The sequence below is a fragment of the Papio anubis genome, chromosome 13 (assembly GCF_008728515.1).
Source record: "Papio anubis isolate 15944 chromosome 13, Panubis1.0, whole genome shotgun sequence".
In the NCBI taxonomy this organism is placed as follows: domain Eukaryota; kingdom Metazoa; phylum Chordata; class Mammalia; order Primates; family Cercopithecidae; genus Papio; species Papio anubis.
This window is the reverse complement of record NC_044988.1, coordinates 105,052,680-105,174,575: the sequence shown is the minus strand read 5'-3', so window position 1 is coordinate 105,174,575 and position 121,896 is coordinate 105,052,680. Positions and strand designations below refer to the sequence as shown.

At 60.9% G+C, this 121,896-nt stretch overlaps 2 protein-coding genes and 1 long non-coding RNA gene across 3 annotated transcripts; 2 read left to right on the top strand and 1 right to left on the bottom strand.

Annotated features, from left to right (window-relative positions):
- The first annotated feature begins 259 nt into the window (after positions 1-259).
- Positions 260-8,803, top strand: LOC116270086. Its single transcript, XR_004178041.1, has 3 exons — positions 260-518; positions 6,922-7,047; positions 8,691-8,803. It is a non-coding gene; the product is annotated as an uncharacterized LOC116270086 (long non-coding RNA).
- Positions 8,674-65,014, bottom strand: KCNT1 (potassium sodium-activated channel subfamily T member 1). Its single transcript, XM_021927058.2, is given in 32 exon segments — positions 8,674-9,801; positions 9,947-10,031; positions 13,591-13,653; positions 15,243-15,567; positions 16,443-16,463; positions 17,140-17,268; positions 17,409-17,492; positions 17,889-17,990; positions 22,930-22,974; positions 22,976-23,042; positions 23,846-23,980; positions 24,178-24,249; positions 25,402-25,574; positions 27,487-27,592; positions 29,610-29,844; positions 31,406-31,644; positions 32,049-32,198; positions 32,440-32,548; positions 33,340-33,448; positions 33,604-33,667; positions 36,427-36,563; positions 36,866-37,030; positions 42,323-42,503; positions 43,680-43,774; positions 44,664-44,747; positions 44,815-44,889; positions 45,165-45,224; positions 46,735-46,783; positions 47,732-47,788; positions 50,920-51,019; positions 51,777-51,856; positions 64,860-65,014. Coding segments are annotated over 32 exon segments (3,672 nt in total). The 3' UTR covers positions 8,674-9,680.
- A 40,636-nt stretch (positions 65,015-105,650) lies between these two features.
- SOHLH1 (spermatogenesis and oogenesis specific basic helix-loop-helix 1) lies at positions 105,651-113,174 on the top strand. Its single transcript, XM_003911100.4, has 8 exons — positions 105,651-105,715; positions 105,993-106,127; positions 106,656-106,803; positions 107,500-107,621; positions 108,319-108,512; positions 109,870-110,083; positions 110,681-110,751; positions 111,322-113,174. The coding sequence occupies exons 1-8, from the start codon at positions 105,651-105,653 to the stop codon at positions 111,537-111,539; spliced, it is 1,167 nt and encodes a 388-aa protein (XP_003911149.2). The 3' UTR covers positions 111,540-113,174.
- The last annotated feature ends 8,722 nt before the right edge of the window (positions 113,175-121,896 follow it).

Genomic DNA, 121,896 nt, shown 5'->3' with positions numbered 1-121,896 from the left:
GGCGCGATCTTGGCTCACTGCAAGCTCCGTCCCCCAGGTTCACGCCATTCTCCTGCCTCAGCCTCCCGAGTAGCTGGGACTACAGGTGCCCACCACCACGCCCGGCTAATTTTTTGTATTTTTAGTAGAGACGGGGTTTCACCATATTAGCCAGGATGGTCTCGATCTCCTGACCTCGTGATTCACCCGCCTCGGCCTCCCAAAGTGTTGGGATTACAGGCGTGAGCCACCGTGCCCGGCCTAATTTCTTCTTCTTATAAGGACACCAGTCAGATTGGATTAGGGTCCACTCCGGTGGCCTCTTTTTAACTTAATTATCTCTTTAAAGGCCCTGTCTCCAAAGACAATCACATTCTGACATCCTCAGGGAATGGACGTCCACCTGTGGGTTTGGGGGACACCGTTCAGCCCATAACAGACGTCACCAGGGATAGGACGTCCACCTGTGGTTTTGAGGGACACCGTTGAGGTCGCGTGTAGGCAGCACGTCCCCTGCTTGGAGAGCAACATTGCCAAAGGTAGGTGGACCTCGCGGGATTTCTGTTTTTTATTATGAAATATTCGACCTGTAATCCCAGCACTTTGAGAGACTGAGGTGGGAGGATTGCTTGAGCCCAGGAATTGGAGACCAGTCTGGGCAACATGGCGAAACCACATCTGTACCAAAAATACAAAAATTAGCCGGGCTTGGTGGCACTTAACCTGTCGTCCCAGCTACTCGGGAGGCTGAGGTAAAAGGATCTTTCAAGCCCAGCAGGTTGAGGCTGTAGGGAGCTGTGACTCCACCACTGCACTTCCGTCTGGGCGACACAGCTAAACCCAGTCTCAAAAAAAAAAAAGTGAAATATTTGAAAGCCATCCAAGGAATAGAGTTGCCTATGTTAGTCACGAAGCAAAATAATGAAGTGGGTGCCGGCGACTCTTGTCAGTCATTTTAATAATTTTATAATGTGATTTCTAGAGATGGAAGGAGTCACAAAGGCCAGTGCCCTTGCCTCACTTCCCCAGGACTTGGGGCATCACGTCCCTGGGTCCGCGGCACGTGGCAAGTCTGCGTTTCTCCTGGTCATCCCTAAGTGTGTACTGGAAGCACCCGTGGAGTGAGGTGCTGTGGGCTGGACGTGCGGCGCTGAGCACGCGGCCTGGTGTGTCTGAGCTTTGCAGGCTGGTGGAGGAAGGTCAGGCAGGTGGACTGGGCAGGACCTTTTCCAGACCCAAAGAATTGACCAGGGTTGGTTGGGAGGTGATGAAGAAGTCTTCGCAGAAGCCAAGGAGTGTGTGATGCTGAGGAGCTCAGGCTCCTGAGGGGCTCCTGGCAGGGTGACAGCGGAGGGCCCACTGGCTCACGGCAGGTGGTGAGCGTGGACTGAACGTCGGTTCCCTCTGCAGCTAGACACCGGCCCAGTGACAGATCTGTCCGTGCCTTGTTTGCTCATCTGTATGGTGGGGATTGGAAAACAGGTTTGCTGTGTGTTGATTACCAACTAGTCTGATTGTGGTGAGATAGAACACCGCCCCCCAACACACACACAAGCTGCATGAACAGGCGTATGACTCATAGACAGGCAGCAAAGGGCAACAGAAGCCTCAGACTCATCACAAGCCTGTCCCCCAGGCCCAGGAAAACTGCCTGAGGAGGACAGAGTCTCCTCTGCGTGTGCCCCACTTACACTGCAGCTGAACAGCCCCCAAAAGCAGCCGCCCTGGGTTTTATGCCCCAGGGTGACGTTATTCACTGGGCTAAAGCCTGGAAGGATGTCCTGCTTCCAGGGGGACTGTCCAGCCAGCCCCTCCCATCTGAGGATGTGGCACTCCCAGCACAGGCTGCAGTCGTTCCTGAGAACTATGAGTGAGAAATGGAGAACTGAGCTGACCCGAGGTCCCCGGGGCCATGTCCTGGGGTGATGACCATTCAGGGGCCTCCTGCGTGAACCTTAGGAGAACTGAGCTGCCAGGACCGGGCAGAGTGAATCCCCTGCGAGTGCTCAGAGGGATAAAGGTCGTGGGGGAAGTGAGGGGATGGGACAGTAGGACTGTGTGGTAAAGTGAGGCTTTGCTACTGACACGCGCAGGAAGGGAGAGCTGTCGATGGACCAAGCAGCAAGTGGAAGCTGAGCGGGTGGCTGGAAGTGACTGGGCATTCTCCCTGAGGGCCCAGCTTCTGTGTGGGTACTGCCTGTCTGTGACTTCTCATCCTCTGCCTCCATCGCTGCAGGACACAGGAGGTCAGAGGAGCTGGTCTGGGCAGGTGTTTGGTTGTGGAAGGATGCAGGAATGGGAAGTCCCAGGACTGATGGTCAGGGCAGTGGGTGTGCCTTCTGGGCTAAGTGACCCGCGAGTCCTACTGCCATCTTGTGACCCGCGAGTCCTACTGCAAGCACCATCCGTGGAAGTCTGGGCCAGTTGGGTGGCCAAGTGGCAACATGATGGTGGACTGAGCAGGACCACGGCAGCTGCCACCCAAGGGAGGTGGCTGCAGGCAGGTGGCTTGGGAATCACGGCCAGTGCCTGCTGCTCACTGTTCTGTTACTAGAGTGGTGGCCTTCTCAGGCTGGGAGATGGTGGTGGGGGATGGAGGACCAGACTGTAAGGAATAATCAGGGCCACACTGTCAAGGACCCTGGCCACAAGCTGCCATCTGGCCTTTGGAACTTTGTATTTTGAGCAGAATGACCATACACTCACCCACTCCTCCACTCACTTATCTGTTCATTCACTTGTCCTTCTGCTCATTCATTCATTAATTCACTCATTCATTCACGCATCATTCATTCATTCACTCATTCACTCATCATTCACTCATTCACTCATTCATTCATTCACTCGTTCTGGAATAGGGCTGGGTGTGCTCTTGGGTGTGATGCAGGGTTGGAGACAGGGGTCCCAGCCAGGGGTGGCTTGCATTAATTCACGGCATTTGGGGGGCGTTGCAGTTCATGGATAGTACAGAGATGTGACCCTGAGGCTGTGGCACTATGGAGGGCTGGTGGAGAGAGGAGGTGCGGCTCACGACTTAAGGATGGAAGTTAGAGGCGAGGCACTGGAGCGTGCGGGCCCCAGAGGGGCAGGAGGAGGCAGGAGGGTGTCCTCAGGGAGGAGGAGGCACAGCCTCAGAAGAGGTTGAGACCGGGCAGGCTTGTCCACCACCCAGCAGGGCCCGAGCAGGGTGGGTGGAGGGCAGTGGGAGGTGGGGACAATGCATGCTGCCTGGGCAGGTGGTACTGGAGGCTGCAGCGCAGAGCTGGTGTTTTGGTGTGTGGAGGTGCTACCATGGGCTGCTTCCTGCAAACGTGTCCTGCCTGCAGCACGCAGTGCTCTGCAGGGCCGGTCTTGGCTGCAGCAAAGAACCGAGGGACAGGGCAGGGCCTGCCCTGGACAGCTCCTGTGGGGATGGAGATCGGAGCATGGCCAGGGTCAGGCTGTTCCCAGGGCCTTCCAGGGGTGGCCATGTTTGACGCATGCCTGAAAGAAAGCCTGGTCCCAAGCAGCCATCAGTGTCTTTGATGAACATCCTGGGTGCCAGGGGCTGTGGCCAAGCCCCCAGGGCCCACCCCAGGAGGAACTCACAGCCACTGTCAGAGTTTAGGACTGTATCGTCATGCACCCCAGGATTTTAGACAGTGGCAGGGTAGACGAAGGTCAGCTCTGGTTACAGAGAACAGACAGAGGGCCCAAGGCACAGGAAGGGGTGGGTTTCCCGGCTGGGGCAATGCCGGGGAGGGCAGAGGCTGCTTGGGGAGCAGAGAACAGAGGGCAGAGGCACCCCCTAGTGCCTGTGTGAGAGACAGCGGGTGGCCTCAGGGTGTGGGTGGGGGACACCGAGGAGGACATGGGGTCTCGAGGGTGTGACAGACAGATCGGCTTGGACACGGGGAGTGGAGGTGCCCCCAGGACAGCCACTTGGAGTGTGGAGTGGGCTGATGAGTTTCCAGGCTTGAGTGGGACTGGACTTCTGGAGGGGCTGGTAGACGGGTCAGCACCGGCAAACCTCAGTAGTCTGGGGCCGCGTGAGGACAGTCAGGAGCACCAAGACAGACTCTGCGGAGGGCGGGTGGGGTGAGTGTCCCGTGGAGGTCACGTGAGGTGAGAACCAGCAGCACCCTTCGGGTTCAGTGGCCAGGAGTCAGCCTGACTCAGGGTGCGTTTTGGGGAGTGCTGGGAGTGGGGTGAGGAAGAGAGGACAGCACGTGGGGAAGGCTGGAGAAGCTCAGCTACTCAGAGGGGAAGAGAAAGAGAGCGTGAGCTCACGTGTGGAGGTGGTGCCAGAGGGCGGGCTGAGCTGAGGGCAGTGGCCCAGGAACAGCTGGATGGGAGCTGGCATCCTGGGAGAGTGCAGAGCTCCGCCGTTGGGGCTGAGGCTTGGCAGTGCTCAGCAGACAGGAGGCCAAGCCGCTGTCAGTCCCCCGGGGATCTGGGCTCCTCGGAGGTCAGGAGGGCTCCTGGCTGCTGTCCTCTGGGGCGGGCTGGGAGTCACAGCAGTAGACAGAGTGTGTGAGTTGGGGGCTCCGTGGGACTGCCCCTGGTGCCCTGTGGCCCCCCTGCAGCTTGCTTTCAGGAATGCCAGGGCAAGTGGAGGGGCTGGGCCGGCTGCTCTCTGAGTGTCCTCTGTCCTCGGTCCTGCCTGACTCCTCTGCTCACAGAGAAGCCCTTGCTCTGCAGTGGCCGTGCCTCAGTGCTCCTCACAGGTCCTCTGGACCTTCCACGCAGGCAAGGTGGTGGCCTCTGGAGCCTGGCCCTCACACACAACCATCCAGGCAGCTGTGGGGCGGAGACGGCAGCTTTCTGGGACCTGGGGTCACTGCAGGGGCTGATCATGGTAGGCAATGCCTGGATACCTGGCTGGCGGCATGGCCATGAAGGGGCCGTGCCTCAGTTTTCCCACCGAATGAGGTACATGCGCCCTCGGGCAACTACATCACCTGTCACCTGGCACCTTCCAGCAGGTACCTGCCTGGAGGAGCTCTTCCTGGCTTCCAACCAGCTGTGCCACCTGCCGTGGGTGCCTTTTGCAGCCTGCGCACCTGACCAGGTTGGACCTCTCCAACAGAGAGCATCTGTTTGCTGAGCGGGACACCTTCCTGTCCCCAGGGGCCCTCCAGGAGCTGGGGCTGCGGGGAGCTGGCTGGCCACACTGCCTGCTGTAAAACCATGGGCCACCGAGGGGTCTCTTTAAAGCCCTCCAGCCTGGACACACATCCAGGCCTGAGGTGTGTGCGTGAGGTGGAGGAGGACAGGGCTGAGGACTGCTGAAGCTGGGCTGATGTGCTGGTCATGTGACTCTCCATAACTTGGGGACTTAACAAATCCACTATCAGTCTCCATCTTTTTTTTTTTTGAGACGAAGTCTTGCTCTGTCGCCCAGGCTGGAGCGCGGTGGCACGATCTCGGCTCACTGCAGCCTTCTCCTCCCAGGTTCAAGTGATTCTTGTGCCTCGGCCTCCCGAGTAGCTGGGATTACTGGTGCCCGCCACCACGCCCAGCTAATTTTTGTATTTTTAGTAGAGTTGGGTTTCACCATGTTGGCCTGGCTGGTCTCAAACTCCTGACCTCAGGTGATCCACCTACCTCAGCCTCCCAAAGTGCTGGGATTACAGGTGTGAGCCACCGTGCCTGGCCAGTCTCTGTCTTTTAATTGGTATATTTAGACCAATGCATTGCCATGTAATGTGATAATGGGTTTCGTGGGATTAACATCTGCCACATTCGTAACTGTTTTTCTATTTGTTGCCCTTGGTCTTAGTTTCTATCTCCCTTTGTTTTCTGCTTTCTCTGGTTTCAGTTAAGCATTTTATATGATTCCATAGTCTTTTCTTTTGTAGCATATCAATTACACTTTCAGATAGAGAAAAAAACAAAAATAAGTATATATATTTTAGTGGTTGCTGTAGAGTTTGCAGCTAATCCAAATCCACCTGTAAGTTACACTGTGTTGCTTCTCAGGTCACATGGTAACTTGTAACTGATGACCCCCGCTTCCTCCCGCCTGTCCCTTTTAATGTTGCTCTTATATTTCACTCACCCGTAAGCGAGAGTCACCCAATACACTGTTAGTATTCTGATTTTGAGCAGTTTTCTTTTCATTTTTTTCTTTTTTTGTTTGAGATAGGGTCTCACTCTGCCGCCCAGGCTGGAGTGCAGTGGTGCAGTCTCAGCTCACTGCAGCCTCAGCCTCCCCAGCTCAGGTGATCCTCTTTCCTCAGCCTCCTGGGTACCTAGGGCTATACGCACATGCCACCACGTCTAGCTAATTTTTTTTTTTTTTTTTTGTATTTTTTGATAGAGTCAGGGCTTCGTCATGTTGCCCATGCTGATCTTTTTTTATTTTTTTGAGATGGAGCCGCACTCTGTCGCCCAGGCTGGAGTGCAGTGGTGCAACCTTGGCTCACTGCAAGCTCTGCTTCCCAGGTTCATGCCATTCTCCTGCCTCAGCCTCCCGAGTAGCTGGGACCACAGGCGCCTGCCACCATGCTTGGCTAATTTTTTTGTATTTTTAGTAGAGACAGGGTTTCACCATGTTAGCCAGGATGGTCTCGATCTCCTGACTTCGTGATCTGCCCGCCTCAGCCTCCCAAAGTGCTGGGATTACAGGCGTGAGCCACCGCGCCCGGCTGCCCACACTGATCTTAAACTCCTGGGCTCAAGCAGTCCACCTGCCTTGGCCTCCCAAAGTGCTGGGATTACAGGCATGAGACACCGCGCCCTGCCCAAACAGGTTATTTTTAGATGGATGAGGAATAAGGAAAATTAAAACAAACAAACAAAAGGAATAAGGAAAATAGCAGGTTTCTCACTAATTTTGTGTGTTTCAAATAATTCTACCGTAAAGCATTAAAACAAATTCTTTTAGCTCATTCTAGGCAGTGATGACTTAGGGAATTCAATTCCTCAACCTTTGCTCAGATCCTGCTTCACTTGCTGTAGGCTTTGCAGGGGGACCTTTGATGGGTCAGCCGGACATGAGGCTGGGAGAAGTGACGGTGGACGAGGACGGCTGGGGGACCAGGGACCCACCTTCCTGATGTCTGACTGTGCCAGCCGGGGCTGATGGTGAGTGGGCTCGGGACAAGCAGAGAGGTGCCCCAGGTACTCCCTAAACCCGCAGATGAAGAACATGGAGGCCAAGGAGAGCACAGAAGGTTCCAGATGCTTCAGGCAGCTTTTATTGGGCTGGCAGCTGGCATCTCACAGTCATGGACCTGCCTGGTTCCAGCCCCTGGCTCCCAGCCTTGCCCATGGGAGGATTCACAGGCCGCTGGGCGCTGGGTGCCACCTGTGTCCATGGCTGCCCGCATGAGCTCCGGGCAGAGCAGGGGGCCTCGGGCCTGGCATCCTCTGCGGTTAGTGAAGGAGCAGGGACTGCCCGCCGCCTCCTCGGATGTCCAGGGCTGGACCTGAAGTGGCCTCGCTACTGGAGATTGTGAACATGCTGCCACTTGCCGCCGACGTGCGGGAGGGAACGGACCACTGATGTTCTCCGAGCCCCAAAGTGCCCACCCAGCCCCGCCTGGGCAGCAAGCCCCCAGCCCTCTTTGGGGGACTCCACTCACCCGTGGAGAGAGGCTCAAAGGCCAAGAGGCCTCCCAGCCTCCCGGTGGTGGAGTGGCCACAAGGGACTCCAGGAACACCGTCCACATCGCAAGTCAATCCCCAGCAAGTCATGTGACTCCCCCATGGTGCCTCCTAGAGGCCAGCTCTTCCCAGTGTGGGGTTCCAGGAGCTATAGCTTCCCCCGCCACCACTGGGGCTGTGGCCCTCCCATCCCAGCCGCCAGGCCGGCTTTTTTCTCCCCTCTCCTCCCTGCAGGGGCTGTGCAGCCCCTGTTGCCTGGGGGCCAGGGTGTGGGTGACACGAGAAGCCGCCCAGGTGAGGCAGGCTTGGACCTGCCTGCTGCAGGGTGACTGCAGGGCAGGGCAGGGCAGGGCATGCCCGCTGGTTGGATCCCGGGAACCTGATAGACCCCAGCCCTGCTGGGACAGGCTCTGGCCACTCTAGCCCAACATCAACCCCTGCCACTCCATCAAGGTCCCGGGACTGTCTGGCCCCCTGAATCCACACAGCCTCTTCCTGACCACCCATATCTGGCTCTGTCCCCCACCGAGGGCTAGTGGGCACCTTCTGAGCAGGAGGGTTCCAGGCAGGCCAGGAGTAAGGGACTAGCTAGTCGTGTGGCCAGGGCCGGCCCCTCTAGCAGCTGTGCTGTTTGCCCTGACACCGGGGAGGGGCTGCACCTCAGTCTCTTGGGGTACCCTGAAATGAACGTGGTGAGGTACACACACATCCCTGCCTGGGGCAGCCCTGACCCCCAGTGTAGGGGATCCCCAGCAGCTGCTGACCTCAGATGAGTTCTGTGCCACTGTGGGCAGCGCCTGGGGTCTCTGTACCCACCCCAGGGACACGCCTGGCTGCAGGGGTGAGGCTGATGGGCAGCTCACCAGAGAGCCCTCCTGGACTCTGGGACCCCCACCACCAGACGGGTTTCCTGGCTACCAGGATTCAGTCACCAGTAGCCAAATACAATTTGGTTCCCGAGTTTTGGAAGGACTATCCTGGTGTGCCTGGGGAATGGGAGCTTGCCTGTGGGGTTGGGGTGGGGACCCCAGCAGGTGTTTCTAACCCTTAAAATGGGGTGGCTGGAAGGGGTGAGAGCCTTGGAACCACGAGCGGGGCAACTTGTAACTTCATGCCTCCAGAATGCATCCGTTTAATAGAAGGTTCCAGCACTGACCGTACCAACCAGTAAGGAACCAGCAGCAAAGGACGCAGGGCGACGCTCCCGATGTCAGCCGCCGCCCGGGATCTCGCCTTGCTAAGAAGGTCCTCTCCCCTCCACATGGCCCAGCCCGGAGGCTGAATTGTGCTTCACAAGTCAGGGGTTTAGAAAACGAGGCTTTGCTTTAAAAGGTAAGTGTAAAACGGTCCGTGGAAATGCACCATCTTCCACCCAAACGCCGCCCAGACGCCGTGGCCGGGAAAGTTCAGTGTGAAGTAGAGGAAATGGCGTCTTCCGTTTCTGCTCGTGACCTTCAGAAAGGTCCTTGGCAACAGGGCCCTCTGGGGCACCTGGGGATGCACCCCTCACACACGCCCGGCTTCCCCGGGCCCTTTGCTGCTTCTGACTTCCAGAAGGGACTCAGGACAGCAAAGAGCAGAGGGTGCCCCTCACCGGCCCCACAGAGTGCAGCACGGCAGCCCCGGGCCCCAGGCCTTGGCTGGAAGGAAGTGAGGCCACTTGGCCATGAAAGCTCAGGCTGGCTCTGAGTTGGGTGTGGCCCACGCAAGGCTCCTGGGTTCTCTTCCCCTCCCCATGCACCCCAGCCAGCCCCACCCTCCAGGACAGCCTGGGCTCGGCCCTGTGGGGCGTCTGGTCCCCGCGTTGCCCTCCCAGCCAGCCCTGGTCACGAGTTACGGTACATCTGTGTAAAGAGACGTGGACTGCATCGGTCTGTAAAAATAGGTTAAAAAAACTCTCCTCACTAGCCTGCAGGTACCCGAGGGTGAGCTGGCCCTCCCCCCGCACGAGGCGCTCCTTTCCAGGGTGGAGTCCCAGGAGCCACGGTGAGCAGAGTGTGGCATCCCCAGGGTCACGCTAGTGCCACTGTGTCCTCACACGCTCCTCCACGTCCTTCCTGAGGACCCACCAAGCTCTGGGCTTGGGGGCCCGAGCTCCGTGCAGGGCTGGCTCAGAGCTGCGTCTCATCGCGAGTCTCCGGGTTGCAGGACGATAGCTTGTGGCTGCAGCTGCTCTTCCGGCTCTCGGAGCTGCTGGCCACGTGAGCCAGGGGGTCGGAGCGGATGAGATAGCTGCGGGAGGGCAGAGGGGACCCTGGAGTGGACGTGGGCCGGGCAGCCCCTGCCCAGCAGCCCCACTGTGGTGCCTGTGGCCTCGTCTCCCCAGTGCCCACCTGGTGCTCGGGGGGTCTCCACCCAGCCCGCAGGTGCTACTCACACAATGTCGCTGGGCTCCAGCCTCGTGTCGGGCGGAGGGTTGATGAGGACGTAGGAGAGGGTGTTCTGATGGTCGTTCATCTCGTCTGCAAAGGACACAGCCGGGCAGACGTCACTCCCCAGCCCTCCCCCTCCCAGCTCCGCAGGGGCCCGGAGGTGTGGGGGCTCCAGGATGAGCTGAATCTTTCCGGCCTTCCTGACCATTCTGCTCCAGCACCTCATCCTGGTGAGCCCAGCCAGGGCCCATCCCCACACTGGGCAGGGGGCAGCCGGGAGCCAGCTCCGACCTGCACCCCCCTCCGGTGCCAGGTGGCATCACAGCAAAGGGGTGGGCCTGAGCAGAGGCACGAAGCACACCTGTACACACCAGCACACACCTACGTCTACCAATAGACATGTCTTCACCTCACATGCATGCATGCCTTAATCTATACCTGCACACACCTGTGCACACACCACTACACACCCCAAACCCCAAACACACCTAACACCTGCACACACCTGTGCACACACGCACACGCCTACACACCTGCAGATTCACCTCTGTGTCCCACACATGTATCTATCTGCACAGATCTTCACAGCCACCCATACCTATGCTATCCACAGACCCCTGCACACTCACTCGTATACACACCTGCATGCCATCCTCCACATTCACACACACCCACCTCGGCCTCCAGAGGCTGCTCAGCCCCGTCCCTCCCACAGGGCCCTGCAGCTGCCACCGTCCCTGGGCAGGCCACTCCCACTTGCTGTGCTCAGCCCTTTGCTTCAGACTTAAGTCCCAAGTGGCATCAGCCCAGAACAGCCCCCAGCTCATCCCTCTGAGAACACGGCCCTGCCCCTCATGGGAGACAGCCTGGCGTCTGGCTCATGGCGTGGGAGTGCGGATGTGTCCCATGGGGTGAAAACAGTCCTGGAGAAACATCGCCTGTCATCTCACAGTCTCCGCCGGGCCAAGCACAGGAAGGGAGAGCCCACCATCCCAGCAGTGGCCCTGGGTTCACTGGCCGGGAGGGAAGGGCCTGTAGCCTCAGTTTATCCATCTGACAGTGTCTCAGGGAACCTCCTGGATTCCTGTTCCAGGATTCCAAGGACAGAGAACGAAGGTGACCCAGGACACGGGAACCCCAGGGAGCCTCCACCCTGGCTGCCGCCATTCCCTTCTCTCTGCCCGTCCTCTCCCCTTGGGACAGCCCTGCCATGGCCCCTGAGAGAAGTCAGGGAGGCTGCTGGCCAGCCGGGCGGTGGGGGGGGCACGCTGGTCCCCCTGCAGTGGGGGCTTCAGAGGTCCCACAGTGTGAGCACAGCTGCTGCCAGGGAGGCGGGGGCACAGGCTAGGACCTGGGGGGTGACCTGGACAGCTCTGCCTCTGGCCTTTTGCACATGGCGGCAGGTCACTTGGTGCCAGCTCCTGTGTCCATGCCTGCGGGATGGGACGGCCTGACACCTGCCCCTCACAGCTGTTTGGCTCTCTTCCCAAAACCCATGGCAGGGTCTTCCCCAGGCCTTTGGTAGAGGCCCAGAGGCCTCATGTTGGGGCTGTGCAGGGAGGCACACCCTCCCCCACTTGTGCCCACACACACCTCTGGGATGGCCGCATGGCAGGTGGTACAGGGAGTGGTGGTGTGGGCGGCTCTAGTAAGTACTTGCCCCCGCTGCCTGACTGGCTTTGTGATGAGCACCCAGTGGGACACCAAGAACAAGGGGCCACTAGCTCGTTTCACTCCAGCAGGCACTGCCTGGACCACACGCTTCTGAAGCCAGCAGAGCACGTAGCTGGGCTGAGCCAGGCCGGGCTGGGTGGTGGGTGGGGACGCTGGGTCCCAGCTGCAGCGCCAGGGGCTGGGTTGTGGTCAGTCACGTGGCACTGGTCCTGGCTGCCCAGGATGGGCACAGAGGACTAGCTTCGCGTGTCCACTGTGTTTGGTGAAGGCTGGCAGCAGGTGTGCCTGGGGACCTGGGGCGAGGCAGGGGCTGGCTTTGGCCCTTCTGGTGAATGTCCTGGGGCAGGGCCACCTCACCCCTGGTCCCCAGGGCTACCTGACGCCTCCACCCAGACCCTCCAACCTTCACTCCAGGCCTCAGTGGTACCTCTGCTCCTCACCCACTTCCTGACACTGCAGGCCCCAGAACTTCCAGAGCCCTGGCCCTTGGCATCCACGGTCACTCCTGCCTGAATCCCCGACGCCGAGCCAGAGCTGCCGCCACCCGAGCCTCAGTTTCCTCCTCTGTAAACTGGGAGTAACTAGTGCCTACCCCCAGGGCAGCCGTGAGGAGGCGTGCAGACGGGGTCTGTGTATCGGGGCTGAGGTGGCTCCTCCTGCTGTGTGTGTGGGGTGGGGGCTGCACACTGGAGGGGCCCCAGGATGCTGCCCACCCTCCCTGCAAAGACAGTGACTCTTCCTGTTCTGCGTCCTGGCCTAGGATCTGCTTGAATCCAAACAGCGGGGTGTAGCCCGCGAGCCCCAAAGCCCCAGCACCTTCACTGTCCCAGGCATGTAGGCCGAGTGCCGTGCGAGTCCTGTGAGCCCTCGACCCCCAAGCCTGCCGTGGCCGCGCCTGCCCTGGAGCCGCAGCAGGAGCCGCAGGAAGCCGTGGCGGGTGAGGGGAGCGGGAAATGCAGGCGTCTCACTCATGAAGGCTCAAGAAGGCCACTAGCTGCGGGTCCAAGCGCCACAGTGCCCGGCAGAGCGAGGGTCTTCCATGAGCGCCATTGTAGGGAAAAGCACGGAACCGGGAGAGGCCGACGCTTTACTTCCATGGCCGCTGCAGGCCTGGCCCTGCCTCCGCCTGCAAGGCCATCCTGGCAAACACGTCCCTCCCGAGCTAACACCTGCCTGGGCTCAGGAGGCCCTTCAAGCCCCTCCCCTGTAGGGAGGGGTGGCAGCGGGGACAGGGTCTGAGCTCCCCTGAGGCTGCCAGGACCCCGGGGAGCGCCCCGGCCGGGACTCTGCTCTGAGCACTGACGGGGCACAGCATGTTCTTGGAGGAAACGGGGTGCTGGGCGGCTGAGCACCCAGAAGAGAATGGGGTGTGGAGCGGCTCTGCCCCAGCTGAGCAGGAAGAAACCCCTTGTGGAGCCCCAGCTGGGGGATGAAGGTTACCATCCACCTCGCCTGGGCAGCCACAAAGCCTGCCCACTCCTAGTGGCTTGGACTCCCCACCCCTGCGTCCAGCCCAGGCTTCACCGAGCTCCTCCCGGGGCCCTGGCTTGGGACCATGTGGGTGCTTTCTGAGAGCAGAGGGGCTTAGGGTCCTCAGACCGCTTGTGGGGCCAGCCACAGGGAGGGCTGGCTGTAGGCCAGGGTGGCCTACCGGTCCCATCGTAAACAGCAAAGCAGGAGAAGCACCAGAGTGAGCCCGAGAGCTGGGCAGCTGCCACTCTGCCTGGCGGCCAACAGCACCTTGACCAGCACAAGCCCCGGACCCCAGCCTCAGGCCCGTCCTCAATGCCCAGCCAGGGGACACTGTCAACATGCGAGGCTTTGCCCAACAGGGCTGCCTGGGCTGACACCTGGGACGTGCTCTCACAGCTCCCGTCCACCTGCCTGGCCGGGACGGGGCACGGCAAGGCTGCCAGCGGCGAAAGGTTGGTGAGCCCTGTGGTGCAGCGGTTGGCACCCGCCAGAGCAGAATTACCTTGCAAATATCCCAGGTTTACCCGATTCATGACATCACTGGCTGTTAAATTTGCTACGTCCTCTACAGAACACACAGAAAGAGGCACAGACAGAAACAGAGAGAGAGAGTGTGTCAGCAAGCGAGGTGCGGGCGGCCGGCACAGCGGGCGGGTGCGGGGGGAGCTGCACGGGAGGCCGGCCACCCCAGGACCTGCAGCCAGCGCCAGCCACCGGAAGCGAGTCGGTCACCAGAAACGCAGTTGCTCCTCCCTTGCCAAGCTCTGGGGGCAGGCAGCGGTCGCAGAGGCAGGCACCAGCTCTGGGGGTGGCCAGACCGGGCTGGATCATCCTCTGCCAACAGTCAAAGGGGGGCCACGAACACGAACGCTGGGCACCCCCTCAGCCCTGGGAGCGACCCCTGAAAGGGCATGAAGCCCCTCCCGGGACAGGGACACTGTGGGGACGGAGGGAAGCTTCAAGGCAGGGACAGGGGGGCGTCCTCCACAGCGCCCACGGGGCTGGGGGCCGGGAAAGGTCTTCATGGGCCATCTGTTCCCCAAACCCTGGCCTCTGAGTCTCCTTCGGGCCCACAGGCCGGCCCAGCCCAGTGACCTGTGAGCAGCTCCTGGGCCAGCCCTGAGCTCCTGACTCTGCTCAGGGGACTTAAGACCTCGACCCAGGTGACCGACGCAGGAAGCAGGGTTGGGAGACCAGGCACCCCAAAGGGACAGAGGCAGTCCTGAGCATCGGGCATGTCCCTGAGATGGAACAAAGGGAGGATGGAGCCTTGACACGGCCCAGGGGTGGATGTCACTGGGCAGCGGCCCAGTGCTGGGGAGCTGGGGCCCGTGGCCTCATCAATGGAGGTAGCGTTTCTAGAGGGAGGGAAGGGATGGGTTTCTCTCCTTGCCAGGCAGGGCATGTAGGGTCCCCAAGCCCAAGCACATTTCCCACCACAAGGCGCAGAGAGACGGGGTTGTGCGGATCTGTTGCTAAAGACGGACACCGGGCTCCCTGGACCGCAGGAGGGGCTGTGCCGTGGGAGTGGCAGCAAGCCCATGGTGGACAGAGGTGTGTCCTGGTATGGGCTGTTCCCTCAGTAGTTTCCCCAAAGACAAAGTCCCCCCTACCCTGGCTGCTGGGAGGGCTGGGGGCTCCGGGAGGCGGTCCCCAACACAGTCTTGTCCTCTGTGAGAACTCAGGGGCCCTGGGTATCCGCTGTCCAGCAGGACTAGCTGCAGCCTGCTGGCCCATCGCTAACTGATGCCCTTGACTCGGGGAGCCCAGCCTGGCCCTCTCCACCCTACAGCTGCCTCCCCTGGCTGAAGGGTTCAGCCAGCTCCTGTCTCTAATTTGGCAGAGAGGGAAACTGAGGCCTCAGGGCAGTGGGACAGAGTGCCTCCCTATGGGGCTCAGCACCAGCGATGCTGTAGGGTCCTGTGGCCTCCCAGTACCAGGGTGGGCCATGGCCACTCCCCTCCTCCACCCTCCTCTGCACAGGATCTCTGCTGGGCCGTGGTGGTGGTGCCCACAGCTGACCCCACAGTAGGGACAGGCAGCGCGTGGCCAGAAAGGCTGACTGACAGGATGGCCCAGGCCCCGGGATGCCATGGCCGACTGTTCCTGGCCCAGTCTGTCCGTCCTGCCCCCACCCACGCCGGGCGCCCTTACCGTAGCCGGTGGTGGGCAGGCCCAGGTGTTTCATGCGGTTCTTCACCAGCTCGGAGAGCTCCTGGCGCTCAGAGCGCCGGTACAGGCTGAGGCGCTGCTGGCTGATCCACTCCGCGGCCGCTGCCCGGCCTGCCTGCTTGGGTCCCTTGCGGCTCAGCCTCCGGGCCCACTGCAGACTCTTATGCCGCAGCAGCCGGTGCTCCGCGGGGTCACTGCCGCCCGTGTGTCGGCCGTGGGAGCTGCCTCCGGTGCCGGCGCGCGAGCCCCAGGGCCCCCTTGCTTCCCGTGTGTCCTCACAGTCCTCCATGTTCACCGAGATCTGGGACTAGGTAGGGCGGGGAGGGGTGAGGCTGCTGGGAGGGGCATGGGCTTTGGGGCAGGGGCTTAGGAGGTGTGGGCTCTGGGGCTTGGGGCCCGCGTGGGAGTGGCTGGGAAGAGGACGAGGACAGACCCCAGGGTGCATGTGCCTCCCTCCTCTGGAAAGAACGTGCCTGGTCCGAGGTTTCCTTCTGAGCTCAGACTGCTGGGCCACCCGCCCTGCCCGGGCCTGGTCAAGGGATTCGCCAGGCTACTGAGGGCAGCTCCCTTCACCTCTCTGGGCCCTTCTTTCTGTGGGTCCGGCTGGGGACCCATCTGGACCCCAGGACATCTTGGCCTTGCCCTGGGGGGTCACCCCCTCTGCGTGTCAACTTCTCCATCTGCAGATGGGCCCTGGTCCCTCTTGCAAACACACCCTTCGGAGGCCCCGAACCGGGAGAATGTGAGGTGCCAGGGCCTGTGGGGTGTGGGGTGCTGGGAAGAGGCGGGGCGCCCCCCACCTGGGCGGCACCTTCAGAAAGGCCTGGGAGGCTGGGGGCTGGATGGTCAGGCCAGAGGGGCATGGGGCTGCCTGCCTTGGTGGGGCCTGGGGGAGCCAGGGCTGGGCCTGGGAGGGGCGGGGGTGCAACTGGTGTCCAAACTCACAGGCTACTCCCCCAGGCCTCAGTTTCCCCACCAGTGCAGGAGGGAGTGACTGTCAAGAGCCTTCTCTGAGCCATGCTGGGGCCGACACATCCACGGGACCCACTCCCGCCTCGGCTTCCCCAGGGCCCTGTGGGTGGGTAGGTGGGTGGGTGGGTGGGGCCTGGCAGGCTTCTCCACGTGAGGCTGCGATGCTCTGGTGTTCGGCAGAGGCTGTGTGGGCGCAGAGCGGGTACTTACCTGGGCTCTGAGGTCGTGCGGCTGCAAAGGAAATAGGCACAGTCTGGGACCTGTGGGCGTGCCCCTGCCCCCCCACGCCGCCTCAGCCTGGGGTCTGCATGGAACACACTTAGGGCGGGCAGGCACGGTGCCCACCGCTGTGTGGGCTGCAGCACAGGGGCTGCCCATCTTCTTCCTCAAGCCTGCCCTGAGCCTCTCTGCCCCCAGTAGGGGTCGTGGCTACTCTAGCTGGAAGCACTGCATGTGGGCACACAGACCAGATGGAAAGAGCTGCCGGCAGGGGCAAAGCTGATCTAGTTCCCGACACTGAAGGTGGGGATGGCATGGGTCACACAGGACAGGGGCTGCCACGGTCCCAGCCCCCGGAAGGTGGGGATGGCGTGGGTCACACAGGACAGGGGCTGCCACGGTCCCAGCCCCCGGAAGGTGGGGATGCATGGGTCACAGGACAGGGGCTGCCACGTCCCAGCCCCGGAAGGTGGGATGCATGGGTCAGCCACAGGACAGGGGTTGCCACGGTCCCAGCCCCCGGAAGGTGGGGATGGCGTGGCTCACACAGGACAGGGGCTGCCACGGTCCCAGCCCCCGGAAGGTGGGGATGGCATGGCGTGGGTCACACAGGACAGGGGCTGCCACGGTCCCAGCCCCCGGAAGGTGGGGATGGCATGGGTCACACAGGACAGGGCTGCCCCAGAACCTCCGGTGGCAAGACGGGCTCTCTCAATCCCGGGTAGATGCCGATGGGGATCTCGGCGCTGGAGGAGTAGAGCTTCTGGAAGAGGCGGCCGTACGTGCGGATCCACAGGTCGCCCTCGGTGATTTTCATCTGCAGGGCAGGAGCCCTGAGTCGGCCGGGGCAGGTGGCAGCACCCAGAGCCTCCCAGCCACTGAACCAGGGGCAGGTGCCCATCCACCCACTCGGGACAGCCCGGCACACCCCAGCCCGGCCCGGCCGGGGGCACTTACGGCACAGAGGTACCCCGAGCCCGGCGTGGTGTCCAGGCCCAGCAGCAGCCGGGTGATGGTGATCATGTAGTCCTTCACGAAGGACTGGCCAGGGAGGGAGGGGGCCACAGCGAGGCACATGAGCATGGACGTAGGACACAGGTCCACACCCCCCCGGCCACAGGCTCGCCCCTCTCACGCACACATACAACCACCAGGTACCCAAGCACCACATGACCCACAGGCAGAGTTCTGGAACGCCTTTTCTAGGAAAACGCACTTGCCAGGCACCCATAGGTCAAAAAAGGCCCAGAAATCCCCGGGGCAAGGACAGGGCTCAGAGGTCTCCTTGGAATCCAGGGAAGGTCGTTCAGAGGGAGGCCTATCCCTCCGAGTGGGGACCAGGCTGCAGAGCCGAAGGCGTGACAGGGGTCCCACCTACGAGGGCGTGATGGGGGTCCCACCCAGGTGCCACCCTCCTGCTGCCACTTCCCAGCTGACCTGGTAGAGCAGCGTGTCCAACATGCTGATGCTGAAGACGCGGCCGGCGGCAAAGGGCAGGCGGAACATGAAGGCCAGGTTGGAGCCGTTCTCTCGCTCCCTCTGTGGGAAAGGAGGGGCCTCAGATGGGCTGGTGCTGAGGTCCCTTCAGTGGCATGGCAGCCACGGAGGCGAGGGCACTGTGTGTGTGTGCACACGTGTGCACCGTACATGTGTGTGCGTGGGACCTGTGTGCACGTGTGTGCATGGTGTATGTGTACACAGTGTGTGTCTGCATGTGTGCACACACCAGCAGGCCTGAACCAGCTGTATCTTCCCAGACACAGGGCAAGAGCCCGGGAGCAGTGATGTGGGGCTCTGATGAGAAGACGGACTCCCGGCGGCTGCCACAGGCACTGCGTTTGGTCAGGTGCCCTGCTCTTGCCATCCCGAAATTCCAGATCCTCCTGATAATCCTCTCCTGCCCTGGCGTTTTTTAAGTGGTGTCGGAGGGCGCGTGGGGCCTGGGCTGAGGAGGAGCAAGCATCAGGCTGCCTGCTGTCCTTGGCCTCCTGTCCCGGTGCTCCAGGCTCACAATGGACCCGCTGTGTGAGTTTCCTGGGGCTCCCGTAACAAATGACTGCAAACTTAGCAGCTAAAACTGCACCTGTCTCCTCTCTCCCGGTTCTGGATTTAGGGAGTTTGAAGTATCTCTGGCTGGATCCAGGCCTGGGCAGGGCCCTGCTCCCTCTGGATGCCTGGGGGGCTCCTTCTCTCGCCTTTTCCAGCTCCTGGAGGCCGCCTGCCTTGGCTCGTGGCTCCCTCTTCCCTCTTCTGAGCTGGCTGTGCAGCTGCTTCCCACCGGACAGGGACCTCCGGCCTCTCCCTAGAAGGACCCTGATGGCGTGAACCTGCTGGATGCTCCAAGGGAATCTCTCATCTCGAGGCCTGTGACTTAATCCCATCTGCAGAGGCCCTTTTGCCAGGTGAGATGGTACATCCACGGGTTCCAGACTCGGCCGTGGCCATCTCTCGGGCCATTCTTCAGCGGACAGCCCCAGCCCTGGAGCTTGGCCTCCAAGCAAGTGTGCACAGGCAGGCGTGTGCGCCCACGGAGGCCACACTTCCCCCTGGAACCAGAACTCGATTCACAGATAAAAGAAATGACGGCAACAGGACAATCAGGCAGAAGCCCCTTTTCCTCTGGGTCCGCCCTTACTCAGTGGCCGGCGGGAAGGCTGGGGCGTGAGACACAGCGGAGTTAGTTTCCTGCGGCGTTCCCGCTGTTGGAGCAAGAACCAGGTGCGATGAGCTGCGACGGGCGTGTGAGTTTGCAATCACGGTGATTTGCATCCAGAATTCCAGGTGCGCTTCATGGAGATGAACGTGAAATTCCTGAACGACTTGCCATTTTAATTTTTCCTTTACTCAGAACAACGCTCAACAGGAAACGAACCACGACAGGGCCAGAGAGAGACGTGGAAGGAAGGAAAAAGCTGATGTTTCAGGACCTTCCAGAGATTTCCTTCTGCTTTCTGGACGAGAAACCCACTTCTTCGTGCTGCTGAAGGCCCGGCAGGTGGCGGCCCTGGAGGGACAGGAGGGCTTCAGCAGGGGCTGAGCGGGTCCCGTTCACAAGTGACAGCGAAGACAGGAGCACACAGGGGTGGATGAGCCCTTCCTGAGAACAAGATCCCCGGTCAGAGGGAGCAGGGCAGGCACCGTGCAGCCCCGGGGCGGGCAGAGCCAGCCTGAAGGAAGGCTCCTGGTGAGGAGAGATCACACAAGCTGACCATGTGAAAGCAATGAAGTGGCAGAGGAGTCCTGGGTGCTGGAGACCGGGGGAGGTGGACGGCGGGGGAGGTGGACGGGGGGGGGAGGCTCCTCTCTCACACTGGGGCTCTGAGAACCTTCCGGAGCCAGCCCTCAAGAGGGGATGCATGTCAGCCCACCAGCAGCATCCTTAATAATAGTTTTATTCTTTTGCTTTGTTTTTTGAGACAGGGTCTCACTCTGTCACCCAGCCTGGAGAGCAGTGGCACAATCTTGGCTCACTGCAACCTCTGCCTCATGGGTTCAAGCAATTCTCCTGCCCCAGCCTCCCAAGTATCTGGGATTACAGGCGTGCGCCACCACGCCCAGCTACTTTTCGTGTCTTTAGTAGAGACAGGGTTTCTCCGTGTTGGCCAACCTGGTCTTGAACTCCTGACCTCAGGTGATCCGTTCGCCTTGGCCTCCCAAAGTGCTGGGATGACAGGTATGAGCCACCGCGCCCGGCCATTAAATTTTTGGTATAGATGGGGACTTGCTATGTTGCCTGGGCTGGTCTCGAACTTCTGGCCTCAAGTGATCCTCCTGCTTCAGCCTCCAAAAGTGCTGGGATTATAGGCATGAGCCGCCGTGCCCGGCAGAGCATCTCACCGATGGCCCTGTATGCCATCTCCACCTCCTCCCTTTTTCCTTCCTGAGTCATGCCTGGATTCCTGTCTTTATCCTTCCACTGTGCCTGGATGTAGAAGATGTTGGCTGCAGGGATTTGGGGTAACTTTTCTTTTTTTTTTTACTTTCAGTATTCTTTGAAGTAAAATACATAATGTAATAAACATGTACATTTTTATAATAATAATAAATTGGCATTAATGTCTTTTTTTTTTTTTTTTTGAGACAGAGTCTCGCTCTGTTGCCCAGGCTGGGGTGCAGTGGCCGGATCTCAGCTCACTGCAAGCTCCGCCTCCCGGGTTCACGCCATTCTCCTGCCTCAGCCTCCCGAGTAGCTGGGACTACAGGCGCCGCCACCTCGCCCGGCTAGATTTTTGTATTTTTTAGTAGAGACGGGATTTCACCAGGTTAGCCAGGATGGTCTCGATCTCCTGACCTCGTGATCCGCCCGTCTCGGCCTCCTAAAGTGCTGGGATTACAGGCTTGAGCCACCACGCCCGGCCTAATGTCTTTTAAATAAGGGTCTGAAACTGCCACAGGTGTCCCTCTTGGAAGCAGGTCACCGTATGCTGGCCTGTCAGAGAGACCCACGGGGAAGCTGGGGCCAAGGCCACCCAGGCTGGTGAAGACGCGACCCCTGGTTCCTTCTACAGAATCCTTGCATGCCAGGGAGGCAGATCCCAGCCTCTCCAGAGGGCGATGGGTCAGGTGGTCCACGGCGCCCTCTCTTCCCTTGGCCCCACGTCTCTGTATATGCCTGGCCCCGCCCAGGGCCCAGGGTGTCTGTCCCACGTGGACCCCAGCACCATGTCAGCCCAGAGGAACTCACGGCTGCTTCCAGGGGCTTTGCTGGCGTCCTGACTTCTCCTTGGAGGACTTCTCCCTGACTTCTCCTTGGTCCCTGTCACATAACTGCCGCAGAACCACATGACTGGAGCTGGAGCCCAGGACTGTTCACTGCCCTGAGATGGAGGGCTGGCCGCACCCGCCCTGGCAGCACAGGGCCCTGGTGGCGGCGAAGCTGGGGAAGGAGCTGGGGCTCCACAGCGGGCGGAGGGTGGGTGATTGGCGATGGCTGCCTGGTGGGAAGGCAGGTAGGAGCGTGTTGGCCGCGTGCGTGCTGACCCAACCTTCAAGCCATCTTGCGGGACAGAGAGGTGCCAGGCTGAAGCCAGAGGAGCCGCACCAGGATGACTACCTGGACCCCGACTGCACGGCAGCCTCCCGGTCCACACTGGGTCAGACTCAGTCTTCCAGATCCGGAGAGTCCTCCCAGCCCTGGGGAGCGGCTGGGCCCCTGAACACAGAATCCTGCAAACTTCTTCCCCTTGCACGGTTCGAGCTGCAGAGCACACGCCTCTGCCGGCTGAGCGGGGACTGGGGCCAGGAGCTCCCGACACCGGGCAGGGCAAGCTATAGGGTGGGCTTGGGTGGTGGGCAGTGCAGACAGAGCCCTCTCCTGTGGTGAGACCAGCTGCCCGAGCGTCCCCCTATGCCTCAGGCTGGCATCTCCGAGGCAGGTGCCCCTATTGACCTGCTGGCTGACCAGCCCGGCCTCCTCGCGTCTCTCTGGGGCAGAACCAACTCCAGGATCCCTATGGGCTCTTGGTCCGTGGCTGGCCACTTTCACTCTCCATCAGGTTCAGGTGGGACAAAGCCATGTCCATGTCGCAGGCAGTGCCCGTGTGTGTCCTCTGCCTGGTGTCGGTGGTCAGGCCTGGCCTGGCTCAGTAGTTCCTCCACGGTGTCACACTCCTCCAGCGACGCAGGCCCCAGCAGCTCGCCGATGAGGACATCAGCCCAGACTGGTGAGCTCGGGGTTTGTGTGGAACAGACAGCATTGCTGCTTCTGACCAAGGTGCCCGCTCCCTGGTCTCAGCTTAGGGCTGCCCGGGCGCCGGCCCCCGTGTGGACAAGGTGGTGCTGCCCCAGCCTCAGCAGGTGGGGAATGGGTGGGGCTGGGGTCAGCCAAACATCTAGACAACAGCAACAGTGCCTGCGCCCCTGCGTTCCACACCTGAGCCTGGGTGGTGCTCGTCATGGAGCTCCCGGGGCGGAAAGCCAGTTCCGGCCCAGCCACTTGCTACACTGTGCGATCCGGGGCAGGCTCCTTCCCTCTCAGGCCCTCGGTCCCTTGTCAATACAAGGAGGCAGTGGTTACAGTGAACCTGTTTCAAGGTCGGGCGTAGCGGCCGGGGCAGCGGAGGAGTCTGGAAGGGCGCAGCTGTGTGTGTTACTTGTACTAAGAGCTACCGGCCCAACTATGTGGAACCACCAATCTGAGGGCTCCCTACGGGAGTTCTGACCAACTGACCATCCCAGAACAGATGGCCTTGGCCTCTAGACACGGCCAGGCCCGGTCCCTGCTCAAGGAGACGGAGGGCTGCTATGGGCCACATTCCCAGTGCCCCACACGAGGTCAGGGCAACGCCCTGCCTCCACCTCCTGGCTCCACCATGAAGAGCCCCCTGTCCACACTGGGCCCCCCGCTTCTCCTGAGCTCCCCAGCAGGAGGGGGCAGGAGCCCCGCCTCCCATGGCACTGGCCCCCTTTCTCCGAGCCCCTTCCTCCCACTCTTTCTGGGCTCCTGGGGTGGCAGCTGGCACGGGGCAGGGCTGCTCACCTTTTCTAGTTTGGAAAGAGCCAGAGAGTAGCTTTGTTCACTGTATGAACTGCATGAAGCGCATGTTGGAAGGGTGGGTGAGCTCCGTGGTGATGCTGAGGCTGGGGAAGAGCCTGGGGGAGGCGGAGGCGGCTCAGGGTGGGGCCACGGTGGCTGTGGGGGTCTCAGAAGCTGAACGTTGTGGCTGTGGGAGTCTCAGGAGTGAGGAGCCATGGTCGATGTGGCTGGCGGCGGGGTCTCAGGGCAGGGCCATGGTGCCGGGGTCTCAGGGTGGGGGTCTCCCGGGGAGGGTGGGGGCCGGTGGTGCGGTGTGGGGGGTCTCGGTGGCGGCCGCGTGGTGGTGGCTGTGGGGTCTCAGGGGCGGGGCCGGTGGTGCGTGGCTGTGGGGTCTCAGGGGCGGGGGAGCCCGCAATTGCGTGGCTGGGGTCTCAGGCGGCCGATAGTCATGTGGGAGTCTCAGAAGCGGGGAGCCCACGTGAAACCGTGGCACAATGAAGTCTCAAATGAGGGCCGGTAATTACGTAACTGTGGGGGTCTCAGGGGTGCATTAACTAATGGGAGAATTACCGGAAGGCGGGGAGCCGATGGTCGTGTATGGGGAGTCGGGGCGGGGAGCCGATGATGCGTGGCTGTGGGGTCACCGAGTGAGGGCCGATGAAATTGCGTGGCTGTGGGGTCTCGAGGCGGGGGCCGTGGTGGTGGCAATGGGGGTCTGGTGGGGGCCCGTGGTACGTGGCGTAGAAGGGTCTCGGGGCGGGGGCCGGTGAGTGGCTGTGTGGGGGTCTGGAAGCGGGGGCCGTGGTGGGGTCTGGGGCGGAGCCCGTGGTAAATGGCTGTGGGGATCTCAGGGCTGAGGGGGCCGTGGTGGAAGTGGCAGTGGGTTGGTTTGGAGCTGAGCCCCGGACGCTGGGCTCACCGGAACATGGTCTGCACGTTGACGATGGTCTTGGCGTCCGCCATGTAGTCCTCCTCAGCGCTCATGGTGCTCTCCTTGTCCACCACCACGAGGTTGTCCGCATAGATGATTCCGCACTGCAGCAGGCTGTCCAGGCTGGTGGCGGGGGCGGGAGCCCGTGGCTGAGGATGCGGCCCACTCCCCACCCACGGGCCCCCGGGATTTGGTCAGAAGGCAGGAGGACCTCAGCCCCCCACCCCACCTGCAGTCGGGGCCACCCCAGACTTTGGAAGAGGAAAGGAGGGGAGGGGTGGGTGTGGAGCCCCCTCGAGCCACGGCCAGCCACGCCTTACTTGTCCACGGAGCCCTCCATGTAGTAGACCATGGGGAAGCAGCAGATAGCTTCCAGGAAGTGGTGGTCGGGCCTGTGGGGACAGCGGTCCTGGAGGGTCCCACCCGGCTCCAAGGCCCGCCCTCCCCAGGTCCAGTGGGGCCCTACCCTCCATGCGCAGAGCTGGGTCAGGCAGGGGTTCCCCAGAACCACAGTGTATGGGACCTGGGGGGTGCTTTAAGGCCAGTAGGCCATTCTTTATTTTATTCAAGGGGAAACCAAGGCCCGGGAGGGTGGGATTTGCTGAGGTCACACAGCCAAGATGACCCTGGGCTGATCTGTCAGGGTCCCAGGGTCCCCTATGCAAAAAGGTACAAAAAGGGGTCCCCTAGGCAAAAAGGTGCCTGGGAGGAAGATCCTGGGGCTCAGAGTGAGTGGAGCAGGAGGCAAATAGGACAGGAGTGACAAGGGAGGAGGGGGAAAGGGAGAGAGATGACCAGAGTGGGAGGAGCTGGGAGCCACAGGAGTTGAGAGCAGGGAGGAGCTGGGAGACAGAGGAACTGGGAGTGGAGAGGAGCTGAGAGCCAGAGGAGCTGAGAGCCAGAGGAGCTGAGAGCCAGAGAAGCTGGGAGTGAGGAAGAGCTGGGAGCTAGAGGAGCTGGGAGTGGGGAGGAGCTGGGAGCTGGAGAGGAGCTGGGAGTGGGGAGGAGCTGGGAGTGAGGAGGAGCTGGGAGTGAGGAGGAGCTGGGAGCTGAGGAGGATCTGGGAGTGGGGAGGAGCTGAGAGCCAGAGAAGCTGGGAGTGGAGGAAGAGCTGGGAGCTAGGGAGGAGCTGGGAGTGGGGAGGAGCTGGGAGTGAGGAGGAGCTGGGAGTGAGGAGGAGCTGGGAGCTGGAGGATCTGGGAGTGGGGAGGAGCTGAGAGCCAGAGAAGCTGGGAGTGAGGAAGAGCTGGGAGCTAGAGAAGCTGGGAGTGGGGAGGAGCTGGGAGTGGGGAAGAGCTGGGAGCCAGAGGAGCTAGGAGCCAGAGGAGCTGGGAGCAGGAGTGGGAGTGGGGAAGAGCTGGGAGCAGGAGGAGTTGGGAGCAGGGAGGAGAGCCCCCCTTTTTGGGAAAGCTGAGAGGACCAGGCCAGAGGCCCCATGTTCCCATGCCCTCTTCAAAGGTGAAGGGTGGACCCAGTCGGGGAGGCTGCTGGCTGCAGGTCTGAGGCCCGGGTGGGCGGGGTGGGCAGAGCCCCAGGAGCCTCACTTGTTGTCCAGCAGCAGCACAATGGGGTTTAACTCCTTGCGGGATCTGTAGTAGGCCCGCAGCGGCACGATGAAGTTGTACAGCCCGTTGCCGGCCGTCTCTGCCGAGACGATGATCAGCTTGTTCTTGAACCCGTAGGCCTTGGCATCTTCATAGCTGTTGTGCTTGCAGCCCTGGGGGCAGATGCTGGAATCAGGGCTGGCTCCTGCTGGCCACTGGCGCCCTCCCAGACCCCTCACCAAACAACCCCCCTGAACACCCAGCCGTCAGCCTCTCGGCCCACGGCCCTTTCATGGCCTACATGCGCCTGGTGGGAGCTACAGGCACCACCAGATGCTACAGCTGTGCCCACAGGCGGCACAGAGCAGAGTCATGTCAGGAGTGGAAAGGGCGGTGTCCATGTGAACATGTGGTTTTGGCACATGGCTGGAGATCTAGGCATAGGCACAGATACGTGTCGTGTGTGTGCACACACTTTTTCTTGTTTTGTCCACCACGAGGCTCAGAGCAGGGACGCCAGCAGCCGTGAGCACGCCACATGCCCAGATCTTGGTTTCCAATCATCATTTTCCACTAAAAGGAATCAGGCTTCCTTGGAGAAGTGGTTCATTGCACACTGGAGCAGGGGAAGGCCAAGATGTGGCTGGAACCTCTCCGGTTGGAAAGCACAGATGAGCTCAAAGGGTGAGGGGGTCGTGCCAGAAGCCACTTGAAGGCCCCCACCCCACCCAGCGAACCCAGGGGGTCTGAGCATCAGAATCAATAGCGATCTGTCAAGGATGCTGCTGTTGCAATGACCAGCCACAGATTACAACCCACAAAACACACTGGGAGCCCGTGGTCTGTGAAGGACACACACATGGGGAAGAGCAGGTCCCCTTCGTGGCTGAGCCCTAACACACAGCTGGAGAGATTCCGGAACTGGAAACCATCCACTGATGGCCGGCGCGGTGGCTCATGCCTGTAACCCCAGCACTTTGGGAGGCCAAGGTCGGAGGATCACTTGAGTCCAGGAGTTCGAGACTAGCCTGGGCAACATAGGGAGACCCCATCGCTACAAAAATAAAAATAAAATTAGCCAGGTGTGGTGGGGCGTGCCTGTGGTCCCAGCCACTCAGGAGGCTGAGGTGGGAGGACCCCTTGAGCCTGGGAGGTGGAGGCTGTAGTGAGCTATGATCCCACCACTGCACTCCAGCCTGGATGACAGAGTGGGACCCTGTCTCAAAAAAAAAAAAACCAAACAACAAATAAATAAAAAAGAACCCACTGATGGATGCGGAAGCCGCTTGGTCCAGTGGTTTGCTTTCCTGATCTCAACACGTCCCCCACAGAGAAGCTCTAACTCCAGAAGGAAAACAGTGATTTTCACAGTGGGGAAACCTGCTGACCCCAGTTTGCCACCAGATCCAAGTTAACATCGCCAGTGACCTGACAATTGACCCCCGAGTTTCCAGGGAGGGCTGGCCCCACATGCAGGCAGAGTCCCACCACCAAGAAACATCAGCAGACCCACCTGCCACCAAGTCACTGGTCCCCGCTCTGCAAAAATATTAAGGTCAAGAGACCCCAGGGAACATTCCAGATTAACGGAGAGTAATGAGAAAGGAGTGCTAAGACACAGCCAGGACAGGCTCCCAGCGGGGAAAACACTGTCACGCAGGATACTGAAGGCTGTCGGGCCCTCGGCACAATCTGAACCCGGACAATGGATCAGATACTGATGCCGGGCCAGGGTCCCTGTCCTAATGAGCTGTGGTTACAAGATGGTTCTTCATCTTTGGGAAGGCATGTGGATGTATTAGGGGAAAGGGGTGTGGTGGCTCCAACCTGTTCTCAAAATGGTTCAGAAAACATGGGCTTCTAACATAGAAACTGGGAGAGGGAGAGCCCACACGGGACAGGAAGGGAACGTCTGCTGAATCTGGGTGAAGGGTCTGCGGCTCTCCCTTGTAGTATTCTTGCAGCTTTGCTAGAAGTTTGCAATGATATCGAAATGTAAAGTGACCAAAGAGAAACCAGGGCAGGTGTGCATGGCCCGGTGCTGGCGTCTGGGGGCGCAGAGTGCGGCAGAGCCGCCAGCCTTACCTTATCCAGCCGCAGGCAGCAGAAGGGGGCCTTCACAGGCAGGAGGTGGCACAGGGTTGGGGAGCTGCCGATGTAGGGCGAGTTGGGAGGGTAGCCCTTCACGTACCTGGGGCAGGAGACAGGAGCCCTCAGCACAGCTGCACACGGGTGGCTGGGTCTGCTCTGGGCCCCGCCACCCCGGGCTGGGGGACTCGAGGGTACCCACTCCCCCCACAGCCACGTTGCTCGGGGTCACGCACAGCTGGTCCGAGGTGGCCTGTTCTTCCCTCAACCACCTGTGCATCAGCAAATGTTCCTCCAGCTGAGCCTGTGATCACCACGTCGTGGGGCCTGCCCAGCCTTGGCACCCAGGACCCCGTGTGTCCTGCAGGGCAGTCAGGGCAGTGCCCAGGGCACCCACACAGGTGCCAAACCTTCAGTATTCGTGCCTGCCTGACGGGTCAGCAGCGGCTGCAAGGCCAGGGCTGGGGAGGTATGGACTTGGCCCTACCGGGGCCTTGGGGGACTGGAGGGGACTGCGGGGTGGGCAGGGCCCTCACTGCTGCTGCCCTCACCCAGGTGTGGGAGGGGGTGGAGGTGGGGCTCGCCCCTCACCTAGTCAGCTCAGGAACCCGCATGGTCAGCCCTCAGCTACTCTGGGGTGGGACCAGGCAGGCTGTACCCTGGTCCCACCCTTCCCTGAGGGTCTGGGGTGAGACTCCACCCAACACACACGCACAGTGGAGACATTCACACATGTGCACACATGGAGATGGACACATCCAGACACATGCGCACAACACATGGCCACATACATGCACACGGAAATGGACACACCAGGACGTACACACAACACATGCACACAGAAATGAACACATGCTGACGTATGCACATGCGCACCATGTGCACGGACACAACATGCCACACACACAACATGCACCACACATACAACACACCCACACACCACACACACGGACACACAACATACACACCACACACACCACACACACAAACATGCACCACACATGGACACACACAGACACCACACACAACACACAAACATACACACGGACACACAAACACACCACACACACCCACAACACATAGACGAGGCTTTGCAGCCACAGGCCAAACCCACAGGGCTCTGCCCGCCTGCCACGCCTCCCTGACGTCCCCAGCACCCCAGGCTGGTGGGGCAGGCACTCTGGCCTTGGGCTCTTATCCACATACTTTTCCAGCCCGGCTGTTGTCCCCAGTCAGCCACCACCCGTCCTCAGCAGCACCCAACACACGCACGTGATGGTTCAGGGCTGTTTCCCCGCAGCTGGGAAATGACGGGCTGTCATTACAGTGCGTTGACCCAACCCCAGAGGCGAAGGCCACGGCAGAGTGAGGCAGCCCCGCTGAGGACGGGCCCTTGGGCCCTGCCGTTGGGGCACTTGTCTGTCCTGGCTGAGGCCAAGAGGCAGAAGCTGCTGAGAACAGAGTGGGGCCTCCTGTCTTATAATTTGAAGCCGGAGGACTTGGCTCCAAAGCTAGGCCAGGACGACAGCTCAGGATGGGCCGTGGTTTCCAGGCTGGGGTGCTGCCTTGCCCAGGGGTCGCACAGGGACCCTGCTCAGAGGATACCCACCCTTGGTCAGGCGGGCTGTGCCCCTCTGTGCTCTGTGGTGCTCAGAGGGAGACCTAGGGCACTGGGTGGATGTGGATGGTCTGGGGTCACTGCCCAGCTCCATCCTGATTCAGAGAGTGACCGGACCACTGTGGGGCTGGTGAGGTGGGTGGGAACGGGCCCCTCTCTGAGGATGGTGCTACCCGGTGCCTGACACACAGCCCCTGCCCCAGTGAGCGCTGCCTCACCCCAGTTAGCTCTGCACCCCCAGCCCCAACTGGGAAGGGTGCAGCCCAGCACACCCCCATCTCAGTGACACTCTAAGTGCTCTCTGGGGACAAGAGTGCTGTGGCTCTGATGTCTGTGTCACATCCCCTGAAGGTTCCATTTGTCAAACAAGGACTTCCACGGAGCTGTCCGGAAGCTGCAGTTCAGAGCACGGGGGACCACCGAGGCGGCTCCGACGCTCCCCTCCCCAGCACTCACGGCGGCTCCTCCCCCCACTGGGAGCCATCTCCAAGGCAGCACTCACTCTACCACGGACAGCCCCTCGTCGTCCGACGGCGTCACCTCGTCTTCTGACTGGTCGCTCAGCAGGTCGCAGGGCAGCAGGGCCGAGCTGTCGGCCAGCTCCAGGACGGGCGCGATGCTGGGCCGCCGGCTGCCCGAGCCATTCTCCGTGGGCAGTGCCAGCTTGTTGCCCCCGCCCCCCCCACCGCTTTGCGTGGGCCGGTGCTCTGTGCCCTGCAGGTCCATGGCCACCGTCCCTGGAAGAGAGCCCTGTGCTTGGCCGCAGCCCGACTCCCACCCTCCAGGGGCGGCGAGTTCCCAGAGCTCAGGCAAATAGTCATCTCTGGAGACCCTGTCACGGCCTGGCTCCTGTGCTCCAGCTGGTGAGCTTCAATCTCTCTATGCCTCAGTTTCCCCTTCCATACAACGGGGACAGCGGCCTCGGGTGATGATGTTGAGCGAAGACCCAGGGGACCTCAGTGCCCCATCGGTACCACCCAGGCCAGCTGCTGTGGCCTCAGTACCAGCTGCCTGAGGAGGGGGTTGGCTGATCCTAGGGTCGGGGTCCCAGCCTTGGGGGCCCGGGCAGCTGGTCAGGCTGCCTGGCGGACAGGGCCAGGTGGGGAGCAGCCGGGTCACTCAGTGCCTGTGGGAGCAGACTGTCACTCCTGCACCACCCCCAGGCTGCCAGGTGGGGGTTGTGGACCTCCAGGTATGGCCCAGGACCTCTGTGGGTGCAGTGAGGGTTGCCCGAGTCACCCTGGTTTCCTGGAAGCCACCTGGGGGCAGAGTGCCCACCGTGCAGGTAAAGGTGGAGGTGTGGCTAGGCAGTAGCAGCCTGCCTCCCCAGTGCCCTGTGGCCAGGCCCGGCCCCCCGAGTGAGCTGCCGTAGACGGGGGCCAGCAATCTGTGGGGTCTGGCAGGCAGCAGGCTCTGCATCAGCACGTCTCCAAACCCCAGGGCCCTCTGGGTCTTGGAGACTGTACCCCACTGCACTGAACCACCTGGTGCCCCAGCAGCCACCATGTAACAACCCCCAAGGTGGGCGTGCAGGGGTGCCCCATAGGGTCAGCCTCTGCCTGGGCCACTGTACGGAGGCAACAATGCCCTGGCCCGGCTGTGGGTCTGTGGCTTGAGTGGCTTCCTGGCCTGGACCTGCTCCCTAACTGTCCCCCAGGAAGGCCTGGCTGGGGGGGGTGGCAACAGCACTGTAGGTGCTGCCCTCGGGGCCACAGGCCTGCACCTGCTCAGAGGTAGCCTGACCCTGTCTGGCACGCGGCACCCCGGGAGGATCCCTGAGGGCGCGATGAGAGGCCAAAGCCCTCGGCCACCACGACCTCATCCTGCCAACTCCTGGCCCCATTGGACGTCAGGGTCCCCGACTGTTTGAGGGACACATGTGAAGCAGACCCTCTGAGCTGATGGGACCACCAGGAGCCTCCAGTTGAGCTGCCAACCAGTCCTGTGGGCCACTGCACTTGGACACAGTGAGTAATGCCCACAAAGGTGGCCACAGGAAGGTGGGGACGCCCCTGTTTGACAGATTCAAAAACAGGCCCAGAGAGACGCCACTTATCCAAGGTTGGAGGTACAGGCCAAGAGGAGCTGGGTCTGGAGGCCACACTGGCCTGGTCTCCTGCCCTGCCTGGCTGATCTCCCGCCCTGTCCCACTTGGTCTCCTGCACCTGTCCTGCCTGGTCACCTGCCCCGTCCCACCGGGTCTCCCGCACCTATCCCGCCTGGTCACCTGCCCTGTCCCGCCTGGTCTCTCACCAGAGGAGCGGCCCCAGGGAGTCCCGCGTGCCTGCCCCGGCTCACCCATGGAGGCGATGATGCTGTGCACAGGCAGGCGGGCTGGACCCTCGTGCAGCCCCTGCCCCGAGAAGGCTCTCTTCTTCCGCTTCTCCTCCTGCTTGAAGATGAAGGCCGAGTTCTCCTCCTTGGTGATGTTGATGTAGAAGCAGGTGTCCGAGGCGGCCAGGATGTGCCGGGGCCCCGGGTTCAGCAGGATGCTCTTGTTGTCCTCTCGCTTCAGCCCGATGAGGCACACGCCGTATCTGGGCGGGGGCACCAGCACTTCAGGCCCCGCCGCTCGCCCGTCCCATCCCGCCCCCTGCCTGCCCTTCCTGCGAATCACCAGAGTCCCCACTGGAGCTCCGCGTCTTCCTCCTGGGGACCATCTGGGGTCAGGGACCTTGGCCGAGCCCTCCCGTCCCAGAGGTGTTGGGGACCAGAGAGCTGGGGTCAGCCCATGAGCCTCAGGGAGGAGCCGCGTGGCAGGTTTTTACGTGGACCCGGAGCCCAGTCCTGCGGCTGCCCTCGCCAGGCAGGATGCCCTGATGTCCTGCCCCTGAGCCCTCTGCAGCCCCGCCCCAGGGCCACTCCTGTGCCTGACTGGGTGGGCGCGGAGGGCACGGAGCAGCCCCGGAGTGCCAGCCCTATGGCCACGGCCCGGCCTTACTTCTTGTGGGCGTGGAAGGCCGCGTAGGTGAAGCTCTTGCCCTCGTACTCGCGGAAGAACTTGCTGTCACCCATGCGGATGTGGTACACCTCGTTGCCCGAGCAGCGTCCGTACATGCGCTGCCACTGCTCCGGGGACTCCTGTCCCTCCCTGTGGGCCAGAGCGGGGCCAGGGGAGTGTCACCCTCAGCCGTGGCTGCCCTTCCTGCCCGGCCGGGTTTGCAGGTAGCCCCTCCGCTTCCCCTGGCATGGACCCCCTCCCTGTGCAGGACTTTTGCCCACCACACGCCCCTCCTCCGGGAAGCCCGTCCCCGCCCCCACGCAGGCCCTGCCTTGTCTCCCTGCGCCGGCCGGGCCACGGAGGTCGGTCCCGCGGGGCACGGGGCACTCACTGGCCGCGGGACGTGTGCACCAGCAGGGTGATGAGGGTGGAGGTGGCCGGGCAGATGCAGTTCAGCGCCAGCATGGCATACTTGCACTCCTCCTCACACACCACGTGGTCTGCGGGCAGTGGGGTAGGCTGGTCCACCTGCTGCCCTGCCGGCTCTCTCCTTCCCCACAGCACCTGCTCACTTCCTGAAGGTGCTGTGCAGACGGACCCTCGCCTGGTGCCCCCCTAGACTCCCGATGTGCCTGCTGTCCAGCTCCAGCATCACCACCCCCAGAGTCTCTGGACCCCAACCCCCTCCTCGGTCTGAGCCTCGGTGGACCTTCCATCATTCCTATGCTTCTCTCCAGCTCAGTGAGGAGCTCCAGGGCTGGGCAGGTCCTGGCCCCTGTGCTCTGGGCACTCCATGTGGGCCCTGACCCCGTCCCCCGTGCACCTGGCATGGGGCCTGACCATTGTCCCCCGGGCACCCAGCATGGTCCCTGCCCATAGAGGTGCTCATCAGATGGTGCTCCTGCCCCCACCTGACTTCTGACCCTGCCTTCACTGACCCCAGGGCCCCAGCGTAAGACTGTTCATCTGAAGAGGTCGGAACCCCTAGGTCCCTTCTCGGATGCGGTGAGGATGGGGGTCTGCTGTCCCCTCCAGCACCTCCTGGTGTGCTTGTGTGTGGAGCTCCAGGGCCGGCCCCTCCTGCTCCCCCGTACAGTTCACCCACGCGCACACATGCGCCCTGCCCCAGAGGCGCCATCACCCGCGCGCACTTGTGCCCTGCCCCAGATGCGCTGGCACCCGTGCGCGCACACACACCTACCCCAGATGCACTGTCACCCGCGCGCGCACACACACAACTGTCCCAGACGCACTGTCACCCGCGTGCGCACCCGCCCTGCCCCAGACGCACCGGCAAACTTGACATGAAACTTGTTTTCAGGTTTGAGGATCTGGACATAGAGGGGGCAGTTGGGGGCGAAGTCCTTCACGGCCCAGGCACGCAGGATGGTCTGGTGGTCCTGGTGGGGTGAGTGGTTGGTCAGTGCAGACGGGCTGGCCTCTGTGGGTTGCTGGGCGGCACCAGCAGCCTGGGGCAGGTCTCCTCCCTCGCGGACCCCCGCTCCCCAGCCCCACGGTGTCCTTCCCGCCTGGGCAGGGCCTCAGCCTCACTCACCGCAGCCGTGCGGTCCACCTCGTTCCTGCTGCTGAGAATGAAGCAGGCCTCCCCATTGTCCATCCTGCAATGCACCAGGGCCTGAGTGCGGGTGGAGCAGGGGAGGTGGGCAGTGCAGCTGGGGGGGTGCGAAGGTGAGGTGAGGAGGACCTCCCCTGGGAAGAGGTTGGGAGGACCGTTGGATGGAAGACGGGGAGGATGGAAGGTGGGGAGGATGGAAGGTAGGAGGAGGCCCCTGCTCTCTGCTGGTCAGACATCACTGTGTCCCCTCAGTGGGCATCCCTGTACTGCCCCCCCAACCCACATGACAGCGCCCCTGACAGGCATCCTTGTTTGCCCTCCACCAGCAGGCATCCCTGTGCCCCCCCCACAGGCATCCTGGGCCTCTCCAGACTCCCTGGCCCCTCCCTGGCAGGCTCTGAGCCGGGTCAGGACTCCTGGACACCCTAGGGAGACTTCAAGCTCCAACACTCAAGAAGAAGGCACAGGAGCCATGCCTGTCCCCCGAGCGTGTGCAGGCTGACAGCGGGTGGGGGCAAGGGGGTCAGATGCCGCAGACGGTGTGTCCTGGAGACACCAGCTGACAGCTTCTTCTGGCCACGGCCCTGAGTGGGAGCCCACGGTGCTTCCTAGGGCAGTGCCTACCCTTCTTCCCCTAGGCCCTGTTCTCTGAAGCAACCTCCCGGCTTGTCCCTGAGGCTGACCAGATAGGAGGGGCATCAGGAGGTTGTGCGAGGGGCTCTGCTGCCTGGATTTGTCCATACTCCCAGGTGGCAGGGGCTAGGGGTCCGGGGTTGGCAGGAGCAGGCCCAGTGGAGATCCCACCTCAGTGTGTGCCAGTGACCTGGGCACCAGGGGAGCTAACCTGACCTGGGCACTGGCTTCTAGGGTACCCATCTGGCATGTTGCCATTAGACATTCACCCAGGGCTGGGCTGGGGTGCAGGAGGGGGGGGAACTTGGGGGCAGAGACCCTGTCCGCTCCCTGGCCTGGCTAGTCTACGGTCTGGGACCCTGGGTGGTCACTTCCAGCGCCTCCTGGGTCTCCCGAAAGCCCAGCTGTGGAAACTGCAGAAACTGATGAGATGCTGTCTGAGCAACTGTTGCCTCTGCCCCAGGGCAGGGAACCTCACCACATCACTGGCACCACTGCCTGCTCTGCAGGGGCCCCGGGCCCTGTACCCACAGCCCTGGGCTCATCCCTGCCTGGCTGGGCATGGCCTACGCCCCTGCCCTCTCCCCACTCCCTGGGCCCAAGCAGGTGCATTGCCTGTGTGTGCTGGGGACGGGACCACAAAAGAGGTGGCGTTCCATAGACCATGGGCCCCAGCTTGGGGCTCTGGACGTGGCGGGGGAGGGGGAGCGATGGGGAGAGACCCTGGGCGTACCACCCACACTATGCCACTGAGGACACATTCAGGCTCCTGGAATGAAAACGTCACCAGGAGGGGTTTCCGGGAGTGTCCCAGAAAGTGCACCAACACATTTGTGGAAAGTTCCAGGTAACAATACACTCTTGTTACCCTGTCACTCTGTCAATTTGTCTTTAAAAGGAAGCTCCACCTGCAGCCCCCATTCTCCTGCCTTGACTCACAGCAGCCGACTCTCCCGCCCCTGGTCTATTTTGAGCCTCCCTAGACCTTGACAAAGAAGATTTCCCTAGACTTGGAGCAGGGAAAGGTGGAGCTCGCAAAAGCTGCCCCTCACCCTGCAAAAGGGAGACAGACACTCAGCTGGGGTGGGCTTGCCCGGGATGCTCCAGAGTGGGTAGTACAGGGACAAGGGCCTGGCTGCAGGGTCCTGCTCATCTGGGCTTGGGACCTAAGCTGGAAAAGCTGCAACAGGCCCCAGACGGTCTACCCCAGACAATCCACCCCAGAGGGTCCACCCCAGACAGTCCACCCTGGATGATCTACCCCAGACAATTTACCCCAGATGGTCTTCTCCAGACAATCCACCCCAGAGGGTCAACCCCAGATGTTCCACCCTAAATGGTCCACTCTGAATGGTCCACACCAGACGACCCACCCTGGATGGTCCATCCCAGATGGTTCACTCTGAATGGTCCACCCTGGACAGTCTACCCTAGATGGTCCATCCTGGATAGTCCACTCTGAACAGTCCACCCCAGATGATCCACCCTGGATGGTCCACTCTGGACAGTCTACCCTAGATGGTCCATCCTGGATAGTCCACTCTGAACAGTCCACCCCAGATGATCCACCCTGAATGGTCCACCCTGGACAGTCCACCCCAGACGATCCACCTCGGATGGTCCAACCTAAATGGTCCATCCCAGAACGTCCACCCTGAATGGTCCAGCCCAGACGACCCACCCTAGATGGTCCATCCCAGAAGATCCACCCCAGATGGTCTACACTGGAGGGTTCATCCTAGATGGTCCATCCCAGATGTCCATCCTGGATGGTTCACTTCAAATGGTCCACCCTGAGGATAGTCTACAATGCTCTAATGGCTCTCACTGGCCATGAGAGCAATGGTCAATGCCTCAGCCCTGAGCAGCTGAGCTGTCTCAGGAAGATGCTGAGGTAGTCCACTTTGGACATTCCACCCTGAATGGTCCACTCGAGATGGTCCACTCTGGATGGTTCACCCCAGACGGTCCACCTCCAGCTGGACCAACTCATATTGGGCCAAGAGCTCCTGGCACCCACCCTCGGGACCCCCTGCTCCGATGAGCTCGCTGGGCAGGCCAACTCAGGACCCTTGGCCATGAGAGTGGTGGCCAATGCCCTAGCCCTGAGCAGCCGACCTGTCTCAGGAAGGTGCCCCCATGCCGCCCCCTCTGCCCACCAGCACTCACTTGGCTCGCATGAGGTCCTGGTCTTTGAGCGCAGAGCCCTGGAGGTAGATGACCCGCTGGGACCACAGAGGGATCTGCAGGACTCTGCGTACCTGGACATCCATCTCCGTGGGGCACAGGATGACCACGTAATAGTCCTGCCGGCCAGGCAGAGGGTCAGACCCTCTGAGCCAGCCCCTGCCCAACCCGGGCGGCCCTGCCTTCAGGACTGTGTTTGTGCCACCACCTCTGAGCCCTGGGGCTCACTGTGATCTTGCATCTGGCGGGAGGGAAAAGAGGCCGCCGCAGGGCCCCCCCACCTGAGTGTGGACTGCCATCCTCACTGAAGGGGTAAACTGAGGCTGAGGACTGAGGGACTTGCCAAGCAGTCCTGGGGAAAGGATGGCATCTCTGGGGGCCAGGAGGGAGGCGTCTGCTGGGCCGTGGTCAGGGGCCTCACCTGGAGCCGGGGGTGGGCGTAGAACTCGTTCAGGAAGTCCATGAGGAGGTCAATCTTGAGGGAGCTGACGCACAGGACCACGTGCTTCTCTGTCTGCGCGCGGTGGCGGCTGTAGTTGCCCCCCGACTTCTGCCGCTCCATCCAGAGGTAGACGAGCTCCTCGAACTGCAGGTGAGAACCAGGTGAGCACCAACGACCAGGCCCGGGGAGTGAGGGCTCCCGGCGAAGCACCTGGGGCCCGACACGTGACTGTCTGCTGTGGGCCTGGAGGAGGGCCGGCCAGGGGGTGATGCCTGCATTAGGGGGGCCTTTCCCACATGGAAACTGTAGATGCTGATAGCCTCAGATGACACAGAGCAGGATATAGGCCCAGCTGGCAGGATGTATGGGGACTAAGGGAGGAGGGGTGGCTGGAGACTGTGGAGTAAACTGAGGGTGGGGAGGCTTAGCCCCTGGAATTGGGGAATCACTCTCTTGATGGTAAGAGCGGCCATATCAGGCCTCAGACCCCGGCCTTCCGGGCACTCACGGGCCTCACAGTCAGGAGCCCATGTCCAGGGGGCGGGGGGTTCGAGGCTGCGGGTCTGAGGACGCCACCTGCCCCGGCTCATGCTCCCCAGATGCAAGGTCTCAGTGTTGAGACTCAAAGGGGAGAGATCCAAAACAGAGTTCCTCAGGGCCTCTCAACACCGGCCCCACTTGCCTGTAGGCGAAAGTCTTTGGCTTTTCTTTTTTTTTTTTTTTGAGACCGAGCCTCGCCCTGTCACCCAGGCTGGAGTGCAGTGGTATGATCACAGCTCACTGCAGCCTCGACCTCCTGGACTCAAGCCATCCTCCTGCCTCAGCCTCCTGAGTAGCTGGGATTACAGGTGTGTCGCCACCATGCCCAGCTAGTTTTATTTTTATTTTTTGTAGAGATGGGGTCTCACTACATTGTCCAGGCTGGTCTCGAACTCCTGGGCTCAAGCGATCCTCCTGCCTTGGCATCCTGAAGTGCTGGGATTACAGGCTGAGTCACAGTGCCCGGCTTCATTGAACACAAATGAACCATGGCAGCAGCTCCCATGGACTGTGGGCCTGCACAGGGGATGTGCTATCATCTGGTCTAAATGAGACCATCTCGTTGCACTTATCCAGCGCCTGCTTTGTTCTGGTGACGAGGCTTCACTGCCTTGCCACACAAAACAGTTTCCACAGCTGGGAGGTGCTCAAGACTCCAGGGCGACTGGAACAGAGGCTTCCCTGCGGATGGTGCTGGCAGGGGCTCTGCTGTCAGACACCCCAGGGCTCGCGGCACCCCCGAGCCTCAGCTTCCTCACCTGCAAGATGGCGGCATGGCACCTGCCTCCAGGGCTGCCGTGAGGATGAAGGAGCTAATGACAGCAGCTCTGTAGTGACCCTAAAAATCCTGTCTGCCCAGAATCTCGCCATGTGATCTGATTTGGAAATAGGTCTCGGCAGATGTAACGATTTAAGATAAGGTCACCCTGGGTTAGAGTGGGCCCTAAATCCAGTGAGAGGTACAGAGAAGAGGCCAAGTGTAGACGGGGCAGAGGCTGAGGTTTCTCCAACCACAGAGCCCAGGGATTGCGGCACCAGAGAGAGGCGTGGGACAATCTCCCGCAAAGTGGCCTGACAGGGCCAGTCCTGCCAACCCCTCAACTTTCGATTCTGGCCTCCAGGGCTGGCAGAGGATACATGTCTGCTGTTTAGGTTACCTGTCTGCCTTGCTGATCAAACAGCCTGGAGGGATGCTTCCAGGAGACCCCAGCCGGCGTTGCTATGTTCCAGAAGGCACACTTGTAAGCAAGTGCCTTGGGGCCATCACTCTACTTCAAGGGCTTTTACTGGTGAATTCAGCTCAGTGGAGACCAAGAGCAAGGGCACCGCAGCCCGCCCTTACCATCGCCAGGGAGAGGCTCAGTCTTTCCAGAGTCATTTGGAGGAGGCAGGGAGCGGCTCAGACAGTGGGGCCAGTGGCATCACTGTCTCAATCACCTCCAGCCCTGCCAGGGACACCACAGGCCCACCCTGGGTCAGGTCTGAGCACCAGGCCTGGCAGGGCTGATGGGACGGAGGGTGCGCCAGCCCCCAGGCCCTGCCCCCGCCTTCCTCGCTGCCTTGCTCAGGGCTTGTCCCACTCAGGGTCTGCTCTGCCTGCCCCACACGGGAGAAAGGAGACAAGGCAGGCAGGCGGCAGCTGATCTGAAGGACCCCACTGCGGACACGGAGCCCGAGCTACAGGGACGCCTCTGCGTGCAGGCTGCTGGGGTGTCGGTCACTTGTCACCACGGCCACACCCATCGATGCAATCAGTTCGTGTGACGACGGCACATTTGTTCCATGAATTTCCCTGAAGAGCAGTGCAGGTGTGATGCCTGCAGGGCTCTGTGCACCTGGAGTCACCTTGTCTTGTTTTCTTTTTTCTCTGAGATGGCATTGAGATGGCATCTCGCTCTGTTACCCAGGCTGGAGTGCAGCAGTGTGATCTTGGCTCGCTGTAACCTCTGCCTCCTGGGTTTAAGTGATCCTCCCACCTCAGCCTCCCGAAGAGCTAGGACTACAGGTGTGTGCCATCACACCTGGCTAATTTTTCCTATTTTTTGGCAGATAAGGGGGGGTCCCACTCTGTTGCACAGGCTCGAGTGCGATGGCAAGATCACAGCTCACTGCAGCCTCGACCTCAGGGCTCAGGCGATTCTCCTGCCTCAGCCTCCCAAAGTGCTGGGATTACAGGCGTGAGCCACCGCGCCCGGCGCGCTTTTCTTTTTCTTTCTTTTTTTTGAAACAGGGTCCCACTCTGTTGCACAGGCTTGAGTGCGATGGCAAGATCACAGCTCACTGCAGCCTCGACCTCAGGGCTCAGGTGATTCTCCTGCCTCAGCCTCCCAAGTAGCTGGGACTACAGGTGCACGCTACCACACCTAGCTAATTTTCATATTTTTTGGGGGAGATGGGAGTCTCCCTATGTTGCCCAGGCTGGTCTCAAATTCCTGGGCTCAAGCGATCCTCCCGCCTTGGCCTTTCAAAGTATTGGGGTTACAGGCGTTAGCCCTGTACCTGGCCTTCTCTTACTTCTTAATGGAGATAAGGGGAGGTGGGGGCTCCCCTGATGCTTCAGGAGCAGAATGGGAAGGTGGCCCCAGCCCGGAGGCTATGGACACAGCAGAGGGACACGGAACAGGCCTGCCACACATCCCAATTTGGCCCCTACCCGTGGATGCCATGGTCTCGTGAGAAGCACAGGAGACAGCACTTCGCTCCTGCTTTATTTGAAAGCGACCCTGGGGTTGGCTGAGGCTGGGGCTCCTCTTCACTCTGGGGTGTTTGGGGTGGGGAGAGGAGCCGGATGGAGCATGAAGGTGGAGCTGCATGTGGCTGGGGCAAAGGGATGCATTGGCCCTGCTGACCCATCCTCTGACCTCAGCTGGCCCAGGGGCCTCTCGCACATGTCTCTGGAAGGGCTTCTGGGGAATTCAGAGACTGGATTGGCCAAGGCCTCTGTAGAGCATCCGGGTGCAGCAGCCTCAGCAGGTGCAGCGGCCGGGGAGGACCAGGGACAGAGGCTGGGGGCCCGTAGCAGGGTGAAGGGTGGCCCTGAAAGCAGGTCCCCCTGCACCTCAGGATGGGACCCCATTTGCAAAAGGGTCTTTGCAAAAGTAATTAAGGTAAAGAATTTGAGGTGAGATTTATGGATTGGGGTGGGAAGGCCGAGGAGGGAAGGCAAAGAATTTGAGGTGAGATTTATGGATTGGGGCAGGAGGGCCGAAGAGGGAAGGCAGAGAATTTGAGGTGAGATTTATGGATGGGGCAAGTGGGCCGAGGAGGGAGGCAGTGTCACTGCACGGAGTGCCCCCCACACCGTGCTCCTGACCTCGCTCCCACCCTCGCTCCCGCCCTTGCCTGGTTATGAAACGTGCAGAGAAAGGAGCAGAGTGCAGGGTGTGGGGGAGCAGGCGTCAGAGGGGAGAACCCAGCTCCATCCCCACCCCACACGGTGGTTCCGGGTGGGTGAAACCCTCCAGGTGAGAGGCGAGCTTTACACTTTTAGAAGAAAATAGGAAGCCAGGAGTATAATCGAGGGAAGAAATGATCTTTTTAGTCAAGACAGGAAAACAGAAACCATAGGGGAAAGATGGGTGAATCAAAGCCAGGCTGCCTGTAATCCCAGCTATTTCTGGGGCTGAGGCGGGAGGATCGCTTGAGCTCAGGAGTTCGAGGCCAGCCTGGGCAACAAAATGAGAGTGAGACCCTATCTCTAATTAAAAAAATAAAAAAAGTCAAGACCATCTGTGAATGGAAGATTCTGTAAGCAAAGTGACAGGAGCGGCGATGGAGCAGGAAGTAATGGGAAAGCCACACACAGCTGGCTTCTTCTAGAACACAGAGAGACTCGCTCATCAGCAGAAACTGGGGGGCAGACCAAATGGGAGCGGGCAGCTCACAGGAACGGGACCCGCGGCACTGGGTGGTGGAGTGGCCGACAACCAGGTAGAAGGACGCGCACGCCCCCATCTGAAGTTAGGGGAAAGGAAGCCAGCAGAGGTGGAGAACATGGCCCATGCTGAGGGCCGTACAGCTGGTGCCAGAGCTTTGACTCGGATATAGTGAGGGGAAGAGCCAGGCCTGGCCTGGGCCCACACCTGTGCCATGCCCGCTGCTAAGGGGGAGGGAGCTGGGGCTGAGTCCAGGGTCGGCAGAGGCTCTCTGGACCCACTGCCCTGTCTCCCCGGCAACCCGCAGCCTGCTGGGGGTCTGACTCCCAGAAGGCCCTGGCCACCTCCTCGGGCTCCTCCTCCCACCCAGGCTCCTAGAAAATGTTCCACCACCCACAGGGGGCCCCTCCCTCTCCCATCTCCCCGATAGCAGGGGCCTTCCAGGGTGGGCTGGGGTGCCTAGAGGAGGTGTCAGAGGCAGTCCAGGCCCGAGCACTCACACCCTGGGCAGCTGCCCTCTCCAGGCCTCCACCGTTCCCGCTGAGGTCTGGCCCCTCCTCTGCTCAGTGGGCAGTGGGCCTCAGCAGTGGTGACAGGGAAGCTGCTGGGGTGGCCCAGGGGATGTGCTCCTTGTGAGCCTGGCAGCTGCTGCTGCACCTGCCTGTGGATGGGAAATGGGCCGGCTGTCCACCCTGAGCCCTCTCTGCACTCTGCCTGGGGCCTGGGAGGGGCAGGTCACCCTCGCGCTGGAGACCCACCATCTCCCTAGAGGGAAAAGGCCGGCTCACAGGACTCCATCATCACCCACCACGCCGAGCACCACCAGACCCGCCGCAGACCCTCAGTGGGGGCGTGCAACGGAGCAGGCACCGCCCGGCTGGCCTCGCTGTCCCCGCCTGGGAGTGGCCCCTGCACTGTGCCATAGCCCCAGCAGCCCCCTCCCTCTGCTGGCGCCCGCCTGTCCCTTTGCTGGTGCCACCCAGTGCCGGTGCCACCCAGTGCTGGTGCCCGGAGGACCCACCTGCAGTGGGAGCACCACGAGGGCCACGCAGATCATGATGACCACCAGCAGCTGCGACGGCCAGATCTTGGGCGTGACGTCGCCGTAGCCCACGGTGGAGAAGGTGACGATGCAGAAGTAGAAGGAGGTCAGGAGGGACAGGTTCTCGCCCGCCCGCTCCAGGTGCTGGATGCCACAGGTCCTGTAACCCCGGGCAGTTAGGGGCGGCCTGGGGTCCAGGAGCTGGAGGGCCGTGGCCCCAGAGATTCTGCCTGCCCACGGGACCCTCACTGCCCAGGAGACTGAGCTGTTCATCACCTGGTCACCGGGTGAGCCCCGCCCTCCTGAGAGTTGGGTGGCGTCAGGCCCTCAGCCCTGCCCATCTGTCCCCCAGGCTCTGCCAGAGCCGCCTCCTGCCGGACGCTGGCTGACAATGCAGCTGACCCCTCGGCCACAGCATGGCGGCCTCTGTTCACGGCAAATTCCCCGGAGCCTCCCTGCCTGCCTGATGGCTCTCTCCTAGGCCCCTGGAAAATTCTCTGGGAGCAGGAGATGCAGGGGTGTGTCATCAGTGTGGCCTTGAGTGACGCAGGGGGGGTGGGTCTGGCTCTCCACCCCCATCTCAGAGCCTTGCCCCTTTACCCACCACACTCAGGCCTCTGCCAGGCACAGCCAGACAAGCCACCCAGGCCCGAGGCTGGGAGGTCTAATAGGCAGGGCTGGGGTCACCGCCAGGTCCCAGATGCCATCCCCATGGATGCCCCAATCTGCCCACTGAGCTCTGTGTCTGTCATGAGGGACAGTGAGGGAATGGAGGCGGGAAACACAGGGCACTCTCCCTGCTCCCAGGGCACAGTGCTTGCCTGACATCCCTGCCTGGGAACGGGAAGTGGCGACCAGGCCTCGCTGGGAACCAAGACAGCAGCAACGTGGAGCCCTCAGCAGAACACAGGCAGGTGGGCACAGTGGACACGCTTGGGTGGGCTGGAGGCCCTCGCAGCTCTGGGCGTCCCCACCTTTACCCCGGCTGCCTCCAAACCCTGCTTTCAGCTGGGCCTCAGCCAAGAGACCCCCACCTGGCCCAGGGACCAGTCCCTTTCTCTACATCCACGGCATAGACCAGGAAGCCAGGTCTGGGTATCTCTGGCCTTGGAGGAGCTGGGCTGCAGGGCTGCTGGTGTACTGGGGACGTGGGCTTGGAGCTGCCTCCTGACCTCAGTCCCAGCTGGGTGGTCCGACACCCGCAGCCCAGGCACCGTGGCCTTTTCTGCCCCCTGACTGCTTGGATACAGGCATCTGCATCCCCTAGCCCGGCCCTGCTTGCCTCTCAGGCCCTCCCCAACGTTCTGGGGTGCTTGCACTGACGGCCGGCACTCACCCCGTGAAAACGAGGCACAGCAGGGTGCAGAAGAGGATGAGGACCTGGTTGAACATGGCCGACTGCGTCCGCAGGATGGCACGGTGGAAGTCGTTCTGTGGAAGGAGCGGTGGCCATCAGCAGGCAGGGACTGTGAACCCCACCAGGAGCCAATGAATAGAAACTAGAAGGCCAATGGAAAGCAGATGGCCCGGCCACACCTGCGTCTCCGCTGAGGCCCACGAGGCAGCCTGTACCTGGCCACACCTGTGTCTCGGCTGAGGCCCACGGAGCAGCCTGCACCCGGCTACACCTGCGTCTCCGCTGAGGCCTACGGAGCAGCCTGCACCCAGCCACACCTGCGTCTCCGCTGAGGCCCACGGAGCAGCCTGCACCTGGGCCCCCCTTCTGCTGTCCTCTCTCAGGACAGGTCCCCATCTTGCCTACGTCCCCGGGGATGAGCTTAAGTCTCAGGTCAGAGGGCTGGTTAGTGTGTACGGCTTGGACCCAGCATGGTAACGCCGCTTTACCACCGGGGCAGGAATGGGGGCTGTGAATCAAGGGGTCTGGCTTGGAGATGGTGGGTGCCTAGGGAACCGGCTGCTGCCATTCCCACGACAGAGACCTTGCTGAGACACTTAGCACAGGGCCTGTCTGTGGCCCTGTGGCCCCGGTTTGCGTGTGGCCTGGTGTTTGTGGCCCTGGTCCTCGTGGCCTGGGTTTGTCACACTCTTCACTTTGTCCCTCCTCCTCCCGCCAGCCATTTAATTTCCAGGGTTAGGAAAAGCTCTGGGATTGAGTTTCTTCCTGGAAAGAGGGCATTCGGGGCTTGGCTTGGATGTTTTCCAGGAGCAGAAACAGAGTTTGTGCTGCCCTGGCCTCCTGGTCCTCTACAGCTCACGCCAGGGCCGGGCGTGGCAGGCTACGTCACACAGTGTCTTCCAGGGCCGGTGAGGCTGAGGGTGGCCCCCCCAGGTCCCAGCTGCACCCCCCGCCCCGGCTTACAATCATGTTTTCCAGCGCGTGCTTGGCCAGCCAGCAGTTCAGAAAGACGGGGATGAACAGGTTCCGCAGCGGCGGCCAGAAGATCTGTGAAGGGGACAGGTCAGGGCTGGGGCTCCAGGGGCCACACTCCTGGCGGCCGGGGCTCACCCACCGTGATGATGAAGGGCAGAGTGTTGATCATCTCCAGGACGAAGGACACGCGGAAGATTTGCTCCCAGATGTTGCCCTGGGGGCCAAATGGGGGGTGTCAGGGGGGGCGATGGAGGGTGGGGGTGGGGCCCGGCAGGGGAGGGGCAGGATGGGGAGAGGGCGAGGAGCCAATCCCTGGAGCCTGGAGGTCGGGGGATGAGGCTGGGAAGTGTGGGGAAATAGGGGGAGGTGGGGAAGGGGGGAGGTAGGGGACGGTGGGGAGGTGGGGGAAGGTGAGGGACGTATGGGAGGTAGGGGAGGTGGGGCAGGGTGGGGACTCCCTGTGAGGCGCCACCCCGGACAGGCACTCACTTTGTAGCTGAGGTAGATGAGAAGCATTGTCTCCAGGAAGCTTATTATGGCCACGATGACCTGGGAGTCAGGAAAGGGAAGGAGCTCTGGAGCAGGCCGGGGCTGCGGCGTAGGCCCTGATCCCACAGGCCTCGGTGGGCAGGTACCACACAAAGCCAGGCGTGTGTCTGGGGGGGCTGCCTTGACCCTCACTCCCATGTCAGGACAGTCTTAGCTGCCAAGGCCTTTGGCTGACCCCCACCAGGGCCAAGGGAAGATGGAGTCTTGAAACCCTGGTCCTCCCGGGTCGCCCACTCTAGGCCCAGGGTGGGATGGAAGGTGCAGTGGGTGAGGCAGGAGACTCAGGAAGACACCAGAGAGCGGCTATTCCCGCTGCCCTGGTGGGGAGGGGATGGAGATGGAGGCTCAGTGGACCTGGTTTTCCCAGTGGAACCCCCTCTCAGCACAGGCATCTACTGACCCCTCTGGAATATGATAGGGGTGGGCACGGGAGACCCTCTCTGGTCTCAGATGGAGACATGGGACCTAGTCATGAACTAGGTCACCCACCCAGGAGTCAGCCAGGGACCTGGCCTGTGCACTCTCCACCCCAGGAAAACAGCAAGGACACAGATGGGTCAGCGGAGGGAGAGATTCAGACAGTGAAGCAGACAGAGGGGGTCCTGAAGCCCTCAGGGATCCCTGGGAAAATTGTATGGAGAGCAGTAGAGCTTGGGTTGGTCCTCAGCACTCACTGAACCTGGGACCCCTGCTTACTGAGCGTGGGTTTGTGTTCAGCATTCACTGAGCCTGGGTTCCCTACTTACTGAGCCTGGGTTTGTCCTCAGCATTCACTAAAGTCTGGTTTCCCTGCTTACTGAGCCTGGGTCTGTCCTCAATGCTTACTGAACCTGGGTACCCTGTTTACTGATCCTGGGTTTGTCCTCAGCATTTACTGAGCCTGGGTCAGTAATTGCTTGGTTTGTCCTCAGTGCTCACTGAGCCAGAGTCACCTGTTTACTGAACCTGGCTTTGTCCTCAGCATTCACTGAGCCTGGGTCCCGTGCTTACTGAGCCTGGGACTGTCCTCGGTGCTCACTGAACCTGGGTTTGTCCTCAGCATTTACTGAGCCTGGGTCAGTAAATACTGGGTTTGTCCTCAGTGCTCACTGACCCTGAGTCACCTGTTTACTGAGCCTTGGTTTGTCCTCAGCATTCACTGAGCCTGGTTTCCCTATTTATTGAGCCTGGGTTTGTCCTCAGCATTCACTGAGCCTGGTTTCCCTGCTTACTGAGCCTGGGTCTGTCCTCAGTGCTCACTCAGCCTGGATCCCCTACTTACTAAGCCTGGGTCTGTCCTCAGTGCTCACTGAGCCTGGGTCCCTGTTTACCCATCCTGGATTTGTCCTCAGTGCTCACTGAGCCAGAGTCACCTGTTTATTGAACCTGGGTTTGTCCCTAGCATTTGCTGAGCCTGGGTCTGTCCTCAGTGCTCACTGAGTCTAGGTCCCCTGCTCACTGAGCCTGGGTTGGTCCTCAGTGCTTACTGAGCACCACTCCAGTGGGGAGGAGGGCAGGGTGGGGCACTCACCTGGATCGCCCACAGTGTCATCTTTCTCTCCACCCATAGAATGGGAGCCCTGGGGAGAGAAAGGAGGCAGCACAGTAGGGCACCACAGCCACTAGTGTCCCCCAGCCACCCTGGGGCTGGGGCCATAACCACTGGCCTCCACTGGCCCCAAGTATGTGCTACTCACTGAGGCTGCACCAAAGGAGCCTACCTTGCCTTTAGAGGGGACCGTAAGGAGGAGGGAAGGGAAGGAGAAGGGAAGCAAAGGAGAGACAGGAGGGAGCAGGACTGCAGCGGGCTGGCCCCCCAGGAAGTGCTTATGAGGCTGGGGCCCATGGCTGAGTTCCCATGGAGCCTTGGCCTGCAGCCCATGACATTGCCAAGGGTAGCAAAGCTTCTCCTCTCTGGAAATGACAGGCAACAGCAGCCTGAGTGTCCTGTTTTTTTCACCTGGGTCCCTGGAGCCAGGCTCCCATGAATGTCCCTAAGAGCAGGGAGGTTGGGCTATCTAACTGACAGCCCTCTGGGTTTCCCTGAGCCTCAGTTTCTCGCCTGATGTGGACAGGGGCTCAGGTACTGGGGACACGCCTAGCAGGGTCTGGAGACAGGTCTTAACCTCTGGACCAGGCACCCCGGCTGCCCTGCGGTCACCTCCCACTGCCTGCCCAGGGCAGCCGCCTTCCTTGGCCATAAGACGGTGAACTGGAAGAGAAGCTGCCAACTTACCAGGAGATAGGCTTCCCTGCATCTCTCACTGGGCTCAGGAAGAGTGTGTGGAGGCTGTGGAACTGGCTGGGAACTCATGATTCTCAAACTGCTCCTCTTGAAGGAGACATTCCTAGCATTGACCATGGCCAGGGCCAAGGGCACATGTGTTCTGGGGAACCTGGGTGGCTGCTGGGCTGAGGCTGGGCATTGTCCCTCAGGGACCAGGCAGTGTGAGCCTCTGGCCATCCCACCCAACCCTGGTCCCAAGCCTCTGAGCACCTGGCTATTGGGAGCTGGAGTGTGGACTCACCAGTTGATCTCGGAGGACGAGTCATTGAAGGAGTAGTTCTGCTTTGGGCAGCCCCAGCTGTGGAGAGACACAGCGCTGGCCTGGCCTCGGCCCCTCCAGCACCACTGCAAGGACTTGCTGCCCGAGGGGTGCCACAGGCTCGGGTTCATGGGGGCCTCCTACTCACCCACCCAGGGCTACCCCCCACATCCTGGAAGGGTCTGAGCTCCCACATCTGGGAGACAAGGCAGTCTGCCCCCTCCCCACCCACTGCAGAGATCCTGGAGCAGGGCCTCTAACTGAGGAAGGCTGGGGTGGCCTCTGCTCAGCCCAGCAGGCAGACAGCGAGGGTACATCCCACATCTGCGGGATTGGGGGTAGCCCTGACCCAACAGTAACACACTGGTTCTGCCTGTGTTGACAACAGGCTCCCAGGGAGAGGCACTGCATGGCCAGAGAGAGCACATGGGAACACTCAGGGCCTCCCCAAGGCCAGAGCTGCCTTGAACAAGGCTGGACAGTGCTCAAGAGACAGGGAGAGGAAGCTCCTATCCCTAGGTGCTGACTCCAAGAGGCACATCCCTAAGCTGCTTCTCAGGACAAGCGACCCGCAAGCCGCATGGAACCAGCTGCTGCGACAGTGACCAGGGCGTGGCCAACACGTTAGTTTTGTCCCAGACCATCACCAATGCCAAAGGCCACTGACCACAAGAGACTCACTGGCCCTAAGGCCAGCTCCTTTTGTCTTTTCTTTCAACTGACCCACTTTCCCCTGATTTTTAATGTGCTTGTTGCAAACTCAATGCCCACAAAAGTATCTGGACATCCATCTATCATCCATCACTCATCCATCTTTTGATGATGATCGATCGACGATTTCGAAGATCGATGATGAGCGATCGATCGATGATCGGATGATGACGAACGATCGACGATCGATGAAATGACGCTGATCGGGATTTTATTTATCTTTTTCGACTGACGTATTGTTTTTCGACTGACGATGACGCCGACGACGATCTTCGACCGATCGACATTTATCGACGATCGATTATTATCTACTGACGCATTTATCTTTTCGATCGACGACATTTATCGACGACGCATTTCGATCGACGATCGATCGAGATCGACGCCCATTTATCTTTCATCGATTATCGACTTATCGATCGACGACGATTCATCGGTCGATCGACTGACCATTTATCTATATTCCACCATCCACTCATCCCTCCATCCACTCCCATCCATCCATCCATCCATCCATCCATCCATCCATCCATCCATCCATCACCCACCCATCTTCCCACCCCCATCCACATCCTGGATGCTGTGCTAGGGCAAGAGCATTGGTGATGGTCTGGGACAAAACTAGCATGTTGGCCATGCCCTGGTCACTGTCGCAGCAGCTGGTTCCAGGTGACTTGGGGGTCGCTTGTCCTCAGAAGCAGCTTAGGGACGTGTCTCTTGGAGTGAGCACCTAGGGATAGGAGCTTCCTCTCCCTGTCTCTTGAGCACTGTCCAGCCTTGTTCAAGGCAGCTCTGGCCTTGGGGAGGCCCTGAGTGTTCCCAAGTGCTCTCTCTGGCCATGTAGTGCCCCTCCCTGGGAGCCTGTTGTCAACACAGGCAGAACCAGTGTGTTGCTGTTGAGTCGGGGCTACCCCCAATCCCGCAGATGTGGGATGTACCCTCGCTGTCTGCCCTATGTTATGTTCATGGGCAGTGAACATAACAGACTTGGGCCCTGTGGGGAGGTGAAACCAGAAGCCCCGGGGCCCCTGGGACTTGGGGTGGGGGGTGACCCAGGAAAGTAGCCTGAAAGTCAGTTAGGGCCCAGTTCTCCTTCTCAAACTATCCTAGTGGGTTCTGCCCTCTTCCAACCTAGACAAAGACAGAAGGTTGGTTCTTAGGAGAGGGTAAGTCTCTGGCCTGGGGATGCCAGGCCCCCCGTGATGGGGTAACAGGTGAAAAGGGGATTGAGCAAAAGTTCACATGCACACCTTTAGGCCCCAGAAGCCAGGCTCCCGGCAGTCAGGCCTTCCTCTCCAAGGAAGAACCTGCTCTGCACAGCCAGAGAGGGGACCAGCATCCTGGCAGGGTTCACCCTGATGGCTGGATGGTGTCAACCACACCACACATGTGGCTGCAGAGCCCCTCGGCGCCTGAGCACTCTTATGCATAAACAGCACCAGACATTTGAGGAGATTATGGGTATGAAAAAATCAGGGCCCAATGTGAGCTCGGGAGAAATGGGCCCAGCAGATGGGGAAACTGTAAAACAGGAAAGGACTGGAGATGCCATCCTCGGAAGGACATTCAGAGGAAGGATTTCTGGAAACCAGGAAGCAGGACAGAACAAGTGAATGAGTGAACGAGGGAACGAGGCAGGAGAGGGGACAGAAGAAACAGGACACAGAGCACAGCATCCAAGTGCCAGGGAGCCAGAGCGAAAGGACTGGGGTTAGGGGCTGGTCCCCAAAGACATGACTCAGGACAATCCAGCACTGAGGGCCGCAGGGCCCTGCTGATGTCCCCTGGGACCCACACAGAGGGAGCAGGAGTCACCAAGGCGCCCTGGGCACAGAGTAGGTCCCAGGAGCTGCCACTTCTTGAAGCAGCAACAGCAGAAGGAGACGGAACAGGACTCAGAGAGAGCAAGTTCCCACGCACCCTCATGGTGGCTGCTGCGAGGCTGGTGAGGACCTGACGGTGCACACGGCTGCCGGAGCACCTCTCCCGGAAGTCCCTGGAGCATTGGCCCCAGGACGATGGGCCCCGGGAAGGGGACTCCTTGGGACCCAGGAGGGTAGAAGACACCCCCAGAAATAGCTAGGGCTTTCCCCGGGGGGCTGGGCGCCCCCTTCCCTGACCTGCAGAAGCTCAAGTGAGCACGAAGACACTTGTAGGGGCAGGGAGGGCTTCCTAGATGCTCCGGCCTTTCCGTGGACCTCTGGGGTCCACTAGCAGCTAAGGGCACAGCTGGAAGTCTACGACGGGGACCCTTCTCCCTACGCTGAGCCGCCTGCGGGAGCCTGGGCACTGAGTCCTTGGCTTTTTCCATCCTGGGACAGGCTCTGGAGAAGGAAGGACTCCCCAAGGCCCCGGGCACAGGAGCTCCCTCAGGGACGCCATCAGCCTCTGTAATGGCCCAGCAGGAAAGCTCAGCCCTGGGACCCACGACCCCTCGCCCAGCCGCGCAGGTGGCCCACCATCCGATGCCCAGGGCCGGGTCGTCAAGCAGGACGCGCACGATGTAGAGCAGGCAGGTGAGGAGCTTCAGGGAGAAGTTGAACAGCCGGATCCTTAGGCCTGCGGGGAGGGCAGCGGCCTCAGGGCTCTGACCCAGCCCTGGGCTTCGGGGAGCAGGGCTTGCACCCGGGTCTGGCTGGGCTCTCTGGATGGCCCCAGCTGGGCTCCCGTCCCACACCCAGCTGCACCCAGAGCCCTGTGTGCCCTGCGTTGCTTGGGCGCCGGTGGTCCCGGGTCAGCCTCCGAGAGGCTCCGTTCCTGGCCCCACCTTACAGCACGTGGGATGCAGGGGATTTCTAGAGGCCACTCCACTTCTTGGGGGTCAGGATGAGGATTGGGGAGCAGGCAGGTGAATGTGGAGCCCCTGGGAAAACCCTCAAGTCCTCACCCTGCATCCCTTGAGGGGCCATGAGGCCAAGCTCTGGCTGGGAACGGGGCAGGGAGCTGTTGGGGAGGGTGGGGCTGTATGGAGGGGTGGGAGGCAGGGGGTGTCCACAGGGGAGACCTTGCGGGCACCTGTGGATGGTCCTGCCCCACCCAGCCCGGTGTCCAGCAGGCAGGGCAGTGTCCCCATGGGTCCCGCTAGAGAGGCCCTGGTTTCAGACAGTGTGAAGCTAAGAGGGGGCGACCCAGTGCCCCACTCACCATGCACCCCCACCCCTACCCTGCTTCCAAATCCCCCTGCAGCACTCAGGCGGCTTCCACCGCATGGATTCTTCCCTGAGCTCACAGCCCCAGCCTTTGCCATTGCCAGCCTTGCTCCCAGCGCCCTCAACATCTCCCTGCCTGGGAGTGGCCCTCCAGGCACCCCACTCACTCGATCTTTGGTTTTTGATGAAGAACAGCTTGAGCCGCTCCTTGAAGGTGTTCTCATTGACGTAGAACTCCACCTGGACCCTGGAGGGGCAGAGAGGGGCGTGGGGGCTCAGGACCAGTGGGGGCTCAGGCTGGGGAGACGCCGGAAGCCCCAGTCCGACTGACTGCTTCCAACTTTCCAACTGCAGGAGTTGAGAAGACCGATGGGGCCCAGCAGGGCCACTGCCTCCATCTCAGACCTGGGAGGGCCCTGGTGTCCGTCACACCCAGCAGACAGCTGACCCAGCCTCAGCTCCTCTCAAGAGTCCTCCCTGCACCCCTGGGCACTCACTGCTGTGAATCTGGGCCCTCCAGGCTGCCCTGTTGGGGCTCAAGGTGCGGCACCCACTCCACACACCCTCGCCCAAGCCTCCGTGGGTGCAGGGCAGCTGCCAGGAGGTAAAGTTGCCCATATGGCCCTGGGCATGGTGCTCAGGACACCGCAAGTGCTGAGAGCACACCGGAGGACCTGCGTCAGACAGGACGTCCACAGCTGATGGTCCGCTGCTCTGTCTGGAGGCCGCTGGTGGCTGTGCTCCACGGCTATGAAGCACTGCAGCCTCAAGGGCTGTCGGGGAAGATGGGCTGGTGGGAAGTGGTCATCCCTGCACCCAGCCCGCAGGCCAGCCGTGGGCCCTCTCCAGCCAGGGCTGCTCCCCTTCCCTCAGGCTCATTTATTGCTCCAGCCACCAGTTCCCAGACACCCCTCAACCCCCATGCTCATGGGGCCTGTCACCCAGCCCGCTGGCCACCAGGTCCTGAGGAGAGACTACAGTGTGCCAGTCGCCGAGGGTGGCAGGTGGGGTGAGGTGGAGTGGGGAGATTGTGTGGTTCACCTACTGTGGCCACCACCTCCATGACCCAGGCTGGCCACCAAGAGTAGGATGGAGCCTGGGTGTGGATGGCTGCTGCCCCCACTGCTCCAGCCTTGGACACAGGGCCGTCTGTGCCCGGCTGTGCCGGGATGCAGGCCAGGCTGGGCCAGGGTTTAATGTTCCCCTGAGATGAAAACTCCAATGCTGCCAACCTGCAGGACAGACAGGAGTGAGACCCGGAGCCAGGGTTCCTGCAGCAGGCGCGGCCATCTCTGGGAAGGCGGAGCACGTGTCCCACTAAACGGCCTGTGCCCTGGGGTGCTGGGCTATCCTCCATGGGACCCTCGACTGCTCCCAGCTATGGCCACTGTGACCTCCATGATGTCTACTCCTATCACTCGGCTGTCTTAGCCCTCGGAGGCTGCCTCTGGTGCCTGGCCTTGCTCCCTGAGGTCAAAGAGAGGTGCCCTGCCTCCCTCAGGGATGGTATGGGGGCAGAACACGCAGTCCAGGTGAGCTCCTCAGCATGGGCCCCCTGCCCAGTGCAGTGCGAGGGCCACAACACAGTAGGGCAGACAGACAGGGGAGCCCAGAGGAAGACTTGTGCTGCCTGGAAGAATCCTGGAGGGCTGCGTGGAGGAGGCAGCGTTCAAGCAGAGGTCCCAGGGCAGCTGTCCAGAGGTGGGGGGAGGTACGCACCAGCCCAACCCCTGTTCCTGCCTCAACCCCTTCCTTGTGACCGTCCACCAGGGCAGCAGGCTGTGACACTCAGTGGGCGGGCTGTGAGCCTCACCTCCCCTCCGAGCAGGCACTGGCTCCCATCAATCGAATCTGAGAATTTGATGTCACTGCCTGGCCCGGGGCTGGTGACCCCAACATCTCCAAAAGTGATTAAAATATTCGGTGTTTCCCAAAGCTCACAACACTCAGGGTAAGTGATGTGGACCAGGTGTGTGCAGCAGCCTTCGTGGTGGGGCTGCTGTGGGGTGGGCAGGAGGGGCCTTGGTGGAGTCCCAGCACCTGCCTTGATCTGCCCCAGTGGCCACAGTGGCCTCTGCTGGTTACAGAGCTCAAGAAGGGGCCAGAGGCCGGTCGCAGATGCCTGTAATCCCAGGACCTTGGGAGGCAGAGGTGAGAGGATCGCTTGAGGCCAGGAGTTTGAGACCAGCCTAGGCAACATAGCAAGACCCCCTGTCTCTATAAAAAGTAGCCAGGCATGGTGGCACGTGCCTGTAGTCCCAGCTTCTCGGGAGGTTGAGGTAGGAGAATCGTTTGAACTTAGGAGTTTGAGGCTAAAGTGAGCCATCAACACGCCACTGCACCCTAGCCTAGGTGACAGAGCGAGGCCCTGTCTCAAAAATGAATAATAAATAAATAAATTAAATAAAGAAGGGCCAGGGCCTGGGAAGAGGAGTGTGGCTCTGGGTGCCCTTGTCCCATGCTGAAAAAGAGACTCAGGCCAAGTCCTGGGGCAGGTTGGTCACCCCACCTGGCACACTTGGGGCTTCTGGAGCCAGGCAGTGGGACAAGCCTCCCACAGACCAGTGGGGTCTGAACCCGGTGCTAATCGGGGGTCAGTCTGCCCCCAGAGTGCCCCATCATGCCCTGGAACGCCTCAGCGCAGACAGCTCTGCTCAGTCCCCCAGCCCCTCCTCCTGCCCCACGCCTCTCACCCTGGAACCCCTCAACGCAGACAGCTCTGCTCGGTCCCCCAGTCCCTCCTCCTGCCCCACGCCTCTCATCTGTGTGCCTGGAGCTCTGGCTGGGGAGGGCCCTCGCTGCATGAGGGTCTCTTTGAGGGGCTTGTCCACTGTCTTTCTCTCTGAATGAGAGGCTCAGACACGACGCTGGAGGTCCAGGCTGTGCTGGGCCTGGTCTGGCCATGTCAGTGGGGAGGCAGAGCTGAGGGGGGAGCTGCCCCTGGGGGCTGAGCCCAGGGTTTCCTAAGGCCCTCCTCCCCTCACTGCCAGGGGTACCCAGGGACCACCGGGTCCTAAAAGCATGGAGCTTAGGAACCCACCCTGCCCGCCTCCCCACCACTGTCCTGCCCTCCACGGCAAAAGCCTCAATGCGGGGGATCTGCCCACCTCACTTGCCCCTACTGCCTCCTACCCTCTCCTGTCCGGCAGGGAGCCTCACCATGCCCTTCATGGTGATCAGGCCCCAGAATCTCCCCTCCTCCCCGGGCCTCTCAGCACAGCCTCCCAGAACTCTGGTTTTCTCCTCTCCGCTCCGTTCTCCTTGGGGGACCCCAGGGCTGGCCACAGGTACCTCTCCCCCACCCAGCCCAGGAATTAAGTACCACGCAGGGGTGACTTCCCAACTGGCTCTGCTGGCAGCTGTCCAGTCCCACTCTACCCTCTGGCATCCACCCCCCGCCCCACCCAGGCAGAATTCTCCATTCCTGATGGCACCAGGCCAGCTACCCCCCACCGCCCTCAGGCTCCTGTACCCTCCTCTCCCCTAGATCAGAGCCATCAGCAGGTCCCGCAGCTCTGCCCTCAGAATGTTTCTCCCCCTGACCTCCCTCCAGGCCTGGGGCTCCTGCCTGACCACTCCTCCTAGGCGGGGGTGCCCAGCTCCACCCTGACCATCGTCCCACACTCTGCTTCAAGGCAACACCCAGTCAGCTCCATCTCTCCAGCCAGCTCTGGCCACACCCCCAGCCCTCCAGTGGTCATGGGCCTCCCAGGAGCTCCTGCTCCTCCCTTTACCTCCCCATGGACCTGGGGCAGCTGGGACTCTGGGCCTTGGGCCTCTGCAACTGCCTGCCAAGACCACGAAGCCAGTGCGTCCCACTGGGCTCCTGTTGGCCTGCACAGCCAGGAAACAGAAATGCAACCCTGCCCATTGCCAGGGCCTCACTGGTTTCTGGACAGCCAAGTTCCTCCCCAGATACAGTGGGGTTGAGGACTGCTGAGCTGGGACTAGTCATGCCCCCAACAGCTTCTCTTTGAGGCCCCTGGGTCTCCTCCTGGCACCCCAGAAACAGAGCACTGAGCTCTTTAGGGAGACAGCCCAGCCAGACCCTGGTCCCCTCACCCAGGGGCCGTGGGCCCCAATCTGGGCAGCCCCCCACGGAGCTCAGCGGGGAGTGCCCACTCGCACGGAAGGCACCCTCCACGTGGACCCAGAGAAACGCTGGGGCCTGGCAGGCCTGTTCCCTGAGAAACCGGAGCCTGCAATGCCAGAGAAATTAATGAAGCCTCCTCTGCTTTTAATTTTTAATGAACTGTGGCCGCCCACTTCTCCTAGCACCACCACAAAAAGGAGATAAAAACCATCCATTTTCCCCTGAAGTGTATTTCGGGTGACTGGTGTGATCTGTCTTAACGAATCACCCAGCGGCACCTGGGGAGGGAGCCTGTGGCTGCAGAGGCCTGGCTGGGGTCAGCTCCAGGCCGACCCGGCTGGTGTAGACCCGCCTGGTGGTTCCAGCCAGAGTGGCCCAAGCTTCCCTGCTGCGCCAGAGGTTCATGGACACTGGTAGCCTGGAGGGTTCTGCTAGTTCCTCAGAGTCATAGCATACTCCTGGCCTGGCAGCCAGAGGCCCAGGGCTGAGACCCAGTGAGCCCTCTGAGGCTACACAGGCCCTGCCGCTCCTCTGCTCGGCCGCTCCTCTGCCCGGCCGTTCCCCTCCACCTGCCAGCGCCTGGGCCTCCCTGGGGAAGGGGAACCAGGACAGGCACCAACTCCTGGGGCGTCCCGAGGACAGCGGACAGGTGGAGGAGCTCCGCCTGTGGTGAGAGAGAAACAATGGCCTCTGTGTCCCAGGCTTCTCCTGGGACGACGCCCTTGCTCGGAGGCTCCAGGCACCGGAGTGCCCCGGTGCTCATCTAGGGGCCAGCGCCCGTCTGCTCAAACCATCAGGACCCACGTCGACCGGAAGAGACAGTGCAGGCCTTCGACTCACTGTGGTTCCCAGGCTATGAAGCCACAAGGGTGGACCACGGGCAGAGGTGGGACCCCGGCTGGAGCCACACTCTCTGCTTCCTGTCAGGGCCTGGCCTGTGGGAAAGCAGGGACCCGCTCATGGCAAGTTGCTCCTGGGAGCCGGGCGTGGGCTCAGTGGAGCGCCTCGAGAGGTGGGAGACGACTGAGAACTCCCATGGGGAGCCGCTCCCAGGGCTGGGAAGAACCTGCCTGCGAACGTGGGCTCCCAGGCCAATGGGCAAGCACAGGGTACAATAATCTACTTCCTGTGTCCATTCTCATCCACTCATCAGTTCACTCATTTGTTCACCAGGCAGATAGCATGCGAGCGCTCACGGCAGCATCTGTGTGGGAACATCGCCGTTCCCAAGCAGAGTCCACACCTGGCACTGCTGGACCCCCGGCCGCAGGTCCCAACCCCCACCCTGGGAGGCGGGCTCAGGGGCGCAGCCACACACGCACCACAGGGGGCTGCGCCCGTCTGACCTCTGCCAGTCTGCATTTCGGCTGGCGGGGAGGATGGGGCACACCAGGGACCACCACTGCCCACAGCCTACAGCCCAGCAACAAGGCACACGGCCGGTGGGACTCACGGGCACGCGCAGGCAGGCCTGGCCAGGGTGTCCCGGACGCAACAGTGAGCCTCAGACAGTCCCTTGTGGACTCCCTGGGGTGAGGCCATGGTCCCTGAGGAATCCACAGGCCAAACCCTGGCCCTGGCCCTAGGAGAGCCGTCAGCAGCACTGGCCTGTGGCAAATAGCCTGTCCCTGGCACCGTGAGGACAGGGCAGCTCCCGGTCAGCTGAGGCCCGCTGCAGCCCCCGAGGCTCCCCGAGGCCCGCACTTGCCCCAATCACTTAGCAGGTCAGAGGCAGTGCCAGGCCTGGGTCCTTAGGGCTCCCCATAGGGGCAACAGGGGAGTCTGTCCCCAGGTGGTGGCTCCGCCCCAGTCCGGCATGGCTGGTGTTGAGCCAGGCCTGGGCCCCGTGTGCACCCATGCCCACTGCCTGCCTGTGCCCGGGGGCTCACAGCACTGCTCTGCCTGAGGAGGCCCTTGTGCTACAAAGGGGCTCTCACAGTGCCCACCCCCACAGCAAAGCAGGACCCTCTGAGGCAAGTGCCGGCTGCCCTGTGACAAATGCGGTCGGCAGAGGCCGGGTGGCAATGCTTCTCCCTGCTGACCGGCAGGCCAGCTGCAGGCTGGGGGACTGGCCTTCCAGGGATTCTTGGCAGGTAGCCCTGCACAGATGGCCATGCCGGGAAGCTCCACACTAGCTCCAGGCTGCCAGGCACACGCCTCGGGGCCCACCATAGCCCTGCACTCACATGGGGCCGAGGTCCGAGCTGCCTCTCTCTGTCAGTGGCTGGGTGCCGGCTGGCTCTTAGGCAGGTGCCTGGGAGCTCCACGCAGGCCTCTGCCCCCAGCACCAGGCAGGCAGGAAGAAAGGGCAGGCTTCAGGCCCACTGCCAACCCTGGGGCCAGCTATTCTGAGCCTGGACAGAGCATCTGACACGCCCAAGGGCCCAGAAAGGGCAGACACATGGCTCCGTCCCCCTGGGATCCCTGTTTTGACACCCTTGGGCCTCTGGGGCCCCCCATGGCTTGGCCAGGGGCCCAGGTGAGGCTGACTCAGGGATGAAGGGTGAGTCCAGCTGGGCCTCCAAGGGTCCAGGAACATCTGCTGTGTCCAGACAGTGCCACAGGGCACACACTATAGCCTCGGCCCCTTGGGTGGCCGCAGACGCATCCGTTTCCCCCACAGGTCTGAGACCTGACTCCTCGGAGCCTGGGGCGGCGCCAGGAGGGCCCTGGGTGGTGGGCACGCCTTCTGTCTCACACCCATCACCCCCTGCACCATGGGCCCTGGGCTGGGAAGATGGAGGCCCAGGGGGTGGCCACTGGCCTCCCAGCCTCCAGGACTCTTTCGGGACAATAATAGGCCCCACCAGAGGCGACGGGTGGCCCCTGGATGCTCAGCAGCCGTGAGTGCTGAGTGCTCGGTGGTTTCTGCTGCTGGTGCTATGCACGGAACAGTAAGCCTGGGGCCCCTCCTGGAGACTGTGCTGAAGGTGGATGGCAGCGGGGGGCTTCCCAGGAGTGCACAGGGCCTGGCTGCTCTGAGGGGCTCTGGCTGCCCTGGCCTCAAAGCCTCTTCCCTTTGACCTACATCTTAGCCGAAGTCAGGAAACACCAACGGCAGAGCCCCAGCGGCTCAGTGGGGAGTGGCGCAGCCTCTGAGAGTGCATCCCAGCTCCTGAGGTGCTGGGAGGTGCTGGTGGCCCTGGCCCAGCTGCAGGGGATGCTGGGTTGAGGGGTCCCAGATACAAGGGCTCTCATGCCTCTAAGAGCCCTTGTCTGCCACCAAGACAGTCCCTCCCATGAAAACACTTACTGAGACAGGGAGGAGTCCAGGCTGAAATCTTCTACAGGAAGCCTGGGGACACAACCAGAGGGGCATCAACCGGAAGGCGGCAGACAGAGGGACAGATGGAGAAGGCAGCAGACAGACAGACGGACGGATGAAGGCGGCAGACAGACAGATGGAAAGCCTGGGCTCTGGGACCAGGTGGGGCACAGACACACAGGGAGGCTCTGGGGGGCCTGGACCTTCAGTGCCCCCGGGCACGGGAGAGGTGCCTGTAGGAGGCAGCCCACGCGCAGAGCCATGTGGGGGCACTGAGCCAAGCCTGGCCCCCTCAGGGCTCGAGAAAGTAGCACAGCCCGCTGGGAGATCCCCGCGCATGCACCCTCCTGTGCCTGGGCCAGATAGGGGGTGACAACCGCACGCAAGGATAGGGCCACCCTTCAGCCACACAAGCAGGTGACGATGCTTTGGGCACTCGCCCTGGCCCTGCTCAGCACGAAGCCTGCCCAGGCCCCATGTGGGGTCCCCAGCATCCAGGAGCGAGCGCGGTGAGCTCCACTTCATGCCGAGGTCTGCGAGGCTGTCCCTTGTCTCCACTCCCCCGCCCTACACACAGGCCAGTGGGTGAGGCACCCGCCAGCCCTGCCCCAAGGCTTCCTGAGATAGGACAAGCCAGGGCTCACAGCTTATGCCTCTCAGGGGACTGGACACACCCCACTTCACTAGGCCAGCAACCACACGCCTGCTACCCCTTCAGCCTGGCCCCAGGCAACCTGGCCCCAGTTGTCCCAGACTGGCCAGCAGGCGGCTGACACCAAGGTGGTTGCAACCTGCACTGGATGTGAAGCTTAGAGGCAGAGGCCGGTGGGAGCTGAGGGCTCTGGAGGACCGGCCTGGTGGGGGGCTGGGCAGGGTGGGAGTGCTGAGGGTCTTTGCCTTCACTATGTGCCTGTCCTGGACCAGCTCCTCCTTAAAGGACTTCAGAGGGACCTCTCTCTTTTAATCCTCCGAACAATCATTTTTCAGAAAAGAAAACAAAAGTTCAGAGAGGACCACTGTCTTCTGAGGCCACATAGGTAGAACGGAGGGAGCCGGCCTGGGGTCACAGGCACACGCTCACCCGCCTATGCCAGGCCCGCTGGGTGGGCAGGCACCCTCCTGGTGCCCCTGGCGCTAGCAGCTCCTGGTCTCTGGGGTGGCAGAAGCTGGACACGCCCCTGGGAGGGTCGAGGTCCCGGCGGGGCATGGTGGCCGGGTCAGCACGCTCCACACGGAGCAGGCGGAACCCCAGGCTTAAAGGGTCTGATCTTCAGGTTTGCTCAGAGCTTCTGGCAGATTCTGTGTGTTTTTCCAGCTCAGGTTTCCTCTCACTGGACCCCGGTGCTGCCCAAAGCTCTGAGCCAGGGCAACAGCTGTGTCAGAGGCTGGCAGGAGCCTGGCAGTGCCTCGGCCCATGGCTGTGGGTTTGCCTGGCCTGTGGGGTCAGGTCCAGCGTGGCCAGGCCCTGGCTGGGCTTCTCCCTGCTGGGGGCCACTGTGTCCTCTCTCCCAAGTGCTCCCTGGCCGCGTCCCTCCGCATCTCCCGATAGAGCCCTAGCTAAGTGTCTACTGAGCTGTGCGTGGGGCCTCCCGTCTACTCTGCCCAAGGCCCTGTTGTCTGAGTGTTGAGGAAACCACCGCCTGTCAGACGTCCCATAGCCTGAGGCCCAGGACAGCCGTCCCTGCTGATTTCGGGAGGGGCCACCAAGCACATGTGTAGAGGATCCACCCAGGGGCTCCCAAGGGGAGCAGCCTATGGGCAAAGGGACCTGGGGCTTTGCTGGCCTGTGCAGAACCCGGCTGAGGACTGGAGCCCTGTGCAGACAAGGTCTGTCGGATGCACAAACCCTGCCAGGTGAACCGCAGGGTGAGGGGTTGGGGGGAGGGGAGCTGAGGAAGCTGGGCCTCTATCCGCAGCATCCAAACCCACGGCGCTCCAGCGGGACCCTGACGCTCGCCTGTCCCAGCGGTTGGTGGCCTGGGTGTCACTTACGCCTCTGCCAGCCCTAATGCTGCTGGGACCAGGTGGTGAGGGCCTCATCCCTGGGCCCACCCTCTTCCCATGGCCAGGCTCGCTGTCAACACACGAACAGAACCTGCACCCGAAGCTGTCACCTCTCTCCCCGGAGAGGGTCTCAGCCCTGCTTTTAGGGTAGCAGTGGTCAGTGGAAGGGTCTGGGCTTAGCCCTGCCTTCCCTGCTGTGTCCTGCAGAGCCCGGGGCTGAGGTTGGGAAGGAGCCCAGGTAAGGAGGGGCCGTCCCCACTTGACTTGTGCCTATAAGGAGCAGTCTCAGCTGCCAGCCTCGAGAGGGAGGGACCCTCTGGGCTCTCTAGGAGGCCCTCTGGGCTGACTGGGGGAGGAGTGGGGTGTCCCTCTGCACCCCACAACCCCAAGTCCCATAAGATGCTTCAGGGAAGAGGGGGTTCCCTGCTTGGGGAGTTCGGGAGCCTCTGTGTTCTAAACCTAGGGAATGCCCAGAGCACAGCCATCCTGAGAGCTGCGAGGTCCCAGCAGGGTCCCACATGCAACAAGGGCACCCCCTTATCTCGGGCGGAGTTTTGTCCCCCCAGGCTACCATGCTGAAGTCCTAACCCCCAGTATCTCAGCGTGCGGCTGTGTTTGGAGACAAGGTTTTTAAAGAATTCATTAAGGTGAGGCCGTGAGGGTGGGGCCTAATCCCACAAAACTGGTGTCCTTATAAGAAGAGGAGATGAGGACACAGACACACACAGAGGGACGGCCAGGAGAGCACACAGGGAGAAGACGGTGTCTACCACCCAAGGAGAGGGGCCTCAGGAAGAACCAGGCCTGCCCACACCTTGAGCTCAGACTTCCAGCCTCCAGGACTGTGAGAAAATAAATGAGGTATGGACCCAGCAAACTCACCCCTGAAAGACAGGGCCGGGTGTCCCCCGAGGCCCTGGGAACACAGCCCCACCCCTGTGGCTGGCCACTCCCTGTGCATGCTCCCGGGTCAAGGATAAACCAGCCGCCCAAACAGGTGCGTTCTAGGGTGGGGAAGAAACAGCACAGAGCCCTGTGTGGAAAGGTGCGCAGCCCGGACGGGGGCAAAGCCAGAAGAGGGCGGGGGCACCTCAGGGGTGACGGGGCCGTACTCAGGAGGGGCCCTCCTAAGCGAGAGGCCATCTGGGACGAGCTCCAAGGGGGGATTCAGGCCCAGGGTAAGGGGTGTGCTGAGCTGGTGTGAACACCATGAAGAGGGCAGGGTGCCGGGCGTGTGCCCGGGGTGAGGGGGACACAGAGGAGCAGCCAGGTTCTTGGAGAGGAGAGGGGGCAACCATGAAGGTCTGGATCTGCAGGGGGAGGGAGGTCCCAGCAAGGCTGTCCGGGGTCGGGGGGCTCGGGACTATCTCCTGAGCCAAAGAACACCACGACGAGGGGCTTGGGGTGGGGCCGGGGCTCTGCGTGCCACAGCTGGACTCTGACAGGCCTGCGGCTGCCACAGACACTGGGGTGCGGGGCACAGTGGCAGGAGAACTGGACCACACTGGACCTCAGGCTGTGTGGGGGCCTCAGGATTTTGGGCCAGCAGAGGAGTAGGATGGGGCGGGGGGAGCGGCCCCGGAGAGGATGTGGGGAGGGGACTGCATTGGTGCCTTAAGTCAGGCATGAGGCTGGGAGGGGCAAGGCCGCCTAGGTCCAGGGGTGGTGGGGACACAGGGGGCCCAGGGCCTCCTGACCCAGTGGGGTCTCACTGAGTGGCCCTGTCCCCCTAGTGGGCACTTTTACTCAAAAACTCTGCAGTGGTGGTCTCCTGACCCCACCACTGAGGCCATGCTGTCTTATCAGCTCCCAATCCCTCCCCAGCCTTACACAGGGGAGTGAGAACGAAGGAGGAGAGCCTGGAGCTCAGGGCCAGGGGAGCTCGACTGGGCGGGAGGAGGGACAGACGCCGGCCTGCAGCACCCATGAGTGGGCACAGGGTGTTAGGGGAGCTCTGGGCAAGGGCACTAGGAGCAAGGGCCCTCCTCCCCCAACGCCTCCTGTGACTCAGTCCCTGGGGGGCAGTGGAGACCTCTCTTCTGCTTCACTATCTTCTCAGCAATGGGACAGGCAGAGGCTGAGAGTGCTGAGGGAGCCCGGACCCTGGCTGGCCCATGAAGGCAGCTCAGGCCTGCAGGATGAGGCAGCTGCGGGCACTGTGACCCCCAGCTCCCTGGGGCAAGACCGCACCTGCCTCTCGGCTCTGGCCTCACCTGCGTTTTCCGTGAGATCCACACTTCAGAAGAACAAACCCACCAAGTCCTCCTCTGCCCAGAAGCCTGACCTACTCATCTCAGCACAAGCCCTGCGGTGTGAACGCTCCAGGCCCAGGGGCTGCTCAGTTCAGCTGGGCAGCAGCTCCACTACCTCTGCTCTGCAAAAGGAGGCTATAAGGACTCTGCACCTCAGGGTCTGCCGGGGGAATAAGCGAGGCCACGCACGTGGAACCATCAGCACAGTGCATAGCCCAAAGGGCTGGGATGAACATGCTGGAGGGCTTCCTGGAGGAGGTGGGCCTGGGCTGCAGCTCCCATGCTGTACTGCACTGCGGGCTCAGACGCAGCCTGGGCAGAACCTGCTCTCTGTGGGCCCTGCAGGAACAGGGCTGGGGCAAAGAGCCTGCCCCTCCAGGGCTGGCAGTAGCAAGGTTTCCAGGATCACTGCCCTCCCCCTTCCCCCCACCCCAGCATCCAGGAAGAGGAGGGGGAGGAGACTGTGGTCCCCAGGGCCTTGATCAGTGCTCGCCTCTTGGGCGGAGGCTGCCCATTAGCTGCAAGAGGCTATAGCCAGGCTCTTGACCTTAGCCTCAACAGCCTCTTCCGCAAATGGGACTAAGCTGGGCAGTGCCCCCCCAGGGCTGCTGTGAAGAGCTAGAAATGGGGGTGCAGGGAGGGGCCCAACAGCCCACGGCCAGGTGGGAGGGGCAAGGGAGAGGCTCCTGGGCACCCTTGGCCCTGCCATCTGCCAGGCCTGGCTCTGCCAGCCCTGCCCCCCAGCCCTGATGGAGCTTCAGCCCTCGCTGCTCCTGCTACGTGGAAGGCCCCTGCCCATCTCCCCATGCTTGTCCCAGAAGGACCAGCACCCCAGGAGGCCCTGGTTCTTCTGTCCTAGCCTGGCCTGCAACTCTCTCTCCAAGGAACAGGTTCCGTGCCCACGACATGTGCCCACACCAGGCCAGGTCTGAATCATCCTCATTTCCCCCGCAGCATCTAGAATGGCTCCTGGCACGGGAAAGGTGCTGGCTAGGAATTTGCTGCTGCAGATGAGGCCTCGGTGTCCTCATCCATGAAATGGGGGTACTGCGTCCCACCCTGAGCTTGCAGAAGGGCCGAGGAGGGGTAGGCGCTGCTCCACCTGCCCAACCATCCCCAGAGGACAGCCTCCTGCACCCCACCTGCCACAGGCACCAGACACCAGACCAGGCATACCCCACAGCGGGGTTCCTCGGGCAGCCTGAGCCCTGTGTCCCAGCCCCGATCTGCTGTGCAGGCTTCAGCCTCACTCACCTCTGGGGTGGGGACACAGATGCCGGCCCTGTCTCCCCCAAAGTGGGGCTGGCACCAACAAGATCGCGGCTCCTGTGGGACGGGGCTTGGGCAGGGGCCCCCAGTGCCTGGCACAGAGCCGGGTCCACTTCCTCCCTCCCCTGCAGTCTCACCTGCAGCCCCGCCGTGCTCAGCCGCTAAGTAGAGGGAGTGGGGGTCCCGCAGGCTCCCAAAGGCTGGAGACACAGCAGGAAGCAGGGCGCTGTGGTGGGCTTACGAGGGGAGACCCTGGCCTCCCCCCTTCCCCGGGCTGCAGGCAACGCAGGTGCAGCCCAGCCAGCGCAGCTCAAGCAGGATGCAAGCGCGATTTGCCAAGCGGGGTCCCAGGCCCGCGCGCCCCTACCTCTGGCCCACGTCGCTGCCCACGGAGCCCCCGCCACGGGCCGGCAGTAGCGGACTGAGCCCGTGCGGCTCCTCGGGGGCCGCGGCGCCGGCTGGGGCGCCCCCCGGGCCCGCCTTGCCCTCGGACGGCGAGCGCGGCAGCTTGGCCCGCGCCATCCTGCGGGAGCGCTCGGCGCGGCGGGCGGCGGGGGCGGCGCCGGGCGGAACCATCTCAGCTCGCGCCGCGCCCTCCCCGCCGCCGCGCAGTGGAACGGCCGGGAGCCGGGGCTGGGGGGCTGGGGAGGGCGGCGAGGACCGCCAGGCTCAAACCACCGCCAGGACGCCCCATGGAGAAGGTTCAAGCACCCGGCGGTCCTGCGGCTGCTTTGGCAGAAGCCAAGCAATGGTAACAATGACAGTCGCGCACGGGGGACGGGGAGGAGCCACGAGGGCGCCCACCCCGGGCGGCAGGTGCTGGAGAGGAGCCGGCATCCCGCTTGGCAGGGTCCAAGCCACGGCCCTCCAGCCGGCCTGTGGACCAGGCCTGGCGCTCAGGATGGCCTGCCCAAGCTGTGCCCATCCCTGGCTCCCAGCCCTGGTGTGGGGTGGGTGTAGTACCCTGGCCAGGGGGGTGACGGCTGAGTTTGCCTGTCCTCACCAGGGTCCTCACCACCCACTTCCTACCTCCAAAGCTGTCAGGGAACAGCCCACAGGGGCACTCTGGGATGGTGCCTGTATGCCAGGCTGGGCATGGGGCACAGATCCCACCTGTGCATTTGCAGCCCTGGTCTGCCCCAGATGCCTGGCTGGACCTGCACATCTCACATGATGTGGCTTTTGTAACCATTCCCTTCCATGTCACAGACGCGGCTCCAGGTGACTCGCCCAGGTGACAGGCAGGTAATAGCCGGGAGGTGTTGGCACCGGGAGGCCCGGCTGCTCCTCCGAAGCCAGCTCAGTGGAGGCAGGAGGCTGTCAGACGCACACCTGTCCTCAGCAGTGCCGGGTGGCAGGGCCCTCAGGACCCGCCCACACTCTGACCCCAGACCTGGAGTGCTTGCATGCCAGGGGTCTGCCTCTGTTTCTTCCCTGAACCGTGCCCCAACCAACAGTCAGGGCCGAGCGAGTACAGAGGCCTGTGGGAGGAAGGTGGGCCTAGGACCCCCAGACAGCACTAACTCCAGCTGAGGGAGTGGGCCGGCCTGCCCCACACTCACACCAGAAGCCCTCCCGGAGCCAGCTGCCCGTTCCCCCACCCTGAATCCCCCCACCCTTGGCAGGACCGTTTCTGACCTCACTAGGCCTCCATGCACCCGTGCCACAGGGGACTGGGTGGCCGACACAGATGGGGTGGGCTAAAACTCCAACCACAAGTCCGTGACAGGCAGCGTGGGCTTCCATTTCTTCAGCACCCATGCTGAGGGAGGGCTGGGCTGCTTGAGGGAGGCCGAGGCACAGGGCCCTGCTCCCTCTGGGGGTCCAAACCCTGAGCCGCCATCGTGCTCAGAAAATGACCAAGTCACTGGCACTCTGGATACCTGCCTGAGTGCCCTCCCCGATGTGGCTGAGTAAGCAAAAATCCTTTGAAAAGCCACTGTGTGTGGTCTGGGCACACACTCCTGTGCACTGGCTGCCTGTCGTGGCTCAGGTCTGCCCCAGGGGAAAGCGCTGTTTGTACCTGCAAAGCATGAGGACCCTCTGCCAGCCCCTGGTGTTAAGCAGCAGCAGCAGCTGGAAGCCTCCTTCACCCCTCCTGTGGAGTGCCCCAGAGCGGCTGTGAAGAATGAGGCTGGGCGCTTCTCCTGGGCACGTTGCTGAGTAAGACCCACGCTGTGCTGTGTGTAAACACAGCCCCCACACCACCCCTGGGCGCCACCTGCAGGACCCTTCACGGCGCCATGACCGCACAAAGGGCCGGATGGACATCAGGGCTGCCCATACGTGGTCACCCTGGAGCGGGGAGGAAGCTGGGAGGGAGCGTGTCTGGGCTGTGGATGCTGTGGTTTCACACAGAAACGGCTCGCTTACGTTCCCTGGGCATGAACCCACAGCCTACCACAGTGCCGGGGGAAGCCTTACACGGTGGCAAATGCGCGCTCCCACCCTGGGCGGCTGCTCCGTGATGCAGTGCTATGCGTTTGCAGCCCTGGTCCGCCCCAGATGCCTGGCTCGGCCTGCCCATCTCACATGATGTGGCTTTTGTAATCATTCCCTTCCATGTCACAGATGCGGCTCCAGGTGACTCGCCCAGGTGACAGGCAGGTAACAGCTGGGAGGTGTTGGCACCAGGAGGCCCGGCTGCTCCTCCGAAGCCAGCTCAGTGCAGGCAGGAGGTTCCTGCTTTTCGAGAGTGCAGTGGGTCTTCACCTATTCGTGGCCTTTGAAGTACAGGATCAGAGTTAGGTGACAAGAGAATGTCTGTGTGGTGGTGTCCGTGGAGTGCCCACAGCCGGCTGCAGCAGGTGCAGCCTGGGGTGGGGGAGGGGAGGAGGACCTTTGCAACTTGCTGCGGCACCACGTCTGAAGTTTGATTTATGTTGAAATGACTGTCTACACTTGTCACAGGAAGTCCAGTGAGATGATTCCCATGTGGGGAGGACAATCCCTTCGGCATCGAGCAGCGGTCCCAGAAGCCCCCTTTCCTGGCCTCAGGGCACCAGGACGGGTGCAGGGCACACGGCCAGAGCCAGGTGAGGTGGGGAGGGTGGGCTGGGGCCCCAGGCTCAGGGTCCACAGAGCCATGTGAGCCTTGAGGTGTCCCCAGCACTTTCCGCTCCCATGGAGCCTGGACAGACTCGACCCCATGGCTACACAGGGGCAGACATCCCGGAAACTCAGGAATAAATAACTGCCCTTTTAGGGAGCACACAGACGCTGTGGTTCAAACATGTGTCCAAGCAGCCCAGCCCTGCGAAGTGGTGAGGGCCTACAGCCTGCAAGCTGAGTGGGACCGGGCTGGACGAGGGACAGAGACCAAGGTGGACCCAAAGAAAGTGTGTTTTGAAGGTGGCACTGGCTAGACTTCCTGAAGGACTGGGGAGGGACTCTTGCAGGCTGGCAGGGGAGAAGGGGAACAGGCAGGTGGTGACACCCCAAGGTGGGGAAGACAAAAGCAGCAGGTTGGGGGTGGATTTTGACACCTATTCTGGACATTCTCAAAGTGCCTGCCAGGTGACATCTCGTGGGTGTGCATCCCGCCTGGTGCTATGGGGGGCTGCCAGTCTGAGACCCATCTGAGATTATGGCTCTTTAGTGAGATCTGAAGCCCCAAACAGCTAGAGGTCACCTGGGGTAGGTGGTGCAGCCCTGAAACCCGGCCAAGGTCGGATGGACCTGAGACCGACAGTCTGTGGAGTGTAAAACAAGTCTCAGAGATAAAGGAGGCAGAATCCCTAAAACAAATTAATAAAACAAATCAAAGAGAACAAGTAAAAACAAGTAAAAACAAATTAAAGAAACAAATAAAAACAAATCAAGAGTAAAAGCAAATCTAGAAACAAGTCTCCGAAACAAATCTAGAAAAGTCTCGAAAACAAATCATAAAAACAAATCTCAAAGTCTCATGAAACAAATCTAGAAAACAGAAATCTAAAATCACTTTCCTAAAAGCTCATCCAAAGAAAAATAAAACAGGTGCGAGGGCAGGTGTGGGGGGCAGGTGTGGGGGGCAGGTGTGAGGCAATTGTGGGGGCAGGTGCAGGGGCAGGTATGGGGTGCAGTTGTGGGGGCAGGTGTGGGGGCAGGTGTGAGGGCTGCACCAGGAGCCTTCCCAAGCCAGGACAATGAGCAAGCATAGTAAGAACTGGAGATGAATGACTTAGAGCTGACAAGGAGAGGGCAAGCCAGCGTCACAGACCTCCTGGAGAGTGTCCAGGGGAGTCACAGAGGAGGTACAGGTGGTGCTGCTCCCCACACTGCTCCCATCTTCTGAGTCCAAACTGGGAGTGCCAGGAATCCTCACCCTTAGCCCCCATCAGGAGGCAACCAAGGGGTGTATCCTAACTTTGGTCACTGTCTGACTGGGGAGACACCAGGGCTGACCCTTGGACTGAGGTGAGACTTCTTGATTGCCCCCCAGCGGGAGAAGGGCATGGAGCCCCAGAAAGGAGGGAAGGAAGAAGGAAAGGAAGGAAAGGAGAAAAAAGAAAAGAGAAAAGAGAGAGAGAGAATGAGAGAGAGAGAGAGAGAGAGAGAGAGAGAGAGAGAGAGAGAGAATGGACTTCAGCAGGCAAAGAACCCGGCCAAAAATAAAACCCAGAGAAGAAGGAAGTTCCCCAGGAGGAATTTGGGCACTGGGTCAACTTGATAGGGACAAGGTGCAATGGAAGCCGCACTCGAAGATGAGATGAGCCCATTCATCTCAGCAGCCAGTGGCAGAGAGGTAGACCGCAGGACTCCAGAAGCAAGTGCAGAGCCCACACGCCATACCGTTACGACTCAATGAACCCAAGCCAGGAGGAACAGGAGAGGCATGGCTGAAATCGGATTACCAACACAGACAGCCAGCTCTGACCAGCACAGCAAAAGCACAACAAGATCCAGGCACCGGAGGAAGTGTCGAGGATCCTTTCACTGGAGGATTGCTTGTGCCCCTGGGTAGAAGCTTCAACCAGTTTTTGGTATTTAAAATATATTTGAAGCCAGGTGTGGTGGCTCATGCCTGTAATCTCAGCACTTTGGGAGGCTTAGGCAGGTGGATCACCTGAGGTCAGGAGTTCAACACCAGCCTGACCAACATGGTGAAACCCCATCTCTACTAAAAATACAAAAATTAGCTGGGTGTGGTGGTGTGCACCTGTAATCCCAGCTACTGGGGCGGCTGAGGCAGGATAATCGCTTGAACCTGGGAGGTGGAGGTTGCAGTGAGCTGAAATATCACGCCACTGCACTCCAGCCTGCGTGACAGAGTGAGACACTCTCTCTGTCTGTCTCTGTCTCTCTCTGTCTTTCTCTCTCTATATATATATATATGTATATTTGAAAAGTATTTAGATATGTGATGACAAAGCAAAGAAAGAACAGTGCACGGAGTTCCAGGAAAACAAGACGCAGGATGCCTTCCACCTAGATATGGATCCTACTCTACTTCCTGAGCTGAGGGTAAAGAAGATTCTGCAGGTGCCCAAGACAGAACCAGTGAGTCACCACGAAGCGGGTGAAGTCAGCTGGCTGCAGATCTTCTGCAATGAACTAAGCACCAGAGGATGAGGGTCCCATGTTGATCAAGTTCTAACGGGAAAAAATGAGGTCTAGGACTATTATACCCAGCCAAAATGTCATTCGAGTCTGGAGACACAGGGGCGATGTCCTCCAGTGCAAAGGAATGTGACAGAACGCGGCACAAATGCAGACGCCCTTGTTGGGAGGAAAACAACCACAGCCGCCTCAAACATGAAATGAAGCTGCTAAAAGAAATACCAAAGAGAATTCCAGCATGAAGAGGCCGTATGAAAGGGTGGGAGGGCAGCGGGAAACCCACTGAGGTGGCTACGGAACATTGGAGAATTACGCAAAATATGGTTATAGAACAGGTAAGCATTTAAGCCTTGGTGGAGTAAAAACGATGATAAAATTAGTAACATTGTGGGTGTGCAGGACACTGTAATCCGAAATGAAGACACGCCAGGTGACTGAGATTCTAATACGAGCTGCACTGAAAGACCCATCCCCAGAGAATGACTGACTCCAGGCAGAGAAGGTTCGAGAGTATGGAAAATCTAGTTTTGCTAGAGAACAAGGAAGTCGCAAAGAGGAACGGGGTCATGTCCAAGGGTACAGAAGCCAGTGGGAAGGGCTCCCATTGGTCAAAGTAGAGACAGTGGGATCTCAGAGGGACAATGATTTAGACATGGTGTATGGGCTTCCTGCTGCTATGGTTATAAATGACCACAAATTCAATTGCTAAACCACACTTTTTTTTTTTTTTTTTACCTTGAGACAGGATCTCACTTTGTTGCCCAGGCTGGAGTGCAGTGGCATGAACATAGCTCACTGCAGCCTGGACCTCCTGGGCTCAAGTGATCCTCCTGCCTCAGCCTCCCAAGTAGCTGGAACTACAGGCATACACCACCGTGCTCGACTAATTTTTGTATATTTTTGTAGAGACGGGGTTTCGCCATGTTGCCCAGGCTGGTCTGGAACTCCTGAGCTCCAGGGATCTGCCTGCCTCGGCCTCGCAAAGTGCTAAGATTTTAGGTGTGAGCCACCGCACCTGGCCAACACAAATGTTTTAAGCACACAGTCCTGGAGGTCAGAAATCCCAAGCCCAAAGTGCCGGCAGGACTGGCTCCTTCTGGAGCCCCAAGAAGAAGTCCATTTCCTTGCCTTTTTCAGCTTCCAGCGACACCATCCCCGGCTGCGTCCCTCCTCCCATCGCTCCGTCCTTGCTTGCGCTGCTCATCTCCTTCTCCGGCGACTCTGAGCCTCTGCCTCCCTCCCCTAGGAATCTGTGATGATCTTGGCTCACCCAGATCATGCACGGTAATTACCCACCTTCAAGGCCCTCCACTTCATCACATCTGCTAATCCCCCTCGCCGCGTGTGGTCCCCCTCGCCGCACGTGGTAACATAGTCACGGGTTTCTGGGATCAGGACATGGACACCTTCAGGGGAGCATTATTTGGCCCAGCACACATGGCAGGTCCACGGAACTCCAGGGCTCCGCACCTGATGCTCTGAGTGGGGAGTCAGGGAACCCTCTCCTTGTTGTCACCACTAGAGGCTGCAATTCAACACTGCCTTACTGTGAAAATCTGTCATTAAAGAGAAAGGATCGAGGGTGTTTCCAGCAGGAATTACATTTGGGGGTGCACAGCTCCCATGGATGAAGGACCAGCATAGGGCAGAGGAGAATGTGGGTAACGCTGATGGAGGGAGGAAGACAAAAAGGCAGCCAGTACCTCCCAGGCCCCAGCAGAAGGATGGACTTGGGCACAGGCCTTCAGAGGGGGCCAAGAGCCACAGAGCAGGCACTGGGTGCTCGCAAAGCCACAGGCCACCTTGAGGTGACTGGGGGAAGTTCCTGCCCAGTGGTGGGGTTGGGCTGGCCCCAGCAGGTCCAGCGGGCCATCTTTGACACGGGTGACCAGGACCCGAGGCCACACGCAGACACCAAGGGCACCTGCAACATTTTCCATCCTCGATCAAGTAAGCTCTTCCAACAGGCCTGCAGACCCAACTTCCACTTTGCAAAAAATACTGGAGGCAGAACAAGCTGAACCACCCACAGAGAGGCCACTGGACACGTGCAGATGGTGGAACCTTCTGCAGGACGCGAGGCCTGGTGTACGTGCTACCTCTGTTGCGTAACGAACCACCACCAGCCTGGAAGCTTACAGCAGCACCCACTTACCACTTCTCAGTTCTGTAGGGTAGACGTCCGCGCACAGCTGAGCTTGGTTTTCTGCCGAGGGTCCCGTGAGGCTGAGATCCAGGCATCCGCAGGGCTGGGCTCGCGTCTGGAGCTCAGCGGGAATCTGTTCCCAGGCTCATTCCTGCCATCTGCGGAATCCCCTCCTGCACTTGTGGGACAGAGGACCCCCTTTCTTGCTGGCCACCAGCAGAAGATTGTTCTCAGCTCCCGAGGGCTGCCTCCTTCCTTGGCGTATGCCCTCATCTCTAAAGCAAGCACGGATGTGTTCAGTTCCCTGCTGCCTCCAGTCACTTCACCTCTTCCACTACCAGCCAGAGGAAATGCTGCTTTCAGAGGGCACGTGTGAGTAGACGCAGCCTACTCGGAAAATCGCCCTTTGATTAATTCAAATTCGACTGATCAGCAAACTTAATTATATCTCCTGTGTATACCTGTCTCCCCATTCCTCCTTTGTATAAGGAGGGGTCTTAGTCCTGTCGAATTAGGACCCGACGGAATGACCTCATTTCACCTTAATTGCCTCTAAAGAACCAATTTCCAAATACAGTCATATTCTAAGGTACCACGGGTTGCGGCTTTGATATATAAATCTTGGGGGACACAATTCAATCCCGAACACCACGTCACGTGACGATCCTGGTGTGATGTCTCAGATTCACAATCCCGGGGGTAGGGTGGGAAATCCTGGGGGGCCCGCCTGGTGGGAGCTGCTCCGGATTAAAAAGGGGTTTGTGAATCATCATAACCAGACCTGACACAACATTCCTGGATTGAACACACCAGCTGGTGAGGACATGCCAGGGCTGCTGGGGAGACGTCTCTCGAAGATGGACTTGGACCGCCCGTCTCCCAGGACCCCTGCCCGGCCCCCTCCCCTTCCCAGCCCGTGGCTGCGGCCCTCACTCTCCGGCCCCCGGCACTCTGCCTCTCTGTGGGCGTGGTCTTGGCCTCCCTGCGTTATGGGGAGACGCCTCCCCCTTTCTTTTCCCCCCCGCACAGGGCGTGAGTCTTTGGAGACCTCATTGGGGCCTTGTGAAATCTGGGCTTCCCTGGCAGGCCGTGGGTGGCTGCTACATCCTCAGTGAGGGCTATGGGGGTCTCACTTCCCAAGGAGGGGCCTGGGGGTGGCTTGGCCGCTGGCTGTTTTCTACCCCACATAGACACCAGGTGAGTCTGCCCCGATGTTCTCCCTCCAAACAACGACGGGATTTCCTGGTGTCAGGATGTCCTGGGGCTGCCATAACCAAGTACCACAGCGGGGGGCTTGAAGCAACAGTTCTGGAGGCCAGAGTTGGACATCAGTGTCCCTGGGCTGAAGTCCGGTGTCACAAGGCTCCGCTTCCTTGGGGAGGCTCTAGGTAAGGTCCTTTGTGCCTCCTCCTCCTGGGAACTCCAGGCACCCCTTGGCAGTGGCCACATCACTCCGGTCTCTGCCCCCACCCTCACACGGCCATCTCCTTCTGCCTGCGTTCATCCTTTCCTTTTTTGAGTTTTCTTAAGGCAAGCTTGTTTTTGTAGTAAAATACGCCGCATAACACAAACATTACCATTTTAATCCTCTTTGCTGCCCCCCTTTAAGGACCTCGTGACTGCGTTTCGGGCCAGGATGGCCTCCATACTGCAACATCTTTCCCTCGCTGGCCTCTTTAGAGCCCGCGCAGCAGGTCCCAAGTCCCCACCGCTGTGGCTCCCGGGTGGTGGCTGGGAGGCTGCTGCCCACCAACCCCTCTTCCTCCCCAGACCCCTATCGCCCAGGCGGTTCCTCCTGCCAGACCCGGGCTCCCAGGGCGCGTGGGACAGGCCCTCTTTTCCGGCATTTCTGCTTTCCAGCATATATTCCATCAACTTAGGACACGCCCAGGCAAACCGCCCAGTAAAAGGACGGGGCTGTGTTGGAAACAGACTCTGTCCGCCTAGACCTGGCTGAGGGTCCCAAACCCAGCAAGGGCAGCCACAGCCCCAGGTGGGGACCTCCTTAGTGGCCCCCTGGGGCCCCCTGGCTTTAGTGCTGCCCCAGAGTGACCCCTGCACCCGGTGTCCGGGGCTCAATACCATAAACTGAGTGCCCCAAACTACAGAGATCTCTTCTCTCCGTTTTGGAGACCAGAATCCAAAATCCTGGTGCCGGCAGGTCCACCCTCCCCTGCAGGCGTAGGGGGTCCTCCGCCACCTCCAGCTCCCGGTGGCCCTGGGCTCGTGGCAGCGTCACTCTGATCTCTGCGTCTGTCCCTGTGTGGCTTCTCTGTGTCTCTAGGTTTGTTCCTTCTCTTCGTAGAAGGACACCAGTCACTGGATCTGGGACCACCCTCGGTCCAGAATGGCCTCACCTTGAGATCCTCAACTAATCACATCTACAAAGACGCTGCTTCTACATAAGCCACACTCTGGGTTTCTGGGAGGACAGGAATCTTTCGGAGGCCCTGTTCAAACACTACAGGGGGCCTGGAGTACTCTCCACAGACCCTCCTCCTGAGGAGCCCCCAGGCAGCTGTGTGGCCCTCGACAGGCCCTCCCTTCTTAGGACTCCGTTTGTGCAGGGAGGGGGTTGGGCCATTGAGCCACCAAGGGATCCTGGGCTGGGTTTGTCATGTGTCCACCACATGACCCCCACGCAGCTGCCTCCTGGGAGGGGCAGGGACAGTCCCCCCGATCCTGATTACCCTCAGGATCACATGCGGGAGCCCAGGGGCGCCCCCTCTCATGGGGGGATGGCCCTGTCAGATCTGTTGTCTGCTGGAGGGAAGGTTCAGGGTCATCCTTGAAGCCAGGGATGGGGGTCCCATCTGTGCCTGTAGGAGCCCAGGCTCTGGCTGGGCAGAGGAAGCTCCAATCCAGGTGGGTGGCCGGGGCCTGCAGGTCGGGCCTCTCAGGGCAGCCCAGCCCGGTGCAGGGAGCCTCATACGCTCTCATCTCAGCCCAGCCGACCCGGCAGGAGCTAGGGATCCCAATGAAATACACGACACACCTGGTGAGGTTTCAATGTCAGATGAAAAATAATCGTCTTCTGTGTAAGCACATCCCTGATATTGGATGGGATACACTTCCACTGAGAAATGATTCACTGTTTATCTGACAGTCGTATTTAACCCGGCATCCTGTGTTTGTATTTGCTGACTCTGGTGCCTACAGCAGACACTCAACTCGACCTCTGTTGCACGACTGAATGAATGAATGACTGCATATGTGGAGGAAGGAACAGGCAGACCGGCCACGCCCCTTGCTGAGCGCCGGCCTGCCTGGATCCTGCAGGCGAGGACCTGGTTCTCTGGCCCCCACAAGGCTGTGCCTGCCCCCGTTGGCCTGTGCTTCCCTGGGCACTGCCTTCACTCTTTTTTGAGGATCGGGGGCTCAGGATGGGAGTGCACGCAGGGCCTGCTGTCTCTACCGGCCCACGGCTGCCCCCACCTGTGCAGATAGTGCCCCCTGAGCCACCCCCAGCCTGGCTTCCGGGGATGAAGAGCACCCCATAGGGAGGACACGAAGTTGAGGCCCCTGGAGGCCTGACCCCGAGGCTGGCCTGGACTTCGAGGCCCTTGGTGCCCTCCCCCTGTGCCTCTTGAGCCTCTGAGCCTGGATCCCACAGTCAGCTCTTATTCAGGGGCCCATGATGGATAAAACCTCAGAGGGGAAAGCAGGAGCGCTGGGAGGGGGGCTTGGAGCTTCCCGGGGCCCCTCAGAAAAACCTGCAGAGGAAGAGACAGGCTCAGTGCGAAGGTGGCAGGGATACCTGGGCCTCCCCAGCCCACAGCACCCTCAGGAGAGCAGACGCTGGTCTGGGACAGGGCTGCCCTGAGCCATGGCTCTCAGACTGGATGGAGGAGGGGGTGTCTAAGGACATGAGGCACCTGTGCTGGGCCGGGGACAGCCGGACGCCAGGCCTGTAAGCCCCGAGGGGTGGCCCGGCACTGAAGGCGGTGATGCCTCTGATGGACTTGCCGGACTGGCAGAATCGTCAGGAACAAGGTCTCTGGGACAGGGCACTTCCCGGGACAGCCCTCGATGCTCCAGACGCCCACAAGGAGAGCCAGGGACCCTTCCTACTGACAGGGCTCTGAGGCCCCCCGAGCCCCGGGGTCCTTCTGGAGACAGCAGGCCCCGTGTAGACACAGCCATGCAGCAGACCTGCGGGCACGGCTGTCGGTCGCACAGGCACAAAATGCCCCTTCGGGAGCCGCACGCTCACGTGGTGCACAAGAACGTCCTGCCGGGGAGCAGCAGCCTCTCCTCCCCGCCTGCCACCCTGCGGAGCCCAGCCTCGGGCAATGGCAGTGGATGCCGGCGCCGGCCCTGTTCATGCCGACGGCGCTCCGTGCTGACCCCAAGATGGACGATACCTCCTGGAACAGGATGCAGGACGATTTCTAGGTACAACCGGAACTCCTGACACCCCACCAATGCTTTTGCTTTTCAGACCTGGTGGAGGGGTGACAGGTCACAGGACAGCTCACCCACCCTGCCAGGCCTCTGCGGTGCTGCCCTGCAGGCGAGCTCTGCAGCCCCCAGCTTCCTGCGCTCTGCAAGATCACCACCTTGGAGAGCCACGCCCGTCACTGAGTGCTGGGGAGGCACAGGCAGCGTGGCCTCGGCCTTCACTCACACAGTGGCCCGAGGCTAGCGGGGGACAGCAGGGAAGGACCTGACGAGCGCTGGGGAGGAGAGGGAAGCTGCACTCAGGAGGCTCTCTCCAGGGACCTGGCAGATGCCCTTGAAGTTTAAGGAATTTGAAATGAAAGTGCAACTTAGCCGGGCACGGTGGCTCAGGCCTGTAATCCCAGCACTTTGGGAGACCGAGGCGGGTGGATCACGAGGTCAGGAGATTGAGACCATCCTGGCTAACACGGTGAAACCTCGTCTCTACTAAAAATACAAAAAAAAAAATTAGCCGGGCGTGGTGGCGGGCGCCTGTAGTCCCAGCTACTCGGGAGGCTGAGGCAGGAGAATGACGTGTACCTGGGAGGCAGTGGAGCTTGCAGTGAGCCGAGATCGCGCCACTGCACTCCAGCCTGGGCGACAGAGCGAGACTCCGTCTCAAAAAAAAAAAAAAAAAAAAAAAAAGAAAGTGCAACTTGACACCCCGGAGGGTTTCCCACGAAGTCTTTTGCAGCGTCCCCTTCTTTCCCTCCAAGTCTGCTCCAGACTGAATTGCGCCCCCTCAGATCCCCTCGTTGAAGCCCCCACCCCTGAGGGGGACGGTATTTAGAGACAGGTCCTTCGGGAGGTGATTAGGCTTAGACCAGGTCATGAGAGTGGGGCCTCGGGATGGGATCAGTGCCCCAAAAGGGGAGAGCAGAGAGCCTGCGTTCTCTGCCCCAAGGGCCGCAGCGAGAAGATGTTATATGCAAGCCTGGGACCTGCTCTCACCGGGAGCCCAGTCTGCAGGCACCTGGATCCTGGGCTTCCAGCCTCCGGAACTGAGAAATAGATCTCTGTTGCTGAGGCTGCCGGGTCTGTGGTGCTTTTCCATAGCAGCTGGGAAGACTGAGACGAGGCGTAAACACACTTACACCCGTTCCATTTCAGCTGGACGCGCCGGATGATGGAAACGGAACACTGGAGGGAGCGCGCTGGGAATTACAACCTGAAGCCCAAACGGATGGTGGCTTCCTGGCGCGGAGGATGCCAGCCCCTCCCACTGGGCATCTGTGTTCTGCTTCACGCTAATTCGGGAGGAATTTCATTTTGTGTCACGCACATGAGTCCCTGGGACATGGGCTTGGTGACGAAGCTGTGTGCCCTGTTGTGCCAGCCTCAGGGGTGGGATGGGGGATGCAGCCCCCGGGGACGTGGGATTTGCCCTCTCAGGGGTCTCCCTGGATATTCCTGGGCTGTGGTTGGAGGAGCCAGAGTCCCCCACTCTTAAGTCATAAAGATGCACAGGCACTGTCCGATGTGCCGCCTCATTCCCGAGGACTGAGCCAGCCCTGGGCCCAGGGGTATCACAGACCCTCCTGCATCCCTCCGCAGGCAGGTGATGCCCCACCAGACACCGCTCACATGTGGTGGGCCCTGGTCACCGACAGCCTCTGTGGGCCTCTGGCCCTCCTGTTGATCCTGCCCACTCCTTGGCCACCCAGGGCTGGAGGCAACCCAAGTCCCTGGAACCCACGGTCAGAGGGAGGGACAGGGCTAGGAGGAAGGGGCAGCCCATCCCAGGGGCCACAGTCTCCACAGCAGAGACGTCACCTTCCCCCACCCTGACTCGGGCCCACCTTCCAGGACCCTGTTTCCTGGTAGGGAGCCCAGGGGACAAGGGTGAGCAGGCCTGGCCTCCAGCCCTGTCCACAGTCGAGTGGGGGTGACACAGGCAAACCATCCCTGAGCTGGAAAGGGACTGGAAAAATCATGACAAGCATTTCACTCACTCAGGACACCGTAAAGCACGTGGAACCTGCCAGAACTTTCAGAAACTATCCTGGGCCTTTCCTGCTCCACTAAACCAGACCTTGACTCAATCGTTCAGGTGGCAGACCAAGGGTGTCCAGGAAAGACAGATGGGCGGACCCCCGGCTCTGGGAATGGCTCCTGGTACGCGCATGGCCGGCACCCTCCCCCGGCCAGGAGACCCCAGCCTGTCTGGGCCCCACCAGCCTAAACCACCGCTGCCGCCCCTAAACCACCGCTGCTGCCCCTAAACCACCGCTGCCCCTAAACCACCGCTGCCCCTAAACCAACACTGCCCCTCGGGCTCGGCCGTGTGTCCCCCATGCCCCACCCTCCCCTTTGGATCAGGCCTGGCCACACCCTTCCTCCTGACTGTCCTCTGTTTCAAAGCTCCAGCTACACCTGAGTCTGTCACATGGGGACCTGGGGCCCTAAGGCCCAGCCCCAGCTTCCCCAGAGCACCCCCGAAGGAGGGCCGACCTGTGCCCCAGGTCCTGCCCAGGCCACTCACACCTTCACGCAGAAACTTTGGGCTCAGTGCCCTTCAGGGAGCTAGGTCTGGCTCCGGGGCCCAGACCTGCCTTCTCAGCTCAGGGTCTCAGAGTGGCCTTCAGAGAGCAGGTGGGGGTGGGGGTGCAGGCAGAACCCCCGCCCCTGGCCCCCGGAGAAGCGGAGAAAAGCTCCCTCCGGAGAAAGGCTGCCGGGGCCCCCTGCTTCTTCAGCAGGGGCTGGGCCGGTGGGTGAGGGCAGGATGATAGGGGTGGGGAGGGGACAGAAAGAGATGATGGAGCCGGGAGGGCTGGGCAGCAGGAGGGCACTTATGCAATCCCAGGAGGGATTTGCAGGAGGGATGATTCTAGGAGGCCCGCAGCACACCCAGTCACCCGGGGCTCAGGCACTTCCCCGACCAGCTGGGAAACCGTTCAGTTATTAAGGATGACAGATGAGTGCTGGGAGGGCGGGGCTGTTCTAGAGACATCCTCACCTCAACTGCTCTCACCTCAGCTGCTGCTTGGAAGCCTGGCGGGGCCTTCACCCTGTGAGAGGAGCCTCTCTTTGTCTCCAGCCACCCTGTTCCTGTGGGGCAGCCGGATTCACTGTGGGGTAGGGTCGCGTGAATGGAAGGGGTGCATCCAGCAGGGCCAGGGCTGCCCCCTCCTTCTGCACCCATCCCTGCTCCTGCGAGGCCACCTCCGGGTCCCTGCTGGACCTGCCTGGCCTGTCCACAGTTGCTGCCTGTGGGGCCGGCAGGGGTCCATCCTCCCCGCAGGCCTGCTGCCCCGTGTTCCCAGCAATGCCGGGCCCTGTTTGTGGTCCACTTCTCAGCTTGTTGTGTGAAAAAATATTTGGTGTTGCTCAACTCCAGAGAACCAAGTCAAGTTCTGTTCTCTGTTGTCAGAGGAGCTAAGGAAACAGCCTGGTCAGGCCCCTCTGGGGCAGTGTTCTGACCCCGGGAGGCCTGCACTCAGGATGGCCTTTCTGCGGCAAGGCGGCCGCTCCCTTCCCAGGTGACCCTGGTGCCTGGGCCCCATGGTGGGGGGTGCTGGGCTCAGCCTGGGGTGGCCCAAGGAGCCAAGGCAGTGGCCCTGGCCATGCTCAGGGACAAAGCTTCCTCTTGCCTGCCGGGAGCCCCAGCCAGTGGGCAGGGCCTTCCTGGCACCTCTCATGTCCTGCCTGGCCTGTGCTTAGTGCCTGGGAGTGTTGGCGACCCCGACGTCGCCTCCAGTGGTGGCTTCAGTGGCCCCGGTGGGCTGGGTCCTGGTGCAGCATGGCGGGGGGCGGCGCCTGTCCCATCCCTCCCCACTGGGACTCCTTGTCTGGAATCTGCCCCTTTGGAGATGGGCCTGTGGTGTGATGGCCCCAAGTGTCCCCAAAGCATGCATCCCCCGACATACACAGCATCTTCCCGAGCCCCAGTGCAGGGCAGGATGGAAGCTGCACCTCCACCGCCACAGACCAGGGTCTGCACAAGATGCCCGGGGCCCAGCTCGGGGGCACCACCAGGATCCAAGCCCTCAGGCAGCCCCTGTCCCGCTGGCTCCTCAAGCTGCCCTTTGGGGGCTGTTAACCCCGCTGCAGAAGAAGAGCCCAAGTCTGTGTCCTCCAAGGGCCGTGACGCTCACTTAGGCTTCTGGGATACTCTCAAGAGCTGGCTCTGGCTGGGAGGGCCAGGGCCTCCATTAGCTGCCCCCAGGCTCCCAGGCAGAGGGGCAGTGAGACTCTCAGCGTGGCTCAAGGGGCTTCAGAGCCCGGGCCCACGTGGACTGTGGCTGAATGCTGCTCCCCGGGAGCACCCAAGACACCACCTGGTAGGCAGTGGTGAGGGTCTACCCAGGACCTCATCAGTGAGCTCCCAACTCTGCCCACTTCCCTCACTGGGCGGTACTGACGGGCTGGGTCATCCCCCTGGGAGCGGCCTGCCCAGCAGTACAGCCTCCTCTGCCCACGTGGCCAGCCGGGCTCTTCCCTGCCCAAGGCCACAGGCGACGGAGGCTGCAGTGACTCACTGCCAGAGGCTCTATACTCCCCGGGCGAACAGGAAGCCCGAGTCCTGCCCGCCCACCTGCTCGCTCACAGCCTGCCAGGGGTTGGCAGCAGCACCCGCTCCCCTCACAGAGACTGCCCCGGGGTGGAAACAGGGAGGGCGTGAGGGGTGCCGGTCTGTGCTGAGCCCCCACAGTGCACCTGCCCTGTGCTGGTGGTTGGGTCTCCCTGCCCCCCAGCCTCTTTCTCGGTGCAGAGACAGGCCAAGTGGCACTTCCACCTTACCCAGACCTGAGACGCCGCCATGGCAAAGGCCACCACGCTGGTCCCTCAGGGGCCCGGGCGGAACCTCTGCTGCCATGTCCGGGCATACCAGCCCTTCCATCCGCAGCCCAGGACCCCATCCCAGCGTCCCCTTCCCTCCACCTAAGGGCTCTCTTGCCCAGAGCTGGCAGGCAGGTCTTGCTGGACTCAACCCTCTCAGACCTGGGCCCCCGTGGCCTCCAGACCCCCACCTGCGCTCCGTTCCGCATTCAGATAAGCACATCCTCCCACCTCACATGGCCCCTGTGAGTCACTGCGGTACACATGAAGGGGGTCCCACCAGGCCAGGCAGACGACCCCCCTGTCTCCACTCCAGGAGGGGGAAGGCACAGGCACTAGGGATGAGGAGGAAGATAATGAGAGATGGGGTGGGTTCTAATGGCAGGTAGAGGCATCAGATCTCACCTGAAGCACCCGGAAGGGTCCTCCAAGCAGCCGATCCCCTCCTCCAGGTCAGCTTGGGTTTTCCACAGAGCCAGGGGCCGGGGTCCCCACGTGTGTGTCCTTATGGATAGGAGAGGGCTTGGGTGACCTCAGGACCCCTGACAGCATCCTGACTTCCCTCATTGCTGCCCACCCATTCCAGCATCGGGGGTCATGAGAGAGGCCAGGCCAGACTCACCCAACCCTGCCATGGAGGCCGAAGCAGGCACCTTTGGGCAAAGAAGGTTTGAGGGAAGAGAAACCCTTCAGGCCGGGCTCCCTGAGCTGCCTTTGAGAGGAGAGGCCCCCAGGCTGCTGCTGAGACCAAGGAGCTACCATTCCTGGGTGGGGGAAGTGGGGGTTCCCCAGGCTCCCAGGCCTCTAGGGCACCCTCTCCTACATCCAGTCGAGGCAATTTCTCAGGAAGGCCTGAGTCCATGTGAGGAATGGGTTCAGCTGTGCAGAGGGCGGCTGGTGAGTTGGCAGGTGACTCAGGCAGGAGCCCCCAACTCATTTGCCCCCGCGTCCCCAGAAGGCTGCCTACTCCTGTACTGTGCCCAGCCAACCTCACCAGCCCCCGCAGCCTCCACGGCGAGCCGGGCAGAGCTGCTGGGAACTGGGCTGGAGACCAGCCGACCAGCAGACCCCCACCTTCCGGATCTCGTGCTGCCCAAGGCCACCATCTCTACCAGGCCCAGGTCTCCTCTCAGGGATGAGAAGTGGGAAACCACTCTGAGGAGGAAGCTAAGTCCCCTCCTTGTCCCGAGCTATAGACCGAACACCACAGGGCCAGGTCCCTCCCTCCCGTCCTATAGACACCAACACCACAGGGCCAGGCCCCCTCCTTGTCCCGAGCTATAGACACCAACACCACAGGGCCAGGTCCCCTCCCCTCCGTCCTATAGACCGAACACAAGGGCCAGGTCCCTCTCCCGGAATAGACCTGAACACCACAGAGACCCAGGTCCCCTCCCTCCTGTCGTATGGAGCCGAACTTTTCCTGGGGCCAGGTCCCTCCTCCTGTCCTATAGACACCAACACCACAGGGGCCAGGTCCCCTCCCTCCAGATCCTATAGACCGAGAACACCACAGGGCCAGGTCCCTCCCTCCTGTCTATAGACCGAGAACACCACAGGGGCCAGGTCCCTCCCTCCAGATCCTATGCCTGAACACCACAGGGCCCAGGTCCCTCCCTGCTGTTGTATAGACACCAGCACCACAGGGGCCAGGTCCCCTCCACTCCAGATCCCTGCCTGGAGCCGAACACACCACAGGGCCCGAGGTCCCTCCCTCCTGTCCTATAGACTGAACACCACAGGGCCAGGAGTCCCTCCACTCACCAATACAGAGTATGGAGCCGAGACACCACAGGGGCCCGGTCCCTCCCTCCCGTCCTATGGGCCGAACACACCACAGGGCCAAGGTCCCCTCCCTCCTGTCCTATAGACCGAACACCACAGGGCCAGGTCCCCTCTCCCTCTGTCCTGGGCCCCAGACACCACAGGACCCAGGTCCCTCACTCCCGTCCTATAGACACTAACACCCACAGGGCCAGGTCCCCTCCCTCCCGTCCTATAGACCGAACACCACAGGGCCAGATCCCTCCTCCCAGTCTATAGACACCAACATCCTGGGGCCAGGCCCCCTCCTTGTCCCAGGCTATGAACCAACCTACAGGGCCAAGATTCCCTCCCCTCCCGTCCTATAGACCCGAACACCACAGGGCCAGGTCCCTCCCTCCTGTCCGAGATAGACCCCACACCACCAGACCAGGTCCCCTCCCTCACCAGCCGAGATAGACCAGACACCACAGAGGCCAGGTCCACACTCCCTCCCTGTCGAGATAGACTGAACACCACAGGGCAGATCCCTCCCCACTCTGTCCGGCGAGATAGACTGAACTCCCAGAACCCAGGTCCCCCTCCCTGGGCCAGTTTCCCTCCTGTTTCCTGGCCGGTCCCTCCCATTCCATTCCATTCCAGGGCCAGAGTCCCCCCTCCATTTCCAGGCCATTCCCCTCCGTCCCACCATCCTAGAACCAGACCCCCTCCATCCATTCTAACACCTAGAGACCCAGGTCCCCCTCCCGTCCTATAGACCAAAACACCACAGAACCCAGAGACCCCTCCCCTCCCACGTCCCTGAGCCTCCAACACCACAGGCCAGGTCCCCTCCCTCCGTCCTATAGACCCGAGAACACCAGGGCCAAGTCCCTCCCGTTTCCCTGGCCATTCCATTCCATTTCCGGTCCCCCCCTCCCTCCGTCCCTCTTCCCAAGGCCATTCCCCCTCCATCCCCTTTCCACAGAACCGTTCCCCTCCCGTCCATAGACCCGAGAACACCACAGGGCCAGATCCCCCTCCTGTCCACCAGAGACCCAGTCCCTCCCTCCCCTATACTAAGACACCAGGGCCAGAGTCCCTCCCCTGCTGTTGTATAGACACCAACACACCACAAGGGCCAGGTCCCCCTCCCACTCCCGTCCTATGAACCCGAACACCACAGGGCCAGGTCCCACCTCCTGTCCTATAGACCTTTCCCTCCCTCCTGTTTCCACCACAGACCGTCCCCTCCCTCCCACGTCCCTATGAACACCACAGGGCCAGGCCTCCCTCCCTGTCTATGGAGCCGAACACCACAGGGCCCGGTCCCCTCCACTCCTGTCCTATAGACCCCAACACCACAGGGCAGGGTCCCTCCCTCTGTCCTATGGGCACCAACACCACAGGGCCAGGTCCCCTCCCTCCCGTCCTATAGACCCGAGAACACCCTGGGGGCCAGGTCCTCCACTCCCAGATCCTGGGCACCAACACCACAGGGCCAGGTCCCTCTCTCAGATCCTAGACACCAACACCACAGAGGGGCCAGGTTCCCTCCTCCGTCCTATAGACACCAACACCACAGGGCTGGAGTCCCTCCTCCCGATCCTACAGACACCCTTCCACCACAAATTGGTCCCCTGTCCATGAACCCCAGGCCGTCCCTGCTGGCCCGTCCCCTCCCTGGTGGAGTCCCCCCTCCCTCCCTGTTCCACAGGGCCGGGTCCCCTCCTGTCCCTATGAACCCCTAGGGCCGTCCCCTCCCGTCCACATAAGACCCCGAACACCACAGGGCCAGGTCCCTCCCTCCCTGCGTCCCTAGACCCCCAGACACCACAGGGCCAGGTACCCTCCCTCCCAAGATCCACCCTCAGACCAAACACCACAGGGGCAGGTCCCTCCTGTCCTATGGGCCCCCCTGGGGCCAAGGTCCCCTCCCTCCCTGTTGTCCCCTCCCTCCGGGTCCCCCTCCGTCCCTCCCTCCTTATGTTTCCAGTCCCCCGTCCCTGTTCCATTCCATTCCACTCCCTTTATCCACAGGGCCCAGTCCCCCTCCCTCCTATCCCAGACCATTCCACCACAGTCCCTCCCACTCCTGTGTGAACCCCAGGGCAGGTCCCCTCCCCTCCCGTCCCTATAGGCACCAACACCACAGGGCAGTCCCTCCCTCCAGATCCTATGAGCCGATTTCCGTCCCCCGTCCCTTCCCTGTTTCCCTGCCACCAGAACCGGTCCCCCTGTCCATTCCATTTCCCTGGTCAGGTCCCCCCTTCCGTCCCTGTTTCCTAGGGCAAGTCCCCCCCTCCATTTCCCTGAGGAGCCAGTCCCCCTCCCTCCCGTCCCTACTTCCTAGGGTAGGTCCCCTCCCTCCCGTCCTATAAGACCCCTTTGAGAACACCACAGGAGCCAGGTCCCCTCCCCTCCCGTCCTGAACCCGAACACCACCAGGGCCAGGTCCCTTCCCCTCCTGTCCTATAGACACCAACACCACAGGGCCAGGTCCCCTCCATTCCAAGTCCATTCCCTCCATTCCATTCCCCGTCCCTGTTCCCGTCTCCTCCCCTCCTTTCCCCAGAACCCCAGGTCCCCCTCCCTATGAACCCCGTCCCCCCTCCCTCCATTTCCCCTAGAACCAGAGTCCCTTCCCCCTCCTGTCCCTGTTTCAACACCACAAGGGCCAGGTCCCCCTCCCTCCCTGTCCATAGACCCGAACACCACAGAGGCCAGGTCCCCCTCCCTCCTGTCCACATGGGCAGGAACACCACAGACCCAGGTCCCTCTCCCGTCCTATAGACACCAACCAGTCCCTCCACTGAACCACAAGCCCGGTCCCCTCCTGTCCGAACCCCAGGCTACAGGGGCAGTCCCCTCCCTCCTGTCCATTATGAACCCCCGAACACCACAGGGCAGGTCCCCCTCCCCTCCCATCACAGGGAGCCCAGTCCCCTCCCTCCCGTCCATGAACCCGAACACCACAGAGGCCAGGTCCCTCCCGTCCATAGACCCGAGAACACCACAGAGGCCAGGTCCCTTCCCTCCTGTCCTATAGACACCAACACCACAAGGGGCAAGGTCCCTCCCTCCACAGGTCCTATAGACCAAAACACCACAGGAGGTCCCTCCCCTCCTGTCCTATGAACCCGAACACCACAGGGCCAGGTCCCCTCCCTCCCGTCCTATAGACCGGACACCACAGGGCCAGGTCCCCTCCCTCCTGTCCTGCCAGACACCACAGGGCAGGCCCCTCCTGTCCACACCAACACCACAGGGCCAGGTCCCCTCCCCTCCATCCCTATGAACCCCCAGACACCACGGTGAGTCCCTTCCCCTCCTGTCCTATAGACAGCCCACGAACACCACAGGGCCAGATCCCTCCCTCCTGTCCATAGGCACCAACAGAGAGGGGCAGGTCCCCTCCCTCTGTCCTATAGACACCAACACGAGAGGGTCCCCTCCCTCCTGTCATATAGACTGAACACCACAGGGCCAGGTCCCCTCCCTCCCGTCCTATAGACACCAACACCACAGGGCCAGGTCCCCTCCCTCCCCGTCCATACCGAACACCACAGAGACCCAGGTCCCTCCCACTCCTGTCCCTACCAGACACCAACACCCACAGGGCAAGTCCCTCCCCCTCCCGTCTTCCACCACAGGGCCAAGTCCCCTCCCGTCCCCTACAGGGCCAGGTCCCTGTCCATTTCCCGTCCCCTCCCCCCCCTCCCATCCCTATAAGACCCAGGCCACCACAAGAACCCGTCCCTCCCGTCCCTGGGAGCCCCAGAACACCACAAGAACCCAAGGTCCCCTCCCCCCCTCCGTCCATTGTTCCCTGGGCCCGTCCCTGTCCCTCAGGCCCCCAGACACCACAGAGACCAGATCCCCCTCCCCCTCTGTCCTATAGACCCGAGAACACCACAGAGACCCGGGTTCCCTTCCCTGCCACCACAGAACGGTCCCCTGTCATTATGAACCCAGGGCAGTCCCCTCCCACTATTGTATATGAACTGAACACCACAAGGAGCCCAGGTCCCCCCTCCCCTCCTGTCATTATGGAGCCCCAGGGCCACCACAGGAGCCAGGTCCCTCCCTTCTGTCCTATAGGCCGGGCACACCACAGGGCCAGGTCCCTCCCTCCTGTCCACTCCACCGAACACCACAGGGCCAGTCCATCCTCCTGTCATTATGGGCCCCCAAGACACCACAGGGCCAGGTCCCCCTCCCACTCTGTAGGTATAGACTGAACACCACAGGGCCAGGTCCCCCCCCCCCCTGTCCTATAGACCAACACCACAGGGCCAGGTCCCCTCCCTCCCGTCCTATAGACCAAACACCACAGGGCCAGGTCCCCTCCCTCCCGTCCTATAGGCGAACACCACAGGGGCAGTCCCCTCCCTCCTTGTCCCATTGCTTCCATGAACACCAACACCACAGGGCCAGGTCCCCTCCCCTCCCGTCCTATAGACCGAACACCACAGGGCCAGGTCCCCTCCCTCCTGTCCTATAGACACCAACACCACAGGGCCAGGTCCCCTCCCCTCCTGTCCTATAGACACCAACACCACAGGGCCAGGTCCCCTCCCTCCCGTCCTACAGACACCAACACCACAGGGCCAGGTCCCCTCCCATCCTTCACACACGAGGAAAGGTATGCAGCACAGCATCTGAGGCCATCTTGAGGGACAGTGCCACAGGACAGGTACGGTGACCACACAGCCCTGATGCTCTACACCCCTGGCCACTCTCCCTCCAACAGAACCTCACTGTATACTTCATTTCCAACCAGAGAGAGCAGGGCACTTGTAGGGTGGCACAGATGCCCTGTACCCCACGGGCCTTTCCTGGAGAGGACCCACAGCAACGCACCAGCTAGCACACACACAGCCACACACATCCGGCGGTCCACCCCCTAACACCATTGGCACACAACTCATGCGGCCGCTGGGCACAGCACGCCAAGGCCACTGGAATGCAAATCGGCGGCTGCCAGGGGCTGGGGGATAAGGGAGCATTTGGGGAGTGAGTCCCAGTGGTAAGGAGCTTCCTTCTAGGGTATACAAATGTTCCCGAATTACAGTGGTGAGGGTGGCACAATGTGTACTAAATGTCACTAATGGTAAATTCTGTTTTATGTATTTTACCACGATTTTAAAAAACCACACCCAGGATCAGGGACTCACTGTGATATCCCATGCCCGCTTCTCCTCTCCCAGGAATGGGGATGGTTCTCTCTAGGCAGATAGCAAAAACCTCTGCTGTCCACTTCCGAACACTCAGGAATACGGCATTACAATTAGATCAACCACAGCCACAGGCGTTATTGAGTCATCCGGGAGCCCCAGGCACCATTAGGGGGATGGACACCACTTCCTGCCTAGTATCGGAAGGATCTCCCAGGGCTGCTGTTTTCAAGAATTAGCCAAGTCCCAGCTGAGCAGGCACCTGAGGGGCTGGTGCTGGCTTAGAAAAATGTTGAGTCCACGGATTCGGCCTAGGGAAGCTTTGTGTGGCTCCTAGGGGGCAGGACAGCCTCCCAGCCACGCACGCCACCCTGGGACCAGCCTGGCTGGTGTGTACTAACCTGAATAACTGCGTTGTTGGAGGACACTGTGGATTTGCTAGCTAAGCCCAGGGCTGGGCGGTGACGGAGCCCTGGAGACAGTGACAGCGCCAACCCTGGAAAGGGAGCGGTTCCTGACCTGAAGCCCCCGCGGGCTCCAGCCCCACGTGCGTCCTCAGAGCACTCGCCTTCGCTTGCGGGCAAAAAAGCACCTCCCCGGAGCCTGGCAGAGCTAAAGTGCTGGGTGTTTACCCAAGATAGCTATTTGGGGAAAAGGAGGAGAGAAACGCAACATTTCTTCCAGCTTCCTGCCAACCCCCTCAGCGGATGAATTATTCCCATGGGCTCATCCTGTTGGTCCCTAACTGAAAGACACAATCCATGTGGCCTTTTGAGCCCAGGAGATGTTGAGGGGACGGGGACACTGTGACTCGGAATAAGTGACCAGGTCATGAACCTGAAGGACACGCTCCCTCATTGAATAATTAATCAAGGACCGCTGCCTGAGCCTGGAGGACGCCAGCCCTCAGCCAGGCTGCAGGCTCCGCCACCAGGGCGCTTCCGGCCCTGGCTTGCCCCCAAAACAGCAAAACTGGGGTGCTGGGGGCTGGGACCAGACACCGGAAGGCCAGGCCGCCCTCCGCCTCCGCGCCCCAAGTCGGGCTCTGGAAGACTCCGCAGCTCCGAGCATCCCGCGCCCTCCTCCAGACCCCCTCCCAAGAAGATGCTTCCTCCTGCCCCCACCCCCTCCGAAACTTCTGTGTCCCCAGAAGCCGGAAAAAGTTGAAGGGCACCGGGGGCTGCGGGGGCGCGCGGGACCGGCCTTCAGCACCGCGGACAGCTCCGGGCGTGCGGCGGCCCCGGGACTGCGACCCCGGCCCCCCACCCCGCCCCTACCTGTCGTCGTTCTGGAAGGACGGGTCGCCCAGCAGCAGGTCCCGGAAGCGTGGAAGGCGGCTGCAAGTGCGGCACCTCCGAGTCCAGGTCGCTCATCTTGAAGCCGGCGGTGTCCAGGAGCGCGCCGTCCCCCGCGCAGGGCCGCCTGCGGGCACACGCCAGCACCCCTCAGCCCGCGCTGGCACTCCTCAGGACGGCAAGCAGCTCCCCCGGCCCGCGCAGCGCAGCCAGCGGGTTACCGCCACTCCACCCGGCGGGCGCCGGGCAGGCGGGCCCTGGCGCACCCGCGGGCGGGGCGCCAGGACCCGCCGCGCCTGGCCAGCCAGGGCGGGCTGGGCAGGGCGGGCAAGGCTCTCTCCAAAGCGGCCCTGGGGCCTGGCAGGAGGTAAGGGGGACGGGAGCTGTCATGGCCAGCTCAGGGACAGGCGCGCAGCACTCCTCCCTGATTCCCCAGGAGCCGGGAGGGAGGCCCTCCCCCTGCCCTGAAGCCCCGCCAGACTCCTGCAAGCCCTCCCAACTCCCCAGCTCCCCTCCGTGTCCCCAGGGTCTTTGCCAAGGCTGGCTGCTCAACCTTCCTTCAGGGTCCTTCAGGGTCCAGAACACCCATCCCAGCCCCCAAGACCACCGTTTATGACCCTCAGGCTGTTGAGGGGTGAGGGTGGAGGGACCAGGAGGCCTAAGAAGACACCCTTGTTTGCAGCCTCCCCAGGCAGAGCGGCTCAGCTCAGGTCAGAACCCTGCGGGGGCTGCCAGGCCCTCTGGGCCCTAAGCTGCACTGCCACTGTCAGCAGGTGAGGGATCAAAGGGACACAGAGAGTTGGCAGTGCAGGGTAGGGGCATTGTGGCACACTGGGTAGAGTGGGAGGATCTCTGGTGGTCTGCAGTTCTCGGGTGCCCAGGCAGGTGTCTTCCAGGGGTCTTGCACCTTTCCTGTCCCCATGTCCCCCACTGAAGTGAGTTTTGGCTGCTCCAGGAGAAGCAGGAACTGAGGGGCAGGGAGCTCCTTACCTGGCCCAGGCCCACCCTTGTTCAAGGCTTTGAGGCCAGCAGGAGAGATAGGGGGATGGAGGGGACTGGCTCCCCCACAGGCAGGGGCAGGAGGCTGTGATCACACACAGCTCCCCGTGCTGTGCCCATAGGCCCCGCACAAAGGCCACTCACCTGGAACACCAGGTCCAGGGACCCTACAAAATTCTCTTCTCTCTCCTTAAGTCGGGACGGACGGGCACATTCCTTGAGCCCCCACCAAGTGCCTCTCCTGGGCCCCCTAACCCTCAGACGAGCAGCAGGCAAGGAGCTATGGGCACCCCAGGCCGAAGCTGCAGGGAGCAGGTGCGTGCCCCAAACCCTGCTCCTTGTTCTGAGGTCACAGGTTCAACCCCCAGGATCTGGCAGCGATTGAAAAATAACATTTTCCTAATTGCATCAGCGTAGCTGCATGTTTTTCCTTAGTCACAAGCTGGCTGGGGCCATGGGGAGGTGCAAGCAGGCAGGGGAACCACGTGGCCAGGGGTCGGGGCTATATTTTCTTGGTTTTGTGCCTTCCTTACTGAAAGCCCCTTTCAATGGTAAAACCCCGAGGGACTGCCGGCACCTCAGGCGTGGCTGCCTCCTCCCGCCCCGCCCCGTCTGCCTTTTGAGTGAGCGGCTCTGGTTCCTCCTCCTGTCCTCAAGACCCAGTCTCAGCAGGGCCCATGGACAAGCTCAGCGGGTGGACCTTGGCTTGCTTCAGGGGTCACCGGGGGAAGGAAGTGCACCAGGAGTCCAGAGACCTGCCCCACCCCTGCTCCCCAGATGCGGCCTGGGGAGAGTGACAAGGACAAGCTGCCTTTCCTCCCTTGGGGAGCTGCTTTGACACTTGAGTGAGCACACGGCCATGAGCAGGTGTCCTGCAGGCCTCCTGGCATCCTGCCTTGTTCCCCCCACAGAGCCAGAAACCTTGAAAATATTTGGCTGTTGTGTTGGCCGAGGGCCGGGGCTACAGGGTCTCTGGGAAAGGTGCCCATCGCAGGAGGACAGCAGCAGAGCAGCTGCTCCCCATGTCCTTGGGGTCTGGTTGAGACTTTTCCCAAGCAGGAAGGCCTACATCGGCCAGCTTTTTTGGGCACAGGGGGATAGGGGAGTGTTGGGGGATCCAGTCCCTGCCGAAGCTGGTTCAGGTGGAACTGGAACACAACCCTGGCATAGCCAGACACGGGACCCCGGGGCCCACCTCGAGATTCTGCATCCCCTCTTCTCTTGTGCCCTCCTCCCTGTGTGACCCAAGGGCCCTGGAGGAAATCTAGGACCCCCAAGAACACATCCATAATCTTTTTGAGTGACGGCTGTGCCAAATAATTGCCAATTTCCATAAGAATTCTGTGCTTTGGTGGCTTAAGGAAGGTGTCCCTCTCCTCAGCCCTTACACCACTCTCTGGACAAGGTGTGGAGCTCAACCTGTGGGACTCACACGGCCCTTGGAGCCAGGGCTGAGGTGACAGGACAGAGCACACCCCCTAGGCAAGGCCGGGGCAGCCCAGGGGCTCAGAGCATCCCTTATTCCTCTTGCGGACTCTCTGGGCTGTCAGTACACACCCTGCAGGCCCAGGGCGTGGCAAGAGTCCTGCTGGCATGAGCACGACTCAGTCCTGGCCCATCAGTCCTGGCTGGGCAGCTCCCGGCTGGGCACTTCACCTCCCTGAGCCTGTTTGCTCATGTGTGAAGGGAGATACTGATGCCCGTTCCCTTATAGGACGACTGTGAAGATGTAACCAGACAGCATGCCTGAGGCACTCGGAACAGGGCCTGCACGTGAGTGCTCAGCTACAGCAGGTGTAGCGTGGCCAGCAGTTTGGCTGAGCTCTCATGGACAAAGGCTATGACCCAGGATGGCCGGTGCCCAGTGTGCCCCCTCCGCTCAGCCGAGGCCCATCAGGGAGCTCAGGCTTGGGACACTGACTTTAGGAATCCATCTGGAGAGGCCAAGAATGAGCAAGGCGCTGCACACCCGGGCACGGCAACAGGAAGTCCCCGCCAGCTGTTTGGTGCATAGGTAGTCACGGGCACTGACCCCGACGACCCCGTCAGAGGGGAGCCCGGCAGCCGTGCTCAGTGCCAGCTGCCATGGACTGAGAGCCAGCTGCACACCAGGCACCCTGGCAAGCCAGGTGGTGGCATGGAATCCTGAGAACAGTTCTCAGAAGCCAGGACAGTCTCCATGCCTAGCGCCTGGCAAGAACAAGTAGCTCCCAGAGCCCAAGGAGCATCACTGAGGTCCCGGCAGAGACGCTGGGGTCGGGGCCAGGTCCAGGTTCACCTTGGGCTGTGCTACCTTTGGGCAGCTGGGGGCTCTTCTGATAGCCGGGAGTGCCTGCTTCTCACTCCCCCTGCATCTGTCCCCAGTGGCCATGGAGCCAGGGCTGTCTGACAAACTGCTTAAAAACCAGCTTCTCCCGCCAAGGGCCCTGGGCATTCCTGTTCCAGTTGGGAATGCGAGGCTGCCCGTGCCACCATAATGGAGGCCTTATCTGTGCACTGCTGCGAGGAAAAGGATAGAAAGAGGGAGTCGTGAAGGGGGCTTGTTTGGAGCTGGCATGATTATTTACTGGAAAACCCAAGAGGAATCAGCTGAAAGCCTACTACAGCAAATACGGTACCTAGTACAGCGACCAACCCAGGAGCACCACGGACAGCAAGAGCAAAGAGCCACCAGGAGAAAGCCCTGCTCACAGCAGGTGCAGGAACTCTGAACCCGGGCTCCACCCTGCCCCAAACCCACAGGGGCACACGGCGTTCCCGAGAGATGGACTGGAAGCTGTCGCTGGCGGGAGACGGAGGTCTTCCTCCCAACGGTCCAACAGTCCCTTCTCCAAACACACGGGCAAAGGGAATTGCCGCCAATCAAGAGCGCATCCCTATTTTCTCAGAATTTGATGAATTGTTTCAAAAATTAATCCTGAAGAATATACACGCAAGAACAGGCACAGCGGGCCGGGCGCGGTGGCTCAAGCCTGTAATCCCAGCACTTTGGGAGGCCGAGACGGGTGATCACGAAAAGGTCAGAAGATCGCACCATCCTGGCTAACACGGGTGAAACCTCGCTCCCTACTAAAAATACCACAATTAGTTGGAAGTGAGATGATGGAGTGCCGGTAGTCTCTGCTGGTTGAGAATGAGGAAACCGGAGTACGGAGTTTTGCAGTGAGCTGAGATCCGGCCACCGCACTCCAGCCCGGCGACAGAGCCAGATTCCCATCTCAAAAAAAAAAAAGAATCACACAGCTGCTGTGGGGAGGCAACGCAGGCCCTCATGTCCGCTGCCAGCACCAATGTCCAGCCACAGCAGCTGACACTCCGCGGTCTGGCTCAAGAAAAGACAGAGCGGTGAGACACAGCAGAATACCTCGACCGGCTGAAGCCCACGTTGGCATCCAGGCTTGAGAAAGGAGGCAGGGGCACTCACTGGTCCTATGGTATCGGGATAAGTGCAGCTCCAACTGTCCTGACTCAAGTTATGGCTGCAAATATCAAGAGGAGTGATCTCCTCCCCATTGTGCTGATGGAGAAATGGAGGCCGGAGAACTTCAGAAACACACTTGACCTTGTTCCTTATTTTTTAATTTTTTTCTTTTTTGAGATGGAGTCTTGCTCTGTCACCCAGGCTGGAGTGCAGTGGCCAGATCTCGGCTCACTGCAAGCTCCGCCTCCCGGGTTCACGCCATTCTCCTGCCTCAGCCTCCCAAGTAGCTGGGACTACAGGCGCCCGCCACCTCGCCCGGCTAATTTTTTTTTTTTTTTTTTTTTTGTAATTTTTAGTAGAGATGGGGTTTCACCGTGTTAGCCAGGATGGTCTCGATCTCCTGACCTCGTGATCCGCCCGTCTTGGCCTCCCAAAGTGCTGGGATTACAGGCTTAAGCCACTGCGCCTGGCCCCTTGTTCCTTATTTATCCTTGTTTATCACTTGTCCCCTTGCTTTAGGAGGGCCAGTGCTTGAACCCAATACCCAGCTCCAGCCTACGCTATCCAACGTGCCTTCTGTTGGATAAAATAACATTAGACCCCACGCTGCAGCCCCAAACCAAGGACAAGATGGAAAGAAAATACAGGAAAAAGTGTTTAAAGCTGAGAAGACCTTTTATTTAATATACAAAACCCAAAAATCATCTATTCCAAGAGGAATAGATTTATAAATGCTTCTACATCTGAACAAAAACACTGCTGTTTAACAAAAAACATCACTGGCAAAAGGAAAGAACAAGCGACCAACAGGAAGAACATATTCGCAACAGCATAATTATCAGAACACAGCCCTGTGCCTACAGGATCCGTGGAAAGGAAAACAATCTAGCAGAAAATACGGCCCGGCGCAGCGGCTCAAGTCTGTCATCCCAGCACTTTGGGAGGCCAAGGTGGGTGGATCAGCTGAGGTCAGGCGTTTGAGACCAGCCTGGCCAACATGGTGAAACCCCATCTCTACTAAAAATACTAAAATTAGCTGGATGTGGTGGCACACACTTCTAATCCCAGCTACTCCGGAGGCTGAGGCAGGAGAATCGCTGGAACCCGGGAGGCGGAGGTTGCAGTGAGCTGAGATGGCATCGCTGCACTCCAGCCTGGGTGACAGAGCGAGACTCCGTCTCAAAAAAGAAAACAAAGGACGCATGAGTGAGGTTCAAAGAAGAGGAAAGGAAAACAACGCACAAGTAAAGACAAGCCACCTGGCTGGTAATTAGAGAGATGAAAGTTGCACAGACTCCTGCGCCAGCGATCGGCTGTGGTTAGAGAACGGGGGGTTCTGCAAGCCACGGCTCTTGTGCAGTGTCCAGCTGGCTGGGAGTAGTGGATTAATTATGGTGGAATCGTGGGTCCTCTCCAACTTGGAACCTCTACCTGGGGACATCCTTGATCTGTGTCCGAGGAGGCCCAGGCATGGATTTTCATTACGGTCTCATGTATGAAGGTGAACATTGCAAACAGCCTGCATGTCCATGAATTCAGGAGCGGCTGACAGCTACAGCCAACACTGCCCTGTGAAGGCACAGGCCTCTGTGAGCCCGTGTCAGCCTGTGTGGATGCAACACTACACACACAGAATGACATTTAACGAACCCCATTTAAAAACTAAACATGACCTCTTTCCACAGAACCCTAAAGAGGAGGTGGGTTTCTCTGGGCACCCAGCTTGTAGGTGATCTAGAGACGGTCCCCACACACTGGCAGCCACAGTGCTGGGGGCAGGGTGGGGTTCTAGGGCAGTGTCTCACCCACTGTACCTTGCAAAGTGAATATATCATGTACGACGTGTGTTATGGCAAATGGAACAGCTAAGGGCTAAAGACATCCTCCCCCAAACTCTAGCATCACCAGGCCCTTATTTCTGCCCCGGCTGGGGCTCAGAAAGAAGCAAGGAGCCTGCCTCTCAGGATTAGCGAAGGAAGTCCTGGATAAAATATCCTTCCCCACAAAGACTTCTTTTAACATTCCTTGTGGCCCAGCATGGTGCCTCACCCCTGTAATTCCAGCACGAGGTGGGCAGATTACTTGAGCCCAGGAGTTCATGACCAGCCTGGGCAACATGGCAAAAACCTGCCCTACAGAAAAGTTATCTGGGCATGGTGCCTGTAGTCCCGGCTACTCAAGAGGCTGAAGTGGGAGGATCACTTGAGCCCATGACGTTGAGGCTGCAGTGAGCCATGACTGCACCACTGCACTCCAGCCTGGGTGACAAAGCTAGACTGTCTCTCAAAAAACAACAACAAAAAAAGATTGTGACTGTCTTTGGCTAAGGGAATGAGGTTTCTCTCCTAAAATACATTCTTGTTCACACTCAGTTCAAAATTTCCAGGAGCTGGGCGAGCCATGTTTGACAGAGACGTCAGGGAGGAGGGAGATGAGCACATGTAAGCATGCGAATAGGCACACGCATGCTGCCGTGTGAATGAGCATGTACGTGCATGCAGAGGTATGTGCGCGAATATGTGCATGCCTGTGCAGATGGGTTTGCATGCATGCATGTACAATGTGCGTGTACGCATACATGTACGTGGGCATGTGTATGCATGTGCACGTATGGACATACGTGTGCATGCGCATGGATCTGTGTGCATGTGCCTGCCTGTGCGTGGGCATCCCTACCCAGCATTCAGGAGAGTCCCCCAGGCAGGCATAGCATCACCGCGGTGGGGGCGTTTGAGTGCTGGGCTTAGTGCCCAGCAAGTGCAAAGCTGCAGAACCTCTGCTGACCGTGGCAGAACAACTCAATGCTTCCTTTGCACAATGATTAAAAAGTCAGAGCTGCTCAAGACGCCCAGGCAGCTGGGCAGGCAAGTGTCCTGGGTGACATCTCTCTTTAGGGGAGGGGCTTCTTGCCCATGTGAGGGTGGCTGCTCAGCGCCATCTCCTGAGATGCTTTAAGATCCAAAGTGAAAGCTCAGAACACATGGATGAGCCGAAATCAAGCTGTACATTTATCCAGACAGACTTCAGAGCAGCTTTCTCCCAGCCCAGAAGGAAGAGGGGAAGGCCAGCAGCATAGCGGACACAGGGCCCCTGGCGAGGCTGTGGGGGCCATCACCCCTGGACCCGTGCCCGAGGTTGTCGGGGGAAGTAGAAGCCTGGGCTTGGGCCAGATGCCAGGCGAGCTCTTCTGCTGTCCCTGTCCCCTGCAGCAGCCAGCAGTGTGCTGGTCACTCAGTGGCAGATGGCAAGACCATCTCAGGGTCCTGGGTGCCTGGGACCCTTGGCTGGTCCTTCCCACAGGCCACACCCTGTTCTCCAGCTGTATCAGCCCACAGCCCCTGCCCCCCGGCCACGCTGTGGTTGCTGGGAGGTGCTTGGTGACTGCACACGTCAGCTGTCAGTACCCTCGAGCTGAGCTGGCTGCTGGAGGCAATGGTGATCCTAGCAAGGAGCACAGCCTGGAGCTGGCAGGGGACCCTTGGGGACAGCCCTGCTAAGATGGACAGCCTGAGGGTGGGGAGGCCATGGTGGGGGCTGCACCTGGAGGAGAAACCGCCCCTCTCCCACAGCTGTGGGAGGCACAACCATACCCCTGCTCATTCCCCCAGAGAGCTGTGCCAGGTCCCTGTGCCAGCCACGCTGAGCACCTGAGGGCTGGCATGGCCTGTAGGGGTACACTGGGCCTTACCTAGTCTTAATTTTTTTTTATTTTTAAAAATTATTATTATTATTTTTTTTTTTGTAGAGACAACGGTCTTGCCATGTTGCCTAGGTTGGTCTCAAACTCCTGGCCTCAAACGATCCTCCCGCCTTAGCCTCCAAAAACACTGAGATCGCAGGCATGACCCACCAGGCCTGGCCTTGGGCCTCTCTGGAAACTGAGGCAGAAGTGGGGCTTCCATTTCGTCAGCACCAATGAACTCTGGGGGGGCTGGGCTGCTTTAGGAAGGTCCAAGCACAGGGCCCCTGCTCCATCTAGGGTCCCATACCCTGAGCTGCCATCATGCTTAGAAAATGACCAACTCACTGGCACTCCCAATACCTGCCCCAGCCCCAGCCGCCTCCCTCAATGTGGCTGGAGTCAGGGAAATCCACTGGAAAGCCACTGTGTGTGGTGGTCTGAGCCCTGGCTGTCCGTCACAGCTTGGGTCTGCCCTAGGCAAGAGCACTACTGGTACCTGTAAAGCACAAGGACCCACTTCCGGCCCCAGGAGGGGGTCACAGGCAGATGGAAGCCCCCTTTGCCCCTCTGGTGGAGTGCCCCAGAGTGGCTACAAAGGAGAGACCTGTGTGCCTTTCCTGGGCACCAAGGGGCCAGCTGTGTCTCAGCCTCCGAGGCCTGAGTGATGCCTGGCAGGACACAGACAGGTGCCCCAGGGGGACGGTGCCAAGGAGGAGACAGTGGCAGCTGGCACACGCTGCACCCCGGCACTGTTGCGAGGGGGAGCCAGTCCCACCCCTGCGGGCCGTGGGCCATGTGGCAAACATTAACACCATGGGAATCTTTCGACCGGGCAATTCCACTTTTAAAAATCCATCTCAGGGAAGTAACTGGACAAATGCTTAGCTCTGATGTGTCAACATAGCTGGTGCGTAACAAGGAACAGATGAACTGGCCGGTGTGCAAGCTCCCGAAGCCAACACAGCTTTGTAACACAGCTCAACACAACCTCGTAAGGTCCATGCTAGCTCAACAGCACGCCAACACAGCTTTGTGTCCATGCTGTCGACACGGGCTCAACACAACCTCGTAAGGTCCATGCTAGCGCTCCCATTCTACAGATGAGGAAACTGAGGCCCAGAGAGGTGAAGTGACTAGTCAGAGCTGACACAGCTACTGCATCTCGGTGCTGGGATGGACCAACCTCACAGACACAGTTCCCAGAGGCTCCTCCAGGCCCTCTGCTCCTCCCAGGGCGCCCGCCCTGTGCCAGTCCAGACCCTGGTCCTACAATGCCCTTCATCTCCTGATGCCCCCACCTCTGCTCCAGTGAGGCTACCGTCCTCTCCCACCTCCTCACCTTCTGCCCCAATCTAGGGAGCACCTGGAGGCCCCCTCTCGAGGAGGGCCTTCCCAGGGACCTACCCCAGGAAGCTGGCGGCCTCTGCCCTGCCACTGTCCCCTGCAAACCTTTTACACTTGCCAGTTACTAGTACTGGTCTCACCTCCCTGGGCCAATCGCAGCCTGGCCTCAGTTCCAGCCCCGCTGGCTCACTTCCAAGTTCCACAGGTGGAAGCGGGTCTGGGTGAACATGGGTGGCTTTACTCACACACACAGCTGGGAGAGGTCCCAAGACACCTTTGAAAGATGCCCATTTAACCAGGCGTTGGCACCCAGCCACCTGGCATGGGCATGCCAAGTCCAGCCTGCCTTTCCCCAGACTCATGACTGGTGACTTCGAGGTCACACTAGCGGGCTGGCGGGCCCCACACATCCTCCTCCAGCTCTCACACACTGCCCAGGGTGTGCGTGCCTGACTCACGGCGCACCCAGGTTCACCGGCACACACAGCACTTGTGTTTGGGTACACGATACCCGTTCAGTACCCCTCACCCATGCAGGGCTGGGATACACTTGGATAAACTTTCCTGTTGCAGAGAAACCTGGGATTGTTCGTGGGAGACACAGAAGTGCCACCCCTCCCAGGGCCGGTGGCACTGGGGGCAAAGCCTGCAAGCTGGCATCCCTGGGAAGCAGGACACAAAGCCTCAGGGGAGAGCCTGAGACGCCCCCCAACACCCTCCGAGGGCATGAGACGGCCCCACAGCAAGGTACCGCTGCTGCCACGCCAGGCTCGTCCCAAATAATTTTCTGTATTAATCTAGAGCTCCCCGTGCGGTGGGTGAACCAGACCAGCACACTTGGAGGCTGCCGGGTGCAAGGACACAGGCCACACATAGGCCAGCCACAGGAAGAGAAGCAGAGGCCACTGTGGGGACCCCGCCCGCTCCCTTCTCACTCACCTCTGTAGCTTCCTGAGCTGCTACTGTGGCCACTCCAGGGCCACAGCAGACCCCTGAGTTCCCCGTGGCCTGAGCCGTCCCTCCTGCCGGCCAGTGCTGGGCGGTACCTTGGGCCTTCAAACCTTTCCCATGGGCCCTGAGCTACTTCCTGCTGCTGAAGGCACTGCTCCCTAATATGGGCCTGGAAGGCGGGCCAGGACCTTGGGCCAGGCATTTACCCTGGCAGGATGCCAGGGCCCGATCCCCTCAGGGCCTAGAGGGTCCCAGGCCCACCCTGGAGCAGGGCTGCTGGGAACTGGTATTTCCAGGAAAAGGCCTGGCCGGGGCTCTGATGCAAAGTGCGCTGGGCAGGGGGTGGCCACTTGCCAGCTCTGGGGCCAACAGGGCCACTGGCCCCTCCCTCTCCTATAACAGCTGTCATCCCCAGGGCCTGTGGGGAGACAGCTGAGGGCCCGGGACTCCATGGCATGGGGGAGGGAGCAGGGCGCCTGGAGGCCAGAAAGGGGGCCAAAGGCCGGTGAAGATCCCTGCCACCTGGAGGGCCAGGAGCTCCTCTCTGGAGCCCCACTTTCCCGCCTGGCGGCCTCGGGGCTGACTCTGGGATGCCACTAGCATGGAGCTGGGGGTTTGAGCTGGGGCACTGGTGTGGGGTGGGGTGTCCCAGCACCTCCTGCCCTCTCTGAACCACAGCACCAAGGCTGGCATCCTCCAGCACCCAGGACAGACAGAGGCCTGCTCAAGGCCTGGCACCAAGGCCAATGGACTCCAGGGCCCGGGTTCTGACCACGCTGCTGCCTGGCGCCCCCCTCCCCGCCTGAGAGCTGGTGCGGAAACCTGCCCCATGGAGCTCCCCCACCACCAGGCGGCATGAAGCTTCTTTTTTCTGCAGCTGAAGCCACCTGCCTGGGCCGCAAGCCTTGGCCTCACCTGGAGCTTAGCTCCCCTCCGAGCCCAGCCAAGCCCAGGTCCTGCTCCCTCCCCAAGCCTGACTCTCCCTGGAAGGCTCTCACCTGGCCCGCCTGACATCCCCCCAGTGCTGGCAGCTGCTCCGCCTGCAGTGTGATAGGGAATCTCTGTTGCCACGGAGGTCAGCTCAGTCCAGCGAGGAGGAGGAGCTGTCCCGGGCGGGTGGGCAGGGCCAGTTGGGAGACACAGGTGTCTGGAAGGACCCAGTGGATGAGGCCTGGAGCTAAAGGCCAGACCCTGAGGACACAGTCCCGCCGCGTCTTCTAGAGAAAGTCAGACCCAGCAGGGCAGGTACTAATGGCCAGAGAGGGCAACACTAGGCCGGGGCGGGAGATGGTAGGGGCCGGCCCACAAAGACGAGGACTATCCAGGACCCCCTTGGGGTCATTTTCTCCGTGCCTGACAGGCATCCCCCGGATGGCCCCTCAGAGCACATCCAGGCTGTGCCCACTTCCCAAGGACATCGTCAAGTCACTGGCCACCCTCAGAGCACCTGCTCCTCACCCACGCTGTATCCCGGACTCCCCCAGGTACCAGGCAGGTGCTGTGCCTGCCTCTTGATGCTGGGAACCTCCTCTCCAGCCTGGTCCCTCACCAGAGGCAGCCCTTAAAGACTATCCACCCCACCCCCTCATTTACTCATGGGGAAACTGAGTCCCACAGAACAAACGGGCAGCAGCACCAGGCTCCCGCTCTCAGGTATGCTCTTCCAGCCCCTTCTCTGGCCTCAGGACAGCCTGAGACTGGGCAGAATCCAGAAGAAACGGCTCTGTTCTGCTGGGGAGGGGCTCGCCCAAGACAGTGACCGGCTCTGCCCAGGGTTCCCTGGCGTCTGGCTCTGGGGACAGGGGGAGGGGCAGACCTGCCTGTTTTTAAGGGCTGAGGGAGGCGGGAGAGGACGGGGAACCAGGACCCTGGGGCAACCTCCGCTCAGGACTGTCCCACTCGACTGCTGGTCTGTGCCTCTGCACTGGTCACTGGGTGGGTGGGAGCCATGTGGCATCCCAGGACACTGCACAGGGAACAGCTGGCTCCAGGTCACCTGAATGCCCTTCTCAACTGACCCTCTCCTCCCAGGGACGGGCCAGCAGGGAGAGAGGAGTGACCAGAACCCAGGACCCCGCCCTCATCTGACAGCCACTTAACCCACTTCCCACTGGGGGCTGTTCTTCGGAAGGTTGCCGTGGACACCCCCTACTGTGTGGGGTAACCTCGTCGGGCACCCCACCCTGACCAAGCACTGCCACGCCACACCAGAGGGATGGAACCTTCCTCCCCACGCTGGGATAGGGGAGGGGGCTGCGGGAGTGGAAGGCCCTGCACCGCCCCCAACCTCCCTGCCACTTCCCCCACCTGGGAGATGCTCAGGACCCCCATCTAGCCACGGCCGCTCCCCCCAGCTTCTTACCAGGTGGAGGACAGATGGGGACGGACGCTGCTGCCTGGGCACCTGCTATTTGTTAGAGAAAGCGAGGCCCACCCTGAGGGACGCCCCTGTTCCCCCAGGTGGGTTGGGAGGGCACTCGCGGGTCCTGGGGAAGTTGGATGGCCCTGGGAACGGCGGGTCCTGCAGGGTGCGGGAGCCTGAGGGGGAACTTGGGGGTCTTAGGTTAGACGGGGGTCTCCCCGCGTGGGGAGGGCGCAGCAGACCGTACCTGGTGGCGCATCGGCCGTCGTCGAACTCGAAGGTCCGGTTGGTGTAGCCCCCGCCGCGCGCCTCCCGGTAGACGCCCCCTGGGCTACGCGCCCCGTCGGGGAGCGGCATGCGGCCCGGCAGCTCGGACCCGACCCGAGGGAGAACCGAGTGGGAGCTGCCACCTTCTTCCCTCGCTTTGCCCTGAAAAGCATTTTTTTTTTCCCCTCGCAGATTAGCAAGGAAAAAACGCCAGTCCCAGGGTCGGGTGCGGGCGTCTGTCCGCGCGCGCCCCCTGCCGGCCGCGCCGGGACCCGCGGCGGCTCTGGCCCAGGCTGGGACGGGGGTTGGGGGTAGGCGAGGGTAGGGAGGGCCAGGGTCCAGGGACCCGCCCCCACTGCGGCCCTCTGAACCCTCAAAACTCCGAAGAACGGAACGGGGTTCGTTAATGGCTAGAAAAGACCAAACGCGCCGCCACCCGGCCCTACATCCCTGGGAAGGCTCCGCGGTAGGCAGCGGCTTGGGGGGCCCTGGGTCCTCTGCAGGCAGCAGGGCACATGAGCTGCTCTGACCGCCAGCATCCGGCCGCCGAACCCAGGCACCGTCACCACCTCCCTGCTGTGCTGCTCTGCCCTGGTCAACACTGGTCACTCAAGACAAGCCACATTCAAAATGACTCTCCCCCACTCCCCACAGGTTGCGGCATCTGTCGGTGGGCACCACAACCTGGGCTCGGCCTGGGGGAGGGGGATGAGGGCATCCCACCCTGTGCTCTCACCCACACAGCACGCACAGCACCTTTAGACGGGTGAGGAGGGTTCCAACTTAAGATGCTGCAGCCCAACGACTGGGAAGCAGAGGGTCCCCCTGCAGGCCCCCTTTCCCGTGCACGTGCTCACACTGTTGCACACATGAGTCACCCTGGCTCAGATGGCCTCACACAGAGCTCTGGAGAATTGCGATTTCTGTCCCCAGACCTTTGTTGGTTTGCAGTGCGGACCAGGCCCCTCACTAAGCCAGGACTGTGCCCACGAGGGGCAGGGGGAGGGCCAGGTCCATTGGGAGGGCGCATGGCATGTACTTCGTGGTCCCTGGCCTCCCCAGTGTCTCTCGGGAGTGTCCTTCCCTGTTTCTCTAGGAGGCAGCCAACTGAACACGGATGCTTTTGGGGTGGGGGTGGGGAACACTCAGGGAGGTCTAGGATGCTCTTAAGCCCCCAGCAGAGGTTCAGCCTGTGCCCCCACCACACAGCTTGTGGGCATCTTGGGGGTTTTTCCTCACGTCCCTAGAGAGGCTGGTGCTGCTGCTGGGGTCCCACCACCCCTGGGCGGGTGCAGCCAGGGCAAGATGGTGGCTTTCTGCTAATGCCCTCCTGCCTGGGGAACTCAGAAAAATCACTGAGAGTCCGCACCGTCTGCATCTGTGATTAATTAGCAGTAATTACACGGGTTGTCAGTGGCAGGAGACTCCCAGGTTCGATGACATTCTGAGGGCTTTAGGGAAACAAAAACTTGGCCCCCTCTGCCACTGAGGAGCCCCAGATCGCCAGCCCGTCCAGCCCTCCCTGGCCAGGGGCAGGGCTGGGAGAGGGCCCAGGTCCCCGAGAGCTTTTGCCCTACCTCCAACCCGGTCCTCCATGTCTGACCTGCAGTGGTGGCTGGGCTGAGCAGGGATGGAGAGACCACCTTATATTACATAACCTCCCTCTGCTCCAAACACCCTTCGCCCATCTTTGGCCCAAAGTTCAGGATGTCAGCCTGAGGCCTTCTCCACAGGAGATTGGGGCACCCCGGGCAGACGCCCCCTATGTGGTGGCACCTGCCCGGGCTCCTTCTTGCCGCCCCTCTCGGGGAAAGAGCCCCTGCCACCCACTCCACCTCCTCTAGCTACGGACCTCAGCATGAGCCCAGCCACCCACCCCACCTCCTCTAGCTACAGACCTCAGCATGAGCCCAGTCACCCACCCCACCTCCTCTAGCTAGGGATCTCGGCACCAGCCCAATCATCCACCCCACCTCCTCTAGCTACGGACCTCAGCACCAGCCCAGTCAGTGATGTCCTCCCGACAGTCCAGCCTCAAGCCCCACCCTTGTCCCTTCTGCTTCCCTGAGGGCCACCCCCACCTCCGTGAAAGAGGAAGTCTCCACCTCCCCCTTCCCTCTGTCATCCCCCCAAAAGTATTTACCGGGGGACTCAAGCCCAGCGCAGGGCGGCTTCTTGAATTCAGCGAGGAGGTGAAAAGAGACCTGGCGCCAGAGCTTTCTGGGTTTGGATGGGGAGGACCCCGCGACCCCGCAGAAACCTGCTGACATTATGAGTGGTCGAGCTGGGGCCCCATGGCACGAAGTGGGGGCGGTGCCCAGACAGGGCCAGGGGAAGGGACAGACGGCTCTGAGGGTGCCTGGCAGAGCTGAGCGGGAGGAAGAGCGCGGACGATGGTGGCCTGGGGGTGGGGACAGGATGCCCCTGGCTCTGGGCGACCCAGCAGGGTGGATGGTGACCCTATCCTGAGGCGCAGTACCCGCAAGGGCACTAGATTTGGGGGGAAAAGGCAGGCGTGGGCGACTGGGGGACAGGTGGGTACCCTTCCCTGTCCCTGTGTGCCTGGGTCCCCCAGGCCTGGGCTAAAGGGCTCAGCCCAGCTCGCCCACTCCCACCACGGGCTGGGCTCCTAAGGGCAGGGCCCGCCTCTCCAAAGTGCCCAGGGGCAACGAGACCCCCGCATAAGTAGGAACCAAGACGACCCCTGGGAAGGTAAGGGCGGAGGCAGGGCCACCTGGGCTGGGGCCCTTTCCCTGGCGTACCGAGGGGGCACGGAGTGGGTGGATCCTCCGAGTCCCTTTCCAGCACCTTTGGAGGAACGCGGGTCACATGGGCCCCGGGCTGGATGCGTGGGGAGGGCCAGCGCGCATGCGCTATGGGGGCGGACTGCGAATGGGGGTGGAGGCGGGCTGGGTGGAAAGCACGTGGCAGGTGGGCAGAGCACACGTGAGGGGGCGGGGCTGCCTGCGGAAGGGGCCGTGCGCGTGGGGTCGTTCCGCAGCTGCGAGTTCATGGCGTCCCGGTGCTCCAAGCCCGACCCGGAGGTCTCCAGAGTCCCCACTGCCAGGGGATGCAAGTGAGGAATTGGGCTGGGGGCCAAGGGTGTGGGGGCCCAAGCCCTGTACCCAGGGGTGCTTCTGCAAGTCGCCGGGCTCCACTCCTCTTGGCCCTCCTGGGGCAGAGCCGTGGACCCTGGGGGAGGGGAAGGGGTGCAGAGAGGGCCGGGTCGTGTCCCTACGTGACCCAGGTCTTGGCCTCCACGCGCATCCCAAAGACCCCCATTCTGGCATCTGGGACTCCCGGTGGCCTTGTCTGGGGTTCTCAGGACCTGGTGTTCTTGGCTCTCTCGGCAGCGGCTCCTCCCTGTCTGGTGCCCTCTCCTGCTGCGAGGACTCGGCCCAGGGCTCGGGCCAGCCCAAGGCCCCTACGGTGGCCGAGGGTCCCAGCTCCTGCCTTCGGCGGAACGTGATCAGCGAGAGGGAGCGCAGGTGAGTGGCGGTGCCTCCCAGAGGTCGGGGCGCTGTAAAGGGGTGGAGCGGGTGAGATTAGGTTTGTGGCTGCCACCAGGTGTCAGGCAGCCGGGAGGGGCTCGGGGCCTGTGCCCCGTGGAAGGACAGACTGCACACCTGCAAGTAAACCAGAAAAGCCACGATGGGGGACATCCCGCAGCCTCTCTTTGCCTAAAGCCTTGGGCTCCTGAGGCTGTGCACCTGTGACCCTCCCTGTCCTCTCCACACCGCAAAGCAGCCATGGTGTGGGCCTGGGCTGGACAGCCTGTCACCAGGGCCCAGGAGTCAGGCCCAGGCTGTGCTCTGATGTGGATCTCGGGGCTTCAGACCACGGGGACAGCTAGCCCACTCTGCCCAGGGGGCAGCTCTCAGTTGTCTTGTAACCTCGTCTACCTGGCAAGCCCCCAGGGTCTTTCTGGTAGGTTCTAGCGGTTACTGTCCCTTCTGGGGGAGGCCGGGAGGACCCAGAGATGCTTCCAGAGATGTTTGCTTCTTGACCGGAACCAGGAAACGGATCTCGTTGAGCTGTGAGCGTCTGCGGGCCCTGCTGCCCCAGTTTGATGGCCGGCGAGAGGACATGGCCTCAGTCCTGGAGATGTCTGTGTGGTTTCTGCGGCTTGCCAGCGCCCTGGGGCCCAGCCAGGAGCAGCATGCTGTGAGTCGTCAGGGTAGTCGCCATCCGTCCTCTGGCATCACGGTGATGGGACATCTCACCACCTTGCAGGCAGCACGTCCCCTGTCATGCCCGTCTCCCTCAGCCCCCTCGGCCTCCACCACTAGAGCAGGCCACGTTTTCGGCAGGGCATTTCCTGATTCGTTCAAGTCCTACCTGTTGCTATTCTCTCCCTGGAAAGGAGCAAGTCTTCTCTTCCGGTCCTCATGTGCCACTGAGTCCTGTTCATTGATGGGTTACCCAGAAGCTCTGTGCCAATGTGGGGGAGAGTCAGGCTCCCCTGATCCTCCCTGGTTGAGCACCCCCTAGATCATTTCTCTGCACGTCCCCAAGAGAGGCTCCTGTCCGCTCTCCAAGGCCCTGGGGGCTCTGGCTGACCCCGTGAGTGCTGGGGTTGAGGACCTGCTTGGGGAATGAAACAGTGTTGTCATCTGTGAGGTCAGGAGTCCCAGCATGTGCAGTGAGGCCCTAGGTATGCACAGCCTGATTCAGGAATGGTGGGGTCTTTTTGGGGTGGAACCTCAGTCTCGTCGTCAGCCTGTACCCTCGCCCCCAAGTCCCAAGCAGGGACCGAGCTCACAGCGATCCTCCACGCCCCGGGGTAGCAGTCTGGCCACAGTTTCTTGGGTTTCCCAGTTGACTTTCTGTCTTTGTTTTACTTGTTTATTTAAATTTCAGATGCTTGCTTCTTCCAAGGAAATGTGGCACTCGTTGCAGGAGGACGTCTTACAGTTGACGCTGTCGAGTCAGATTCCAGCAGGCGTGCCAGACTCTGGGACGGGAGCGTCTGGCGGGACTCGGTTAGTGTCTCCTGGGGCTGCTCTGCAGGGCCGGGTAACCCTGGGAGCAGCAGACCCAAAGCCCCTGGCATGTCCTCGGGAGGGTATGGCCTGGAGGCCCGGCTTGGCCTCCGCAGGTGGTGACCTGCCCAGGGCCCTGCCGACTCAGGTGGCCAGGCATGAGGTGACCAACACAGGCGAGCTCCAGGAAGGGGAGCACGGTCAGCAGAATCGGCCTGGGCTGGCGTGGAGGTGGGAGGTGCCCGGGAGGAGTCTCTTTTGGGCCTGTGTGTGGGGGATTTGCAGGTGGTCAGTGAGGTGTCGTCCTCCACCCCATAGGCAGCTTCAGGAATGGAGTTTTCTGAAGTCAAGATAATTTGGTTCTTTTCAGAATGGCAGCTCCCCACGTTAAAGGACTGTCTGCATCGTTTGTTTAAATGTACCCATTTTACCCCACAGTGGGCTGGGGCATGGGGCTCGGGGCTAATTAGCTGTGGAAGAATCTAGAACCAGGGGAGTTGGGCAGAGGGAAATTGGGCAGGCGGCTGTGGAACTTGGCTGGCCCAGGGTCCCCGGGCAGAGGCTGGCTTGGTGGTAGGTGGTGCCTGGGGTGTCCTGGGGACGGGTCCAGCCCTCTGCTCCTGAGGTGGGTAGGTGGGGGCAGCTCTCCAGGGGGCTGGGGGTAGACCCAGGATCCTCGTCACGTTGCTCCTTTTAGAACTCCAGATGTGAAGGCGTTTCTGGAAAGTCCTTGGTCCCGGGATCCGGCATCGGCCGGCCCAGAGCCCCTGCCCCACGTCCTTGCGTCCTCCAGGCATTGGGACCCTCCGAGCTGCACGTCCCTGGGCACAGACAAGTGTGAGGTGCTGTCGGGGCTGTGTCAGGTGCGGGGTGGGCCGCCCCCTTTCTCAGGTGAGTCCTGGGTGTGTGTGTGGGGTGCCCTTGTCCTGGGGAGCCCGGCCAGGCTGTGTTTTAGTCCTAAGAACAGCGGGGGCTGTTTGCAAACAGGAATTTGAAGTTTTCCCAGGCTTTTGTGTTGGTGAGAAACCCACGTATTGAGGGCTGAGCTCGATTCAAGGCCCCCGGGCTGTGCCTTCTTTTTGTGCAAAGGAGGTTGTGTGCTCTCGGGAGGGAGAATCCGGGCCAGAGGCCACCCTGGGGCTGTTCCCTCCGTCCTGTCTCCTCCTGAGATCTCCCTGTGCTCCAGGGAAGGGAGGGCTTGACCACCTCCTCCCTGGGTCCCTGGGTTTGCTGGGAAGCATGGGGATGTTGAGTGACTTGGCCCCATCCTGGTCACTCCCTGGGTACCTGGGTCTGCAGGAAGTGTGGGGATATGGAGGGACTTGGCCCCATCCTCGTCACTCCCTGGGTCCGTGGGCCTGCGGGAAGTGTGGGGACGTAGAGGGACTTGGTCGTGTCCTGGGTCTCTGGGTCTATGGGAACTGTGGGGATGCAGAGTGACTCGGCCCCATCCTGGCTGCTTCGTCCAGCTTTGCGGCCCTGCTTCCTCCACCTGCCTGTGGCTGGTGTGTTTTGGATGCGGCCAGAGATCTGTTTTCCCCAGGGTACCCCATCTGCTCCTCCGCCTATGCTGCCTACCCATGGCAGGAACTGTAATCGGGGTGAGCCAGGGGCCCGAGGCCTCCCAGCTGTTCCCGCTGCCACCCGGGGCCTTTGTCCCTAATGCCACCCACAGCTGAGCTCTGGTCCCTCTGTGGGTGGCCCTGCAGGGCATCTCTGATGACCGAGTTCCCCTCGGCCCCCACTGTGCCAGTGTCTGGAAGTCGCTAGGTGCCATGAGAGGCAGGGCTGTGCCTTTTGGCTCCCCGTGACTGAGGCTGTGGCTGGGAACAGTCATGCGGTTGGTAGGGCTGGTGGCAGAGCTGGGGTCATCAGGGTACTCCAGAAACCCATCAGCCAGGCACATGGGGAGGGAGCAGGTCTGAGGGTAGAGCTCGAGGTCCGGGAGGCGGCGCTGAGAGGGTCCCCAGATCCAAGCCCCTTGCAGCTGACCAAGCCAGCACCCACTCTAGGAAGCCCTCAGCCCCCAGGTGTTGGGCACCCCATCTCTGGGTGTTCATCTTCTCCCTGTTTACCCTTCTGCCACCTGCTTCTGAGCTTCCTCTTGCGTCTCCCTGCTGCAGGGCGCAGGCAGCAGGGTAGGTACTCCGTCAGCGTTAGCGGACCGAACCCTTGAGTTGCGAGGTCCTCGGGGGAAGCCTGTGGGGCCGGGCAGGGAAGTTTGACCCGCATCTGACTTCTCTCCCAGAACCTTCCAGCTTGGTGCCGTGGCCCCCAGGCCCGAGTCTTCCTAAGGCTGTGAGGCCACCCCTGTCCTGGCCTCCGTTCTCGCAGCAGCAGACCTTGCCTATGATGAGTGGGGAGGCCCCTGGCTGGCTGGGCCAGACTGGGCCCCTGGCCATGGGGGCTGTACCTCTGGGGGAGCCAGCTGAGGAGGCCCCCATGCCTGTGCAGGAGGCCAGGTGAGTGCCCAGGCGGTGTGCACGCCTGTGTGTGCGAGAGCGAGCATGTGTGTGTGAGCCTGCCCCACCTTCCAGTCCTGCCTAGGCCCCCTTTCTTGGCATCTGGAAGCTTCTGTCCCTGCTTCCTCTGTGCCTGTGGGAGGGAGGCCAAGGCCACAGCCCAGGACGGGACCAGCCAGCCTTGCCGTGTGGCTTTCTAATGTGTGTTTCTGGAAACACTTTTGTCTTCCTAATTGTCATTTGTTTTGGCTGATAGTAAAATGAGTTTGTGTTTCCTAAGCACATACCAGCTGGGGTGTGGGAGGGGGAGGGGAGGGGGAGGGAGGGGACAAGATGAGCGAGACTGCGGCTGGAGAGAAACCGGCAGAGATGCTCTGCAGGACGGATGGGGACCTGGGAGAGCCGCTGACCGGTGTCCTCAGCGGCGGTGGCTTCTGCACTTCTCCCCACTGGGCAGGGTGGAGCCTGTCAGGAGTGGCGTCTAGATCTTTGCATTTCAAGCTGCCTTTGCAGGACTTGGGACCCATATGTTTCCTTGAGCTTCAAGGCCTGGGTCCACTTGTGACCACTAAGGAAGGGCTTCTTGCCCTTTCTCAGGTCTGTGTTGGGGTCTGATATGGAGGATGGGACGTCCTTCCTGCTGACTGCCGGTCCCAGCTGGTGGCCGGGTGAGTGGGGCCCTGGGTCCGGGGCTGGTCCCCCTGTATCAGCACCTGACATGAACTGGGGAATTGGGACTCGGGCCCAGCGTGTGTGACGCGGGGTCCCAGGGTCTGTGAGCCCCTGTTTTCTCCTCCGTGGGTGCTTAGCTATTGGGTAGCGTCTAGCATTGAGTGTCATAGGTGATAGGTGAGAGTGTGAGTGAACGTGATGTGGACGACTCTGCGTGAGAGCTGTCGGTGTGTGGAGCCCTGTATTCTTCTTCTCGACCTCGTGTCAGTGAGGCCCCTGGTCTAGCCCGTGCTGGCCGGCAAAGGTGTATGGCCCTGTGATACGGCGTGTGTCCGTTCCATGTAGGATTTAGTGTTGGGGAGCCCCTTCCTGGTTCTGGTCCAACAGGTGTCCTGGGTCTGGGGCCGCCAGGTATGAGCTCACCTACTTCATCACAGCCTCTGCGCAGCACGGACAGGGCAGGGCAGATGGGCTGAGGTGGGAGCTCTGCTCCTCTGACCCCACGTGTCTGCCTCAGGCTCCCAGAGCACCAACCTGCCCTGCTGACGTGTCCTGTTTGCTTCCAGGGTCTCTGGAGGGCCGAGGAGGCAGTGGCCCTGCATGGGCTCCAGCTGAGAGCAGTCCACTGGATCAGGGAGAGCCAGGCTTCCTAGGGGACCCTGAGCCTGGCTCCCAGGAGCTCCAGGACAGCCCTCTGGAGCCGTGGAGCCTAGATGTGGACTGTGCAGGCCTGGCCCTGAAAGACGAGGTGGAAAGCATCTTCCCTGACTTCTTCGCCTGCTAGCAGCCGGGCTGTGGAGAGGAGGCAGGCAGGGCCGGTGGATCTGGAGCCGCGTGTGTCCCTGTCGCGTGCTTGGGCATTTTATTTTGGGTTTGGGTTGCAGCTGCACCCTAATTTGAGCGAGGCTTACAGGCTGTGACAAGAGGATACTGAATATTAAAGAGAGAAAGCAGTTTTCCTGGAGGAAGCAAAACCCGTGTGGCTTCTGTGTAATTAGTCCGATTCATCGGACAGATTGCGCCACCTCCGTTCAGCGTGCAGGCAGCTGCCACAGATTTTGTTCTGCAAAGTTCGCAGCACTGTGAAATCCCGGAATAACCCAGTCCTGGTGCCCTGGGGTGGGGGCGCTCTGGGTCCTGCTCCCTGGAGGCGATGTGACCTCACGGTCTTGCTGCCTAGAGGTTGCTGTGTGAGCTGCTTTTCCTGCTCGGTGCCACTCAGAGCTGCAGGGAGGGGAGTCCTTTCAGAAAAGCCTGCTGTCCTGTTCCGGCCTGGGGGGCTCCAAGGGAAGGGCTGGCTTCCACCTCCACTGCTGGTCGCCGCTGCACTCACTGTGCGTGGGGAATGGGGACTCTGGGCAGAGGTCACCTGGCCTCCATGTCTGGTCCTGTTCCCAGCCCTACACCCTGAGATCTGGAGTGGGGCTGGTTACTTAGAGGAGGAACCGAGCTCTTTGGATGGTGCTTAGGTGCCCGCCTGTTTTTCAGCCACAGCACAGGTGGTGCTGGTCTCCGACCCCGGATGCTCGACCTCACCCTGCTCTCCCCATCTGGAGACACTGGCTTCAGGTCCCATGTGACCCCCCGCCGGCCAGGGCAGTGTTCCAGGGACCAGCGCAGTCTCTGTCCCCCAGGTAGAGGAAACAGGTTTGAGCGTGGGCTCAGAGCCCCACCAGGCTGCAGCCCTGTGCCTGCATGCAGCCGCCCCCGCAGCCAGCCGGAATGTTCCATTCATTCCTCTGAGTCATTCAGACAAAGGCTGAGGAGCGCCTGCCGTGGGCAGGAGGCTAGGAGGCTCCAGGGAGCAAGTGCTGTGCAAACACCAGGCTGTGGGTGGCGGGCAGACCCCAGAGGAGAAGGGGGTGGGGAGCTTGGGTGAGGGGCCCAAGGCCATCAGGACCGGCTCTGAGCACCCACCATGGTCCCTTGGAAGGAGGTCCAGGTCCAGCCTGAGACGTGGCTGTCGGCTGCAGAGCAGCATCCTCGGGACGCTGTGGCACCGGGCACTGACGGCCCGTGTTGCTGAGACCCCGGGGCAGAGGCGGAGGAGTCTTCAGACCTCTGGTGGACCGAGTGGTGGTCGGGGCCCAGCCGGGAGCACGAGGCTCCTCTCCCGTGTCCTGCTCATTAGGGTTCGACTCAGGCTGCCAGATTTCAAGAGTGTCTCCTAGAAGACTCGTGTGTTCACTGCTGCACTGCTGTAAAGCAGTACCTGAGGCTGGGTGATTGAGGAAGAAAAGAGATTTAGTTGGCTCACGGTTCTGCAGGCTGTACGGGAAGCGTACCGCCTTCTGCTCCTGGGGAGGCCTCAGGAAACTTCCAGTCACGGCGGAAGGCAAAGTGGGAGCAAGCACATCACATAGAAAGAGTGGAAGCAGGCCGGGCGCGGTGGCTCAAGCCTGTAATCCCAGCACTTTGGGGAGGCCGGCGGGTGGATCAGTCAGGAGATGAGACTATCACAGCTAACATGAGTGAAACCCGTCTCTACTAAAAATACAAAAATTAGCCCGGGCATGATGGTGAGGCCTGTAGTCCCCAGCTACTTGGGAGGCTGGCCCGGAGAATGCGTGAACCCGGGAGGCGGGGCTTGCAGTGAGCGAGATCACGCCACTGCACTCCCAACCTGGGAGACCTGAGTGAGACTCCGTCTCAAAAAAAAAAAAAAAAAAAAAAAAAAAAAATTAGGCGGCGGCAGTGGCTCACGCCTGTAATCCCAGCACTTTGGGAGGCCAAGGCAGGCCCGGATCCGAGGTCAGGAGATAGAGACCATCCTGGCTAACACAGTGAAACCCGTCTCTCAAAGCTAAAAAAATTAGCCAGGTGTGGTGGCGGGCACCTGTAGTTCGGCTACGGGAGGCTGAGCAGGAGAATAGCTTGAACCCGGCCGGGCTTGCAGTGAGCGAGATCGCTACTGCACTCCAGCCTGGGCGACAGAGACTCGTCTCAAAAAAAAGCAAAGAGAGGAGGGAGGTCCCAAACTCTTCAACAACCAGATCTCACGTGAACTGACTGAGGACTCAGTCATCACCAAGGGGCTGGCACTAAGCTATTCGTGAGGACCTGCCGCCACGATCCAGTCATCTCGCACCAGGCCCCACCTCCAACACTGGGGATCACATTTCGACGTGAGACTTGGAGGAGACATCCAGACTGTATTACCGTGTGTGCATGTGTGTGCACACGTGTATCCGTGGGTATGCACAGCTTCGTGCTAGTACTCGGGTGTTTGTGCGCCCATGTGTTGCTGTGCATCTGTGTGTGTCCCATGTGTTGGTGTGTGTCCACGTTTGCACTGTTGCCATGCGTGCATGTTTGTGTGCTGTGTTGCTGTGTGCGTGTTTCTGTTCCCATGTGTTGGTATGCATGTGTTTGCACTGTGCAAACTGCATTGGTGTGTGTGCACGGGTGCTTGTGCTAGGTATTGGTGTGTGCATGTTTGTGTGCAGTGTGCACTTAGTGTGCATGTATGTGTACAGTGTTGGTGTCTGCATGTGTGTGTATGGTGGTGTGCATATGTTATGTCTGCACTGTGGTGTGCATGCATGTTTGTGCACTGTTGGCCTGTGTGCATTGTATGTGTGTGCTGTGTTGGTGTGTATGCATGTATGTGTGCTCTCGTGTGTACATATGTGTGCACTGGTGTGTGCATGTGTGCACTGTTGGCAGTATGCATGTGTGCACTGGTGCATGTGCATGTATGTGCACTGTGTTGGTGTGTATGCATGCGTTTGTGCTCCCGTGTGTGGGTGTGCGTGCATGCTTGTGACTACTGGTGTGCATGCCTGTGTTTGCACTGTGTGCATGTATCTGCTGTGTCCCTCGGGGACCCTCCAGGGCTCCTGGTAGCTGGGCCCACTGAGCAGCTCCGACTCACACGCCTTCACCGCCCTGCTGAGCTTCTTCCCCAAAAGTCCCCCCATGCTGGCCCACCCTGGGTCACCCCACCCCCAGCTCACCCTACACCTGGTCACCACAGCCCCAGGTCACCCCATTCTGCACTTGGTGTTACCTCAGCCCAGAGGCTTCCTGGGGGATGTGTCCCCAGCACCACAGGTCCCCAGCACCTCCAGGAGCGTTTTTGAGGAAGATGGGGGTTCAGGTGGGAGTTGGCAGGGGAGGGTCTCCCTCCTATGAACCACTGGCCACTTTACTGGCGTTTGCCTTGTAAATGGGGTGGGGTCGTCAGGGGTAAAACTGACCCCCATCACATCTTTGGTGCAGTTCTGGGGTCCCAAGTGGGAGGAGTGGGAGCTGAGACCTTGGGGGGAGTGGTTAAAGGACAGCCCTGAGGGTCTTCCCAGGACGGGGTGATTCTTCTCCGTGGTGTCAGGGCCCAGCACTCACCAAAGGGCCATGCCCATCGCCCCCCTGTCCTTTTATGGGAGGGTCTGACACCCAAAATAGGGCCACGATCCCCGCTGCAGACACCTGTGGGCCCAGGCGGGAAACGCCCAAGGCGTGCATGCAGTGTTGGGGTCTCATAAATGCCCTTCCCAACAGCACCTGCCTCGCCCCAACCTGGTTGAGCTTAGCTGGTGAGGGCACGCTGCCCGGCCCCCCCATGCCTGTGACACATGGCCATAAACATGGGTGAACCAAGGTAGGAGCGAGTTGGGGGGTATGCAGAGGCCCCAGTCAGCTGCCTCTTGTTAAGTGGGGACCCGTCGTGCCCTCCAGGCGGGGGGCTCTGTGATCGATTTCCTCCCTAGAGGGGACCAAGCTCCCCGAGGTGCACCCGGGTGTCATCCTCACCAGGTGCTGCTGTCTCTGGAATCAGGATTTCTGAAACCACCTTCAGCAGGGCCGTGGAGCGGCCCCTAGCTCTCTGATGGTGAGATGGGGTCCATCTCCCCTCATTCTTCTGCCCCCTTCTCGGGAGAGTGTTGGGGTGGAATTGGGGTGGAATGGAGCCGTGGGCGGTCTGGCTGCTGAGGCTGTGTTATGCCTGGGCACTGGCCGCCATGGCCCTTCCCTGCCAGGATGGGACAAGCAGCCATGTCCTCAGGTGGCTGGGAGCAGCCCTGGGCTTCTCTGTGTTGCATTCATGGCCCAGCCCTGGGGGTTCCTGGGGGCTCCAGGATCCTGGGCACTGCATGTTCTCAGAGAATGCGCTTCAGGACCTGGAACGGGCTGTGCAGTCTGGAAGCTGGTTCAGCCCAGGAACTGGGCTCAGAGGGCACTTTGGTGCCAGGGCAGGGGAGGGGACTTGTTTTTCCTGGGGTGAACTGCCAAGTCCATAAGCTGGGCTGTCCCTTCCCTTCTTCTCCAAGGGCCCATCCCCCAGCAGGGCCAGACCCCAACCACATAAGAGCCCTGGGCAGGGGAGCGGGGCTGAAGGAAGGGAACTAGAAGGGCAGCTCCTTCAAGGGGCTTGCAGGGTTACTTAAAGGGTGCACAGGTCTGTGTGGTGAGGCAGGAGGCTGATGCCAAGGAGGACCCATCAGGTACAGGGACAAAGAACTGTCATTGCAGAGGAGGGGAGGGGGAGGCACCCCCAGTTGTGTGCTCTCCCCAAGAAGACTGCTGGGGCTAATGACTCACTCATGCTCCTGGCCTCCCCACATGAGCCCTCCTGGGCACCCCCCAACCCTATGCTGTGCTCACCTTGGCCTTGGAAGTGGGGCTTTGTTGGATGACAGGGTGACAGCTGCTCCCTGTCAGGGCTGGCCTGGGGTGGGAGGGGGCACAGTGCAGGTGTGGAGCTTCGGCTTTCTTAAATCCCAAGCATAGGCCCTGTCCCCACCAGGTCCCTGGCAGAAGAGGAGAGAGGCCCTGGGCAGTGGTCTGGTGGATGCCTGGCGGGGGTCCTGCCCACAGAGGGCCCAGCCTCAGCCCTTGCTCAGCTCCCCTGCAGTGGCCACCGGGGAGATGTGAGGGGCACCCCCTAGACCCTCCATATTCCACATTTTGGAGTTGCGCTTTCCCCTGTTGGGGGGCCGCTGTCCAGCCCAGGCTCAGGCTGGCAAGGACTCCAGCAAGCATCTGGTCCTACGGAGGCAGAAACTGAGCCACAGAATGGGCAGGGACTGGCTGCACCCCGGACTCCCAGCTCCTGGCTGGCCCTGCCCGGAATTGTGTCATCTTCCTGGCTCAGATTCAAGGGTGGACCCCACTCAGGGTTCACTGTGAGGCTGGGGAGATGGGGGTCACCTGGCCTCTTCCTAGATTGGCTGCTTCTCCAGCATCTTCTTCCTCGAAGAGGGCCTGGGCTCGGAGGTGCGTTTGCTCTCCTTGTCATTCTCCTCCACCTCACTTTTCTGGGTCAGGCGTGCCCATGTGTGGGCTGGCCGGTGGGGACAGGTGCAGAGGATGTGGCAGTTGGAGGCTGCCCAGGCCTCCCCATTTCCCATCCTTGCCTCAGGCTTCATAAACGGAAGGTGTTCATTCACTCATTCTTCATTCATTCATTTGCTTGGGGCTGCAGCCTCCCAGAAATGCACAGAGAGGGGTTCAGGGCTGGGCCAGTCATGAGCACAACACTGGGGGCTGTGGACGCCTGGGCAGGGGCTCCTCGTGAGACTTGGGGCTCAGGAAAGGCTACCTGGAAGGGGAGGTGTGGCTGAGGCTAAGAGTCACCCACAAAGGACAGAGAATGGGACGTGGTGGCTGAGCACGTGTAGAGGCCTGGGCTTGAGGACAAGCTCTGCCCCTCAGGGGACTGGGGGCTGCAGGGAGGGACAGCCAGGCTGGGCTGCAGGAGAGGCAGGGCCTCGGACACCAGCACATGTTCAGAGTGCATCGTGGAGGGCAAGGTGTGCCCCTGGAGGGTGTTATGCAGACGAGGAGGCTTCCTCGGCAGCAGTGGGGTGCTGGGCTGAGGCTCCCTGAGACGTGCTATCCACTAAGCACTGGAAAAACAAGCAATTAGATTACGAATAAACGTAATAAATATCTGAAAAAATACAACATGCTGGGGCTGGCCTCAGGTTGGAGGCAGGGTGGCAGCTGCTGAGGGAGATGGGCCTGAGAAGAGGGGCTGTAAGGCCAGTCGGGGCTGGAGGGAGGGTCCTGAGACGTGACTGCCTGCTCTGACATCCTCTTTGGAGTCCTGTCATGGAGTCCCGCTGGCCTCCACGAGGAGGACATTGAGATGGGGGTGTTTTTCTGGGGTCCCCCCTGCAGGCTGTAGCAGAGACGGGGTGGCGTCCCGGGGTCCTGGTTCTAGTCTGTAGAGCTGGGGGCCTGGGTGGAGAGAGGAAAGTGCTGGAGGCCAGGGAGGATGTGGGGATGGGCCTGCCTCTGGCGCGGGTTCCCAGGCGTACCCTCTCTTCCCTGGCAGCCTCTGAGGGCAGATGCTGGCTTGGGGTCCCTGCCTCCCCTGGAGGGTCACACTCCCCAGCACAGCCCAGCACTGTATGTTTTCCTTTAGTTCCCAGGTCACTGCTGGGCCCTGGGTCTCACCCTTGGCTGTGACCCCCACACCCCAGTCCCCAGCAGCAGGGGCTCCCCGGACTGAACCACGGATGCCCGGCTCAGGGACTGGAGAAGGCTCGATGGGTTTCTGCTGAGTCAAATCCAACTGAAAAAGGTGACTAAATTTTTTTTCATGTTAAAAATGTGCCACTTTTCCCAAGCCCTTGGGATACAGTGACAGCCCCTTCAGTGCCCTCACTGCCCTGTGTCTGTGCTCACCTGTGGGGAGGGGAGGGGGGGGGGAGGGGCTAGTGCTCACCTGTGGGGAGGGGAGGGGCTAGTGACTTTTATCTTCTCTGGTGTTAGGGAAGGTATTTCTCTCATTCTGGCTTCTACAAATAGAGATAATTCTATCAAATCCTTTCCCGAAGTGAGGCTTGTAGCTCAGAGAAGTTGTATCTGTTCAACTGTAGTGGTGATGATCACATTGTCACTGATTCTGTCGTAAGATTGCTGTTGTGTTTCCCTTAATTTTTGCCAGTCTGGTGGTTGGAAAATGGCCTGTTGTGATTGTTCTAATTAGCTGCTCTCGGCTGGTGAGTGTGAGCAGATTTGCATATTTTTATTGGCTGTGGAATGTTTTCTTTGGTGAATTGTTTATCTGTAACCTTTGCTGGGTGCTGGCTTTGTGGGGGGTCTCATGATCCCCAAAGCCGAGTTCTGAGAGAAAGAATGTGTCTTGCCAGTGAAGCCCACGTCAGGCGGGGGTGAGGCCATGTCAGGTGGGGGTGGGGCCCACGTCAGGCAGGGGTGAGGGGGGCAGGGTGGGGAAGGGAAGGCCGGGATTGCTCAGGGCATGTCCAGGCTCCAAATCGCCCCTGCAAGAAGGGGTGACTGAGACACCCTTGGCCACACCCTCTGAGGTGGCTGAGAGGACAGTGGGCGTGGGGAACCCTCCCAGAGGCTGGTAAAGCCCTCGATTTCTGCTGGGCAGGCAGCCTGTCCTTGTACAGCTTCCAGAAATACCATGACGTTTGTGTTGGTTCTGCCTCCACGAGGAGGGGGCTGTGCGGCGGCAGCCGTCTGGCTCTCACGCCTTAGTGGGGTCCTGGGCGCCTCGGGGCTATTGCTGTGACCTGGCACCAGAGTCCTCCACAAGGGCCTTCGTTCAGCCCGATGGAGAGAAATTCCCACTGCGACCCCCTGCGCCTGGAGTAGGTGCCGTGACGGGGCTCAGCCCTGGACAATGAGGGCGCTTCAGGAGAGGGAGGCGCCGTTCATCACCAGGGAGGAGGCAGCGGTGGAGGGGGAGGGTTGGAGGAGGGAGGGGCCCACTGCCGGGTGTGGAACTGCCCCTCCTGTCTGTTCACTGTTACCCTCGTGTCGCCCATTTCCTCCAGAGCCACCCTCTCTCCCTCATAAGTTCTGGGCTTAGATGGAGCTGCTCCCACCCCTGGCCTGAGGAAGGACACACAGACCTGGCCACTGAACGACAGTGTCACCTCCCGGGGCTTGGAGATGGTGCAGGGAGGGCTGACCCGGGCCAGCTCGTGGGCTGTGGGGAGGGACTCTGGAGCGGCAGGAGCTGGTCTTGCTGTCCCCAGTGTGGGAGGAGGTGGGTTGGTGGTGCTGCAGCCGCGTGTGGGGCCCGAGAATGGAGCCAGCCCAGGAGAGAGAAGAGACGAGAGATGGGGAGACAGCGTTCCCACGACACCGGTCACTTGTGCCCCTGGACACAGCTGTACCTGTCCAGTGCCGTCTCAGCACCTTTCAGATGTGGGAGCCGACACAGTCCGCGTGTGTGTGTGTGCATGTGTGTGTGTGCATGCAAGATTTTCTGTCAAGTCACAGTCGTACCTGATAGCAGTTTGCGTATTTGAAAAGGTGAAAAGCTAATAGGTGTGCTTTTATCACCGGGCTGAAGTTCCTGACTGTGAGTTTTGGGAATGCACAGCTTTGAGGGAGGGGCCCGGCTGCTCCTGGTCGAGGACTCTGATTGGGGAAGATGTTTTCATCTTTCTCTTTGCTTGTTTCTGCAGCCCTGAAAGAAATGATTTCCTCTACGATTAGACAGGCCCTGGGGACATTGTTTCCTGGAAAATCCTTTACTGAGCCAGGAAGGGGCACAGCTGAGATGAGCAAGGAGGGGCACAGCCCTGCACGTGGTCGCACAGTGTGTGTGAGAGTGCCTGCATGTGAGCGTGTGCACGAGGGTGCATGTATGTGTGTGGGAGTGCATGTGTGTGTGCATGTGTGTGTGCGTGTGTGCATGTGTGTGTGAGTGTGTGCATTCTGTGTTTGTGTGTGTGTGGTGGGGCCCTGGCCCTTTCCAGTGGGGTGGCGGAGCCTGTCCAGGAAGGTGTGGGGAGTGGGGGCTGCACATCGGGGTCGGCACAGGCGGGCATTCTTGATGGAATCGTTGGAGAGGTGAGAGGTGGGACTGAGCCAAGGGCTTCAGTGAGCCCAGACCTCCAACTCCCATCCAACCCAGACCTTGCTTCTGGGGCTGAGGAAGGGACAGCAGGGGGTGGGGGCAGAAGGGCACAGGGGACCCCTTCCCCCAAAGAGAGGTATGAACTCCGCAGAGTGGCTTGTAGGGACAGGGAGGACGTACCTGAAACCCCCAAGGGTCCCCCTTTGGGAAGCCTGCCTGCAGCTCCAAGGAGAGGGGCTGCCCACCTGTTGCTGGGGCCGACAGCCCTCGTTCCTGAACCTCTGGCAGTGATCTGGGGGAGTGGAATGACCTGGGTTAGCCTCAGGCCTGGCCCTGCCCTGGCTGCCCCTGACCACCAGATGGCCACGTGGGCCAAAGGGAAACAGTGAGGATGGGAGGGCAGGGGCCTCACCTGCCTGGTCCAGCAGCGCGATCTGCCCCCTGGGGAGGCCGAGGTCGTCACACATGTCCTCAGACACTTCTAGGAACGTTTGCTCTGTGCTGAGTGTCTGGACCGTGTACAGAACACAAGGGGCTGTCGGGGTCTTTGGGGTCTCCCTCCTGGCCACAGAGATGGCTGTGTCAGGGCAGGCGGCTGTGGGTATTGGGGCGCTGGGGGCCAGAGAAACAGTTCTCTTCCCGAGACCAGCACCTCAGGGAGGGCCCCCAGGCAGGGACCCGAGGGCTCAGGATGCCGTGGGGGGATCGGAGCTCTGTGCTCTCCGGAACCAACAGGGAGCTGTGTGTCTTGACGAGAGATTTCCCTCTGGTACTGGGGAGAAGAGAGCAGCTCATCCTTTCTCTGTAGTGAGGGAGGAGGGAGGTATATTCCACGGACTGTGTGGGCCACAGACCCAGTGGAATATTTACTCCTGGATCCGTAGAGGAAGTTTGTCGCCCAAGTTGAGAAGAAAGGAACCTGCTTTGATGCGGCCTCTAGAAGTAGACATTGGCACCTCACGGGATGAGCTTAGCCTCAGGTGAGCCGGAGAGCAGGGGCTGGGCCACGCGGCAAGAGGGAGCAGCATGCGTGGGACAGTGTGTGTGCGAGAGTGCATGCCTGTGTGTGTGCATGAAAGTGTGTGTGTGCGTGTGTGTGCATGAGAATGCATGTGTGTGCCTGAGTGCATGAGTGTGCATGTGTGTGTATGCATGTGTGTGTGTACATGAGAGTGCATGTCATGTGCATGTGTATGTACATGAGTGTACATGCGAGTATGCATGTGTGTGCATGTGAGAGCATGTGTGTACATGTGTGTGTGCATGCATGTGAGTGCGAGTGTGCATGTGTGTGTGAGTGCATGTGGTGTGCCTGTGTGTACATGAGTGTGCATGCGAGTGTGTGTATGCATGT

Excerpts from the sequence above, each read along its gene's own strand:
- SOHLH1 (XM_003911100.4), top strand. The coding sequence starts at position 105,651 with ATGGCGTCCCGGTGCTCCAAGCCCGACCCGGAGGTCTCCAGAGTCCCC. Across the intron at positions 106,804-107,499 it reads CCAGCCAGGAGCAGCATGCT|ATGCTTGCTTCTTCCAAGGA; the intron begins GTGAGTCGTCAG and ends TTTAAATTTCAG. Across the intron at positions 108,513-109,869 it reads TGGGCCGCCCCCTTTCTCAG|AACCTTCCAGCTTGGTGCCG; the intron begins GTGAGTCCTGGG and ends CTTCTCTCCCAG.